A 144,179-nucleotide genomic window follows, 5' to 3' on the forward strand; every position below is an offset into this window, starting at 1 on the left:
CTGCTGGTTGGGAGGTTACCTGTGTCTCCAGAGGAAGTCTTTCTCCTGCTCAGTGATTTCTGAAAGAGGGTCTCTGTTACTCAGCTGTCTCATCTGCTCAGTGTCGTTCTCTGTCAGGGCGTGATCTCTGGCCGACCGGTTGCTCTGAAACACAACAGAAAGAAAATAAACTAATAAACACTGTATGATGACATTACTAACACCGCCGTAATCAACCTGTGGCTACAACAATAACAGATGCTCCACTTCTGAAACGTTTCCAGTGGACATTGAAACTGTGATGGAGCCAGAGCACAGTCGGACAGCGATGCAGCCAGATGCTGTGTACAATCGACTTAAGGCTCGTTAGAAAATCCTGAATTTGAGCTTCTTTGTTTTGGCCATCACTTTGGCAAGAGCACAAAATCTGTAGAAAGGTTCTATTTGCCTATTCATACTCCTTCACAAAACCAAGTCTGATTTCTGAATGTCTAGTGTCATTTTTCTCAATTAAGCTTGAGATAAGATTAAATTATTTTCTTTTCAGAAGCAAGCCGGATGATATCATCATCACACCATGTATTGAGTTGGGCACTCCTCACATGTGATACACACATCATGAATAACTTACCACATCCTCTCACATGGCAATGTAACACAAACAAGTCATGGTTCCCTTGCCATACGTCATCTAGAAATCTGACGAGACGAGTTAACACAGTCTAAGTCAACAATGAGTTTTCATAGTTCATTGTTGGGCTGAAAATTAACCACTTTTATCAGATCTATTATTGACCTAAATTAATATAAATGATATCATATCAATTTTCAATAAATAAACTGAAAAGGGCTATAACATTCACTGACATCTAACCAAACATTTAACCAACTAATTGATACAGCTGTGTGTTATAACTGTTGTGCTGCCAATAATGTTTAATGCAACAATTCTTTCACTAGGTAATATTGCTCATCTTAGACACTCACATTTAATACAAGTTTCAATAACACACAACTATAATTACATTTGGTGTCTTATACAGCACACATATCTGTTTACATTACTAACACACTGCCATCACCACTAATTTAGCAGTTTGTGTACAAAAGCACAACCACACTTCACATTAGGGCCTCATTAATCAATGTCCTGCTACAACGGGGTCTAATTAGTGGTGAAATTCAAACACCTTCATTAATAACTTACTTGATGTTCTCTAACTCAGTACATGCTATAAATATTATGTTTTTTTAAATTCGTATTTCAGCTGTTACTTGCTAAATTATTGTAATTTTTTTCAATGAGAATATGAAGGTAAAGATGTATCTTAACCTGTTTCTTAATGCTGCAACTACTATACTTTGTCTTTGTTGTGTGATTTCACATTCGCATGTCTGTCATCATCAGTACAACAGGGCTCTGTATGGCCCAGACTAGAGCTTAGATCGGGCCCAAAAAACCGAGCCCGGCCCGGCCCGACACATTAACTGGAATTATGAGCCCGAGCCCGATTTAAACCCAACATTTTTTTTATACGTGGGCCGTTATACCTGACATTCTCAACTACAATTCTGAGTTGTTTGAACTGAAATCTGTTTAGAATTATTGTAATGAATAATGCAACAAGGATGAAGCATGTAAACTGCGCTGTTTGTTTATTCAGAATGGATGGATCGCAAATGGATCCAAATGAAGAAACGTAAAAAAAAAAACTCTAACTAACCTCGACCCTATAGCTGCTCCCTCAGCCGAATAGTGAAGGTAACAGATCAAGGCAGCAACATAATCAAAGCCTTGGAACCATATGGGAGATTTTCTTGTCTCGATCACCTAATTAATACTGTCCTTCGGCACGGTCTGCATGCTGACGCACTGGCCGACAACAGTGCTGCAGAGGGTGGAGACACGATGTAGCCCAGTTTACCTCACACTCAAGTCAGTGCAGGACATACACCCAGAGCTACGGGAGAACCTGGAGAGGCATAGCTTTCTCCCCACCGAATAAGGCTAATAAAGTAATAATTAAAAAAACACAAATGCTTGGTCAAGGGCCCGGCCCGAGAATAGTAGCGGAAAATATCGGGCCGGGCTCGGGCTCGGCTCGGGCTCGGGCAGAGAATCTAAACTCTAGCCCAGACCTCTTTTGCTTATGCTACCTCAAACCTGCAAGCTCCAAACTGGTCTTTAAGATGTCACTTTAACAGACATTTCTTTACCTGTGTTTAAGTTTCAAAACATAAAACAAACTGCTGTGTTGTTCCACCTTTCCAGTCCACTGGTTGGTGGCCGGTAAGCAGGTTATTACCTGTCCAGAGAGGTTGTAGTTAAACCCCAGTTCCCTCGAGATGGTCCAGTTTGCATGCTCCTCGATTGCATTCATATCTGGGTATTTGACAGAACTACTAAAGTGGTCAAACTCTAGCTCCAGACATGGGGTTTCCTGGACAACAGAGATGAAAATAATATCATCACATTGTGTAAATGACAGTTTCTCACAAAACAGTCAAAACTCTCAATTCAATATGGAACCCTGTCACTTTTTTATGCCACATTTCTGGCACAGTCCCCATATGAAACAGAGCATGTACAGTCAAAAGAATATGTAAAACTTTGTACTTTTGATGAAGATGCTGAATTTGAATACCTTATTAGGGTTGGATCCAGTGACTCCTATGGGGTTGAGGAGGTCTTCAAGGCCGTGAGGGACAGGCCAGAGGTTCAGAGCCATCTTGTTGGCCACCAGAGTGTGTGTGTAGTCAAACAAGTTGATATTACCCCAAGCTAGTGGACAGTGCTCCTACAGTAAAGGGAGAGAGAGAAGTAGAGAGCCACTGATTACAAATGTAATTAGTTTCAATGTAAGACGCTTATGGGAAAAAAACAGACACAACACAGACACAAACACAGATGGCGAATCATTTTGAATCAAAGAGGCTCTAACACAACATATTCTTGCACTCGCAGTGTGAAAGTATATAATTAAATTAAGGTTTCCTTATGCTAAGGACACATTAAAGGCACTTACTCAGAAAAAAATGCTCTTTGGTGAATGCTGTTTATTTGCCAACAATGTGTTAGTTTGCAGCAAAGATTTTAGAGGGCCTTACAAGGTTTAAGTGGGTTACATTGATGTTGTTAAATTTTAACAAGTTCTAATTGAGTTTGATTTATTTCAAAGGCTTTTAAGGTTTAAGAATGTCATGCCTACACTCATTCATCCTGAAAGGTTAAATAGGTAAGCCATGAAATGTGGCCAGCTGTCTTCTGGTACTGTATATGACAGCACAGTCTGGCAGGATATTCAATTAATCTCTGAATTGGACCTCTCTATGAGTGCTTGAAAGATGTACCACTGTTTTATTTTTAGATATAAAAAATCTAAAATTATTTAAACTGCAATACTCCTTCTACCACAGCTACCATCTAAGTATTGGCAAAGGCTGAGGAAATGTTTAAGATAAACTTCAGAGTGAGTCTACACTAAGGGGCAGCGATGAAACCAGGTGACAATGAGGCAGCTGAGGCAGATAGAGTTACCTGCAGACAGCCAGTCAAAATGCACCTATTTATAGTAAGTGCTGGAACAAAAGGCTGCTGTAGAGAAGTGTTTATCTTTCATTTAGGTAGGGCTTGAAAGAGCAGCCGCTAACCTGACCTCAGTCTAGCACTGTGCAGTGCACGATAGGACTCAACCTAGGTGTCTGTTACAATATCCATGTCTGGCATTCATTGATACACTCTACACTCTACACACACACAAACACACACACATCTCTCTCTTCCAGCTTTTCCACCAGAGAGAGATGGAAGAAAAATCTATTTGTGTGGGTGTCTGTTACGAGTATCAGACCCAATGCAGAAAAAACACAGACACACTCCAACTATTTTACACCACATGTTTTCTAAACATAGAGTAAAATGTACAGACAGGCGTTCTTTTTATTGTAAATGTGTTGCAAGTATCAAGAATGTTACTATTATGCTACACAAATGTTATCAAGAAAGCACTAGCCTTTTCAGGTTTTGAATTAAATGTGTTAATCTGTTAACTTCTCAGCCTTAATTTGATTTTGCATTATCTAAATATTCCATTTTCTGTTGTCAAAGTCTGTAGTTCAAATACTTTGATAATGGTTTGAGAGAGAACAGTTAGCCCCATTCACAACATGCCATCAACGTGAAGAGCGAAGCATATTCTAACATGAATGGAAAAGTCCTTACTGCTGATTGTGTTTCTGTTGATGTTTTTTGCCACCACGGTGCCCATGGCCGATTAGTAATTAAACAGAGCCAAAGACGATACCACAGCTCCCATTCACCTTGGACACATATACTCAAACAGACTGACACATAGTAGGGTAGGTTCATCCAATACTAGCACATGCTACACACATACAAAAGGTCCCTCCAGGATGGGTTAGCATGCGAGTGCTAAATAAAAGATTTAGACACATGAAGGTCATCTGCCTTCTGCTATCTTTAGGCTATGACAACTGCAGCACCGTCTGCCTATCTGTAAAAAAGCATACTACTATTGGTATTTGTATGATCAGGTATTAGTGTCCTTTAGCTAACATGAGCTCACATTTAGTTTGCCCAGTTATAGATGTTTTTGTGCTTTAAATATCACAAAATGCAATTTTCACCGTGTACACAAATATGTAATTGCCTTCAACTGTTGTGCTGTTGCTTTTTCCCTCAATCAAACTGTAGATTTTACTTTTCCATAATTATTCCTAACTGTTAAAAAAAAGGAAACAGTTGCATCCAAATAGCCTAGTAAGACACTTCCTGATTTTGCATGTCCACTTTCCTGTAAATTTAAGTTGCATTGCGGAGTCATTTCCTTCTTGCTATCCATCCTACCTCCTTGGCTCCCTTCCTGCCCTTGACAGAGCAGATGGAGAGGCAGAGTCTGGCGGCACGGGGTATGTCTGGGATGTACATATCATAGGTGAGCCACTCATTCCACCTGTAGACAAAGAATGATAGAGATACAGAGATGATTTATGAGTCTGGGGTCAACTAAAAGAACCAGAAACAATCTCAAATATAGGCCTAAAGGGCGGGCAACAAACCCCAAGAACAGGACCTAAAAAGAGCTGTACCACTCAATTCTCAAATGATAGAAAACTGAAATGCTCGGAGACCTTACACTGCTATTACACAAGGCTGAGCAAATACTTTCAGCAACAAAATGTAGACAGTGACACATGCCTAAATTATTGTAAATTTTTTTTCAAACAGGCCTATAAAGTATAGACAGTATTCCTTTTGCCTCTCCAGAGGTATAACAGTGGACTAGACTTTGGTTGACCAGTAATGTAATACAGCAGTTTAGTGTTACTAGCCAGCACTAAACGTTACCCTCCTGCCTTTGACTACTTAAAGTAAATTAGAAGTGTAAATTGTCTAATGCACTCTCTCACTAAAATAAAGAGAAAGTGATTTAAAGTAGTAGTTATTTCCATTATTGGGTACCATCATTGATTTATCGCATTTTATTTGATCTAATTTTTCCTGGTTTTACCTTCCACTGTAAAACATCTCTCACATTGTTTATTTAAGCACTTTTGTAACTATACTAAGAAAATCTCTTCACAAATAAAGTTATTGTTATAATTGAAGAGTCCTGCATTTAAGGGCTGCTGTAGTGAATTAAAAGGTATTGGAATAAAGGGTTGGCAAATACCTGGGGTTAGAGCAGGGTACTCTCTGTGTGTTGACATTGTCACACATCTGTTCACCTCCATGGTAAATGCCTGTTCTCACATATATCTATAATTATACAAGAGAAAAAAAATGCAACAAGAAAAATAAACATTAATAAAAAAGATGTGATATATCTTCTTCACTATAACATTTCTAAGAGATGTGCCTGTTGGACAACTTATCTCATTAATAGCATGTAACAGCTGTCATGTTAAATGATCATTTCACCTAAGTGGCATGCAGCCTGGCAGTTTTGTAAACATATTACATTTACATGTTTAAAAGTTTCATGACAGCACACCAACACAAGCTAGAACTACTTTCCTTTCCTAAAGGTCTCTGTTCACATGAAACTTGGACAATGAATGTTTGTTTCCACAGGATATGAGGGATTTGGAAGAGGGGGTACTTTGCACAACTGAAATAACAGCCCATAGATTTTGCTCGAAAACATATCTTCATTCATTAATCTGCAAAAAATACAATAAACACCATTCACAATTTTTTGTGTAACTAAAAATGAATTTGTCTCACTTTGGCCAATTCTTGTCTTCTCCTACCATCCATGTAAGAATAGAGCATTAGAGTCAAGGAACTGTTGTTTAATTTGACTGATCAACACAGACACTGGCATATTCTTGTAAGCACTATGTGTCCCCACCTTGTCTATGTCCCGTATATTGACGTTAACATAGGTGGCACACAGGATTCGTATTCGCAGGGTTCCGTTGATGGTCCACAGTGACTTGGCAGCTGCCTCGCCATTCATATAGGATGTTGCCGTAGAGATACGTCGAGAGTATGATGGCATGACAAAGTTATCTGTAGGCAACTGAGTGTATAGGCTGTCCTTAGCCATTAACATCAGGTTAGGCAGCCTGCCCAGCATGATGCAACTACGGATATACTAGAGGGAGAGAGGGAGAGAGAGGGAATGACGCAGTTAGGACTGTTAGAACGAAAGTACAGAGAGCTGCTAGAGTTACATTGTGCGTAAGTGTAACCAGTGATATCAATCGTTTCCCAGCAGCTGCCGAGTGAATGCAGAGGAAACAGTGACACTTTGTGCATCTTCTATTTTGATCTGGCTCACATGGAGTTTTTCCGGACTCTGAGCCTGGGCTCACATCATGTACATGCATGAGGAAATGGTTTCAGTGTTCTAATGAATGGCAATGTTGTTTTGACAAATCCACAAAGGTTACAATAAATAAAGGATCTGAAATAACTCAGGCTTTGGTTATATCCTGATACAGATTTATCAAAAAATCCTGGATCAGCCCTGAGCTGATCCATCTTAGACCACAGTTGAATGGGTTTCTGTGCAGACTGCCCCTAACTACAGTATGCCTGCTATTTTTTCTCTTTGAGCCAATAAATTAAGTCGTTCAAACTCTTTATTCATGCAAGGCAGAAATGTTGTGCTTTCTTCAACACGTTTGGTATTAATCACTGAAATTATAAACCAAATATTTACTTCCTGTATACATTATTATTCATGTTTTTAATGTCATTTAAGGTCTAAATTATCACAAATTGAACGGTTTATATAACAAAATAGATTTTCTTACCTTATACTGGCTGATGGGGTACTTTTCCAGCAGGTACTCATCACAGCCACATACTTTGAGAATGTATTTACCCTGATATTCCTGAACACACATCTTTAGCTGCTCTGGGGAAAGCAGCATGCTACGTGTCTTCTTACGAATGGCCTCTGCAATCACCTTTAGGATAAGATACATGCAGACAGCCTACATTAGACACCCTTCAATTTCCCTAACACTGAATTTAAAAATAAAAGTGGCTCATGGCTGATTCATTGTCTATTTATTTTAGGACATATTCATGCCACCTGTTCAGGCACACAGTCGTGGTTGATCTTCAATGTATACTTTTGTTTGTCGTTGTTAGGAGAAACAATCACCCAAATCACGACAATAATCTGACCTACAAAATGAAAGAGACGAAAAAGAAAGCTGAGAAAAAAGAATCAATAAATAAAATGTTACTTATGCAGCAACCCAGAAACAATAACCACCCACCTTCAATTATTCTGACGCCTGAGGGTATTGTATTGAACAGTAGTAGCACCTCAATCAATTCATTGAATGCCCTGCTCATTACTGCAGTTCCTAACCATTGTTAAGGCTGGTTAGTAGCGATTATGTATTGATGGGAGGCTAAAATATTAACTTTTTGCTCCCTGTTGTCCTCCTGTTGTCTTTAAGTGCTTTCTTTGTGTTTTATTTTCTCAAAATAATAATAATTTTCAATTTCTCATTTTAAACCAGTCAAATTGTGCACTGAGAAAAAAGGCTAAAGCTGTTGCCTACCTTTGTCCAGTTTGCTATAGATGTGTTTGGGAAGTTCCTGTGTGGATTCTACATTCGGTGGGTAAACATACAGAGCTCTACTGTGGGGCCCGCTGGCGTCTCTCAGCTCCACAGAGTCCTTACAAACATTCAGGATGTTTCTCCTGAAGTCCTGAACCTCAGGGTCCTTCACAAGATCAAACTCACACACAGGCATACCAATGGCAAACCCTGAAAGAATAGAAAGTAAAGGCAGTGTTTTTCAGTCTTTTAAGGTCATTTTGGGCTAGATTGGTTTGTTTAGAGATACAGTAAAATAATGTTTTCCTCCTCTATCAACTGTAGCTTCCTAAAACATAAAAAACAATACAACAACAAAAAATGTAAGTAGCTTCAGTATATCAGTTCTGCTCATTACATAAAGCTCAAAATTTGCCTAACAACATAGCTTTTTCATTCCCATCTTAACCTGTAGATAAAACCACCAAATATCCTACTTAGTTTGCTTCAGCTAAACAGAGAAACTTTATTGCATATTTTGTCTTTCCCATTTAATGAAAAAAAGCAACTATTTAGATTAACTATAAAGTATCTAGCAAATTAAACACTAATTATTTGCTTAAAATCTACCAAATATGTTGCTAAGTAGCAAAATGAGCAAAATGAAGCAAAGTAGTTCTTTTTTTTTTAACTGAACAAGAAACCCTCCTTTAAATGAGTAATGTTCCAAACAATATTTTTATTCACTTTATTATTATTCATTTATTTTAAAAGTAATAAGAACAAAAATGAACCACAGCTACAACAGAACCAGTGCTGTCATAGGAGACCTCTCACCAATCTCTCTGTTGAGGATCTTTTCCTCTCTGTTGCCAACTGGTTCAATGACCTTAAGGAAGGGCTGGAAGAGTCGGAGGTCACACAGCCTCCTGGTCTCGTCATAGAACTCCTCCCGCTCTGCTTCCTGCAGGCAGGGGAAAAAAAACACGGACTGTGTTGAAACACTTCCACTTTCTTTTTTTATGAAAACCGATGGTGATGGCTGCTCTGACGGCCTCCCTGCCGGTGAATGTTTTGGAAAAGAGCAATTGTGTGTTTTTAAGCACAGAGAAGCATTTTCTAAGGCTAAGATAAGAAGTGCTCAGGTTTGTATTGAAGAAAGCAAGATGTGAACAACTCTTCAGACAACAACAGTTCCAGGGACCGATTTCTTTTTACTAGCACCTATGGCAGCTCCAGACAAATTACTGTTCTCCTTTATAAACAACTTTTCTGGGGTCGTTCCATCAAACTTCCAACTAATTAATTTAGATGGACACCTCTGCCTACCAGATATTCAAATAGAGATTGAGAGTTCTTACCTGTGTAACACTGACAAAGATGTAGGACGTCTCCTCCTGTAGGAGGTGATGGAGGGGATATTTCCTGGCCTCCTTGAACAGCTCATGTTTGATGGTGATGAGTGTGGCCTCACGGAGACACTCCAGGGTCAGAATCATCCCATTGGGCAGCAAGCAGTCAACCAGGATCCTGCAGACACATTCAGCATTATTATAATATTTTGATGACCTTAATTATTTACTTTACACTTACTATGTCCCCTTAGGGCATTTCACACTCATAAGAGTTTCCAATAAGGAATATATAAACAAAATAACATTCTAACAACAATAACTGAATACTACATAATATAATGAATGCATAGGCATGTGAACTTTAACGACTTTTATATTTGCAGTAACATGAAATTAACAGGCTACTTGTCAAGGCATGTGTACAGTACACAATAAAAAAATACAAAATGCACTTGTATCCACAATATAATCCAGTGTGCATACCTGGGAGGCATTAAGTGGATGCCCCATAGCTCCCCTGAGGACGGCCTGGGAGGCATGTTCCTCTCTGTCTCCCAGCTCGGTCACAGAGTTAAGCTGCAGAGCACAACCTGAAAAATAACAACACTTTTAAGCAAGTTCTGACCATCACAGTGTAAAGCATAGGCTAAAAGCCCTGCTCAACTAGAGCCCCAGTTGTGATACTGAATGTAAAAACACTGAGGTGCAGTTTATTTGGTAAATACAGTTTACTTGATGCTTCTGTTTGTAAAGCAACTTAGTCAGAAGTAACCGACGTTACAACAGAAGTGACCAAATAACACACATTGTTCAAAAGGTTCATGTGCTACACTTTCAAGGTGACCCCAAAGGGTGCACTTGAAAGCACCCCACAGTGCTGCCAACTAAGCAACTGTTAATGTGCCTAGTGACCAAAAAAAAACTCCATCAAACTATTCTTTTAAAAAAATATGAATTTAGTGACCCAATCAGGCAGCCACAGTTTTGCATTTAACAACTGTTTTATAGATTTGGCAACTTAATTTCAAAAACATGAGCTGCTTCCAGTTGAAGAGAGTGGCCAGTACTGCTCAGTGAATCTAGGCCAGTCATGTTAAGCCAAAATGGGGGTCAACCTAGAACAAATTGTAACAGAAGCAAACTCAACTGATTTTGTATCCTCGATATGTCCTGAGTGTGGGGAAAAAAAGTTTAGAAAAAGACCAAAATATAGCCTATTCATACGCCTACTCATTCTTTTTCTCACGTGAATAGGGTAAACATTTTAACCTTTAGATGACACCATGAAAATTACTGAGTTGATTATTTACATCAAGACAAACACAAAATGTATTGCAAGTTTTTTTAAATTGTTTGTTAACATGGGAAAACGGTGCATAATCTAATTATGTATGTGCTAATTTGCATAAATACAACAAATCTAAACATTGGGTATAGCCAGGTGAAAATGTCTTGTTGAATCTTGTTGCCATCTTACAGTAAAAGACTATAGAGGGAAACAAATGTCACCATAAGGGGAAGAGATTCACTCATTCATTCAAGGTCCACTCAACTGTCAATCAACTAAGTCACTAAGCTGTTACTCAGGTAAGAAAGATTTCCTAGAGTTTCTCCTACATGGATTATTCAACCTATATTAATAAAACATACCTGGTGATCAACTACAATTTATTGGGAACATCTGGATGTGTGTTGAGCTGTGGTATGACTATTATTGGTGAAACAATGTCAAGTTTAGGATTAGTGAACTGTGTAGCTGTGACGAGAATGAAGATGAGATTCTCTAGTGGTGCATTGTGTACGGAATTTGATTGTTTGATCCAGCCACTTCTTACTTTACCTACCTTTTGTCTTCTGCATTCTCCTTACCCTTGTCTCCTGTTCTTCCCTCAGACTCATCCCCCAGAAACAGTCCCACGGACCCAGCCCCAAAACCCCATCTCTGTAATAATAATTAATAAAGGCTGGTTTTTAAAGTACTTCTTCCTGCCTCTATGTATTAATACTCATGGGTAGCCTAAATGGGTTCCATTCAGACCTTAACATTAAGTCTTTTACTGTAAGATGTCAACAAGACATTTTGACCTGGCTATACCCAAGTGAGACAAACCCACCGTTTGCCTATGTTAACAAACAATTTCAAAAAACAATTATCATGTTTGTCATGTATTGTATGTAAATAATCAACTCAGTAATTTTCATGGTGATATCTAAAGGTTAAAATGTTTACCCTATTCACGTGAGAAAAATAATGAATAGGCGTATGAATAGGCTATATTTGGGTCTTTTTCGAAACCTTGCCCTAATGGGATTCTTCGGGGCTTTTTTTTCCTTACTCAGGACATATTAAGGATACAAAATCAGTTGGGTTTGCTTCTGTTGCAATTTGTTCAACCTTTTTTCATAAAATGACTGGACTAATCTGCAGTCCTGCCTACTCGCTGTGGCTGAGGCTCAGCTGTGCTCACTGAGTCAAAGAGAACAAGCGTGTTCAGTCAGCCACACAGTAGCAAGACTAAAACAAGTGCAGTGACTGACTGCAGAGCGTCGATGGCATGTGTAAAACTGGCATAGTTTACTGCTTTATGTCACTCAAGTGTATCTTACCAACAGGCTGCACTTACAAAAGAGACCTTAACCTGAGGACAGAAGGGTCTTCAGGTAACCAAAACAGGTCTTTAACAACAAAGCATAAAAGTTTCATTTATGGAGGACAACCTTTGTAGTAATGGGAGATCACGCTAGCTAAGGGCTCTCATTCAAAGAAGACAACTAATGCAGCTTTTGAAGCAGATAATACTATGAACTATTTTCCCATCTTTAACAAGAGATGGATATTGATACTAAAATATTTGTACAAATGACCAGTCCAAAACAGGTGAAATGTGATGTGCCTACCCTGTTTTTTGAAACATTAATCTTTCATTCTGACATTAGTTTGACATTTATATTAGCCAAACATACAAGATGTATGAAATGTCACAAAGTGCAGTACTGTATCTGTACTGGCTTAAAACTTTACCTTAAAACTGCTTTGTAACTGCTACTACAAATTTTGGCAAGTATGTAGTAGCCTATGCTGATTACTGTGTGCATGTCATTGACAAATATAGGGAGGACATTCAACTGAAGCTGCATTAAATCAGGTTGTTTTAACCAAGATTATGCTGCAAGATGTTTTTTTCAACTACATTTAAGTTCAGTGTTATAGACTAACAGTATTATAACAATAAGCAATATTAAAAATATCCAGTTTATTCCCATTATTTCCCGTTTATTCCCGTTAATTCCCATGGAAAGTTTCCAACTTTGAAAATTCCCAGAATTTTGCAACCCTATTCATTTACACAAGTATTTTAGACAGACTGCTAATGTCCAACACTCACAAACACAAAAACAACACAGTGACTCAACTGTAACAGATTGTGACATAGTGATGGGAAAGTATGTGTTTGGGCTCTTAGAAAATTACAACATGCCTTAATTTAACCTTCAGCCAATTTAGGGCCATAAACAACTCTCAGAAAAGCAGGATGAGAGGAAAACACAGAGATATTATTATTATCATTCATCCAGCCAATATACATCAATCATTCATTATGGTGAAAGTGACTCTGTCTTGATAACATTAGCTGTCTAGACTATATTAGCTTTAAATCTTAAGTACAACAACATATTTTGAGCAAAAATAGCCAGTACTAATAATCTAGAAGACAAACACCCATCATAACAGCACTGTAGTGTCATGTACTGTCTTGGTGTTTTCGCACATTGACAATATTTGTGTTACAACATTATGAGAAAAAGGCCTGCCCTTCTACTGTATAGGACTGCACAAAGGCAAACTATACAGAAGATATGATAATATACCGTACTGTACATTGATGTATTCAAACAATATTGTATCTCATCTTTTCAACAAGGGGTGGTGCATACTTTCTCTGAGAAAAAAAAAGCATTAGCAAATAGCATAAGGATAGAATTATCAAGCAGGTAGAAGCCTTTACTTTTCATTTCACACAGCTATGGCACTCAAATAAGTTAAGGTCATTGTATCGCCAAAGATACATATATAAACACTTATCTGTCAAAGTAATAATCAAAAATCCACTTGATATTGTGTCGCCTTTTACAACACCAATATTACTTTCATATGCCCCACCTCTATCTAACAGGAGTCAACGCACTCAACATTGCCTCTGGGTCCCAGATCAGATGCAGTAGTAAATAAGGGTGGGAAAAATAATTGATTTTAAAACAGAGTGACTGAAAGAGGATGGGATAATGGACAACAACTTAAGAGTTTAGGCAGAAAAAAAAATGGCAAAAAGGGAAGAAAAAAAAGTTTTTGTATACACATGATCTAATAAGACATACATAAAATAATTAGTCAAAACACATTTAGGTTGTTCATCTACTTCACCACATGACATCTGACCACCTCATGTTTCATGTTCTAAGAAGCCGACTGAGCCTCTGACATGGAAGATTACTGCGAGAGAAGGTGACTTTCACAAGCATGTTTAAGGCTTAAGCATGGAATGACTACAAAATAAAACCCTCAGTAGACAAAACATTTCATTAAAACTTGTGTGTGACAAATACTGTATATGTCAAAATCTAAGCTTTGTCTAGCTGCTTTGTCTAGGAAGTGATCAGCAAACTCTGAGTAGCAAACTCAGATTTATATGTATATTTTTTCAAATCAAGCATGGAAATGTACATTAAAAAATTGTTGCATCAATAATCGGTTTAGAATAGAATCATTGGCCTCTGAATTGGAATCGAATCGTGAGGTGCCAAGAGATTGCCACCCCTAGTAGTTAAGGCACCTGGCAAGATGCCCTCCTGCACCAGACTTTAGAAGTGTTTTGCAGGGTTTGACTAACTGGGAGGACACCATAGGGCATTTCCACGACATGCCAGTAAATCTCATTGCTGACTTTGGAGCACATTAGCCTCTGAATCACCACCCACATCTCCAATTTTCCAGTAATTCAAATAGGACTGGTGTTGTGCTCACTGACAGCTGTTTCCCTGGTTGGAAAAGCAACAAAGCCAAACATATGTTTGTAGGCATGATTAAGATCACCTTCCTGTGCCAGAGCCAGAAGAATGGTCACGAAAATAGCCACAAGCATAGATGAGATGGACACAGCAAGTGGACAGCAACTGTCTTAAAGTTGACAAACAGAAATAAAAACTCTTAATTCTGCATATTTCCTTAATCTACTTAAAAAACGGCACCAAAATGAAACGGTAATTTGGTCAGATTATCAGGTGGTGGAGGCTGCTCAGGAAAAGGGTGCCTGTACTGCTCTGCTTGCACTATTGCAAATATAAAACTGGCCAGGTTAAGCATACAGGGCAAGAATGGATGTATATCTACATGATGTACAAGGAGCAACGGAGTTAAAAAAAAAAAAAAGAAAAGTGGATTGCACCCTCTGAAATTGTAAGTGACCATCCTGGCTGACTCCAGAGGAATGACTGCCCCCCTCTATATTCAAGCTACACTATATATAAACACCTGGCTATAGTAATCCACTATGGTGTGTCATGATAGAGTTTTGAAGGCATGCCGTCCTTCACAGAAATCATATTTGTTTATTCATGTTTCAATTCTAAGTATGTATTTCCTTTATAATTGTCTGTATTGTTAATACTTTCTTATTTGGTCCAGTCGGGGTGGGATGGGGAGGGCCGGGAGGGGGGTGTTTTGTGTGTAAGAAAAAGAAAAACTCATGTACCTGTACTGCTGTGTCTCTGTTTATAATATATATTTCTCAATAAAAAGAGGTTTAAAATAACAAACAAAAAAAAAAACAGTTAAAGTTTAGTTGTGACCTTGTGACTGACACAAATATGCATGACATTGATAGTTAACCAGAAAGAAAAACAGCAAACTTTATTTACAAAGAAGAGTAGCATTGAATATGTACAAAAACAAGCTAAAGCGGAAATCCCTGAATTAAAACAAACCACCCACTGAGCATTTCTGCAATCTAATACCCTGATCAGGATGCAGCTAAGCACTTTAGGACAAAAGAGGAAGCTTCCTCACAACACAGGATGTGTGGAATGGGGAAACATTGGCCTAGACACAAGCTTGCTTTGAATATTGAAACTAAAAAAAGAAGTTGTGTGAGCTAACAGTGGCAGGTTGGCAAGATCAAACATATGTTTAGTCTCTACAGACATAACATATTTGTTGTAGAGGTCTGTATGGAAGCCCATTTCCGCCAATGCGATGAAAAAAAAGAAGATCCTGTAAGTCAATATAATGAAAGACTTTCTCATTATGACTTAGTATCTCAAAATAATGACTTACTATCTTGAAATAATAAGATAGCATTTCAAAATAATGACTTTATTTTGAGAAAGCTTCTCATCATTTTGAGATATTAACTCAATATTTTGAAAAAGTGTCTCATTATTTTGAGATACTAAGTCATTGTTTGGGGATGCTAAGTTGTTATTATGAGATACTAAGTATTTTTTATGAGATACTTCATACTTCAGTCATTATTATATGATACATTATTTTGAAAAGTTTCTCATTATATTGACTTGCAGGATCTTTTTTTCCATCACATTGGCGGAAATGGGCTTCCACAGTTTGGCCAGTTGCACCATATTACACAACGAAATGAGTTTAGGAAAACACTTGTGAAACCTTGATCGATTTACATTTTTATTTTGTCCATCACATTAACGTTAGATTTGCAGTTTCAGAAAGAAAGATAACATTTGATATAAAATCCCTTTGCTGGACTGTCAACAGAGAGGAATTAGTGAAGCATACCTAAGAGACACGCCCTCCTATTTTGATGATGGGACAGTTCCACCCTTCATGTTTCGATCCATCTTCACGCTGTCACAGAAATATGTGTTGGGAGGAGAGGAAATGAAAACACAAACAACATAACACACATTCTGCAATCAGCAGATTCACACTGGCTAGCAGCAGGTTAGCTAACGTTGGGTGTTAGGGAATAACAGCTGCACAGCACTGTTAGCTCTCGATATAGCATAATGATACGAATATAACGTTAGTAACGTTATAACAATGCAATTAGTTTACAACCACTCTATCAATGTCGGAATAACGTTAACGTTACCACATATCTTTCGACTAAGTTAATGCCCACCAGTTTGGAAATGGTTAGCTAGCTAGCTCTCTTGTTCACTAGCTAAAGGCTAACGCTGAGCCTGTTCCCCTGTAACGTTAAATATATTCCCAACATTAAACACAAGCCATTTGCCTATTTAAAGGTAGGTAGGTAATTTCGCATGATAACTTACCCTGCTGAATTGGCGTCAACGCAGCGTTCAAAGTGTTTGAAGATGCTGGTCTGACCCTGGCTAGCCTTCCATCTATCCAACAGTCCCCAGCAGTTCCCAAAGCAGGCTATCTGTCGCCTGTCAGCCTCTTTGCCAGCAAACCGTTACTCCACACCGACTATAAACCCTCTCGTGTTATGGGTTGTACGGCGTACAGTTACAGAACGTATGTCCAAAATGTCCAGTCAGTAGAGCTCTAGCTGAGGATGTTATGAGCAGCTGAACTGCTGGTCGACTGGACAAGTTGTCTTGCTGCGGCACTGCAGCCACGCTGTCTTTCAGGGGCCCTCCTCCCTTCCTCTCTCAAACACATCATACACAGAATGAAACTGGGTGTGAGTTATCCGTGTGATGTATTAGAGGTAAAAAACTAAAATGTCGCCTCAATTATGTTTCAAACCACAAAAAAACATATGTTTTATTCAGCTGTTATTACAGGATCACTGGAAGCCTATACCGCCAATGTGATTTAAAAAAAAAAGGTCATGTAAGTCATTATTATAATGACAAACTTTCTCGAAATTATGACATACTAGCCATCAAAATAATGACATAAGCCTATATCAAAATACTGACATAGTATCTCAAATTAAAGTATCTTAAAATAATGTATCTCAAAATAGGGAGAAACTTTCTCAAATAATGTTTCAAACCACAAAACCATATTTGTTTTATTCAAATGTTATTTCTGGATCACTGGGGAAGCCATTTCCACCAGTGAGTCATTATAATGAGAAACTTTCTCAAAATAATGAGATATTATCTCAAAATAATGAGATAGTATCTTAAAATAACGACTTGGTATCTCAAAATAATGAGTTAGTATCTCAAAATAATGAAATAGGATCACAAAATAATGAGATCGTTTCTCAAAATAATGAAAAACTTTCTCAAAGTATGTTTCAAACAATATTTTTTTTGTTAAAATGTTATTACAGGATCTCTGTGGATGCCCATTTCCTCTAATGTCATAAAAGGAAAAAGATCCTATTAGTAATTTCTCTAAAAGAATGACTTAGTATCTTAGAATTATGATTTGGTTTCTTATATAATAATGACAAACTTCCTAAAAAAAAAAAAAACGAAATGTATCTCAAAAGAATGACTTAGTAGGCCTACATCATCACAGTAAACAAAAAGGGCAAATAAGATAGCAAAAACTGTTCCAGTGTTTGTGGGCGTGACATCATGCTTTTGCAAAGCAGCCCATAATTTGATGAGATAGGGATATAATATAAGACATTGTTGATCCCCAGGGAAGGAAATTCACACGTTTTCACAAATTCACACAGCAGGACCTAAGACATGATAATTTAAATGAAATAAATAAAATGAAATAAGAAATTACATCTAAACTCTGCAAGTCATACTGATGTTGTAGGCCTATGCACTATACATAATAAATACAATAAACATAAAATATATGGAAATATATAAGAAAATAAACACACAGTATGATAATAACAGTACATTTATATGTAATATAGGTCTACAAAGGTGAGGAAAAAAAATCTAACCTCAAAGCCCACATAGGCTAGCTTTTTTTCTGTGGAGCTTTCAACCACATCTTATGATCTCACGGTTCACAGTAAACAGTAATAGTAGTAATATCCAATATTACAAAATTAGTAGCATCACATATTAGTTGGCTACTAGAATTATAAGAATAATAACAATACCAACAATAATAAAATGAATGTATCTTGTTTTTATTATTATAGAAAGAAGAAGAAGAAGAAGAAGAAGAAGAAGAAGAAGAAGAAGAAGAAGAAGAAGAAGAAGAATTGTTAGGCCTATTTATTGCAGATGCCGTTTTCAATACTTTCTTATATCCACATGTTTGTCTATTGTAGCATTTTATTTCATTGTATTTGCCTATAGGCTATTAACTCATAGGCTATTAACAACATTATCATCACAATAGCAGCCTGGCTGTTTTCACTGCAGATTTGAGACTCATAGCCAGCCACGGGTGATCAGGGTCTACCACATAGGTGTAACATGTACACAATGTGTCATGATTGAAAACCATGCTGTTCAGCAGCGGTGGCATCGGAAATGGACTGTACCAACAAGGAGAGGGATGCTGGAGGATCCTCATCAGGGCCTGTGTCTTTAAAAATGTAATTTCGCGAGGAAAATATATTTTTTGGTACTTAATGTGAAAATACAAACGCAATGTGTTTACATGTTGGGCATTTAAAAAGTATTTTTGCTGGCTGGCGATTTCTGTATTTCGCTCTCATCTTTGAATCACCCCTCCGGTGAAAGCCTCAGTTTCTGAGCGTGTGCTAGGTACTGTCATCCTGCCTGACCGCCAGGTTTTTTGGAGAGAAGAAGTTGGAAAAGGGATGTGACTGCGATGATGGCGCTGCAGCTGAAGAACGGGGATGCAGCGTACTACCAGACTGCGGATTACTGCAGAAATTACACTTCGCCGCCTGTCACCTACGGTGACAGCAACCATTATCTTGCCCGTTTGCCAGGTAAGGAGAGGCTTGCTATACTGGATCTCCCCTCTGACTGTCAACAGTATTCGCTAATGTGCAGGGATGGAGACATTCTAACCAGAGACATTTGCAGATGAGGAAGGTGGATATTGAAACCGGTTGCCCTGGTTCTGCTGTCATCATCATAATGTCATATAGAGGGGTGCACCAGCCATAATTCTGTTTATCTTAGCATGGATGCTGCGATGCAAAATCTGAGGTTGTCGAGAGACTCTATATAGCCTCAATGCAATGTTCACTTTCATCTCTCTGGTATGGCAGTGAAGTGGTTGTCAGAGCAAGTGAAGAAATAGAAACTGAATCGGTGCTGCCTCCTTCACTGCATTGCTTGATCTCTTGATCTGCACAGATGATGGTGACATGCAATTACACAGTAAGTGTTTCTTCATTGCACCTGCACAGTCGCACTGTTGTTTTTTTATTGACTTGAGGCCAGTGTCATGGCTACTAGATGATCCAGATGTACAGCATGAGACTGATCCACCTGGTAATATTTCTGCCATTAAACTGTCATCTTCATTGCATAGACTGCATGGAGACTTAGATTGAAGTTAGTAGAGTTTGGAAATTATTGTAGTTGATTGGAAACAAAATGTGTTTTGGGCTGAAACAGTACAGTTGATTGAGGAGGGAATTTGTAATGACAATTTTGATAAACCATCAATCATTTACGTCATCATAAGAGCAAAAATGACAGATATTTGCTGGACGTAATTAATCAAAATGGAGGATTTGGTTGTCTTTCTCTGTTTAATATCATTACCAATTAAATAACACTGGATTTTCCAACTTTTTGTCAGCCAAAATCTCGAATCTCCAAAATGGGCTTTTGTAAGTATTTCTGAAGAAGCTAAATGTCTAGTGCTAGTTGTTTTCTATAAGGAGGAATGAATAATTATGAATCAATATAGTAATAGCAGCCTAATGCATAGGCCTGGTGACTGGTGCTCAGAGTCTTTAAATTAGTACTTTATGTTAAGGAATTCAAAAGTGCTACTGAGATTTAAAAAAAAGAAGTGGAACTAGGCTTTACTGTAATGGTAAAGTAAGTAAATTGCATAGTACAGTAAGATGTTTGTGGCCATTTTTCCTTTTTTGGTTATCCGGTGCCCAGTGAAGCAGATGGAATAAGTGCACGAGGCATGTGCTTCTCATCGCTCCATAATTGATGTGACACAAGACGGTACAGCAAGACAAACTCTAGAGAAAATAAAGACTTGGCCTATTTAGAGATTCTCAGTGGAGGCCATGATATTATCAGACTCCAGGACAGGAGTTTTTATATGTGGTGTGGCTCTAAAACCAAGAAATCGTGAAGTTATTTAATAGTTAAATAACTTGTGAGTTGGGTTTAAAAGCAACTTCCAACTCTGGCTGATTCTTTTGAGACTGAGAGAACATTATTTCTCTACAGATATGATGAACATTACTGTGTTGTCAACCTACTGATCACTTGCTCCCTTCTGCTCCAGAGCAACATTACATAAGCCTGACTTTGACTTGCAAAGTTGATTGTGTCCTCTCCAAAAGCTCAAATGCAAAACAACAATTGTTATGTATTTATTTATTTTACTTTGCAGCAGGGTCCACTACTGTGAACATGCATACTGTATATGCTGCAGCTCTGTAGACTGCACTCTGTGGGCCTGGATCTGGGACAGAACTGACCTTGGCCTATCTAGCTCACATTAAAACTATAGAAAGGTAACAGATCTGTTCTGTCTTCAGGCACAGTACTGGCTACATGAAATCATGGTGCAAAGGAATTTTACATGAGGTAGCATCACGAGGAGTTGAAGACGTGGGGAGGCAAGTGTTGGGTAAACAGTTGACAGCAACATATTCGAGCTTACCTTACATTGTAACCATAGACTGTATACAGTTGTAACTGATATACAATAAATGCAATCTATTTTGTGGTGGCACAATGTGTACTCAAGCAAAAAGGGTCAGCTGCTCTTTTGTGCTTAAAATTGCTGCTGCAGTGAGGTTTCCGGACTGCTGTGCAGGCGGTCTCACTCAGGGTTGAAGGGTTCTCATGAGGCCGCTGCTGATTAGATTGATGATGTGCAGTACTGTATGCGGAACTTCATTCGTGGATCTGGTTCTGGATGAAGTTAATATTGATTATTGAGGATTGAGAAGTTCAACATGTTGGTTTCATTCAATGAATATATATGAATATTTGAAGCACTAACTTCTCAAAACTTGTCCTATTCTAAAACCCTTTGGGCCATTTTAATGGCCATACTATATCGATTTATTTTAATTATTTAAACCCTGTTTTTTTCTGTTTACCGTCAACATTTTTGGTACTAAAGCTGTCATTGCTGTGATGCATTTGTGATGCAATTTGAGTGTGTCTGAGACTTATTTTTCTTGAAATTTGCTGTTAATGAAGCTTGACGTTCTGTTAGAGCTGCTTTCCTTTGACTGGCCGGTCATAATGGCCAATTCAAACCCACTTCTTCTGATGTTTATTACAAATAAATCATCTTTGCAGCTCCCTATGGATGCCAGAGAATGTTTCCAAAGGAGCTCTCAAAACAGCAAACGTAAACGCTTTTATGAGCAGGATATGTTTAAATAACACTTACGATGCCAATGAGTAGTGAAACTGATATTTATTTATATGCAACTGCTGTATAATATTACTTTATTACTGTAATGTATAGGCAACTACTCATCCAGCCCTGATGAATCTCCCACAGTCTCATATTGCAGTTGACAGGATTATAGTCAAGCATACCTTTCTCCTGAGGTCAGCCAGGCCAGGTGACAGACAGGCAGCCAGACAGACTGGACAGACAGACTGACAGCGAACAGCAGTCGGAAACACAAACACCTCGGGATGTTATTTTGAGTCCATGAATCACTGCCATTGGGCATCCAATTGGATTCCAGATAAAAGCTTCCAGCACAGGGAATTTTGACACAGCTGTTGGCCTATTACTGACCTGACAATATACTGTATGTAGCTACACACAAACACATACACACACACACACACACACACACACACACACACACACACACACACACACACACACACACACACACACACACACACACACACAAAATGGAGCATTAGAGCGGCACAAACGAACATACAGAAATCAGCACATTGCCATTCCTAATTTCAAACCTTTATTTAACTAGGATAAAAAACTCCTTGAGATTACAAATCTCTTTTACAAGAGTGTCCTGGCAAGTGACAGCAGCGTGGTTTCAAAATAAATACAAAGACAATAACAAGTAAAAACATAGACACACTTTCACTCATCATATTCAAACAACAATGTCATCATAAAGAGAAATCTGGGTCCTAAATCAATTTAAAAACAATGACAGACAGACTGCCTTTCTGCAAGATCCTTTAAAAAGCCTTTAAAAAAATAAAAAGAGACCAACTCCTTCAACTGTAGTTCATTCTGAAGCTGATTCCATGCAGATGGTGCTGCAAAATAAAAAGCTTTTTTACCAAAGTCAGTGCGGGCTTTAGGGACTAATATAATGCTTTCTTTCTTGTTTTCCTTAGACATACAAACCCATGCATGTATACATGCACACATGCATGCATGCACACATGCACGCGCGCGCACACACGCACACGCACACACACACACACACACACACACACACACACACACACACACACACACACACACACTGATCTCTTCCGATCAGAGACGCTTGAGGATTGTCATTGCCTCTGTTTGTGTTTGTGCACAAGCATGTGTATGTAACTTCCTGTATGCATGACTGCAGGCGCTGTAGGCTAAGCCTAATCTTTCTGATGCCCACTGGAGTGTGAAGCTCCTCTGTCCGAGAATGGGTTTCCATTCGCCCATCTCTTTACCTCTCTCTCTCCTGCCTCAGGGCTCTAAGAAAAAAAAAGAAGCTTTTTCTCTTAGTGTCACTGTACATTGGTCATTGGTTTATCACCAAGTTCCTTCTCAATGTCTGTTTGATGATCTGTCAATAGACAATATCCACTTAGCAGTCTAATCCAATGCAAATCACATATTTATCTTTGCCAAGGAAGTGATATGTTATTTATGTTATGTTTGCTTTAGGCTAAAAAAAACATATTTACAGATTTCAATGAAATTTTGTGTAAAGTTAAGCAATGTTTTTTTTTGCTGACATATTGAACATTGGAAAAATGTATCCTTGTAAGCGTAAATACTATCCAGTGTGTATTTTGATGAAGAGACCCAAATCAAAATGCAGCATAATGAGACGACAAGCCTATAGCCATGCTAACAGCTCTGTGATAATGTACATAGGCACAGTGGGTAGGCCTGCACTATTCGGGGAAAAATATGAATCATGATTTTTTTAGCTTAGAATTTATATCACGATTCTCTGCCACGATTTTTTTCTCACGAAGTGTAATGTTTATTGCACACATGAACCATGACAAAACAAAACAAATTGGCAGTACCTATAGCACATTGTGCATCACCACAAGCCTGTAAACATAGAGGCTTCAATAAATAAAGAAAATAAAGTACATACTGGCCATTTAAGTACAGTAGGCTACCAAAAATAGTGACATATAACACATTGAACTAAATATGGCCTGATACAGGCTCTATCTGAACTCCTTGAAGATGTCTTTACATAATTAAAACATGTTAATGTCAATGTCAAATGCTTTCAATAAATTAATTGAAGGAGAAAAAAAAAATTTAAGTCATTTAAAAATTAAAATAAACGGGTGAATCGAGATCGCGATTTTATAACGATTTATCGTGCAGGCCTAACAGTGGGCTTTAAGCTAAATACTAGCTAACATGCTCACAATGGCAATGTTGAAATGCTGATGTTTAGCAGGTATAATGTTTACCGTGTTTACCATCTCAGTTTAGCCTGTTAGAATGCTATCATTTGCCAAGTAGCATTAAACACAAAGAACATGTGAGGTTGACGAGATAGTAATAAACATAGCACAAAAAGTAAGGACATTTGTGTTTGGTAGATTATTTCTCTGTGGTAACAATGCTTTTTGGCAATAAATCTTATACGGTTGGAAAGCCTGTTTAGTTCTCTTTCAAATGGTGCCCCATTTGTAAGGAACATGCATTTGTGGGATGAGCAGCAGCGCTGAGTATGTATGTTGTGCCCATGAAATATTTGCCAAATCTTCTCTGCCAATGCCAAACAGCTTAGACTCGTTTGGTGTTTGGTGGATTAGATTATTGAAGTTTGAAGAAACAAGACATGTTGACAATTGAACAATTTATTCATTTCACAAACAGGAGCCTCAGTAGCGTTTGGAAGAACCATACACAGCCACAACAGCCTGGCACCTCCTCCTCATGCTGGTCACCAGCCTAGTCACACACTGCTGTGGGATGGCATCCCATTCTTCAATCATCTTCTTGCGACAAATGCTGGTTGAAGAATGGGATGCCATCCCACAGCAGTGTGTGACCAGGCTAGTGACCAGCATGAGGAGGAGGTGCCAGGCTGTTGTGGCTGTGTATGGTTCTTATTATTGCCAATATGTCTTGTTTCTTCAAACTTCAATCATCCAATCCACTAAACACCAAACGAGTGGCAGAATAAGCTATTTGGCATTGGCAGAGAAGATTTGACAAATTTTTCATGGGCGCAACCCACATACTCTGCGCTGCTGCTCATCCCACAAATGCATGTTCCTTACAAATGGGGCACCATTTGAAAGGGAACTAAACCGGCTTTCACACGGTATAAGATGTATTGCCAAAAAGCATTGTTACCACAGAGAAATAATCTACCAAACACAAATTTCCTTACTTTTTGTGCTAAGTTTAGTTGTTCAATCATGACAAAAGTGTTAGTAGACCAACCAACCGACATGGCCAAAAACTAAAAGTAAACTTCTAAAAAAATTCTATTATTGCATGAACTTTCTGAATGCCTTTGAGTTTCATTGAAGTACTAATGTCCATACAACACTTCCTCATCAAAGTAACTGAATTTACTTGAAAGAAATTTGTTTGATTAATAATATCGTTCCCTGTCTATAAGTAGTGTGTATGTGACTCTGTTGTCCACAGGCCCAGAGACCATGTTGAAGCCTCCACTGAGTCTCTTCCGCCATCCCCAGCAGCCTTTCCACCACATGGAATCTCTGCACCAGCTGGGACCTCCGCCAATGGCGCCTACGCAGACTCTCGGTCCACCACCCCTTGCCCCTGCTCAGGCGATTGGACCCCCAACGATGGTTCCAACCCAGACACTAGGCCCCCCTCCAATGACTGCTACTCACACATTAAGACATCACCCCATTACCCAACCACACAGCTTAGGCCCGCCTCCAATGGCCCCATCTCAACCACTTGGGCCTCCACCAATGGCACACACCTTGGGTCCCCCACCTGTAGATCACACACAAGCAATAGTGCCTCCAACCATGGACCTCATACAACCGTTGGGGCGTCCACCTCTGAACCCTGCACAAACACTGGGGCCCCCACCTGTAGTGGCGCATGGAGCCGGTCGATTCACCCTCCCTCCCAGCCCCATGTCCTCCCCTGTTGCTCCGTGCCCAGACCCTTCACACCTGCCCCCAATGCCCCGAGGACCGGCCCTCATCCAAGCCCCTATGGCCTGCCTCATCCCTGGTCCTCTCCCAGGTCAGGCAGCCCCAGCCAGCGAGCAGCCCCAGGATGAGGGCTCTCTGCTTGGGATGGAGGAGCAGGAAGACTCTCTGGGGTTGGGGGAACTGTGTAAACCACTGTACTGTAAACTCTGCAACGTTACCCTCAACTCTGCTCAGCAGGCACAGGCTCACTACCAGGTCAGTTGAAATACCCATGTATAAAACATGTTATATTATTAAGATAAATACATAATCACAAACTTTTCCTTATCTGTCTGTCTAGGGGAAAAACCATAGTAAAAAGTTGAGAAATTTCTATGCTGGCAGTCAACAGCCTCCAGCCATCAGGATTCCAGAAGTCCTTGAGGGGGCTGGCCAGACATCCCTCAGCTCAGGATCAAACGACAGTGATGCAGGCAGGCAGGTCAGATCCAAACTCAGCACCAACCTACCTAAATGTTACAGTTTTAGTTGAGGAGGTGGATGTGCTGCTGATAGAGGTAGTTTCCCACTGAGGAGGCGGTAATGAACTGCAGAGTCACTCTGTTTGTGCCTGTCAGTGAAAACTCACATCATCCGCTCACCACTGAACAATCTACTGTCTTGACACATTCTGGCTGCAATAAAAAATATTGTATTATTGTAATGCTACATTTTGTCAGACTTTAACATGGCTGTAATCAATATTTTGTATATATCAAATGACAATGTGAAAGGGGTTTGCTGATGAATTTACAGAGAATTATCACCTGAATCTACAGCTCCTCTCGGCTTTACAGAAATTTATAGTAAGTTTTAGCTCATTGTTTAGCGGTCTGGCCCACAACTTTACTGTTTTGGTTCACTCTCACCGCTCTCATAGTTTTTAGCTGTGCTCATCACCAAACAGCAGGTGGACAAAGTTAGAGACTGTTTAGGCACTGAATCAGATCGCAACTTACTCAGTGTATGTTTGACAGTTGAAAATATTAAGAAGTTGCACAAGCAATTCTTGTCCTCCTCCCACCTAAAAATGTATTTCTTTTCTTTGTCACTGTTTACTCCCTAACTCCTCTCACCACATACACTGCACTGCTTTGTCCTGGGTTTGCAGGCGCAGTATAAGGGGGCGACTCGGGTCATCTTGGCCACAGAGAACGACTATTGTAAGCTGTGTGACGCCTCCTTCAGTTCACTGGCAGTTGCACAGGCCCACTATCAGGGCAAGAACCACGCCAAGAAGCTACGGCTCGCTGAGGCCCAACAGAACTCCAATAACATGTAGGTTTAGAAGTATAGAAAGTCAGAGGTCTCATCCTTATTTAGCTTTGTTTTGGTTTTGCATTTGTCTTGCAAATCAACACAACTGAATTAAAAGCAGCTGAGAAAAATATGCGTATTTAAATAATAGAGTCATATTTTGGCTGTAGCCTTGTTCATATAATGTAAACCTCGATGATCCAATAAGGTATAGCGTATTTGTCTCCAGATTAAAGTTACCCAGTTTGACTTCTCCCTAACATAAAGTAGTAGTCAGAGAAAATATACCTAACTAAACTTAAACACATAGCTGGTTTTGGCTTTGTTAATTACCAAACCAGCCAAGCTAAACTTGAAGAAACTGATTTTTGAACCAGACTAAAGCGATTTCGTCTCTTGCTCTGCCTGTTTCAGGGAGGGCAGCAATGAGGCAGCCCCAAGAAGAAACAGAAAAGATGGCAGTGAGTACAGACTGGTGAAAAACCGCCGCAGCCCACAGCTACCTGCTTCCATGCCAGGTAAAATATTTAAAATGAATAAATAAGAGGCTTCCTAAAACGCATTCATGGTTTCATGAAAAAGTCAGCTTTTTCTTGACACTTTATAAGCTTGTTTAAGCGACAGTAGTTACATTAATTTCCCCAGTCTCTGGTTGACACTGTGCAGGACATCTAAGAAATAATGTTGTAAATAATGCGCTTTTTCACCCAAAGCGTTTGTCATTCGATTTCATTTGTTTTGGAGCATCCACTTATCGACCTCCTCAGATGTTTTAATAAAAGCTGACACAAAGCTGCACCATTGTATCACTGAGGGTAACATAGTTGCACACATTCATCTGACCTAGGGGTTAGCAGACAACATTTTTGGCTGGAAGCTTCTTATAACGTTACCATGTTATTTGTGTGTTTATGTAAGTATCTGCATGCTGATTGGAGTTTGTGTGTTTGAAAGCAGAGACCGAGAAATATAATGTCAGACTTGCTGCTGACAATCATCTCTTTCTTGCAGTCGTTCGCTATGTTTGTATCTGTTGACAAAAACAGTAGCACCTCAGCTCAAGATAAAGTAGAGCCAATTCTATCTCTCACACACACACACACACACACACACACACACACACACACACACACACACACACACACACACACACACAACCCACAACATTCTGCTGATTTAATCAGTTTTCTTGATGGACAAATCCCAAAATAGCTGCACTCTCTCCTGCGGTTGCCGTCTTTTTATCTCTCTCTCTCTCTCTCTCTCTCTCTCTCTCTCTCTCTCTCTCTCTCTCTCTCTCTCTCTCTCTCTCTCTCACACACACACACACACACACACACACACACTCTTGTGTATCTTTATCACACACATAAGCGATATAGCAGGTTATAATTAAGTGATGCTGGTCTATATTTAAAATCAGTTTGGATTTTTTTTGGCTTTGGGTGTGTCCCCAGCCTAAGATTGCATGTGAAAACCATCTAATACCCTAAAATGATTAGTGGATTAATGAATTGTAAGCATCAATCGATTGTGTATGTCATTTATGAAGAAACAAGACTATCCATGGTAGCAGCTCTGTGAGGCTGTACGTAGGCACAGTGGGGGTTTGAGCTAAATGCTAAAATCAGCCTGCTCACAATATTCACATGCTGATGACAATGTTAAGCATTTTTGCCATCTTAGCACGCTAACATTAGCTAATTAGCACTTAACACAAAGCACAGCTGAGGCTGATGGAAATGTCATTAGTTTGCTGTTATTTGATCATAAATTACTAAAAAGTACTACTCTATATTAAAAAATGTACCTGGCGGCACCAGAGGACACATTAAGGGAACAGAAGTGTTGAACAGGAATGTCCTCCTCAGGTAGAACCTCCAAAAATATTATGTTAATCTATCCAATAGTTGGGAAGACATTTCATGCAAAATCACAAATGTAAACCTCATGGCAGTGCTAGAGGAAATGCCAGGGAAACAGCAGATTCATTTGGATTCATCCTCTGGACACCAGTGGTGGACTGACTGACTGACTGGCTTTTCTCTGTTTTGTATGACTGTAAACTGAACATATTTGGGTTTGGGACTGCTAACCAGACAAAACAAGGCTCTGGCCAAGTCATATGTGCATTTGTCAAAAAATGTTATCACTAAACCATTATTGGATTAATTAAATAAATGAAATGAAATAATTGATAATTTTTGCCAACCATTAGTCCAACATTGAGGTATCTTTCCAGCTGTTATGATAAATACATCTGGTATGAATCTGTCACTTAATGTGTACAGTACAGTAGCTACAACTAACTTAATCTCTCCTGTCTGTCGTCTCTGCTCTATTTCTCCCTCCAGGGCCGTACTACAACCCCAGACCGAGGCAGCGCATCCCCAGGGACTTGGCCATGTGCGTGACTCCCAGCGGTCAGTTCTACTGCTCCATGTGCAACTGCGGAGCCGAGCAGGAGACGGACTTCAGGCAGCATCTGGAGAGTAAGCAGCACAAAGCAAAAGTGTCGGAGTTAAGATACCGCCACGAGATGGAGAACCTTGGCTACAGCTAAGAAACACAAGGGAGGATGGGGGAAGAGGAAAGACAGAATAGATGGGAAGACAAAAAAAGAGAAGACCAAAGTGCAGCAAAGCAAATACTACCTGGTGTTTGAGGGGCATATTTAGTGAAGGGATTAGCCCAAATGGACTCAAGACCTTGTTGTAATTCATTTGATTTACGCTTAAACACTTAAATCCTCGTATTTGACATAATGCTCTACCATATGAAGCTATAATTGGATTTGATGGATTTATTTGATCTGGGTATTACAAATTCAGTCTGTATATTGAAGAAGGCCGCACCATGTATGCTGAGAACAGGAATTTGAGAAAAATGTGGATTTTTGACATACAAGTAAAAAGAAAGTCTCTTTTTATAGGCACTGAATCAGATCACATTTTTGACCCACCGTTTTTTGTTATACTGTTTGTGGTTCCTCTAAGGCTTTGAGTGGGTTGCATTCTGACTCAGGATACAGGTAAACAAATTGCAAGTAAATCTACAGCTACAGGAAGAGGACTAGTGGGGCACAGAAGGCCAACATGACAGGAGAGGAGACACACTTAGGAAAGATGAGGACATGCAGAGGGTTCAAACATTAAGACAGAGCGCAAAATGTTATAAATACACTAGAGAGAAACCGGTTGGTAGAAGTAAAAGGATGCATAGAGGGAAACACTGGAAAAACAATCATCATTGGTGACAAAGTTTGAGACAAAATTCTTGAGTGTGAATCAGCCCTACAGGTATTTTTGTACAGGCCCTATAGCAGGGACTTTAGGGCCACATAGTGCCCACTGAGCCACATGTAACATCTTTATAACCTAACACAGGTATAAAAAAAAAAAAAAAATCGAAAGCACTATTTGCTAATTTAAAAACACAAAGCACAACAAACCTGGTAGAAGCAGTGTTACATGAATCTGTTAGCCTTAGCCGACCTCTCAGCGGTCCTTTGGAGTGTATTAGACGGAAAGCTCCACCCTGGCTAGCCTTGTTTGTGCCTTTAGTGAGAATTTGGCTAGCCATTTTGAAAACCAATCTATAGTATGGATTGCGGTTTTCTATATTCTGTTTCATCTCTTTTCTCGTGATGAATCCACATGAATACTAGGTAAATATTATTAAATTGCGTTATAGATGTAAATATAGGAAAATATACATAAATGCTATTGATTATTTGGTTAATGTTAGCCTAGCATATATTGCAAACACTCATAATGTATATAATAATTATCAGGAATCTCGTACAAAGTGTGCACTGACTGAATGTTTATCCATCAGCACTGCATTTTTGTGTGTAGATTTTACTGTAGGCCCTCTATACTACTTGTTCATTGGTGAAGTAACTCTGGTACCATCTGTCTAGTTTAAAGCTGCTAGCCTCATCATTGTGACTGTGCTGGAGGACTACATGCCAGGAGAGGCTGTCTCTGAGGCAGCAGGGTACAAGCTCAATCTATGCCTTGACAACGTGTGCATCCGAAAGCATTTAACTCCAAACGTCTAATGAGTTTGCAAATTGCAAGTGAACGTGTGCAGAGCTCAAGGATGTTTCTGGTTGTAAGACATATCATTTAATTCTCCCTATCGGTCTTGATTCCCAGAGGGGACATACCCAGGTTTTACTGCTGTGTGTAACGGCTGCAGAGGACTGATGTGTCTGGATTTGTAGACACATCTTCTTTTTTTATGTTTAGTTTTTATTTATTTATTTTTTACCCCGTATGAGCCAAGTCCAGCTGTTTTTGAGTATTAAGCCCATCCTGAAAAGGTCAGTTATGTAATTGGAATCAAATCAGATTTTCTCTTTTTGTTTATTTGATTATCTGTTCCAGTTCAGTGGTGCTGAGCTGAACACAGTGCAGTCGCAAAGCATTTGGCGTTATATTGTCATACTTTAAATGACTAAAGAAGACAATGACATGGTCAAACAATCTACATTTTTCTTGTTTGAAACAAACAACTCTTTTAAATAGTTATTTAAAGATTGATGATTCTTTAATCCTATGAATATAAAATGATACATATTTTTTTCATGCCTCAAGAAATTATTTCATGTAGCAGTTAAAAGGATTTTCCATCTATATATTTAGATCTCAACATGTATCACATGTTACAAGGATAGAGATCTGTAGTTCAAAGGAGACTGCAGAACAGCAGTGCACACACACTCCCACATAATTCAATCAGTCAAAGGCCTGATCGGGTAATCAGAAGTGAAAGCAGCATCCATGGTTTAGTTAGCTTTGGGGAGAGGCAGCTGTTCACGTCTTTCATTTGTCTCTAGAGCCCAAACACACACCTGATCACAGACGTGAGGACACTCAGGAGAAAAGCACTGTGACGACAAAGAACTGTGGGGTTTTGGGATTTAAACATGTGATAGAAGAAGAGAGACAAACGGAGCAATGAAAACAAAATGCTAGGCTATTTTATTAGCCCACTGTGTTGTATGGTTTAATAGAAAAGTAACACATAAGTTGATGAAAGCAGAGCTGTAACAGAAGCTGTGGGTGAGACAGCTAGTCAAAGAGTTCTTCAAAGTTGCAGTCTGTTAATAGCACTCCCGCTCCTCCTTCTAGAAATAACACGCTTTGTCTTACATGAAAGAATGGGTACCATAACCTTTTATTATGTTGACAGGCTCACAATCTAGTGGAGCTACTGAACACCTTCAGCAAATGCATGAAATAATAAACCGCAAAGGAATGAAGGAAATGAGGAGATCGTAGAAAACTATCAAACTACTGAGAGGCATTGCTTTAAGAGCCTTTAAGATAAGACAGTATCCTGGAAACCTTTTTGTGTCTATTCAGTCACGTGTTTGCGCTCTCTAAATCAGTGGTTCATGAACTTTTTGGCTCGGGACCACTTCAAATATTTACTTGAGATCCCTCGTTACAGGTTATGGCCTTAAGTGTTTTTAAGAAAAAGCTTGATTTTTCCTATAATAAAATTGTTTATTTGAACAAGACAGGAAACTGCTCTGAGGCCCCAAACCCCCAGAGGCCCAAAAAGTCCCAAGTTCTGATTGCCGATTGAATTTTGTACTTTGATAAATTGAGAAGTTGTGTGGAGTTTGCACAGCTAAAGTACATGAACTAAGGCAAGTTTTGCATAATAATCTAATCTTGTCCTGCCCTGTCCTGTAGAGGAACCCTGTGTCAAAACCTCGTATTAAAACCTTTACATGTATTTTTCTATTTCTATTGTGCTCAAATGTTGCATATATCGCCCTAAAGTTGTGTTTAATCAAATTACCTATAACTCAGACATTTATAACTTTTTCTTTTCGAATTTTGTGGCATTTTTCAGCTTTATTGAAAAATTGACAAAGCAGACAGGAAACAAAGGGAGGGAGAGGGGTATGATGTGCAAGTAAGGTGCCTGGCCTTATCCTCAACGTTGTTGAATGTTGCGGTTAGGTTGCTTGCATTGCAAATATTAGTCTACCAAGCTGCTCGCCAGGTGGTATGATTCCTGCATATCATTGGTTGGCCTGATTGGCTTCTTGGTGTCTGGGCAATTAATAAAGCTATCATAGTCTGCTGATTTGCACTGTGCTAAAGAGAACTTGGAGGCAACCGGATACATACAGAATTTACCGTAGGGTGGGAGGTGGGGGGGGTCAACAGGGGTCCAACAGCAAATTTCTGCTCTGGGGTCCCTTAACGGTCTAATTCAGCCATGCATCTGAAGCCCGCAAAAGACCTTGCAAAAAGTTGTAAAAAGAGAAACAAAAAAACGGGATTTTGAGTGGCAGAGACCATACTTCTTTCTTATCCCTTAAATTATCTTGTGTCCCCTCACACTTACAGTTTTTCTTGATTGCTTTGACCTGCTTAAAGAAACTGGGATCCACTCGGTTTTCATCATCACTGTCTCAGCAGAGCAGAAGACACCTCTGGCAAATGTGTTAACCCTTTCTCATTGGATTGACACATTTCCCCCACCCTTTTGCAGAACAGTTAACATGGATGTCATTCAAGCAGTCCAAACTTGATTGTTTTAGCTATGGTAACCAAACAGAAACCATCTGTTCCTAACTATTAGAAACTACCTACATCAGTATGAAATCACTGAAGCACCTGTTTGACGCTCCTTCACACAAATCTTCAATTAGCAATCAGTCTGCAGGGTTAGGCCATGTGGCCCCATCGTCAAGAACAAGAGACTGAGTATCAATAGTGTCTATTTCTTATACTCTACAGTAATAGATGTTTATACTTTACTGTAATAGATTTTATTTTAACTTTCTTAATTTCTTATACTCTAATATTTACATGTATGTAAATGTATTTTGTGTACTTACAGTATTTCAGTTTTCAGCCACAGTTTGAAAATAAGAATAAATGGAATCAATCAAATTTGCATCAAAGCATTTCTGATTCTGGATCCAATTCTTAGCAAGAAGGCAAATTTGACAACAAATGTCCCTGGCATGAAAACTACGTACAGTAATAGGCTACAGTGACAAGCAGTAGTGCACTGATTCATACTGAGTGCTGTATTTAGTATTTTGTTGTCCACTGTGTAATGGTTGATTGGAAGAGCTCATACACTTGTTTGCAAGTTGTGTTGTTTGAAGGCAAAATTAGCTTTTGTTGCATATTTTAAATGTTTTGGCACAGTTAGAGCCTTTTGCAAACAAAATGTTTCATTTTGACCATGAGTGCCACTGTTTCAGCCTGTGTGTTAACTGTTTTGAAAAATGTGGAGTTTGAGTTGACTGCTGCATCAAAGCAATCAAGAAAAACTGTAAACTGTAAAGGCATTTTCTTTCTGCTTTTTTGTGACGATGTTATAGCTATCACAGCAATGGTTGATTGGTAGATTGGTTTTGCTTTTTGAAACACATTAAAGATCACTGACCCTCCACTATATGAGTCAGGACACTGAAGGAGGCCACAAGAGGACTTGGACAAAATGAAAGTGTAAGTATTTATCACAATTAACATGTCATCCAAAGCCTCTTTATTCATTTGAAAGAGTTTTAAAGGGAACAATTCAAAAAGCGTCAATCTAATGGTATTTTCACTTGATTCAAGAACATCTTGAAACGAGGAAGCTCTAATTGAAATAACATAGTAAACACCATTTGTAGTTCATGGGCTAAAACATGCCAAACTGCCAGTAAACTGCTCCTTTTATACAGGACTATTTTTGGATGGATATTGTTGCAGTGAAACACTATTCTGCATTTAAGGATCTTCATTGGTTGCACAACTGTTTTAAACAGTCGAAAGCCAACAAAATCAAAAAACCACTGTGGTAAATAATGGCATCTTCATACGGCCATTTACTGTTAACAGGTTTAATATTTTGCCAATCAGCCTTTTTATTAGCTCTGTGTTCACTGAAAGGGATTAGATTGCATTAATGCTTCTAGAAAGACTGTTTAGTTGTTGTATAGTCTGGTAATATGCTAAAATAGTTTAAATACATATGGGGTACTGTTTTTGTTTTTTTAGTTCCAACTGTGTTTACTTGTTAGAGACTGTAACAGCTGGTAACTATAATACACTGAGAATTATTGGTTTCACTGTTCACTGCACACATTAACAAACGCTGTTATCTGAATGCTGCGTTTCAGCACCATAACTTATGAGTTGAACTTCAGTGCTTCATTTTAAATCACAGAGAAGTGTTACATATTGCACCGTATACATTGTATTCTGGTTTATTTTATGCATGAGTAAAGTCATACTTAATAACTGTTTAAATGTTTCTACTATTGAGAGAAAATATGACAGGGAGGATGCTGTTCAAGAATGTTTGTTTACATGACCGGTTGGTTGGAAATGTCTGTATGCTGTGCTGAATCTACAAAAGGGCATTGGAAAGAATCATGGTTTTGTACTGAATATAAAAAGGCAATTGTAAAGAAAAGTATGTGTTGTTTAGTTCAGGTGAAGACTTTGTTGTCATTATTTGCCTCTCAATAATTTGTATCCTAATGTTTACAAAGTGAGAAGTTGGAAGCTGTTATGGATGTGTATTATATTTGTAATTCTGTGTATTCATGTGTTGCGCTATTGGACTGATCAGACCAGGGCAGATGGGCAACACTGTGATATTAAGTAGAGAAAACCCCATTATAATCTGTAAACTATAACCTATAACCTAGCATTGGTACAAATGATTAGGCCTGTATCAAAAGATGTTTATCCATTACTTCAATGAAAGAGAAAGATTATTGGCCACAATGAACACAGTTGTTCTTTGAAATTACAGTGACAAATAGTCACTAAAGAGTTTTTTAATCAATTGTCTGGAGAAAGTTAAATCCAAATTATTGGGTTATCACTTTTATGTTTATCTCAAAGGCTTCTTTAGTCCAGCTGTTGTGGGGAATAGTAGCATTAGCGCGGGACCATGCACTGTTAAAATGAGGGCATGTAAGAGTCCGGTTGCAATCAAGTCCCCACAACAATTTGAACTGAAGAAACTCTTTGGATGAAAAGTAAAGAGTCTTCAACCAAAACTCTTGTCCAGTGATTTTGATTTCCTCCAGATATTGTAGTCCTGGATGATTGAGAAGAACCTTCACATACTACATGGTATTTGTTTTATAGCAGGATCTGCAAAGTAGCATTCGTTGAAGGCACAGTTTCAGATTTGGGGAAATATGCCTTTTCACTTTCTTGCCAAGCGATAGATGAGAAGATTGATACCACACTTGTGTTCTGTGGAGCTGAAGCCAGGAGGTGATTGGCTTAGCTTAGTTTAGCATAAAGGCTGGAAACGGGGAAAAAGCTATGCTGACTCTGTCTAAAGTTAATAAATCTGCCTACCAACACCTCGAAAGGCGTACTAATTAACACGTATCTCGTTTTTTTTCTGGTCTCACTCATGTTCTTTGTGGTTTTAGAGGGAGTTGTGTAGTGCAACATTTTGGCAACCTCACAGTGACAACAAGACTCTGGAACGTCACTGGCACGAAACTCCCTATAAAACCACAAATAGTTGACCGTGGAGGTTCATTCGTGACCTGGGGAGAGCTGCGATAAGCTTTCAGTCAAAAGGTTCAAGAAAAGCTGAGTAAGTGAAACTAAAGGTCACAGAGATTTGCGTCCAAAGTCATGAATAAACTTCCTCAACCTCCTTATTCTCAAGTAATGTGGAGCTAAAGGGTTCTTAAAGTTCTCAACAAAAAAAGCCCAAAACATTGAAAGATGGCTGTGGGATACGGCCTAAAGCTTCTGGAATAACTAATAAAGTCAACCTGGATTTTTTATCACAGACCACAAATGGTCATTTTTAAATTTCTGTTTGAATTAAACAAATACGATGTGTTGTTAATTATGATTTAAAGATGCTGAAATAAGCCGATTTTTTTTTTTTTACTTCCCCCTGCTTCCAGTCTTTATGCTAAACTAAGCTAATCACCTCCTTGCTCCAGCTCCATACTTACAATGTATGTATACAGAATAATACAGAAAAATGAGTGTCAGTCTCCTCATCTAACTGTAGGACAGAAATAGAAATATAATTTTTTTTCCTGCATATACTGTGTGTGCTTGTCAACTTCAGCGATATTGCTTTCTAATGTTGTTACTCAATCACAACACAAAGCCCATGTATCCTGGTCTACAGACTGAGTCATTCTTGTACACTGACAGAATTCAGGACCCCTCACCTCCATCTACTGTGAGGGGCCCAAAAACCTCCTAGCAGCGCCCCCTGCAGGACAGTATGTACTCCTGTACTCTCTGTGAAAACCTCAGCACACTTTCAGTGCCTCTGAACAATGTTGCCAATATACCACTGACTGACTGGATGGATGCCTGGACAACTGATTTCTGAGGCTGTGTGTGTGTGTGTGTGTGTGTGTGTGTGTGTGTTTCCTGACGGGTGAATAAATGTGCAGATGATATTAATCACCAGGCTGAGTTGATGATTATTACAGTGAATTTGTGTCTCGTGTTCTTCTCCACGGCTCAGCTCGTAACGCTCCGAGGGAAATAACCGCTCTGTTAGCTGATGCTGTTATAGGCTCACAAGGAGGAGACGCTCTCCATAACCTAGTTTTCACTGCACTGATAGCCAGGCTTTACTCATTATTCTTGATGTAACCAATGCCAAGAAAGCTGTTCTTGTGCCCCCGGTAGTTTGTTTGTTTGCCTGTCAGCAGGATATGTCACAAACCTTATGAACAGATTGCCTGAAATGTGGTGTATTGGCCTCAGGTTTGAGTTTGGATTTCTTCTTTGTTCTTTCTAATTTGCAGCTATTAAATCAGTGCTTCAATTTGGGCCAGTAATTCAATTCAATTTTATTTATAGTGTCAAATCATAACAGAAGTTATCTCAGGACACTTTACAGATAGAGTAGGTCTATACTATATACAATACTAATATATTATAATTTACAGAGACCCAACAATTCCCACAAGAGCATGCATTTGGTGCGACAGTGGCAAGGAAAAACTTTTTGCAGGCAGAAAACTCGGACAGAACCCGGCTCTTGGTGAGCAGTCATCTGACATAACCGGTTGGGGGGAGGGAGAGAGGGAAAGAGGGAGAAAGAAATATGACTCATAATCATTTTAGCAGTGGGTATAATGGAATGACATGAACAGTGGCAATTATAGTAACAGTAAAGAAAAAGAACTTACCTGTATGGAGTACTGGCACATTAGATGTATGACTAACTTGCGTATTACTCAGTACAGTACAAATGAAGGCATGTCGGTAATACTGTCGTTATTGTAAGTGTTGGGCAAAATAGGCCTGTTTCTAACTCAAACCAGCAATACGAGAACTCAAACCAGCAATACGAGAATACCAGAATAGAATATCTGAAAAAATGAATGGACAAACATAGTCCATGCAGTTGCTCAATAATGCTTTATTTTACAGTATATCTGCCTGTCTGAAAGCACTAAGAGACACAACTATAGTAAGGTAAAATGGCATGTTTCATGTTTGAAAATGTTAAACTGCAGTCATCAGCACAGCTGCAGCTTTTCTTGCCCTATGTAGTTTAATTTGTCTTTATTAAGTCTTTAGGTGTACTACCAAGCTAGGGGATTGTTCTGTCCTGATACTGGTTTGCACTTTAGTACATTTGTGCCATACAGTTAATATCTTTTACAATCACTGCAAGGCTCTGAGCACTATGGGGAATCTTTGGTGCAACACTTAATGCTTATACAATAATGTCAATACAATGACTATTTTAATCTGCAATTTTTTTGGACACTGGGGGCAGTGGAAACAAGTTGTAAACAATATTGACATATCATCTTCTCACTAGCAAACAGTTGCTTATTTACACATCCAGCAGTTACAGTTGAACATTATCATTCATTTAGAGTCGTTTTTCTGGCCACACGGTGAATGTGAGTCTAATATTCCCTCTGCTTTTAGCTCTGTTTCTAGTCTCTCCTAACTTAAACATATTGGCTATTACCACAATCACAGAAAGCAAAGAAGCTATTATGCACTATTTACACATTCTTTCTTTAAATCTATTTAAAAATACATTTTTGTTTAGTGGCCCTTTCTTTTTTCTAAGGGTGTTGTAATTGATGTGCTTTGTTCCCTGATAGTAGTCTTTTTTGATTGACTTTTCTAATTCTATTTTTTTTCTAAATTTCTAATTTGTATTTGATATCTCACCACATGGACCACACACACACACACACACACACACACACGCCCGCCCACTCCTCCAGTTCCAGTCCTCAGGCCCTGCTAGAGGACTGTAGGTCAGTAAGGCAAACAGTTGTACAAACAGAGAGAGAGAGAGAGAGAGAGAGAGACAGAGAGAGAGAGAGAGCAATAGATAGGGCCAGTATTTTGTTTGGCTCAATATGAAAGACCTGTAGATTTCCGATCATGTCTCAGACAGCCTGGGGACATGCTACAGTGGTGTTTGTTCCACTATTATGACTGAACAGTGAAGGAAAAACAGGAAGTCAATCAGTGAGTTGATGCAAAATGCCCAATATCCTGTAGGGTTCCCTTTGAAAGGCATGTGCATTGCTGAAGAATAGTGGCTGAATATGCATCTATAACATGTTAAAAGTTAAGGAGTTTGAGGCTAAACGATTCCAAAGCAGTACTTGTAAATTTATTACACAACTAAAAATCATGTAGAACAATTCATTTGATGCTGATACAATACTTTTTGAGAATACAACTACTGGTACATTACAGGGTTTAAAAAGTGACACCCTAGGTACTGAAGCTGCAATGATTATTTGCTTCATCAATCAGTATATTAACAGAAAGGTAAACTCAAATGTGAATATCTGCTTGTTTTCTTAGTCTGATATGACAGTAAACAGAATATGGGCAGGCTTTGGACTATTGCTCGGACAAAAGACATCACCACAGGCTCTGGGAATTTATGATTGGCATTGTTTACTATTTGTGGATTTTATAAACCAAACTATTAATCAAAGAAATAATTGGATTGAAAAAAATCTATTGCAGAATCACTAGGTACAATATAAATAACTGGGGAGTATAAATATATTATTTATAATATATTATAAATATATAAAAAAGAGATATATATTATATACATGGATGAATTATTTAGTATAAACACCCTGACTTGGTTAAAAAAAAAAAAAAAGGCATCCTGGGTGATTTCCTTTCATAGATTATTTATCTTAGCATCTAGAGCTGTAAACGTGCATGTTTAATAACAGTTTTCACCCATGCACTGATTGATTAATAAATACTGAATGATAAAGCATGTTTTTATGCAAAGAGTATTTCTTGATGTAACCAAAAGGAATCTCTTGTAAAGGTATTTGAGAGTGTGCCCAAGCCGTTTTGACATTCTTGTTGTTTAGCACCCTCTCCTGGTCATGACACAGTATGACACACGGTGTGATTTTGTGAATGACCGTGATATATTTAGTTTAGTATGTTTTGGGCTTTTTTGTATGAATTACTTTGTTGGCCCATCTGTAGCAAAAGACCATTTATCCTATAATGTTTTATGTGTACAGTTGCCAGTACATTTACTCAAGTACTGTACTTAAGTGCAGTTTTGAGGTACTACTACTTAGTATTTCCATTTCATGCTACTTTATACTTCTACCCCACTTAACTAAGTCAATATGGTACCTTTTACACAACATTTATATGACAGTTACTAGTTACTTCTCAGATTCAGATTATTAATACAAAATATAAATCGACTAATTAGTGATGATCTATTATTATGGATTACGCTACCCAGCAGTATATAAAGTAGTTAAAATGAGCTCCACTTTTACCAGCTGCAACAATAGGGATGCTTACATATTAATGCATCACTGATTATAATCCAATAATATAATATTCTGAAATGGGACATCTTGCATAATAAATACTGACACTGTGGTATTGCTAGTTTTACTTTACTAAAATATTTAAGTACTTCTTCACCACTGACATATTTAAAATATGTTGAGGTTATAATTATATGCTCCAAATTAAGTTTGCATTTCTTTCGTAAAATCTACATTTATGTGCATTGTCAAGTATTTGTTAAAAGTACATTAAAAAAATCAAACCAATTTGAACACAGCATACTATGTGCAACATTTGTTTACGCCATTCCTTCCATAGCTGGTGGCCAGTGGCTGGTAGTAAAGGTAGCTGAAACACCAGCAGCACTAGTCGTATTGGTGGAGAGAGCAGGGAGTGTCAAAAAAGTGTCTGCCTGAATTATTTCCTAGTCTGGAGAGGCAGGCCCAGCAGAACATCTGTCTACACTGAGAGCACGTCATCATGTTACATCCTCTGTTCTTCTACAACACAGAAAGCATCATATGCATTAGCAAAGACACAGTCAAAACTTTAAACACATGCGTATGTGTGTGTATGTGTATACCTCTATTCTGCAGAAGCAGTTAGGACAGTATTTGCTTTTGGAGTCTATCCAGCTTTCACTCAGAAGGTCTTCCATATTGTTCTGCATTCTACTTTGGCCGTATCTGCTCTCCAAGAGGCTCTGCCTCTTCTTACTGCCACTGGTATAGTCGTCCAACAGAGCCCTCAGCCCCTCTGAGACACACACAGCAACACAGAGCACTGCTTCAGGTACACATCCAGACACATCTGCATCCACACAAATCAGTGGTGGGATGTAACTAAGTACATTTACTCAAGTACTGTACTTAAGTACAAATTTAAGGTACTTGTACTTTACTTGAGTCTTTTCTTTTCATGACACTATATACTTTTACTCGGCTACATTTCAGAGGGAAATATTGTACCTTTTACTTCACTACAGTTATTTGACAGCTTCTAGTTACTTTAGATATTAGCAAATAATTGCAGAAAGTTTTCTTACACATTTGATTTTTTACACAAAAATGCACGCGCACACACGCGCACACACACACACACACACACACACACACACACACACACACACACACACACATACACGCTTGTGTACCTTCTGACTGTGGCAGGTCTATACTGGCTTGTATTTCCGTGTTCATGTTCCTCTTTACCCGACAGTCACCTGTTCCATGGTACGTCTTCTTGCAGGTGACACAGAAGGCAAAGCGGCACACAGAGCACAGAGCTGCAGTGCTGGATTTCTCCACGATGACGGCTGAACCACAGGTACGCCGAGGACAGTACACCACATCTATGAGGAGGAGAAAGAAGAGATATAAGCAGAGACTCCTCCATGAACACAATGTAAAATGAAATGATTTTTTCCCCCCATAACAATAAGGTGCTAAAAATGTTCTTTGTGTCTTTTATTAGTGGTGTTTTCACATTTGGACTGCGAATAGCAAAATGACATGCATGAATGAAACAATTCGAAAACAACATTTTAATACACTTCTATGCAGCGACAAATGAAAAACATGTTATCTAATTTCTGACTTCCCCAGAGAAAGTGCTATATTTTATCTCTGTATAAAGGCTTTGAATACATCCTCAGTTTAACAAGAATATAAGGGAAACACACCAGCCATGCAGTCCAGAGTTGACTGTAGCAGGAGACGATCATAGCGGCTAAACAGCTCCTCCCCTACCAGACGCTTCACCTACCAAACAGGGAAAATCCAGGCAAAGTGTGTGTCAGGGAAGTCATGTCATCTAAATTACAGTAAAATGCAAGTGATTTATTTTTGCTATTAAATAGTAGTGTCTTTTGTTGAGCTATACTGAAATATCGGCTGATATTATTGCAGATATTGGTATTGGTGTACATCTGCAAACATGCATAAGTAACAAGAAATTTCATATATATAATAAATATATATGCAGAAGTTTAGAAAACGTATTGCCGTTACATAGTTTGTCCACCAGAAATCACATTCGCATCTGAAGTGTTGGAAAGTAACTCTGTACATTTACCTAATTACAGTACTGAGGTACAGTTTTGAGACACTTCATCATTTCCATTTAATGCTACTTTATACTTTTAATCCACTACATTTTAGAGGAAAATGTATTTTTTACTTCACTGTATTTAATTAAACAGCTAGATTTAACTAGTGACTTTACAGATTTAAAATACTGTAATTATACAAAATCATCTTACAAAATATGATGCATTGTTATATATGATAAATGCCTGACACTATATATAAAGTTGCTAAATTGTGCTTCAGCTCACCTGCAGCATTAAAACACTACTAACATGTTAATGCATCAACAATAATATAATAAAATAATATAAACTCTATTTTGCATATTGAGTACCTAACTTTTGGTACTTTAAGTAATACTTATGTACTCTTACTTAAGTAAAACTTTGAATTCAGGCCTTTTACTTGTATTGAATCTTCAAATTGTATCGTTGCTACATTTACTTAAGTAAAGGATATAAATACTTCTTTCAGCACAGATCTTTTGTTTTAAGGCTTTAGCATCCCAAAGCCTTAAAACACAAGAAAGAGCTTTAAAGAGAAGCTGTAGTTGGCAGAGAGAACATACACATAGGTCAGGACTGTACCTGTGCAGGTGTAGGGGTGGCAGAGCAGTCTGCCTCAGGACAGGTGACAGCCCGGACGTTCCCCTCTGTTATCTGGAGCTTGCAGAACTCGGCAAGACAGGCCTGGCAGAAGATGTGGCCACACTCGGGCAACTGCACACAGTCCGAACCGAGCCAGCCCATAAAACACACACCACAGCCAAACACTGTGGTGGCAAACGCTTTCTGTTTCTGAGTCGCATTATAGATCAAGAGCTGGCACAGAAGAGTTTGTGACGGAGTTTGGGAAAGACCAGGGAACGTTTGGGTTTCATTATGAGGGGATTCTCTGGGGTCGATTGGCAGGGAAGCAGCTCCTTGTTCACTTTGATCCTGTGGGTCTGAGGAGCTAGAGGGAAGTATTAATGAGACTGAAACATCCCCTTCATTTAAGAAATCTTCCTGGCCACTTTGATCGGACTGGGCAAATGGAAGACGCATCGATTGGCCTGCTGCTGAGTACAGATCATTCTCTAAGTCAGCCTTGAACTCTGAGGTTTGGAGGGTCTGTTCAGCCTCCCTCACGTCTGAGGCCTGTGCAATATGGTTGGAATCATTAGAAGGGTTTTGGATCAATGCCACAGCTCCCTGAGAGTCTGTGCTGCTCCAGTCTGAGATTGAAGGATCTTGGCCATCAGCAAGAATCACTATCGGACGCTCAACTTCTAACGATGGTTCAGAGAGGTCCGGTTTACATGGATCTAAAACATTATAACTTTGGCAATCTGTGGGTCCTGTCTTTGGAGTGTGTTGATTATTTTTTGGTTCAGAGTGTGCAGCATTTAAGGAGTCCTGGCTATCGTACTGGGTGCTGTGTTCATCAGAGGGGAGCTCCAGCAGAGTATGGATGTCCAGGAACCTTAGGGCAGCTTCTTTAAGAAACTGTACCCAGGAGAAGAGCACCACAGCACCACCCGTGGCCTGGTAGAGATCAATGAGCTGAGCACTCAGTGCAGAGAGCTGTGGGAGGTGATGGCAAATAGACTGATGAAATCTTTGTTGACCCTGTGCAATCTGCATTAATCTCGCCTGGCAGGTTGTAAATGTGACTCATACTGTTTCAATTGAGCCACATGGCTTCTACGATTACTGGTTACCTGAGTGTGTGTCAGCCAGCTGCAGGTGAGGGTGAAGGAGGGAGGGGAGGAGGATGGGTAGTCCTCAGGGAGTTCAAAGATCAGCAGCAGAGGTGGAAGGAATGATAACTCATACTGCCTCAGCGTTTCACCTAAGGAAAAGAAAGAAAAAAATAATACGACATGACCAAAGTACATTATATGTTAAATAATCAATACTTAAAGAAACATTCCTGGTTCCGTCATTATTTCTCTTGCTTTTACACAGCCTGTGGGGACACTGAACGTATCCAGACATAACACTTAATTTCAGTCGACTGTTAGGCCTACTGTTTTACATTTTTGGACATTCGCATTCATGACACATTTACAATTTAAAAAAAAATATATTTTAAAACATTTCTTGAAATTATTTGTAATAAATTAAGTTAATGAATTAACTTAGGTTCGGGAGCAGGTCCACGCCTCAACCACACCTCTTTAAATTCCAAGCCAACCGACTCAGCGGTGTTTATATTCGCATTCTCGACCCACCCTCCCTGCCTTTTACCTTTGTTAGCTCAACTTCTCACTTACCTCATCCCTTCCTACTCAGTCTAGTGCATTCCTCTCTTATTTCTTATCCTAGGTACCGCCCGGGCGATATGAAATCAGCTCGGGGGAAAGACGGAACACCCACACTGAGTCTCACTCCACCCGGTCGCCATTAGCCCACATCCTACCGGACCAACCAACCAGACGACTCTTTTCAATCTCACCCCCTATCCAAATCTATTTCCTATGCTCTTAACATTCAATATAATCAAGCATTCATTACATCTTTAAATTACATTGTTGTGGCGTGGTCCTTGCTAGTAAAAACAGAACAAAATTATTTTTATAGAAGCCATACAATGGGTAGTTTTCCATGCAAAGCAAATTGACAAGCCATATTTTCCCAGTCAACACAACCTACACCCTTCTGTGTTCATATTAATATAATATTTCTCTAACCGGCTTACCCTCTTTCAGAGCCACAATAAACTCTGAAGGCAGCTCAACAGATACTCGAATTTCTCCGGCAGACTTCGACTCATCCCGGACGAACTCCTCCGAATCAAAGATACTTTGGAAGGCGAGCAGTTCGTCTTCCTGCTCCTCCATGTCCGCATTCATAACTCCAGTCTTTGAATAATTCGTTTTCTGCTGGAGTTTAGTAGACTTCTGGAATTGCAGTTGTTTCGGCGGCTTTGTCTCTTTGAACAATAATTGAAAGTCTTAGTATAACAAAAAAAAAAGCTTGTTTAATTTTCGGTGCAATGACTGTAAGTCGCTGCAGTCTGTAACGTTATGCCAACCTGCTCCGGGTCCTGTCTGTTGACTCATAGGTGTATGATTCAAGGCGCAGGATACAGCAGCAAGCTCACCATACAGTGCTGCTGTTATGACTATGCAAAACAGGCATTAGGTCATTTACGGTAATCATGTTAAACACACTTTTCTTTGCACAAATAACCAACATAATAAGGTGCTGGTCATATAATTAGAATATCATGAAAAAGTTGATTTATTTCAGTAATTCCATTCAAAAAGTGAAACGTGTATAATGTATACATTCATTCCACACAGAATGATATATTTCAAGTGTTTATTTCTTTTAATTTTGATGAATGAAAACCCCAAATTCAGTATCTCAGAAAATTAGAATATTATATATAGAATATTATTAGAATACTTTTTCGAACTCCTCCTAGACCGTGCGATCGGCACGAAATTTGGCAGGTAGCATCTTCAGATGGGCCTGACAAAAAATATATATATTTTGATAGGATAAAAATTGCGCATATTATGCACAAACAAATTTGTGTAGCTAACTATGAAACACCAACTTTGCCATATCTCGGCCAAAATAAATGCTATCAAAGCCAAACTTGTTTGATTCTTGTTTGTCGTGACCCTCTGGAGGTCGCTCACGCGTTTTAAGAAAATTGGTCACTAGGGGGCGCTACAAGTACAAAACGTTTATATCTCATGAACCACTCATCCGATTTTTATAAAATGTGTTGGGTACCATCTAGGGCCACTCCTGAGGCCAACCCTAGAGTGGGGTACTGAGGGGTCAAAGTGGCCGTGGCTGATGGGACCCACGTCTAAATTTACTACTTACACTAACGTGAACAACTTTAAATTTACAGGGTAGATAGACAATGGGTCATGGACCACACCTACCAAAAATTACACATGTGGACCACTAGCGCTATAATGTTTTTTTGCTTTTAACTCCCACATTACACATTGCACATTAGAAATCCTTACATCCACGTCTTCCTTGAATCAAGCTGAATCACATGATATAGGCCACGCCCATTTCCGCTCAAACGTTTTTTCGCAATATCGCGCAATGCACAAAACCAACCTTTTCGAACTCGTCCTAGGCCGTGCGACCGATCTGCACGAAACCTGGTAAATAGCATCTCCAGATGGGCCTGACCAAAAGTTACTCAAGGAATTTTGCTACGTTGAAGTATGCGCATTTGACGACCAAACACATTTTCATAGCTAGCTACCACATACATATCATATCATATCTCGGCCAAATTAAATGTTATCAGCAAAGAACTTGAGATCATTGTTCAACATCCCACTACGATGCTCTGTACCGATGAAAATACTGAGCACCCACGTGTGCCAGACTGCCAGTAGGCTACATTCATTTACAATTAAACATTGCAGTTGGTGCTACGTGGAGAGTCTGTCATAGGGTGATTGGTTATGTCGGTGGCATTGATTCTTAATTTCCCACAAAGCTGATCACGGTAACGTGTCAGTTGAACTTTTCATCTCCAATCCTATCCGTATATCATTGTTAAAGGTAGTCTGTATATGCATGGAGGTGAACTGTTGACCGCTACGCTTGCATGTACAGCAGACATCGCAGCTCGCGCCTCTCGATATTTACCGCCGTTTGCCTCCCCGGGCGACTGCCGTGGGTGGCTTGGGCCACGTCATAACTGCTTGCAGTTCTAGTTATAATTATTATAATACTTTACTTGAATAGTCTATTTTACTTCATACTTAAATACATTTCAAAAGGAAATACATTTATTTGACAGTTTTAGTTACTAGTTACCTTTCTGTTTAAGATTTGAATTATTTAAATTTAATTCTTGTGTCCATATGGAGGGGCCCAACCCCTAGGTTGGGGACCACTGGTCTGTCTTATACACCAATATAAAACAGTAAAAAACAGTATATAAAGTAGTTGAAACTCCAACACGACCAGCTACAGAGCAGTAAAACGCTGCTTGCACATTGTTGTATAATCTAAAAATGTCCTATATAATATCAGTCACAGGGGACTTCTTATGCAGAACTACTATGCAGAAGTACTTTTTGATATTTTAAGTACAATTTGCTTTTAAAACTTCTGTACTTTAATTTGAATGAAATGGCTGATGAAGACCACGAGATGCAATTGAAAGCTATGGAAAAGTGGAACTTGAGTTAATATTTTTGTCGTACTTCTCCTTATTCATTCAAAAATCAACCAGAGGATATTACGAAAATGAAGATCAACAACAGTAATAGCTTTAGTCAGAATGTTTAGATATAAAAGAAGTCATATGCAAAAATCTGGTACTGATTTGAAAATATGTAAATTCAGCCATTCAGTGTTTCTGTGGCAATAGCACAGATAGGGAGAAACATTATTACACTTTTATCATAATACTATAACAGATGATTCCAAATCGACAAGTATAAATACGCCAAAGAAATATTATTATGGCACAACATAATGTCATCATCCTTTAGCCAAATATATAAAGAGAAAGAAATGATGTAACAGAAGTGCATTGCAGTATTAAGTAGATAAAGTTGTACTCCAGCTGTTATTAAGTATGCAAAATGTTAGTATCCATCAGTTGAAGCTGTAGTTTTCCTTCAGGTTGACTTGGCTCTCCAATACCTTCTCTGCCATGCTCAAGGGCTTGGGGGCCCTTTGGGTTTTCAACTTGACACTCAAGGGCCTGGGGACGGTTTTGGATTTCAACATGGCAGTCAAGGGCCTGGGGCCTTTTGGGGATTTAAACACAACACTCTTCTGGATGCCATCAGCAGATGCTGGATTGAGAGAGACAGATAGACAAAGTATTTACATGCTCTGTTCATCCAAAAGATAAAACCAAATTAGTATTTCCCATCTATTGTACATCATTATGACTTTATCCTACAGATATCACAGATTCAAAACACTATGACGAAGTTATACATTGTCATTTTATTAAAAGCTTATTTGAGCTTTGGTGCTTGGGTGGTAGGGTTTGGGGCTGGTGTAGGTATTTGGTTTGCTGGGTTGGAGATGGAGAGGCCCTAATTCCCACCTGACACCCGGATACACTCGTCCTTGTGTCTTTCATCCCATGCTTTTAGTTTGCAGGTCCTGGAGCAGTAAAAGACCTTGTGGCACCGGCTACATGCAGTCAGCTTCACGGAAGCCGAGCGACCACAGTGATAGCAGAACCTAAACGCTGGTTTCCTAAGAAAAGATTCACACACAGAGTTGAAAACTGAAACATTTCTGTTTCCTTATTTTGCCTTTGAGCTCTCAGACCAAATTGTTGATTCGAAGTTGGACAGAGTACAAGTTCAAATGACAGGGATGAGAAAAATAAAAGGGACAATATGAACATGAATGTGTGTCAATTGTGTGTGTATATGTACCTGTGTTTTTCTGTTATGGTCGATAGACTTTCACAGCTGGGGAGGGGCACGCTTGAGGAAATGGCACCTGCTCCCGTGCTACTTGTACCTGTTACATAAATACAGTGATGATTGTGATTCACAGCCATACTCAAAACAAAAATTAATAGATATAGAGTAGATATTTTTGCCTTAAAAAAAACACAAATACACTGTACTGACTATTTGACGTAAGATGTAAATTCTCCCTCTGGCTAGCAGTCTGTCTTAGCAGATCTCCCATCATGCTCAGCAGCTGGCGCCGTGCTTTGAATGTTTCTCTCTCCCGCATGTTCAGAGCATGGAAGGGAGTGTTGGCAATACGGAAGTCCTAGAAAGTGACATATCACATACAGACAGCTATTTAGGTAAAATTATGCAAAAAAGATTCAACTCCTCCTGAATCTTTTCTGAATAAAAGATTGGCATACACGAAGGGGGGCAAAATATTAGAAACACCAGTCAATATAATGGAGTCCAGTACAACTCAAACACTAGTTATGGCTTTAAAAAATAACCACAAATTTGAATCAACAACTCTTTGACACAGTCTCTACAAAAGCAAATCCATATGTTTACAAAGATATGATTTATTGCAAGGTTTGTGTATTTGACTGAAGTCAACTGAAATGCGTACAGTGATGTGTTACCTGGTTGAAGGAGCAGTGTGCATAGTCGACTGCGGTTCCCACAACATCACCCACCGTAACTGGCATCAAGATGTCGGCACCAGCCTTAGCCAACATGTCCAACTGCCACAGAGACACATTACACACAAAATTACACACTCGCACGCACGCACGCACGCACGCACACGCACACACACACACGCACACACGCGCACACACGCACACGCACACACACACACGATTCAACCTTAGAGGAGGTGAGCAAAAAATCAAAAATAAACAGTCAACACTGTAAATGTATCAGGCAGCTACATGTTGGAAATAAAAACAAATGTATAAATGCCTGACAAATGTCACTGTAAAAGTCTTAATGAGGGTTTATCGGCTGAATACCGATATCCATCAAACATTTTCATCTACATATATGGCTATTTGTCTGTGAATGTGTGCTCGTGTGCGTACCAGCTTAGCTCTGTTGCCACCTAAGTGGTAGTTAATGTTGGCGAGAGCACAGAGGGCGCTGCCCACCCTGCGGCCCAGGGGGATGTTGGGATTTGCACCTCCGTTCAACAGCTCCTCCACTGCCTGGACAGGGAAAAGGAACAGGTTCAGAGCAAGGTTCAGGTTTTCTAGGCATGTACAGTATATTGTATGTATCTAAATGTGTGTGTGTGTGTGTGTGTGTGTGTGTGTGTGTGTGTGTGTGTGTGTGTGTGTGTGTGTGTGTGTGTGTGTGTGTGTGTGTGGTCTACCAGGTCATTCCCACTTGCTATAGCCAGGGAGAGAGGTGAGTGTCCACTCCAGATGAGGTCTGTGCTGGCTCCATGGGAGAGCAGGAGGGCTACCACCTTGCTGGCATTCTGCAAAAAAACAAACAAACACAGAGGTCCTTTAAATGGAACACAGTATTATTGTTAGAAAACCTCATGGTATTTGTGATTTTCTGCCTTGTAATAAATACCCTGCACAGGCAACAGCCATGCAAAGTTTTGTATTAGTAGTAAAGATATTAAATGTCTTCTTAGCCATTAACCAGTAACAATAAAAGCCATTCTGTTGAAAGTAAAATAAAGTTAACAACAAATTGTTTGAACTATTTGTGTATTTTTGTGTGTAACATGTTTCCTTTGTCCTTCTGGGACACTGGGTAAATATATACTCAGCAAAAAAATAAACAACAAGATTTAACAACTAAGACATAAACTGAACAATTTCCACAGACATGTGACTAACAGAAATGGAATAATGTGTCCCTGAACAAGGGGGGGTCAAAATCAAAAGTAGTCCTCAGTATCTGGTGTGGCCACCAGCTGCATTAAGTACTGCAGTGCATCTCCTCCTCATATACTGCACCAGACTGGCCAGTTCTTGCAGTAGTTGTTGCCATCCTGTACCTGTCCTGCAGGTGTGATATTCGGATGTACCGATCCTATGTAGGTGTTGTTACATGTGGTCTGCCACTGCGAGGACGATCAGCTGTGCTTCCTGTCTTCCTGTAGCGCTGTCTTCGGCGTCTCACAGTAGGGACATTGTAATGTATTGCCCTGGCCACATCTGCTGTCCTCATGCCTCCTTGCACCATGCCTAAGGCACGTTCACACAGATTAGCAGGGACCCTGGGCGTCTTTCTTTTGGTGTTTTTCAGAGTCAGTAGAAAGGTCTCTTTACGTTCCTAATTTTCTTATAACTGTGACCTTAATTGCTTACCGCCTGCACGCTGTTATTGTCTTTTCGACCGTTCAACAGGTGCATGTTCATTCATTGTTTATGGAAAACATTGTTTAAACCATTTACAATGAAGATCTCTAAAGTTATTTTGATTTTTACAAAAGTATCTTTAAAATACAGTGGAAATTACAGTGTGAAAAAGGGGCGTTTCTTTTTTTGCTGAGTTTTAGTATGATCATTATCATGTCTGCAACATGCTACAGATTAGAACAGTCAATAGTGTCATGTTGTATCAGTGATGGTATGTATAGGTGTGAGCATGTGCATGTACAGTATGTACTGACCTGGTAGTCACCGTCTCTCTGGCAGGCCACGTGTAGGGCTGTTTGACCTCCTTCTTTAGGATTTGGGTTCCCATCGGTGCTCAGTGGTTCCTGGGCCTTCATGAAAATCTGTAAAAAAAAAACAACAAAACAAATCAAATTAAAACTCTGTTCTTACCAGACTTGAGAAACTTGAAGAAAAGAAATTACACTCACCTTATCCGGTTCATAGATCTCGTTCTGGTCGCTTGCCTTTGTGTCAGGGTCAGTGACAGCGTGGAGTAGCAACTCTGTGATTATGGGACCTGCTGGACCTGGCAGTGCTGCAGCTACATGTAGGGGATACAGACCTTTTTCCTACAAAAAGGATAAGGGTCATTTTATGGTTTTTGTTATGGAATTTGTTTAAGGTTTTGAGGGATCACTTTTCTGTGTGGCTCAACAAACGTGTATTGTGTGACATTACTAAAAAAGCTACACAGGGAAAAAAGAATTCTACCTCAGGTGGAAGGGGAATGTCAGTGCGAGCTCCACACAGCAGCAGTCTCCTGACGGCCTCCGTGTCAGCCGCCATAATGGCTAAAAAGAGGACCAGCATGGGGATCCTGGACGCGTTGGGGTCAGCTCCCCGTTCCAATAACAGCTTTAAGGTGTTCAAACGAACACGGTGTCTGGTCAGAAAGACACAACACAAAGACAATCAGTTTGATCAGAACATAGCGAAGGGGCACAAGGAAAGAGGTGACTTACTCAGTTTTCATGGAAGCCATTTTGCGCACAGTCCCCTGTGTGTCAGAGCGTTGAGGGATCCCCGTGCGACTCAGTGCTTCTGCTGAGCGCTGCATCACTTCCTCTGTGACCTGGATTTTATAGCTGCTGACGGAGCGGGCAGAGTCAAAGGCCGTTTTTTCGGTCAATTCTTTGTCTTTGCCCTGCTGCAGACAGAGTTGACAGACAGAGACAGAGTTGACCAGACAACATTAAGTTCAAACAACTTAAAAAAAAAAAAATACAATTATAGTATGGGATCTCTGTGCTTTATACCTGAACTTTCCCTGCTGCCGTAGTTTGACATTCCTTCCACTGCACACTGCCCAGTGCGATGTGACCATCATACACCTGAATGAAGCGCTCCACACCAGGCATGTCCTTACGTCCTCTGTCTTCTCTCTCCTTTATATGCCCTTCATGATTATTCCTTACTCTCTTCTCCACATCTTCCTCATCCTCCCCGCTCACCTCCATATTCTCTTTCCTTGACTCTGTTTCTCTCCTCTCACCAAGCTCAACATCTGCCTCGCTCTTCCTTAATTCTCTTTCCTTCCCTTTCACCTCACTTTCTTCATTTTCCCACGTTTGATCACATCTGCTCTCTATCTCTCTTTCCTCCGCTTTGCTCCCATTCTCATCCTCCCTGCTGCCCCTTTCTTCTCTCTCTGTCTCCTTGCAGTCTCTTTCCTCTCCTTCTACCTCTTTCTCCTTTCTCTCCTCCTCCTGTAGGTGTTTAGTGTCTGCAGGAGTCTCAGGTTCATTCAGGCCAGGCCAGCACTCAGTGATGTGATGTAAGATGTGCTCTGTTAGTTCTTCCGCTGTCCTGAAAATCCCAAAATAAATATGGAACTTAAATAAACTTGTTTTAGAGAAATACATGGTCAAAGAGTGGTAACACTGTAGGGAGTTATAAATCTATGAATATGACATTGGCAAGACCATTATCAGTGAATTTTTTTCTGCTGTGCGTAAATACAGTTTCTCCTGATCAATATGTGAGAGAGGTGATATCAGCTACATTCCTACGGGTGAGTCAGATAGGTGACTAGTTGCTCAGGGTTGTGTTATTGCTCTGAGGTCTGTTGTTAAACCTGGGTGTGTCTGTAGTGAAGTCCACTTGGTTGATCTGGGGACTGTTCCCACCTACAGATGGAGACCTCAAAACCTGACAACACAATACAGTGCAATTTGTTTCATTTTAATTGTCTGTACAAAACACAGTTTCATATTTGTGCACTACAAATCTAGAGTTGATGAGGAAACAGAGAGAAAAACTACATTAGGTAGAATCTTACTTGAGTTTTGGCAGGTGGTTCAGCCAAAGTGGTGTACAGAGACTGAAAAGGGTAGTAGAGGACATGACACACAGCCAGGGCAGACATGCCTTCACAATTCAACTTGTCAATATCGGCACCCATATCCAACAACAGCTGGATCACATCATTATTGCAGTTTACCTGAAAGGTACAAGAAACAAAATAAAACAATCAGAGACAAACATGAGACTAAAACTAAAGAATAAACATTTTAATCTTTTATTTGTCTTTTTTTTCTGTAAATGATGAAACTGTAAAAAAAAAAAAAAAACACAAAAAAACATTTTCAAACCTGGCTTGGATAACAATCAAATAGCAAATAAGAAAAACTGAATAAATAAATAAATAAATAATGTGTTACTGTGGCAGCGATCAGTGCAGTGTGTCCCTGTGAATCTGCTACATCAGGGTGGACAAAACCAGTCTGGAGGATCTGTGACACAGCCTGCAGTTCCCCTCGGGAGGCGTGCTGGATCAACAACTCTGAACTGACTTCCAAAGGCCCTTTAGGACCAAAACTTTCCCTGTTCAGAGAGAGAACAGCTGCCACATCCCAGCCCACATTTTCAGGCTGTAGTCTGAGACACACACAAATACATACATACAGTATTAGCAAACATATTATTTCAGTATACTCACAAATCTGTACCTGTACATGATATGTTTGCCTTGTTATTTTATTCAATACTGGTGCCAGCAAAATGTTGATGTACGTCTGACCTGTGTCTGTGTATGTGAGCCTGCATGCGGGCCTGTAAGGGCAGGGTGGAGAGTGGGTCTCGCTCATAGCCTTTGTGCGGATAAGCTTCTGGCTCCCACAGCTCGCCATAGAAGTGTTGATCCAGCTCTCTTCTTCGGCCAGGGGGCAGCGGCAAGTGGTCACCATCTGTTGAGTAACTCTCCATGCCGGGGGGAAGGATAAAAATATCATCTGAGAGCAGATCTCTTTCTGTATCCACCTGAGGAGGATGGGGAATTAATTGATCTGTTTTGAGTTAAGTCACAAAGCTCATATAGTTCATTGTAGCAGTACTTTACCTCAGAGTCTGTCCGGGCTTCTGTCTGTAAACCACTAGTGGAAGGCTAGTAAGAGGAGGAGAGGAGCAGAGAGGTCAGTTAAGAATATTTTGTAAATGTGTGCATATATAGTGACATAATTTACTATAATTTGTTTGTGTAAACACCACATATTTGGGGAGCAGGGGGGATTGGAAATAAATCAGTAGAGCTAAAAAAAACAAAACATCAATATAGACAACATATACTCATGGGAAAAATGCCACAGAGGTTTCTATAAAACTAACAAAGGCAATGCATAGGGTTGCTGACTGGCTGCACAATTCCTGTCTTACATTGAATGTTGACAAGTCTGCTACAATGTTTTTCACAAACAGGTGCAAACTTAGAGAGTGTCCTGACATCTTTGTAAATGGGCAAATAATAAAAAAATGTGGACCAATTAAAATATCTGGTTGTCACCCTTGATCCAACTCTCAGCTTTAAAAAACATCTCAAAAAGCTGGCCAACACACTGAAATTGAATCTATCTAACTACAGAAACATAAGAAATTCCCTTACTGTTGAGGCATCAAGTACATACCTATACGCAATGATTATTCCATATTTTTTATATTGTATTTCAAGTTGGTCTCCGGCATGTAAAACAGCCCTAAGGCCACTTGAATCATTATATAAAAGTGCCCTCAATATCCATGACAAAAAGCCACGTCATTACTATCACTGTCATATTCTCACTAAATATGACATGCTAAATCTTGAAAATGTTATATTTCACTCAAATGTTTGCTTCATTTTTAAAATAATTCATAATGCTTCTGCTCCTCCTCTGAAAAGATGTGTTACACTCTGCTCTGAAAAAACAACATTGGTAACTAGATCAGCCACAAGGGGTGAATGTAGTCTTCCACAACGCAAAACTGCATTTGGGAGGACATCATTCTCCTTTGTGGCTATAAATCAGTGGAATACTCTTCCTACAGAGCTAATTTCATGCACTAACTTACACTCATTTTCACGCTTAGCAAAGCATTGTTTGTTAACTAAGCAGACTTGCTCCCACCAGTAAATTGATGTGCTACATTACTGTGTGTTTTTGGGGTGGGATAGGGGGACAATAATGTCTGTAGATTTTCATGACTTTATGTATATGTATTGTATATGTTGTACTGTAAATACTTTGTCTGTATTTTAATGTGCCATCTACCTGCCCAGGGACTACGAGCGGAAATTAGCAATTTGCTACAACCTGGCACAAGACATCTATTAATGTTTTTTGTGCACTGTCCCTGTTCAAATAAATAAATTACAATTACAACAAGAAATACAATGATTTAGTGTCTTACAGTGATGTTTTGTTTTACATAGTAATGGCTTGGTTTTAAAAACAATAACACATGACATTTTAAACTAAACTAATGTATTAAAAATATGTTTTAGCCTGGCATGCCTATTCTATAGACAGTGGTTAGCATGTACCTGAGTCAGGGAATCTGTGATGGCAGCTGGGTCCAAGTAGGCAGCATATTCAGGAAAGTTCTTCAGGCTAAAGCCCTCTTCATCAGTCGCACAGAGCCTAAGCAGGCGCTCCTGGAGCCACAGACCCACATCCTTACGCCCATCTGGATAACTAACCACACCTGGACCAAACCTCTGGTCAGCATGGTACAAACCCTGGGAGGTGGAGAGAGGTTCAATGTTATTTACTGATATTTAAAAACAAAACAAAAAACTATCAAAATGCCTAGCATCCACAAAATTCACCAATTTTACCTGAAAGATGGCTCCATCAGGGAACAGTTGTTGTCCGTATCCTTCCTTTCTGTTGAGGTAGAACTTGCCAGTGAACTTGTGGCCTGTGGGCCAACAGTACAGTCCATCCCCATGCCTGTAGTCTTTGTAGAAAGAGCCCTCATAGAACTACACAAAGGAACAGACAGGAACATCAAATAGTGACTTGTATTATTTAACTTCAGGAAAAACTGACAGGAGACAGTAAAACATGTTATTGTCATGTCACACACGACATAGCATAACAGAACAGTATATTATTGACTATGAATTCCTAAAAATGAATTGAGCTAACGTTAGCGTTAGCTGACCTAAACTAGAAAAGGCTGACATCTTTTGCCTGATTCTTTTTCATGTTCATTTAACATTACCTCTCCATTTTTCCAGGTGTACCTCCCTCTGCCGTGTTTGAACCCGTTCACAAATTCTCCCTCATATCTGGATCCGTCAGGCCACTCCTGAACACCGAGCCCTTGTCGTCTCTCTTCCCCGCTTTGAGGTCCTCTGTGGTCGTCGCTTTGTCCACCTGCCGCCGGCTCCGAACCTCCTTGCCCCGGTGCTACCGCGATACCTTTGCAGGTCGACAGCAGCATTTTAACCAGGGCGTATCCCCTCTGAAGATTGTATACCTAATTTCATTTGAGCTCAACAACAATGAGCTTTGACTTACGTTACAGGAACGAGGAGAAAACTTCAGCTAGCTGTCAGAAGTCAGATTTGAGTTTTGACTTTCCTGTAAGCAGCGGTTGTCATGACAACAGTGGAATCTGCGTGTGGAGGAGCGGAGTTCCTACGCATGCGCACACGAAAGACAAAGTGTACGAAAAGTTAAAAACACTTTTTTGTTTAAATAATTTTAAGTCTCATTAATATATATATTTCAAGTTATTTAATAAAAAGTTCCCTTTGTGGACCATTAAAAGCAGCAAAAATATCAGCACCAAACACCAGGCTACCAAAACACTTATGTTTGGTGACCTTCAATTTTTAACTCTACTACATTTACTAATTAAAAGGGGTTTTCCCATAAGCAATAAGGGGTTTTGGAGATAAGGTTAGCTTCCTTGATGACACTTTATACATTAGAACTTCACAAATTAAGAGATTTTTTGTTATGGTACTCTCAACAAATAGAGCTACAGTTGTTGAGCTGTAGGCACAAATTATCCGTATGCAATTTGTCCATTTTGTGAACGTGTCTTCATGTGTCACCTGAAACGTTTTCATGTAACCGATACTACAAATGTTGGTTTCAGCCTACAGTATGCTGCGGTAATTAGGTGGTGGAAGATGACATCCCATGTGTCATTACAGCATTATTAGAGCTGTGTTGAGAACAAAGAGAAGTCCAAGAAAAAGCAGAAACTGTCAACATGCATTAGCGTGGCAGTAAACAATGAACTGAATGTTGTTGTTTGAGATATAGTAACTTGATTTTTTTTTCCTAGTAGTAATACATTGATAATTTCTTGGAAAGTCTGCAACAATCCTCACAGCTCCTGTAATACTATAATTTTGATAAATGATGTTAAAGAAAAAGCAACTGTACTCGCACAACTTAGCCAAACATTTTTGGTTACACTGACCCTGAACTTTTCCACAAATTGAATGTGCAGATCAAATAATCATTTGTGTGTAGTATAAGAGTATAAAAGCAGCCAGGACCAGACAATAAAACAACAGGACTGTTATCTCTCTGACTTTATGTATTTATAGTTTACATGCTACACTGGTAGCCATTGGTTCAATAGCATTTACTAAATGAAAAACATATTCCTGAGACACAACCTCAATAATTAATAACCATTCTATAATTATATAATACAAAGTTAATTCTGCTTTTTTTACTACTAATGTACACTATTCACAAAAAACATGAATTTAATGTGGTTCTGATTTAAAGCTCACTGTAAAAGAGCCACACTGTTCTCTAGTTTAATTACATCTGATTAGCTCCGATATGCTCTCCTTCCCACAAACATGATACCCTCACAAGTATCATGTTTGTGTTTTGAGCAATCACAGGAAGTCAGATCATGTTTTATGTCCTTCCCTGTGGCTCCTCCATAAATGCAAACAACAGCAAACAACATTAAAAGTTTGCTGATTTAACTGCCACTACATTCCCAATTTGTCAAACTATAAACACATTATCACCCTCCATAGTTTCACACATGCATGCTTTCGCAAGTGCCTAAAAATCCAGGACAGCAGCAGTACTATTATAAACAGGTCATTAGTTGTGATTAAAGTATGCTTAGTATTACTTGACTTGTCCTTTAAATACAGTGAAATACCTCCCTTAGCACATGCTGATGCAGATTTTTGATGAGGTGGAAATGCTGTTGTTGTGTTGTACAGTGTTAGGATGTTAGAGTTCAAAGCCATCTTCATGTATTTTATTTAACTTTTTCCCAACCAGATAGCAACGTAAGCTCCCTTTTATTTATTTCTCACCTTTTCTATTCAGTTCAGTAAAACACCCCTCCACACATTTTCTATAAATCCAATCTGATGTATAGTGTTTGTCCCATTAAATGCAACGCCTCCTCACCACTTAAAGATTCAACAGCCCGCTCATGTTTTTTCTTTCAAAAAAACACAGGAACTAAGTACACTTTTGTGTATTGCGTATGGTCCTGAATAAGTCGTTGATCTAAATGCCATGTAACAAAAGCATAATGCCTGCAGAAGTAGGGCAGATTTGATCTATAACGTTACAGAAACCTCAGTCTTTTCATCTTCACCTATTGTCTGTTCAGCAGGTATGAATGCTCATGTGGACTTGTTTATTAAACATGTTTTTCTGTTTATAAAAAGGCTTTTTCTTGTTATGAATATTAAGTTACTGTTTTGATGGACCAGGGCGATAAGTGCTTTTACCATCATTCTTTCAACAAGTTATTCACCGTATGCAAACTTTTGTATTGCAACAACATGCCAGAGTTCTTAGTGTATAGTTGATTGAGGTCAATGCGTGTTAAATATCTCGAACCAGGTTTTCATTTTGGTACTTTTAAGTTCACCTTGCTCATCATTTCAGCTTCATGCCAATCCACAAACAAGACGACATTAACTGTAATAAGAACTCAGACCAGATTTGAACCACTTGATCTGTTTATTAGTCAGTTTTTCATTTCAAGAAAAACGTAAATACTCTTATGTTAAAAACACTCTTCAAAATTACATAAAGTGTGTCAGAATGACACAGCAGGGACTCAGTGCTTGCAAAAATTATATACATTAGCTTTGTGCTACTTTCCACTGCCATTCTGTCTCAGAGTTTTGCAGAGGTCAACATGTAACATAACAAACATCTTTTTTTATGGACAATGCAGATAGGCAAATTAGACAGTTTTTTTACTTAAAGTGTTTATAGTAGGATGAGGTCAATTCACTTTATAATCAAATGGCATTTAGCAAAGTATAAATGCCATTAGCAGGCCATAACCTTAGTTATTGATCAAGTTAAAAGAGAACCTGCCGTTGTGCCTACTGTAAATGTGCACCAGGTTTGAAAAGAGTATAAAAGACAAAAAAAAGAATAAAGAAAGATAAGTATAAGGTAAATTCCCTTCAGTCTTCCATTCAGGAAGTTGAGTTGAGTGCACTGTTCTGAGTGATATGAGATATAGGGACGCAGTGGAAATTTGGGGAGGTGTTAGTTGGACACCTCTCAGGCATTGCTCCTTTCCTCTATTGTAAAAGTCTCCATGGGGCCTTTGCTAAGAGCCTTGATGTCATTCAGGAGACCGGTCGGGGTCAAAATGTGAGAAGACCCTGAAAAAAGTGTAAAGCACCGTTACATGCCAAATTAGAGCATAAACCATTTCAATATTCTGACTGGCTCCAGTAAGTGGTGTAAAACAGCTGGAATTAAAAACATAGTGACTGCTAAAATCCAGTGGGTGTTTCCAGTCCAAAAGACTAATGTAATTGAAGTTTATAATACTGTATCAAACCCACCTTTAGTTTATTTGAATGGCCACAACTCAACAATACACCAACCGGATTTCATCACAACTACAGAAATGTTCCTTGCATAGTCAGTGAGTAGAAAGCTCTCTGGGTATTTTATGTGAAGTCAAAGTGCTGAAAATGCTAAGATTTTGTATGCCCACAGAAATAATCTGCGTAATCTTGAATCAATCCTCACCTATGATGACCTCACAGGATTTTACTGCCTGGGTGACCTCATAGGCACAGCGCATCTCAGAGTAGCTGATTCCTCCTACAACAAAAATGATGAGGCGTGAGCCGGTCCGGCGGTCGTCCTGAGAGCTGGCTTTGTGCTTCTGACGGGCACTGTGGAGCACAGGGGTGTCGACAGAAATTTACTGAGAGATAATTTAAAACAAAACGTGAGAGTTGCATGTCCAAATTGTGGCAAGAAACAGCAAAATCAACACCCTCGCAAGAAAGACACGGAGAGGGTGATGGACAGATATTCAGAACTAACTCTAGATTCCTAAAAAGGACCCAAATTATTCTCCTTAGTAAACCCAGCGGCAGTGACACTTGTAACAATCCCTTTTGGCACACTCACACTGCCCGCTCCTAAAGATGATGTTATTAATCCAGACATGACGCCGTTAGATTTTCCGATGTATCTGGGATTTTCACAACAGGTACAAAGCAGCAATAGTGGTTATTTCGGCCATACGGATGGGAGAAAGACACCGGTGGAAGTAACGCGATTAAACACCAATGATCCCGCAAATGAAAGTCACGGAATTAAAGCGACGCAAAGCGAATATTCGCCGCCAGTGTGAATACGCCATTAAAGAACACGCCATTAAAAAATACAATATTAACAGCTGGAGCTGAAAGTAGTAGCATGAATCACCACTAGAGGGCACTACCTTACCACCCTCTTTTACTGTCTGGAATTGTCTGTAAAAACAAATTGGACCTTTTGTGTGTAAAACATGTCCCTTTTGAGTGACAGTAAAAAGAAATATAGATAGTAGTGTTCTAACACATGTAAACAAGGCATGAGAATTGGAAATTAAGTTAGTAATTGGGATGAACCTGTTAAGATCAGAGCATTTTTAAAAGAATTCATAATTATCCCCAGAAACTAATTGACTCAGGTCTAGTGTGATAAAAAAAAAACCTACTGTACCTGACAGCCCCAGAGCCATTCCAGGCAGCAGGACACTCAGACTGGTGTGGCCACTCTGTGGTGTCCAGTTTGTTCTCCACGGCATCCTGAAAGTAACAGAATTTTAATACATCTGTCATTTGTTAAAAGTAAAGTCCCATAGAGACCAAAAACCTTTGTGGGCAAGCCAATACACACGTTTGACTTTTCACTTTAATGAAAGTAAAAAGACGCCGTCTGTGAAACTACTTTGAAGTAGAAGATCCCTCTGTGACCGAGAACCAACACCCAAAGCAGGTGTAACCTTTGGACTGGCATGACAATTTCTGCTGCAAAGTACAAGATGCAACAGGGGATAAATACAGCCTAAGATAGAGAAACAATCTGCTGTCAAACACTTTTCAGTCTCAGAGACTTTTAATGTTTAGCTAAACAGATAATGCATATCCAATTCTGGCACTTAGAGCATGTCACTGAAAAATACACAGATTCGTTTGGGTCTGTTTCCTGCTGCAAAAGGAAACTGTTCACCACAGCTTACAGGAAACCAGGTGCGTGGGTGTTGAAGACTGCTCAGAAATGGCTTTTTCAGGTAATAACAGAGTCAAAATGACATGTAAATCCCATCTGCAAAAATGTGCAACAATGAGCCTTCCCAACTGGTAAACCACAGACTTAAGATTTTGCTTTTAAGACAATCTCAACTTTCTTTGTGACCAGTTTCCTCAACAGGCATCACTTGATATCAACATGTGGAATTACAGTTCTGTGGAATTACAGAACTGAGATTAAGTAATCAGGTTTTAGAATTAACCTTATTTTTTTACCAAAGGGCACTAGAGAAGTTCTGCCTCTCAGTTCCCCATCTATTTTAGAGAATTGGACTCAACAGCAGAGTATTAAATGTAACAGTCTCAGAGCCGCTATATTATTAACGGCTTACAGTCTCAAAACAAGCGGCCACAAGCAAACTTCATCAAAAGACAGGGTGAAAGGTAGGTTAAGAGTAATGTGTGCATGACATGTCTCTTTTTACAGTGACATCTTACCTCTGTTTGAACACAAAACATGTCACCTCACTACAATAACCTATTCTATGGAATGCGTGTGCATACATACTGTAAACACATTTGAGGATCAGTACAGAAGGATATTGCTGAAACAAAAGGATCAACCCCAGGGATCAACACACAAGTGGTGCATTATTGTCCCTTGTAGATGCTGAGATACAAATGGATAAGGGAGTACAGAGCAATCATACAGTACATGTGATACTGCCTATCAGATGACCTGAATCTGATAACCTCTTTTTGTGGTTTCATAGTTCTGTTCATCATTTTTCCACAAATACCTTTCAGAGGGGACTGGGGTAGCGCAGTGACCTAGATCAAGCTTCATGTTGAGATTTGTAAGAGATAACTTAGGTTGTTTTTTTTTTAAGATTATTTTTGGGGCTTTTCCCTTTATTAAGTAGCAACAGTGGATAGACATGAAAGGGGATGAGAGATGGGGGACGACATGCAGCAAAGGGCAGGAGGCCGGATTTGAACCCGCGCCGCTGCAGGACTCAGCCAACATGGAGCGAACGCTTTTACTGGAACTTCTTTTTTTTCTTTTTTGGTCCTTTATTATAAAGAACAGTAGAAAATGTGAAAGGGTAGAGAGAGGGGGAATGACATGCAACAAAGGGCTGCAGGTTTGAGTTGAACCTGCGGCCGCTGCGACAAGGACTGAGCCTTTGTCCATGGGACGCACGCTCTACCAGGTGAGCTATCCAGGCACTCCAGGAACATCTTTTTTTCTTCCTATCCTTCATCCCTATCTATACCAACTTTAAATCACTGCTTCCTAGCTGCATCCAAATCCTTTTCTCTGGAGTTATGCTACTTCATTCATTATTGTCTCCATAAATTGCTAAGCCTCCTGTTAAGCAAAGTATCTATGTAAATTGTATAAAATAAAAGGTGTAAATACAATATGATAATGCAGAAATAATAACTGTGAATACTTTGTATAATACATCATACAATATGGTAATCTCACTGACCTCCATCACATCTTTTATAACAGGAGTCCATCTGGAAAGGTTGTAAGTCTGATCCTGGGAACGATCCCGTCTGGTTGGTTTGCGTGAGAAGAAACTAGGCTAGAAACAAAAGTACATGAAACGGTAAGCAGTGTTCAGCTGAGACGAAACGACAGAACTGAACAGATGAACAAGACAAGAAAAAGATTTATTTATTTTTAAAGAAAAGAAAAAAGAAACCCAGAGTGGAGCACTGAGAAAATACCAGCCACCAGCTACAATTTATCATCATTATTTATTAATTATTAATATATTTTAACCCATGGGTACGCTCGTCTACAACCAATTGCAATCAAAAGCATCAAATCAATCAATCGATTGTTTCCTCTTCTGCACATACCGATGTGATGATAGGGACCCCCAGTTCTTTCCAGTTCAGGATAAATTCGCGTTCGTCCTCGATCTTAACATGCTGAATGAGTTTGCTTAAGTTCTCGTCAGTTGTTCCTGTTTACACACACCAAACAAACAAACAAACCAGCGTGAAAATCGTGTGTCACCGGTATTTTCCACCGGGCGCGTCTGCGCTGCGCCCCGGAGGCTCCGCGGGCCCTGCGAACAATCGTGGCCATTCAAGTCAATGCTTGATATTCCACCACATCCTTTTTATAAAGACAACGACAGAAAAGAGAAGGTACGGAGTTTAATTACAGGAGTGCTTGGAGTGGAAGGTAAATACTAGTTTAATAAACACGTGATTGTTCTGTAAAGTATATGTAGAGACAATATAAACTGCGAGTCGGGCAGGAAAGACTTCTGAGACGCTTTTTTAAAATGAAATCAACTAATGGATTAGTCTATGAAATATTAGGACTAGTAGTCCCCTGGTGAATTTCTTTCAGGAGAGAGCGAAACAGTTTATATCCTGACTGATTCTCATTGGCTGATACGGTTCTTTACATATCTTTCGGTAACCCTGCACACTGAAAGGTCCCTGGAACTGAACAGCTACAAAGCAAAACATCAGTTTAGAGAATGCTAATGAAAAGACAGTTAAAAGGAGACCAGTCTGCGGCAGGAGACATTTGCTGTACCGTTGAGGCTGAAGATGTAGAGCAGCACAGCTCTGATCTTGTCGTGAGTGCTGTATGGGTTGAGCAGCACAGGCAGCAGGGTCCTCATGGGATCTTTCACCTTCACCCCCTCCACGTCTAATCCCACTGCAAGGTCCTACACAGAAACAAACTTTTTTTTTTATATTTTGTTTAGGCTGGGAATATTGTGAATGTTTGCATGTTTTTATGTATTCACAAAGCTCCACATATTTCACATTTGGATGCTGACCAGTACAACTAACACACTTCACATGTCTCTCTTAAGGAGGTGGCCAGAGGTCAGACTGGGAAAAGAACTACTGGGAAAAGTGCTCTTGAGCGCAGTCTCTTGCTCAAAGGCAGAGGCTTGTTCTAATGAGGTTTTCTACCTGGCAAATGTTAGACCTGCTCTCTAAACTACTGCCACCCACTGACTTGTTCAATCAAGGTTGAGAGGTAAAAATATGTGCCACTTGTTCCACCAAAACAGATGATGGAGCAGACACAGACCTGTTCAGCTTTGCAGAGTTTCTCCACGTTTGCAAAATGTTGCATGCAGTCCTCGGCCAACTGCAGATGAATAGTTTTCTAGAATTCAGACAGGGAGAAAAGTGATGTGAAAATATGAACATATTGTTGTTACTGGAGTTTAAATAGTATTTCCTTTAATGGAAGACAAGTACATTTATCATAGAGTCCAGAAATTTTGACTTTCTGTTCTGTTTTGCGTCTAAATATGGGGAAGTCAACCCCACATGATAGCAGGCTTTGGAGGCTCCACACCCAACCACAACATAATGATCACTTGACTCTATAATTAGAGATACCACTCCAAAAGCAATTGAATTAGTATTGGTACCCCATACCTCAGTGACTTGTTTACGGAATGCGGGCATCTTCTTCATCATCTGGGCCAAATTGCTAATAGTGATCTGGGAAAAAAATGAAATATTTGCAGTACATTTTAAGTATGAAATACACAGCTCAAGAGATCGGGGACGCAGATGAGAAGAAACCACAGCACTGTACCTTCCCATCTGACTTCCCTTCTTTCTTGCTAGCAGATATTTCCTTTACCAACTTGCGGATTTGTCTATTGTGAGGAGAAAAAAAAGGGGTTAGTGTTGGGATGCCGAAGACAGCAATGGGACACCTCCATCGTTCAGAACTTGCTCACTTACTCTGAGACGTCAGCAATGTGTTTGTGCCTCAGCTTCACCCAGAGCATGTCGTCCTCATTCAGCAAGGCCTGCTTCTCTGAGCCATCTTTAGCCTTGTACCTGGCAACAAAAACAACCAGAAAATTGGATGTTGGTAGGGCTGCACAATATACATGTTTTTTTTTATTGTCATTGCAATATCAACTGGTGCAATATACACATTGCGAAAGGCACAAAGATTTGAGAATTGAAAGAAAATATTAGTAGAAAACAGCACTTTAAAATGTAACTCGTTCTTTTTTTAGTGGCGCCTTTTATATTCAATTAAATGTTCAATAAAGTAATGTTGGAAATGATTTACTATTCATTTGTTTAAAATTCAACAAACAACTTGTTGTATTTTAGCAGAATACTAAGAGCAGCAGAAATGCAGAACTGAGTACACTTTAATGTCCGTTTAGTTATCGCAAGTAATATCGTTATCGCTATATTCAACCACATTATTGCATATCGCATATTTTCCTCATATCGTGCAGCCCTAGTTGTTAGCTAGAAATGTACTGTCTAAATTTAAGAACACCTTGTCTGCCATATGAGCATGAGGATATGGAGCAGTGAGCATAGTATGTATGTGTGACTACGGTGAGATTCAGTAGGAAAAGCTTGTATTACTTGTAGGTGTCGTTCTGGATATCAATGAGGTCGTAAGCCATGGCCTGGTAGGTCAGCTCATGCAGGATGGGACTGACGGGGTCAATACCTCTCTCCACTATCAGCAGCTGGGCCTGGGTCTTGTCCTTGTGATTGGGGGGGGGAGACAGATAAAGTGTAAATATTACACCACATTTTCTATAAAAGAAACAGTGGTTATTGTCTGACAGTGACATTTGGCCTTTTTCCTTGCTTTCTGTGATACTGCTTAGCTGCTACCGAGACGCTTTTTCCTTTTCAAATTTCTGGTGAAGAGCAACAGCTACATACTCTGCTTAAGGCAAAGGAGGCAATCTTTTCCGCTTTTACAGGCTTTCAGTGGAAAATAATACAGGCATTTCAGGGTCACATTTACTCCCTGGGCTAAGATATTGTGTATTCTGTCAACATTCTTTGTTCAGCAGGTGTTTCACCTTTTTCTTGCCGCTGTCATCCAGCTCGTAGTGTTTGGCCAGTTTGTTGTCCACCAGCTCGGCAAGGGCCTTGGCATTCACCATGTTGCTGTTATGATATAAATTGTTTTCCATGAGTTATTACAGTTAAGTTAATACACAGCAAGGCTGCACCGATACAGCTTTTGTTTCATATGGTCTGACTGTGGCTTTTGCACACGTGTACGTGTATATTTTGTATGTATATTGTGGAGAAAATAAACTCTTACTTCATGTAAGATAATAAAAGCCACACACTGATGTTGTTTGGATTCACATTTCAATTTTAGGACGTGTTAAGGTTCAGCAAGGTGAGGTGATGCTTGCAACTGTATTTAAGCTTCATTTCTTTTCTGCCACAGTTAGGTTGCACAGTCTATGGTCTCGATTCCAGCTTTTCTGATAAAAGGTCTCACTATGCTTGGGGGCTGAGGTGTGTTGTAAGCTGAGAAACCAAGTCTTGTCTGGCTTACTTCTTGTATCTGACCCCGGGGTACTCGTCCAATGTGGCACAGAGCGTGACAAGCTGGTCTGCGAGCGTCTCCAGTGTCTTATTTTTGTCCTGACTTTTGGGACTGTAGATGCTTTGGAAAGCCCCCGGATTATCACATGTGAACACCTGAAAAGCATTCAGCCACCATAGTCAAAAAAATATTCAATCAACAATCTGCATGTAGTCATAAAATAAAGAAACCTGTGGATCTTTTCTTCTTCAAGAACTTAACACCTGAATGTCAACAGAAATAAATAATTTACTTTGTAAAAATTTCAAAACAAGTGAGAACCTTAAGACCTTTTTTTTTTTCAAAATACAGAAAACAACCAGTTACAGTTCCCAAGCCACTGGCGTAATACAAAGTTTGTCAAATCATTACATCATAGCTTAAAGCAGACAACGCCCATTGGAGTCCCTCAAAATAATGCATACTCTCTTTCATGCAGTAGCAACATGACACTGAACACCACGTTAATTTCCCCTCAGTTAACAAGTAACAGTCTGGATAAAAAGAGGAAATAGAGAATTACAAAAGAACCTAAAAGAACAAACTCCTTAACCACTCACTTGGGCCTCTTGTGGCATGAAGGACATGTTTATTTCCTTACAGACTCGAATGTACTTCGCACAGTACAGCTTCATGTTGTTGAACAGGTCATCAGGACAGTCTGTGGGACCAAAAAGCTTTTAGTTTGTATCTATTCCGTTTATCAAAAAAAAAAAAACATTTTGATCATGTTGGATAAACGATCTTTTTGACAGTTATTTTGATATTGTAGTATACTAAAGTAGTGATTCAAGTTACTTACAGTCAGTGAAATAAACATATGCTGCTTTATATTTAGGTTTGGTCTTGAAGTCAGCAATGAAGGCATCCACACACTATGAAATGAAATGAGATTTGAGGTATCACAACAGAAACTGGCAGAAAAAAAAGACATCACCAGAATGAATCAATCCAAAAGCAATATCATTACAGGGATATAATGGCAAACCTTAGCGGTTGGTGACATGAAGTAAATGGCGTTCATTTCTGGAACAGGCTCTCTGCTTTTGAATAGGTCCTCCACAACTAAAGAAACAACATACTTATTTTAACAGAGTAGCTACAGAAATCCACATACAGAGTGCAGTTAGTTTGTTTTATTACCGTAATGTATAAGAATGAGTGTTTTACTGTTATGGAAACCTACTTGTTATTTTCTCTGACATCAGATCGGACATTTTGCAGCATGATGAGAGGAGCTTGGTGGTGAAGGGGTCCAGAATCAATACCTGTGAAGAAGATAAATAGGTGTTGGTCAGTTAAACGATGTATCACACTGTAATATGTTGCCAGAAATTGCAATTATATTCTGAGTCACAGTGCACAAGTGGAATCAGTCACATAAAAGTTGGATCGGTAAAGTGGAGGTTGTGCAATTACAATCTTAGGAATATATGGAGTACATGGAGGATTGTCCTACCTTCCATACTTCAGATTTCCTGCAGTCTGTAATAATTGTATCTTTTATTCCTGTAAGAGACACAGAACATGACTTAGGAAAAACAACATGACTGAAACCAGAAAGAAAATGACTGTTCATGACAACACTATCTGAGCTGTAGCTTGGTTCTAGTGCGGGAACACTACAGAAATGTAAGTGATTCAAACTTAAACAATGTATTAGTTACATCAGTCACTGATCAACTAAACATACATTGATTGGGCTAGTTCCAGCCTAATGTATACAATTGTTTGCCATTGTGTTTCATATTATTTTAGGGTCTTCAAATTTGTGATGGGCATTTGTCATCATTTTTGGTACTTTACCGACTACTAAATAATCACTGGAAACATTATGAATCATCAGTTCACAGCAGTTTTCATGAATGTTCCTAAAATAAGCTATTCTATTATACTTGCATTATATGACCAGCCACATTAGAGATATACTGTATATGTGCATAGTTTGACAAAACAAGTCATTTTGATTATGCTCTCTGGTTTATGAAATAAAAGAAAGTGTGTAAAATATCGAGACAGTTTAAGTGTCTGTCTCTTCATTGAAGTACACACCCTATTAGGTAGAGCAGGCTAAAACTGCTGCAGTCTAATACAACTACCCCGCAATACATCCTAACGTTATCTTCATGTTCAGTTTTTAGAAAGATGTTAATTCAACTTCATGGAGACTGTGATGAATATTATAACCTTTATTATATCAGCGACGTTAGTTGTTTATATTAGACTGGATCCGTTTTAGCTATATAGGCTACATGTAGCGTTGCCAAATAAACCCGACAATTGAGTGTAACGTTATGATTTCCCTTATTTTAACCTCAACCCAAGCTCTTAACCACAAACAGCCATCTCTGCGACATCTTTAGCTAGGTGCTGATGACACACCAGCCTGCAGATATGAAGCATAACATTAGCTAGCTATATGGATATGAGGTGGGGCTCCAGGAGACAGAATTTGTTGTTATATTTGGGATAACAACACTCCCTGTCAGTAAAGTTATAATAAACAAGGGTGCCAAGTGGAAACACAAGTGCCGTCTGCTGTGACTACCCTATCGAGTCTCTCTTTAACGTTATATACAGTCTATGTCGAGTCGTATCCCAATTCGGTTTAGTAAACTTCCGTTGCGATAAACAGCAGAATGAAAATGTCCCTCCAAGATGCAAAGTAAATATAATAGCACGTACTCAATAGCACTTTAAGTCAAAGAAACGTTGTTTTACCCTGTTTCACATGTACAATAAACCTCTCCCGTTGGGGTGAACTTACTTTTCCAAACTATTCTTTTCAGCCCGTGATCACAGCCCGTTGCCATCTTGTTTTTTTGCGCCTCTTCCTGTCCCGTGTCCTCGAAATCTGACGTCACCTGCGTCAACAAGTGTATGACGGAGCACTGGTGTAGTTTTTATTAGGCTACTATTAGGCCAAACGGTATTTGGTCGATAAGTAACAGTTAAGTGGCTGTATTATGTCATTTGAACATTTCTGCTTTAGATATATAATTTAAATTGGCAATCGTTATATATTTGAATCTATAACTAAAGCCATCCCAAACTATATTATAAAGGAATCTTAACAAACCCTATCACCTCTTGTCTTCCACAACTTTTTGTTGAAGGCTGTGATTTTAATGAAGTCAAAATTCAAAATAAAACAATTAAACTTATGTTTAGTTAGCCTACATCTCCATACCCTGTATCTCTCAGAAACTAAATTTCCCAAATCTATTTGAAAAGAACTATTCACATTTTTAATATTTACAATTATAACTCCCAAAGCAAAATAAATCCATCCATGATTCGATAAGACAACGATTTGGAATTGAAACCAATAACTGTGTATTTTGCGATTATACTGAAATGACTTATTTTTCCATTGTATTCTGAAGCCTTAAGACTGGATACATGAGGGGCTTTGCCCTGGGTTCTTCGACTTAAAAACTTTATTTCACACCTCAATGAAGAAAGGGAGGGATTTGAGGCCTTAAGGTAGGGGAATCCAATTCCTTTGTCAGACCCCTATCATTGCCACATTTTGTGGTATCTTACATCCTTGAATAAAGACTATCATGCCTATAGCTACAGAAGTGTTTCCTTCTCATGCTACCCAACCTGCACCTGCCCTAAGGTGCATCTCTCTGCTTCGCTATGACTGGACATTTCCCTCCAGTGGGAGGGACCAGATGGTATTTCAACAAGCATAGACACCAGCTATGTTAAAGAAAAGGTCAGTTAAGAGTAAAGCACTTTTGAAAATCTAACAGAAGCTGTTAGAAGTGTGAGAAACTGTGAGAGACAGAAGTGAAACATGGGGGCTATGAAGTGGCTGGTGATTTTTGCTTTGCTGGGCATATGCTCACAGGTACAGTAATGGAATACCATTTGTTATAATAGATAGCTAATTTCAAATTCAAAAATATTGTATTGAAAAGAGAAGAGCACATGCAATGGAACCTTAAATGAATAGTTAGTTAGTAGTAACTTGAATTTATGTAAACTATTGTTTATAATATTTTCTCATCTAAATTTGCAGGCTGCTGCCCAAGGTACTGTATGTTCTTTTTTACCATAAATTCACTAGATGTTTATATCATTGAATGAAAGCGCACAAAATCTTGATTATATCATACATGTATGTGTAAAAGAATCTGTGTGTCAGGGCGCTGAATAAGTGCTATAATGATCTCCACTTCTTTCATCTCTCTCATCAGCTATCCAAGTATCCGTGTTCTCAGTAACATCCAAGACCGCGATTCTCAGATGGACCAGGTACTCTGGAGCCAGCTCGTACAAGATCACTGTCGCCCCCCAAAGCTCACCAAGCAACCCCATTGCTTTTGCCACGTTTGGTCCAAACACAGTGCTGGGCTCTGTCAACTCTCTGACCCCAAACATCCTGTATACATTCACAGTTGAAGCCCTGGATAATTCCCAAGTAAGACTGAGCTCTGCAACTGTTGATTCATTCACAGGTGAGGTACACTTGTGTCCATACCTTTAATGTTTAGGCACTTAATAACACAATATTCTATTTTGTGCTAACCCTGTTGTTTAATTTTCCATTTTAAAATCAAGCTGTTTTTTTTTACTAAATGTTTTGGTGTTGCATGTGTTTGGCTTTGTCTAAGTAAAAATACTTTTTTTAAATGTAAAAGTTTAAACGTTTTATGCTGCAATATTTAGGCACACTAATTCACTGTCAACATAGAAAACTGAAAAAATAAATAGTGGATCCAGAATGATCACTAATATTACAATGTCAATTTAAACACTTAAATATAACTTTGATGATGGGCAGATGACAATGACCTACTTAGTTGCTATTAAAATAGCGTAAGCTGATTTTTTTGATTGTTAATTTCAGTTTCTGGTTTTCTCAAACGTACTCAGGGAGATGAGACAAATTAAAATGTTGTTTCCTAATCCCTGAAATTTGTAGGTTATTATTATTATTATTATTATTATTATTATTATTATAGGTAGATTCCACAGCCAACTATTGCTGAAAAGGTGTCATCCCTCGCATCTCACTACCAAAATCTTCCTATTTGAAGTTAATTTGACAGTATTGTCCTCTTCTTGGATGCCATCTATGATCTGAACTGATTGTGACTATTTTAGCCCCTGAGATGATGGATCCCATCCAGACCTTGAAGTCAAAGAATAGCACTACCTTGATGGTGGGGTTCAGCTTGAAGACTGGGGTGACTCATTACATCATACGAATCCAGAATGATGATGGCTTTTTCAGAGAAGACGTAGTGTCCTCCTCCCCGGCTGAGATTGAGTCCCTCTCGCTATACACTGAGTACGCGCTCAGCATCATGTCTGCGAACAGTGGAGGCCGGAGCCAGCCATCTCTTCCTGTGACTGCAAAGACAGGTACTGTTGTTTTGTCACGTTATCTTTATCTGTGTGCAGAATGTTAGATTTCCACTTCCACAGCTGGGAAACAAAACCTCATAACTATATTCAGTGAGAAAAACAACAACACCCAAGTGGCGGTTTATGTTAGAAATGATTCCCACATTCATTCAGAAACAACGTGTACTGTTCTCAATGTCCTGCAGACGTCACTTGATCTGCCTCATTGTCCCATAGCAGAGCCATTATATACAGGACTGTGAGTAAATGTATACACTCATCATTGTCAGTGTTTGTGCAAATCCAGGTTCTTCTTACCTCATAAATGCATCAGCGCTCCTCATGGCCTCTCCTGTATCGGTGGTAACTATGCCTGACTGTTCTATGTCAAACACAATGGGTTGAGCTTATCCTGAGAACATAGCTGTCACCTCTCACCCCCACCCTGGGGGGGATATCTGATCCACATAAGTAAAAACAACATGCTAAAAGCAGTTTCACCATTTGTGTTCACTGTTTGCTATTATTACTCTCTGATTTCATTTCACAAATGTGTGCTACCTAATATGTTAGATTTAAATTAACTATACTATACATAGATTTATTCAAAGATCCTTACATGTTCAAATTCTAAAAACATGCTTTTTAATTACATTTTGGAAACAAAAAACATGGAACTATGGCCTAAGTTCACACATCTGAGGTGAATTGTTCACCTAGTCAGAAAAAAACATGAAAACTGATTTTCATACAGCAGGCACCTAAAGAGCAATTGGAGGACTCATAGTTACGTATGCAACTAGGCTGTCGATCAACTTGTGACAATAATGGTGGTATTGGTGAGTACTAAAACTATCTTGAGACCTGAGACTTGACTCAGACTTAATTCAATAAAAATTAGGACTTGAGATTTGACTTTAAAAGCTGTAAAACTTGACTTACTTAAAATTTGTCTCACTAAAGACTTAGAGCCACTGAAAACATGGCTTCAAATCTTAAGCATTTCTCTATAACAATACATATTAATGACTAAATAGTAAACAATCAAAGTAAAAAAGCATCTAGTATTAATGGTACAGCCTCCATTCCCCAAAACGTTCCATACATGTAAAACTTGTCAACCTTTCTTGTCCTCTACAGTTTTGCCTCCTCCTCAGCTCTCCACCTCCTCTCCCAACAATGACAGCATCATTGTATCCTGGGCCCCTGTTGCTCATGCTGTCCAGTACAGCCTGTCTATATACGACTTTGGCTCAAACACCAACATGAAGCACAACACCTCCAACACCAATTTGACCATCTCAGGCCTGGCTGCTGGCTCACTCTACGCCATCAAGGGTTTCGCCTGGGACCTCGAAGGCCGAGAGGGAGAGGGCAGTCCGTACATCAACCAAACAACAAGTAATGAGGCTTCTCTCTGTGTTTTTATACTCTGTGCACTGCTGTGTACATGTGATCACATACAACAGGAGAGAGACACACATGCAAGCTCCTATAACTATATACTCCATGTGCCTTTATAATACTACAGGGTTTTCCCTGCCACTGTAAGGTATAGTTGCAGCACCCAAGCTATTTTGGGCCCCACCTAACCAGAATGAATGTAACTAATAAGACTTTTGTCAGATCTAATCTAATGACTGTAGTTGGGTTTCTTTAGCAAGTTTTGTCTCTAAGTTTTTTGAGTGTTCTAGTTTTTACAAAGTTTTAGACACATATATGTTGATAATATTGGTCCAAACTGATGTGAAAAAGAGACGCAAAACTACCACAAAGGGACACAAACCGACTACAAAGAGACACCAAATGACCACAGAGACCCAAAACAACTCCAAAGAAAACAAAAATGACCAAAAAGAGACACAAAACACAGCAGATAACTGTTATGTGTGTGATATATTTTCTTACGTTTTAAGTGTGTCAGGGAACCTGTTTTGCTTTAGCTGTACCTGTACAGGTAGACAAACACATGTTCCCACCTCCAACTCATACCCTGTCCTTGATAGAGAACAGCAGAAACATTTTCTGACATTTAACCTCTGAATAGTCCCAAATCTAGTCGTCATAAATAGAACCACGACCTTCAGTCAGTGCATATTATGATGAAAATGATGATGTCATTACAGCCACCAATATAAAGTGAAATCATATATTTGCAAAGGAACGTTCATTTCTTTTTCCCATTTTATCATGGAAATAGAAGTGGAAAATTCCTAACTTTGGCGACCTCTTGTAGTAGTACCAAAATATACAAATCCAGACATTAAAGGGATAGTCTGGATATTTTGTAGTGGGGTTGTGTGAGGTACTTCAGATAGTCAATGTATTACTGACAGTAGATGGCAGTCGGCACGCCCCCAGTTTGGAGCAGTCCCGACATGGAAGCTAAGCAATGTACTGCTGTGGACGGGGGCTGACGCAACACATTTTAGTCACTTAAAAAAATCAATATTGATTTAAATGTAGATATATTTAGAATATTTTCACCACTTTACCTTTCAATCAGACAGCCCTTTCCGGCGGGAAATTGAAGCCCTTACATCCATCTTTGCTCTATTCAAAGCCACCAGACTCATTTGGCAAAAACAGTTATTACCTCACAGAACACAGGAGTTGCTGGTCGACTGCTGTCTCGATCGGTTAGTTAGTTTGTGTAATTGTGTGACTTTGGTGAATCCGAACTAAACCTTTATAACACCAACGTCCCACAACAACAACACAAACAAACTAACCAATGAGTCGTATCATATGTAAGTCTGTATCTGCTCATGTTTTTGACTGGTCTAATGGGTTTGTGTGTTTACATGTACTTATGTTTGATGCATCATTGGGCGTGTCTATATGTTTACTTGTTGTGTTTTAACAGGACCACCAACGCCATCTTTTGTCAATGTCTCTATTGTGACGAGTAACGGTGTGGCTGGACTCTCTGTCTCCTGGAAACTCGATCAGGATGTCTATGGATCCATCCGGTACCACGTCATGAGTGACCAGAACCGCACCTGTAACTCCACATCCAGCTCCTGCACCCTGTCGGCCGTGGGATGTGGAGAGGTGCACACTATCAAGGTCATCGCCTTGAACAACGCCGGACCCAGCTTCCCATCCAGCCCTGTGGTGTTCATCACCTGTGAGTATTTGATATTTTAGATACTGAAACGATAAGTAGTGAAAAGATACAGTAGTTTCTACCAAGGTAACTATGTGGTTGCAATAGGCCATTATGGGTAATCAATGAGCAAGCCTTATTCATGGATATAGTATAAATGAGAATTTACTGTATTTATGCATCAATATGATGATACACTTTGATTTGTTATGTATTTTACTACATATTTAGTCAGAAACATTCCCATCTAGTTATTTTCTCCATGAATTACCAGATATTTTACATCAGTGGTAGCTATAGCTATGAAAGCATTAGGCCGCTCTGAAAGCCCTGTCAGTATATGAGTGTGACTAAACTCCCTACTGTCCTGGACTGTCAGTCCCCTGCCCACCAGAGTCTTTGGCTGTCATGGAGTCGACAGAAGGAAACTGCACGCTAACGTGGGGCACGGTACCTCATGCCGACAGCTACATGGCCTTCTTCAAGAGAGGTGACGGCACCGAGGAGACTTGCAACACCACCAGCAACAACTGCAAATACCACTGCCTGTGTGGCTACACATACCTGCTGTCTGTGTTTGCGTACAATGAGGCTGGCAGCAGTCCTCAAGGACAGATTCTCAACTATACCACCTGTAAGTAGCAGCTGAGACTGATGATGATCCTGGTGATGATCATTGTATGTGTATGTCTGTTTACTTGTGTATCACCTGTGTCTTTTAGTGCCCTGTTGTCCAGAGGGTGTATCGGTGTCCGTGGTGAGCACTGACACTCTGGAGATCATGTGGATGGCCTCGCGGGGGGCAGAGCTGTACCAGACTCGGGCTGCAGACAGTTCAGAGGTCATCCTGTGTAACGACACAGCACCCATGTGCGCTCTCTCTGACCTCAGCTGTGACAGTTCCTACAGCGTGGTGGTAACACCCTGCAATGAAATCAGCGGATGCAATCGCGCATGCAAAGCTCACACCAAAGACACAGGTAGAAAACTAATATTCATAGATACATATGTATCCAGCAAATATCCAGTTAAATGTTTCACTTAAGTTCTGTTTATCTTGTGCAGAACTTTGCCAACTTTAGTTTCTAGATTTCACATGAAACAGCAGTAAAATAATGATCCAATTCGACTGAAACTCCACAAGAACTTCAATATAGAGAGTACAATACATATATGTGGGTTGTACCCTCAAAGGTACATACTCAGTAAATTCAGCCTTTGTCCCCATCAGCTCCTTGCATGCCGATGAATCTGATGCTGAATCCAAAGAACTCCTCCTGCGTCAGTGTCAGCTGGACAGCAAACAACAGGGCTGCTAATTACACTGTGAGCGCGTCGGGTGATGACGGCCAACACACCTGCAACACCAGCAGAAACAGCTGTGACATCACTGACCTTCCATGTGGCTCCACTTATGAAGTCAGCGTCATAGCAACCAGTGCAGCCGGCCAGAGTTTACCCAGCTACTCTGACTCTCTGGAAACAGGTTAGTGGTCGAAGGTTTGGATCGATCCATTTAATTAAAAAGTACAGACAGGTATTGAAAAACCAATACAAAAGCATGAGCCTCCAGAACAGCTTCAGTGCTCCTTGGCATATATTTTAGAAGTCTGTGCAATATGAATGCAGATATTTTTCTGACATGATACAGATAGTAGGTTTGGGTTCCACCCCTATCATCCACATACTGTATATCATCTTCTTTGACAGAACCCTGTTGCCCAATGAATCTAACAGTGGAACAGGTGACACAGGCGGTGAGCAACATCTCGTGGTCTCACGCCAAGGGGGCACATTCATTCATCACCTCCCTGACATCAACGCGTGGCCACGCCCGCTGCCACACCCAGGACTCCCACTGCCTCATGGGATGCATCACCTGTGGGACCAACTACACTGTCACCATGGAGGCGTTTAGCAGAAGCGGGCGCGTGTCCAACTGCACCTATAAGGGCTTCTCGTCCAGTGAGTCATGATGTTTTCTACCACTGAGAAGGAAAAAAACTTTATTACACTTTATCACACTTATTATCTTAACCTAAAAGAGTAGTTACTTTAATGTGTTACTTGTCACACACAAAATAAACAATACTAGTCATTTTGTCCACAGACATAATGTGCTGTAGGGAAAATTCACCACTATTAATATAACTACTGGTTTAAATAGAGTCAAATAAAGGCTGCAAGGTATACATGCTGCGTAACATAACACACACACACACACACACACACACACACACACACACACAGAGTTCTTTTTTTAAAGGTTAATAATAATTAATTATTAATTAATTAATAATTAATACTGCTAAGATTTATAGCTCAAAGACTCAGTATGTGTCATGTTACTGTTTCTTTTCCAGATGTCTTTAAAATGGACTGTATGGGTTTTTAAACTAAGTATCAAACCTCTCTCTCTCTCTCTCTCTCTCTCTCTCGCAGGTGCCTGCTGTCCATCAGGTGTCAGGCTCTACAGTATAGCCGGGAACTCTCTGCGGGTGTACTGGCGCAGCGCTGGCAGCAGCCACAGCTACATCACAGAGATGGTGGGCAACAGCAACAAGTACACCTGCACTGCCTCTCCTGGAGCGAGCAGCTGTGATTTTGGCAACATCCAGTGTGGGGGCGTCTATCATGTAGTGGTGGCTCCGCTCACGCCAGAGGGCAGCAAAGTCCTGTTCTGCCCTCAGAGACTGTACTCAGGTATGACAGTGGGATTTCACAGTCATGTTTGATGGTGATGAAATATTAGAATTTTGTTTTGAAGCTAATGTTATCGTCCTTTGTTTGTAATTATAACAGTTTACCCTCTGATTATGCTGCTAAAGTCTCAACTGATTTTTTCATGATGTTTTATAATGGAAATGTATAGTATAACCAAGGCCCGTCTACGGAAAGCTGTTCCACTCCCTATTCAGCCCCATTGTATCAAATTTGGTTGCAATTCCACCAGAGTTCCACTGGGGGTGATCGCGGTCCAGTGCTAAATGAATGGGACTCTATGGAGCTAGATGGCTACATTTGTCTCTTTCGCCTGATTGTCGTTGAGAAATCTCAGATTTGATTGTAGTTTTTGCAAGTTCAACATGGATTATAGGTTGAAAGTTGAATGAACGAGTACTTGTGTCCTTTCGATTTCTTACAGGTTGAGTCGTTGTTGCCCATAACACGCTAGCATTCTGCTAATGAATGCTGATTGGTCAGTGAAGGACTTGATGGCATCCGAAGCAGAACCAGAATGTCAGAGTGAATATTTCGGCGTGGTCTTTAAAACATTAGCCAACCTCTTTCTAGCACGTGTATTGACAGGGAGAGGCTAACCTGTCAGCTGTGTTGTCGATGCCTCGAGAGAACAAAGGAAGCGACTCAGAGCTTGCCGTAAAGCAGTATCTCTGGCCGTAAAAAGGCTTTTTAGAACAAAAAAGCCACTTTAAAAAAATCTAACACCCAGCAGTGTGTATTTTCTTATCCTCCCCTTTCGAATGCAACATTCAAATTACTAGAAAAAAAATTATATCCTGAGAAAAGTGGATTTTGAGGGGTATAGCTCCATAGAGTCCCATTCATTCTGCACTGGCCTGTGAGCGCCCCCTATATGGAACTCTGGTGGAACTGCAACCAGTTCAGAAGCCAGAAGTGTCGAGAGAGTGAAACTTCTTCCCTTATTAGAAATTCTTTGGTATAACACACAGTTGGTAGTTCCACTATTTCATTTGATATACTTCTGTAAAGGAATTCCATTAGCTTTATTTGGGATCAGAACATCGCACAACAGTAGCAAAGTAAAGACAATTCAAACACTATGAATATGGACATTTTTTTACTAAATTTGACTCTTTTTTTTGTCTCTGCTCTCTCAGTCACTTGCTCAGGGAGCGACGTTGGCACAGGTGAGTATCTGCTATTAATAATAATAATAATTAATTATAACTATTAAGAATTTTAAGTCAAATTCACTGAAACCACCCAAACAATTACTGGTAAAAAAGCTTAGGAAAATCATTTTAAATATATCATGGTTCTAATGTCACTTCAACCTGTTCTTTTGCAGTGATTTACAGAGGGAAGAGAAGTGTGGATTAACATACGGTAAGTTGAGTAAATATACAATAATTATAAGTAGTTTGTTAATTTAAGTTAATTTAGTTAACACTCCCCTCTTCTTAAGTCAAAATAATTACAGTATATCCATTACATAAGTTCAGGTATAATAATGTGCCCCTCTGCTGGTCACAATGAAACATTATATACATTTCAAACTGATTGTTTTGCATCAAAATTTTGAACACTGACTCAACACGTGGCAATTTTAGTAAATATCCTAGAATATGCCCTATGCCTATGCCTATGCACCACCTGTCTATACTTTGTATATCACATTGCAATTATCTGCTTTTTTTGCACTTCTGGTTAGATGCAAACTGCATTTCGTTGTCTTTGTACTTGTACTCTGCACAATGACAATACAGTTTAATCTAATCTAATAAATATAACATTCCTGCAAACTTGAATTTGACTGAATCTATTCTTAACAGATGCAATAAACTCCTCCATTTTCTTCATCCTCCTCTTCCTCCCGCTCTACTGGAATAAAGCCATATTCATAGCTAAACAGAAGAACAGCTGTTAACCTGATGAATAATAAGAAATACATGTTTGGGATATGATTAAGTGTTTTAAACTTGCCTTTTAAATAATGTTCATGTACATCACGACCAAACTAAACCATCACTGTGCCCTCAACAATCAAGATCAAGCACTTAAATGACAAAAACAAGCCAACAAAAAGAGTGCATTTTGTGTGTGCTGTTCAAAATATATATCATGAGACAAAAGCATGGGTTTTGTAAATGTAAGATTTTCTAATAATAAAACCTTTGACTTGCAAACAACTATAACTACACTGAAATGCTGTACCGAAAAATGTGTAATTTGGGTAATTGTGAATTATTTTATCCCCGAGTTATTGTGTTAAAATCTAAATAAACTAACAAAAAGTCTAATTCACAAAAGAAATCAATAAGCAAATCAGTAACAGTACCCCTCCAGATATTTTTAAACAATTTCACCCCTTTTGTTTTAAGAATTATGAATTAGAAAATGTACCAAATTTAAATAAAAAAGAATTGTAGATGCAGCCCCAAGTACAAAGCCTCCTGATGATAAGTGGCAGACACTGATCTATGTCACCTCATCCTGCTTCACGCTTGTTCTCAGGATGTATTTAACTGTTTGTATTTAACCTGATGCATATGTCAGTTAATAAAGAACTTCCAGCATCCTTTTCTTTGTTTTGTGGTTTGTTTTGCACATAGATGCAGTGCTTAACAAAATAAAAGGTTAAATTAAACTATGATTCCTATGCTAATTTACTAAAATATTGTTTATTGTCTGTTTATCTGTGCTGTTTAAATTCTCACCTGTGTATTTTTTGCCATGGAAATTATACAGTACTGCAGTTATAAAAGGAATACCTAGTTTATGATAAGCTGTTATTTATAAAGAAGTCCATTACAAAGAAGATCTCCTTCGACAATACTGTTCTTTCTTTCTTTCTTTCTTTCTTCCACATGTTTCACCTGATATGAAGAAAGACGCCTGGCTGGAAGACCTTTTGTGTTCGGCCTGATAGCTTTTAGACTTTCATAACTTGTCTGTATGCTCAGCCACCTTGGTAGAAAAGTGTGTCCTAGTTTCATTACTGTAACAAGTGAGGTAAGCTTACCTCTCTGGAGGAAATAGCTACCAACAAATCAAAGATTTGGGTACATTACTTAAAATCTCCCAATGACCATACTAACATCTCAGGATACAATCCTTGAGATTTGAAAAGAGCAGATGGATATACCGATGTTCACCATGAACTGTAAATCATGAACAAATAGGATTATAAAAATCCATAAATTGATGTGAAGAACGTAAAATAAAATCTTAATAAAGATTGTAATCTCGAGGACATACTGTACTGTACTTGGTGGGACTGGTGTTTAAACACTAAGCTTCGGATTTCAGGGGAAAAGTAAATCCCACAGTTTATCAACGTTCCTGGAATGATGAACAACTTTTTGACCATGGCAGACATGACAAATCTGGCTTCAGTGATAACACCAATACTGTTTATTTGTTGCCTATCCTTTAGCAACAGTTCCTTGTCGTTGTTTTTGTTTTCAGGCCCATTTCCACCTACAGTATTTGTGCTTTTTCAACTGCAGAAAGTTGGGACCTCCACAGATTTATATGATCAACAAAACAAATGTAAATTGTGGGATTACACTCATCTGGGGACAACTACAAGTACAAAGTTGTAGGTCATGAGCATATAGGTTGACATTTACAGTGCACCCCATAGTGAGCATATACACATAAATTATTAGACTGCACAACTATAGTGAAGTTCATATACTGTAGATGTTGAAATGTGTCACTAAGAAAGGTGTACAATAAATAGCAGAGAAAGATTGAGCTTTAAAATTATGTAAAAGAATCGTCAAACAAAGAAAGGATAACAGATGAATTTTCTTTGCACCCTGACTGTTGTCTTATTACGGAAAATTATTCCAATTTGGCCGTTTGGCAATTTTAGCGATACCTGAAGTTATTTAACGTCCTCCTGAAATCATTCTTCATATTTGTTTACAATCAATCTGTTGTGTCATCATCATTGTCTATACTGTAATTCTACTATGTTGGTCTGTTCCGTACACATGACATCTTTTGCATGGCTGTCCGTCCAGGGAGAGGGATCCCTCCTCAGTTGCTGTTCTTGAAGTTTCTTCCATTTTTTTGGGGAGATTTTTTTCCTTATCTAAAGCAAGAGTCTAAGTTGTATGCTGTGCAGATTGTAAAGGCCCTTAAGGCAAATTTGTGATTTCTGATATTGAGCTATTTAACTACTATATATGCACATCCCCAATTGATAGTATTTGAATCCGCACAAGCATCACATTTATTCGGGAATCAATATGGACCTCCCAGTAGTGACGAGGAAAGCGATATGCTCACTAAATTCTAAGTTAACATTCAGGCTATTGCTTCCTGTTATCACCAGAGCTCATGTGCTTGACGACACTGGAGCTCTCAGCTTCTATTCTTTTTTTTCTATTCCTCAGTACAGAGGTCAACTACCAGAGTGAGCTCTGGATCTAATTTCATCATTTAAACATTAATTAAAGACCATTTCACAATGATCAAATGCACTTCTGCCACCAGCTTCACAGGGCACCAATCCCAGAAACGTGAAAAATGTGCTTCCCCCAGGTCCCTTTTCACAACAGAAGTTTCAGTTGGCTTAAGTCCCTCGAAACACAAAAGGGATGAGACTGGTATTATCCCCAGTGCTGTATATGTTATCAATAATGATACTGTGGTGGCTCTCAGTGGGGAATAGTTGCCATTCACAGCTAAAACGTGGAACATGACTCAGCCATTAGGTTGTCATTTCTTTGAGACACACAAATCTGGAGATCTTTTAGCAGCTTATGTAACATCCTCTGGTCTCATACCATCATGGTAAGCTGTGAATTATGTTTGCCATGATGTTAATATAATGAGTAATCCGATCAGATTCTAGTTTTCTGTCAAAGTTGTGTGAAACTGTTGACATATTACTTGTGAATATTACCTTCGATTCCGAACATTTTTATCTCAGTGGTAATAGGCAGCGCTTCGATGTGAAAAGGAATGGATGATAATGGGTTTTGTTAGCTGGTACCTGCCATACTGTTAGAGCTAATTTATTTAATTAGACACATGGTCTCAAGAGTGAATTCTACTCAACTCAGTCACCCCTCACCTCCAGACTTTTGTCCATCTACATAAAAAGCACTCAGATATAATGATCAATATTTCTATGAAGGCTGAACAGTTAATTTAGTAAATGCAATGTATTTGCATATGTACTGGCAAACAATCGTGAGTTTAATGTGCCAGAATGTTTTCATACGAGTATATTATTACAACATTCTCTGGTTCCACCTTCTCAAATTTAAATATATTATTATTATCATTGTAAATTCAATTTCTGTAGTTTTGGACTGTTGGTTGGGTTCTGGGAAATGGTGGATATAACCTTGGAGGAGGTAACTAAACAAACTCATCTCAGCTACTTAAATGCATCCAAACAAAAACAGCTAAATAGCATGCTGCATTATGAAAAACAACCTAGAGGTATGCAATGTACAAAAAAAAGCACTATACATCTGGATACACTAGGGTACCTTTGAAAGACACCATGCCCACATACTGTACTGTACATAACATGTGAGTCAGTGGCAAAAAATCAACCTAACAAAGGTGCAAATGGTGATGCGACTCAAATTGCTTGAGAAATTTGTGGGAAGTTGCATTATAAGAATACCTGTGACCTGTAACAGTGTCTACGTAAGGACAATATCACAGCCACATAAAAAACAATGAAATATCAATGTGTGCACATCACTTGTCCCTTTTCACAGCACATTAAAATTGCCTTGTTGTTTAAGTGGGGCAGCTAAAGTTTCCTGGCACGCTCATGGCCCGTATCCACTTTCATATGGACTTCCTTTTTTCTGATACAAACGAGCAAGTAGGAGGTGATAGCCCTTTATTCTCATGTGATAAAAGATCCTTTTCAGTCCAGCATGTACGCTTACATAATGGCAGTTTAGGGATTAGCTAGGAGGAAATTAAGTTCATTGTTCATCAAAATCCATTACGGAACGCCTTCAAACTCTTAAAAGTCAACAGTTTAAGAAAGACACAACTTTGTAACAATGCTAAGCATGGGGTGTTTTGTACATCTCATTTAGATGGAGTCCTAATTCCCAAGTTTGCATATGTGACTTTGGTTTCAGTGGTACTTGACTCCTTTGCCAGTACAGCCCCTCCCAAGCCTTTATCTCTTTGCTTCAGGTCATTTATTGGTTCCCATGTATTGTTACAGGGATAGAAAAAAACCCACAGAAATATGTGTGAAGTCCCTTCAGATTAGTGATATTTACAGTCGCTCGGATTTGGGGGATGGATGACATATACGATGTCTTGATAGTTTTATACAACCCTCTCTTGCTTGGGTTGATGCTATGAGTTCTATTGTGTTTCTATTCAAAGGGGCTAATTTGTGTAGGTCAGGATAATTCAAGCTGCATGTAAACTGTGGCCTTTGAATACAATAGTTATGACATGGCTGCAATAAGCTCAATGTTGGTCAGGTACCTGTGATCAGTTTATTTGTTCCCTTGAGTCCTTTCCTGTTAGATATCATGGTAAATGTAACACCAGAGATTCTTAACATAACACAATCTTTGTTGTCAAAATCCAAAGAACAATGTCACAACAATATACATGGATACAAATTAAAGGTTTAACAGCAGACGTTATAAGTGTTATTGACCTACAGAGATAACTAGACATCAAACTGATTAAGGTTGAAAGCTGGATAAAAGCTAGTAAGTGGACCTTGAGTTAAAGGAGCTGTGTGTAGGATTTAGAGGCATCTAGTGGTGAGGTTGCAGATTGCAACCAACTGAATACCCCTCTGCATACCTTTACCTTTCCAAGTGTATAGTCTAACAATGCAAAAGCTCCTCTGGAGCCAGTGTTTGGTTTGTCCTTTCTGGGATACTATAGAGGCATGGCAGTGCAACATGGTGGACTCCGTGGACCCCGCTCCCTATGTAGAAATGAAGGGTTAGGGTTAGGAAACGAAAGCAAGATAACGAAAACACAACAAATCTTAGTTTCAGGTTATAATACACCAATTAAAACATCCTTTTAAATATAATATGCATTGTAAGGTGTACAAATTACCTTCTACTATGATCTAACAGTGGCAATGTGTACAAATTACCTTCTAATAAGATAAAACAAGGGGTAATAAGACTGATATCCAACTTCACTTTACGGTACAGTTCAGTTCTGTTCTTATGCGTTGCAAATTACCCATTGATAAGGATGTGACTGGGAAATTAAGATGCTTATGTCCTGCAGCTCCTACAGACTATATGTGGTCGGATAGTAAGATTACATGTTCTAATGTCTTAACTGTGGAAGTAGAGCGTTGATAAAGCATGTATTAGTATAGCCTATATATATACATATATACACATACACATAATATATACAGTATGTACCACCTACAAACACCACGGGACTCCGGAGCGCCTCTAGGCATGAGTAACTGAAGTTGCGGCAGATGTGACGATGTGGTTTGACATTACCAGTACTTTTCTTCTAGTTATAAGCACCGGTATTTGGTTTCTAAATAGATTGTAATTTGGTATAATATATTTTCTAGATATAGTATACTTTGAGTTTAATACGGCAATATATGCGTTTCTAGTTACAGCATAATTTAGGTGTATGGTTTCTTATTAGCGTCTAACTGTGTTCGTTTTCTGTCTAATAAAGACCAAATCATTTCTTGTTTTGGTCTAATGTAATGCTAAGTAAAGCTTATTATATCTTATTAATGTACTAATTACAGCATAATTTAGGCATTTGGCCTTTAATTAGGGTATAACTGTTCGATTTCTGTCTAAGGAAAACAACATTATTTCTTGTTATGGTCTAATTTGATACAAAGTATGGCTTATTACGTCTTTTTAATGTATGGGAAAATAAAGTGCGACCATAATAATAATAATGGAAAAATAACAATATTTTTTTCTTCTGACCTAATTAAATCCACAAACTAGGCTTGCACATTTGATGAAGGTGACAACTAAACATGCAGCATTGGTATTACACAAAATAAGGAAATAATCTTATTTGGGCTACGCATGAACCAATACATATTCTATTCTAAAAGTCATTTACAGAAAAATAAATGTTTGTTGCATATAAAGTGATTATAGTCGAGGTCAACCAGAGCCCAACAGGAAGTTAGACTTCTTATAGTCTATATCCACGACGTTGCACTTCCAGGATTGCTCTGGTGCTGCCGGTAAATTCCACCGGATGTCACTCTTTACAGCCGGATGTCCCTTTCTTTGTGTTGGCATTCTAAACTCTGGTGGATTTCTGAGGACTATGGTTAACTGCTCCTCAGATCTCTGCAGGGTAAATCCAGACAGCTAGCTAGACTATCTGTCCAATCTGAGTTTTCTGTTGCACGACTAAAACAACTTTTACAGGTGCACATGTTCCACCAAAACAAGTTCCTTCCCAAGGCTATTTTGCAGCAGCACCGTGGCTCTGTCCGGCGCTTAGCACCGTTTGTGATTGGTTTAAAGACATGATGCCAATAAACCAGAGCACGTTTCTCTCCCATCCCGGAATGCTGTGTGAACTAGCCAGTCCCTCCTTCGCAGAACTGTGGAGGAAGGTCTGGCATTGTGAGACTAGACTTCTTATGCGAGTGTGCAACTGGATAACAGATTTGCTTCACTGCTGCAGGACCCTGGACCTTCATCTGATGACCTGGATTGCGTCTCATCGTCACACAGCAGGGTAAGGACTGAGAGCAATTAAGCAAAAAAGTAAAAAGCTAGAGGGAAAGCTAACGACTGGGCCTCAAACTCTGATTGTGGGTGACTCTGCTGTAAAAAGCAGTAAAAACACCAAATACTCAAATACATGGTGTCTGACTTGGCCCAAAGAACCCCGGATATCGTGGCAGCACACCCAACTGTGAAGAACATTATACTGCATATGAATTGCAAAAACTGGACTTTATGGATCTGCTGAACACAGTCAGCGCCCTAAACGCGGAGGTGTTTATCAGTGGCCCTCTACCACCAGTCAGATGAGGAGCTGAGAGATTCAGCAGACTGTTGGCACTGAACAAATGGCTTTCAACTGCATGTACCGTCCATTCTCTGCTGTTCATTGACAATTTTAACATTTTCTGGGACCGCAGCCATCTTTTTAAAGCAGATGGACTTTTCCTTAACAAGCCAGGAGTAAAGCTGTTCACCTCTAACCTACTTTACTTTCTGCGCCACACATCTGCTCCCTCAGCCAAGGACACGAGACAAGACACATTTAAACAAGAGGAAGACATAACAAAGCACGGCAGTGATCCACCACAGAACATAATGATGTATACTTAAAATATCTGTGTAAGTAGTAAATCAATACAAACCCCAAAAAATGCTTTTTAAGTTTAGAAACATTTTGAGTCCCCCCTCCCTTGCCTCACAGTGGTTTGGTCCACTGCCTGCTGTACCTTAGGATCTGCACTAGACTCACAGTCACATCGGGTAGTGACAGGAATGTATTAGTAAGTAGGCGGTTCAAGGCTGTTTTATTCACATTAAACATCAGATGAAATTGTTCTTTTCTCAAAACAAAACGACAAAAAGTTTGCTATGTTAGTGTAATATAATGTAACGTTACCTAGCTTATTTAATAGCTTGTTATGCACCCACTACAACTAACGGTACCACAGCGATAAGCCTAACGTTATGTGTGTGAACTGATATTAGGGTTAATATTGAAGATCTAGAGTTGTGTTTTGCTGAATATGAAGTTAAGTGGTTGATCAGTTAAATATATATCCTCTGTCCCAGACGAAACCTAATATTTATGTGGAGGACGCAAGATCATTTTATAATTATAATATGACCGCGTGGTGAACCTATGAAACTAACTCATATTTAGACATCTGACGTTAAAGATTTGTGTTGTTGTTGCCCAGATAAAATGACAGAGAAATGAAAAACAGGCATAAGATCCTTTTTCAGTACACCAAAACGCCAAGTAAGTACAATAAGTCCTCATATCAAGACAATTTGGTAACATCTTTATTAGAATTGGTGCTTATGGAAATAGCCTACTAACGTCACTATGTCACAGGCAAAGGAGACAGAAAGAACTGAGGAACAGAGAGACCAGGGACAGTCAGGTGTAGAGTCTCAGGGAGACCAGGGACAGTCAGGTGTAGAGTCTCAGGTAAGTATGTTGAGCTTAGTTCATATTTTTGGAGGTGTGTGTCTGTCAGTGTGAGCAGATGAGCTTTACCAGTGGCTCACTAATTTACATTATGATCAGCTAATTTAACAAGTGTACAAAAGCATTGTATTTCTTTTATATGGGGAAATATTTTCAAAATAAGTCATTATGTTTTAAGGTATTTTTGTGGCTTCATTGTAAACAACTTAGAAATAAATAAATAGTTTTAAAGAAGAATATTTTGGTCAATTTAGTCTGCTTTTTTATTGAATCAAGAGAAACACTGAAAAGAAGGATAATGGTACAGTCTCCATGCTACACTAATGATAGTATTAAGGCTTTCATCTGTGTACACATGTCCTCTACAAGTATAATTGTGGCTGAATTATTTGTGTCCCCTTCAAAAATTGCTCTTCAGAAATGTTATGTTTATTGTCTCCCCCTACTGTTAGATCAGATTTATGCCCATGTGCTTGTGTACAAAATGCAACAAGCTTTAACTGATATATGCTGGGTCCAGGCTGCACACCTAGTGGCACTCATGACTCTTTCCAGGACAAGCCCGGGCCCTGTGTATTAAATTCTTCCTCAATTTATGTTGTGATAAGTAATAGAAAAAGAATGGTGAATCCGCTAAGTAACAAGAAGCACTTAACTGCAAACTTAGCAAATTTAGCATCCATTCCTCGTCAGCCACAGCCTGTCCTAAAAAATTAGACAGATAATTCACTAACACACTAACACTAGCCTTACTAAACGTCAGGTCTTTGGCAGGGAAAATCATTTTTAATCAATGATTTTATTATTAAGCACAATCTTGATTTTATGTTTTTAACTGAAACCTGGTTAGACCATAATAACAGTGATGCTGTTCTCATTGAGTCAGCTCCCCCTAACTTCAGTTTTATGAGTGAGAATAGAGTGAATAAGAAAGGAGATGGAGTCGCCATTTTGTTTAATGACTCATTCCAATGTACGCAAATATCTTATGGAAACTTTGCTTCTTTTTAATATGTGGCTCTTCAGCTGAGGTCCTCCCCTCAAGCTATATTTCTGAATATCTACAGGCCACCCAAATACTGTCCAACCTTCTTCGATGACTTTACTGAACTGCTGTCTATAATCTGTATTAACGTTGACTGTGTAATTATTGCTGGTGACTTTAACACTCATGTTGACAACCCCCAGGACAGAGGGACCAAAGAACTGTGTTTTGTTTTTGAGAACTATGGACTGACTCAGCATGTGACGGAGCCCACTCACAATAAGGGGCACACTCTGGACTTGATTATCTCCAAGAGTCTGAACATTTCCAAGGTTGTGGTGACTGATGTTGCTCTCTCTGATCATTCCTGTGTTTTCTTTAACGGCACTATCTCTGTGCACAAAAGTGCCCAAATAAAGGTAATCAGAAAACGGTATATCACTGAAAACACTAGTGAATCATTCATTCAGTTTTTCTCCTCCAGACTCGCCCTCTTTGGGGTCTCAGTCACTGAGCTTGTAGATAATTTAAATTGTAAAATTACAACTGTTATTGATGCCATTGCTCCCACTAAGGTCCAAGCTGTCTCTGGTAAGAAAAGATCTCCATGGAGAAATGTCTTACTGGAGTGTCGAAAAGCTGAACGCAGGTGGTGAAAAACTAATCTCCAGGTCCATTATGACACCTATAAAGAGAGACTTTGCATTTATAATTTGGAACTAAGGAATGTGAATGTGAAAATTAGACAGTCAGTGCCACCATATCAAGTACAGGATATGTGTTGTCACAGTGTCCAGGAAAAACAAATTCCAATATGACATAATTTCATACGATCAACCATAAAAACCTGGAGGACATTATACAACATCTGAAAACCTCCTCCTGTTGCCTTGATATTCTACCAACGGGCGTTTTCAAAAATGTTTTGAATTGTTTGGCTTCTGATCTTCTACAGATTGTAAACACGTCTCTTCTCTCAGGTATCTTCCCACAGGACCTGAAAACTGCAGTCATCAAGCCACTCTTAAAAAAGAACAATCTAGACACATCACTAATGAGCAACTATAAGCCGATATCAAACCTTCCATTTTTAAGTAAAATCATTAAAAACACGTTTTTTCAACAACTCAAACTTTTCTTGTCACTACATAACAGTTTTGATGCCTTCCAGTCGGGTTTTCGACCACACCACAGCACTGAGACGGGTCTTGTTAAAGTCTTTAATGACATCCACTTAAACAAAGATAGTGGCAAAATTTCAGTCTTAGTATTACTTAATCTCAGTGCTGCATTTGACACGGTCGACCATGACATATTACTAGACCAACTTGAAAACTGGGTTGGCCTTTCTGGCTCAGTACTAAACTGGTTTGACTCCTACTTAAAGAATAGGGATTACTTTGTATCTATAGGTAATTATGTATCTGAGCATACAAATATGACGTGCGGAGTTCCCCAAGGCTCCATTCTGGGGCCTCTTCTGTTTAACATCTACATGCTTCCACTGGCTCAGATTATGGAAAACAACAATATAAATCACCATAGTTATGCGGACGACACACAAATTTACATAATCTTATCACCAGGGGACTATAATCCAATACAAAAACTGAGTAAGTGCATTGAACAAATTAACAACTGGATGTGCCAGAACTTTCTTAAATTAAATGAAGAAAAAACTCAGGTGGTTGTTTTTGGAGCAAAAGAAGAACGATTAAAAGTTAGTGCTCAGCTTCATACGACAATGTTAAAAACAACAGACAAAGCCAGAAATCTTGGTGTAGTCATGGACTCAGATTTAAATTTCAACAGCCATATTAAGACTGTTGTTATAATTGCAAAGTCAGCCTATTATCACCTTAAGAATATCTCAAGGGTTAAAGGACTTATGTCTCAGCAGGATTTGGAAAAACTTGTCCATGCTTTTATCTTCAGTAGACTTGACTATTGTAACGGTGTCTTTACAGGTCTCCCTAAAAAATCAATCAGACAGCTGCAGCTGATTCAGAATGCTGCTGCTGGAGTCACTCCAGTTCTGAAGTCTTTACACTGGCTTCCAGTGCCTCAAAGAATTGATTTCAAAATACTTTTGCTGGTTTATAAATCACTAAACGGTTTAGGGCCAAAATACATTTCTGATCTGCTGCTACACTATGAACCACCCAGACCTCTCAGGTCATCTGGGACAGGTCTGCTTGTTGCTCAGTTCTTTTAAATCAAGGCTGAAGACTTTTCTTTTTGATGTTGCCTTTCTTTAAATAATTGTTCATTTCTTAATTTCTTATACTGCACTGTAACTTCTATTTTCATATTTTATCTGTTTTTCATTTTTAATCTTAAGTCCTCTAGGAGGCCAGGTTTGGAACCTGAGTTGCAACAGAAAACAGAAAATAAGTTAAAGTATAAGTCCTCTGGGAGGGCTGAGTTGGACTCGGTTAACTTGTTAAGTCCTTTGTAAGGGCCAGTTTTGAACTGGTTAAGTCCTCTGGGAGGCCAGGTTTGGAATCTGAATTGCAACATTTTATTCTCATCTTTTATCTGTTCTTAATTTTTTAATCGCTCTTAACTTTAATGTTTTAATTTTTTTTATCGTTTTTAACTGCTCTTTTTATATAAAGCACTTTGAATTGCCGTGTTGCTGAAATGTGCTATACAAATAAAGTTGCCTTGCCTTGCCTTATAAACAACCTGTTATGAAAGAATTAGTAAAGGTCATGAAGTATCAAACTGATAATACGTATGTTTTTTTTAGCTATTAAAGGATGCAGGATCCCCATGACCCCCAAAACATTAGTTAAACAGAGAAAAGTGATTTTTTTCAATCTTATATATTAAATGTGTTCTCATTAGAGATGTTGTACAATCTGTCTAAGACTACTGTGCGGGAAAAAGCAAAGACAAGACTCGTTCAAGTTTACAAATTTCTGAAAAAGAGTAACACGGAAACACATTAGTGCTGCTGGGAACTTACTTTCACAATATAACACTAACTGATCAATTATAAGATTAAATTGCCTTAATGGAGATTATGCAAACTGATAGATGTGTGAGAGGCAGTGTGTGTGTGTGTGTGAGAGAGAGAGAGAGAGAGAGAGAGAGAGAGAGAGAGAGAGAGAGAGAGAGAGAGAGAGAGAGAGAGAGAGATGTCAGCTATAGGTACTTTCTTCTCGTAACTTCATCAAACTCTCATCCATTCATCCCGCCCTCCATCCCTCCTTCCTGACTGCCCAGGGCTGTTGGTGGGACAGGCTGTCCCCATTTGGGGCATGCTGATTGGTTCCCACGCACGCTGGGTTGAAGCTCAAAAGAACACTTTTTGTATTTGACTCCCATGAATACTAAACTAATTGTAAACCCGCACTCAATGTCAAAGATGGCATTGTTCGGAGCCATAGGCTTTTCTTTAGCGTTGGTATCTCTAACTCAGGTAAATATCATTTTTAATGTTACAACATGTAAAACTTAACAATATGGATATGGTTTAGTGTTAAAATAGTCTGTTATTGATGACTTTTTTGTGCTATTTACAGATACCTTATACTAGTGCAGAAGGTAAGTAAACCAAGACATTTTGGGTAAATAATATTTTAGAATAACTGTTAGTTGCATCACTTAAATTTAGTTCTATAAATATTTATAACTCACAATGGATCACTGAAGCTATTTTTTATTTATTTACGATGTTTTTGTGTGTATTGGTGATGTTGTTTATTGCTCACTAACCTTTAATGGCACATTTATTTTCTGTAACCAATTTCGATCGATTACAGGATGCAAAATCTTGTCAGCAAAGTCTTCAGGCCCCTCATCGATTCTGGTAACATGGGAAAAATATACTGGGGCAACAAACTATTTTTTGGACCTTCGGGTGAAAAACAATACATATGTTGCACCGGTTGTGGTGACTCTGGCAGCGACCTCGACATCGAAGGATGTCATGGGTCTGAGACCAGGAACCGATTACAGTGTGACTCTCAAAGTCTTTCAGTTCTACTTTATGGTGTGTATGGCTACAGATGAGGCGTCCACAGGTAAAGAAAAAGACAATTAATACAATGTTTACGTAGAATAGTTGTAACACCTTAAAATGTAATCAATAGTGATTGGCATTATTGCCATTTTTGTTCAGGCAGCATTGCTATGCCATTTGCCCTCAGGGTTCAAATTGTGACATGCAGTCCTACAGTAAATACATGTCAATCAAAATATTTACATTTTTAGAATGTTTCAAGAATACATATAAAAAAGTTCCTAAAACAGTTATTTGAAAAGAAATGTATAATATGAGCTGTATCAAATTATAGTCAATCCAGATCCTCATCTTTACGCGCAAAAACGCGCCATTACGCACGGATACAACGCAGCTACGTAGCATCCTAAACGATGTTTTCTCCCCTGCTTTTTCCTCCCAGTCCCGGACACATCACAGATAGTAGATGGCCGGGCACTGTCGAGTACTTCAATTGCGGTAAAGTGGACTTTGGTACCCTCGGCGGTGTACTACTTACTGCAGATATACTCTCAGGCCAGCGGGCAGATGAACCTGACCTACACCAACTCCAGCGCTGTGGTGGGAAACCTGCAGCCCTTTACTAACTACGACTGTTACGTCGTCACAGCTAACCAGGCCGGTCAGGGAACCAGAAGCAAAGTGAGGACCATCACGACCTGTGAGTGAGCCGTTTCTGTACATAGAAAACGTTTTAAAGGAAGGGTGGATGTTAGAGTGGTCATTTGATATGAAGACATGTCCGTGCATGTACAAACGCAGAACCTCAAATCCTTGCTTATGTTCACTTAATACAAGTGGATAATTAATGACCAAGAGAAGATATTATTCAGTCAAGTTTTTAGAATGTTTTTCTTTAGTGAATCGAGGCTGGAAAAGCTTCATGTAGTTTACTACTGTCAAACTACTGCATATCAAGAGAGTTAAGTTATTATGGTTACTGTGTTCAATGGTCATTGACTACAGCTAGATTTTCAGGGTCAGCCTAAAATATTGGGTCAATTCAAGTCAACTTTATTTATATATCGTAAAATCATAACTATGCCAACACCCTTAATCCATGTTGTATGTCCTGTTGTATTGGGGCGCAACCCAAGTTTCAGAGACAGATATCTTAAAACCTCTGCACATAAAGTGAAAACATTAAGCATCACTAGACACTGCTGTAAGTGAACTGGAATATGTATTTTTAGGATTTAAGTGAACTGACCCTGAAATCATTGGCTGTGATAGCAGAATATAAATATTTAAATTGAAAGGTAACATTGGCCCTTTTTGGTTCTTCAGATCAAATAAGATGTTTCAATCTAATGTAACAAAATTAATTAAGTTATCAGATTGAATGATATCACTCTAACTGCTTATGTTTTTTCTGTAGTGGTGCAGCCACCGGTGGGCATCAATGCAACACAGACGGGTCTAAGCACGGTGAGGGTGACATGGCAGCCAGTTAAGGATGTTCTGCTATACCAAGTCACCATCCGGAACATTGATGTACCCACTAGCAAGCCGTCTGTGTACAACGTCAGCGACACTAAGCTGGATGTTCAAGGCATCCTCCCGTGTACCACTTATCTGATATCAGTGTCCTCATTCAGCATGTTCCTGGTGCCGAGCGAGCCCAGAGACTACATGTACACCACCAACAGTAAGTCGGCAGAGCCAAGCCAATATCAATAACTTGGTGATTATGATCTAGGTCAGCTATTCTCTTTGAGGCGTTCCTTTCAGACATGTAGAATATGATCCTCAGGGTAAAAAGACAACCTACCTGTTTTGGCTGTCACGCTAAGAAAAAACAGAAATCTAAGGTGATGTCTTTTTTTTTTGTCATTCAAATTTGTATTGCCTTTTATAGAAACAGAGACAAGAACGATAGTAATCTCTTTCTAAGCAAAAACGAGAGAGATAATAAATGAGCGAAATCAAATAAAAAAATAAAATCATTTAGACAAATTCTCCACCATTAAGTATGCAATATTGCATTCATGTAGGGGCCCCATATTTTCCAAAATACCTCCTGTCTGTTGTTCAAGTTAAAAATTAATTGTTCATAGCTGGCCAGTCCACACAGCTCTCCACACCGTTCATTCAAAGGGATATGTTTTGTTTTCCAATTTCTTAGCACAATTCTACAACCTGTAGAAGGGCCAGTCTGTACCATAGAGTCTGTAGAACTGACAGGCCCACCCTTGCTGGTATTATACCTAATATACAAAGTGTCGGGTTCTGTATCAAGTCTGCTCGTAGTACTTTGTTAATGAATGTTATAATATCTTCCCATAAGTTTGTTGTCATTTGACATCGATATAACATATGCATCAATGTGCCTCTGCTTCTTTCGCATCCCCAGCCTAAGGTGATTTCTTTAATCTTTTTACAGAACATTAAATATGGGATATTGATCTTTAAATATATATTGTCAATGTCCCCCTAAAAGAGAAAATGTGATAGTTTCGAGCAGAACAAATCAACACTCATAAAACGTCGGGCCGTGGATGATGGGATACTTACATGAAACTAAAGTACAGTCAGCAGTCACGCCATCAGCTTTTCTTACCAGACAGTTTATGATATAAAATGTATATAAAATGTCAGTCCACTTCTTTCAACGTTCTTTTTTTTGCAATGCTGTGTACTCACGTACAATAAAAAGAATTAATAATGTTGTGTGTTACTTGCAGAGCTGAAACCCGTTTCATCAGTTTCCGTGAACTACACCTGCGCCACTCAATCTGCCATGGTGTACTGGTCGGCCGTGGTTGGAGCCGACTCCTACAAGGCCACGGCGATGGCCAACAATGGCACGTGGCTGATGTGCACCAGCCAGAGCAGCAGCTGTCAGATCATCGGACTGAGCTGCGGTCAAAACTACGTGGTGAATGTAACGCCCATGTCAGAGAACTGCAAGCACATGGTGAACACCACATCGGCCACCTTTGAGACTGGTGAGAAACAATTATCACAAAGAAGAAAACTAGGATCACTTAACTTATTAGGCAACCTTTAAGACATAAGCAGCAACATAAAGAAGAAAGAAGTCCATTTTGATCAAATGTGTTCAACAGAGAATGTGTGACCGTTTCCTAACCTCCCAGCTTAGCCATTGTTGCAGCCCTTCCTTCATACAGGAGTGGTTGCTTTCTTCTCCAATGACTCAGCTACAACTGAGCCAGAAATGATCCTTCTCCTTTTAAAAGTTGGAGAAATTTCAGTGGTTGAGCCCAAGATAGACTCGGAACTGCTTGTTCAGGATTTCAAAAATAACCTGCTGGATATTATTCCAGAAGACTTTTAGTGTAATGTCTGAAGTACATGTACACTACAGAGGCCTCATTTTTTTCACATCTGTCACAATCTTTCTTGACTCATGTCAGTTAAAGTATTGAAACGTTTGTACCAGTGAGATGCTTCAGTAGTGTATCTAAATCACCATCCTATTAACTGCCATTTCTTTTTTTAATTGAGTCAAAGCCCTAGGTTAGAAAGAACTCGGTTTGAAAAAAAGCTGAAAAATTAAGCAGGAAGAAAAGAGAACAAGCACGGAAACCGGAACAGTTCTAACCATCTGGGTGATGTTGCCTTAAAGGGGTACTTCGACATTTCAGTATTGCACTTCCACAAAATTGGCGAAATTGTGAAAGGCAAATTAAAAAGAAGAATGGTCAAATCAAAAAGAGACAGATAGAGATATCTTCAAAGCTCTGAAAAGGATCCTACAGTTTCCATAATACAAATCGACAGCATTTTAGAAGAAACCCTTTCTGTCTGATAAACATCCACGTCCTTTAAAGTCTACACTTACAGTTTGTAACGGAGGCTTTCTGAAGTCTCCAAGCCCAAACTGAGATAACCCTGATGACATCACTATGACATCATCATGTATAATGAAGCAGAAATTATGTCTGAAAAAAATAGCAAGAATGGTGAAAAAATGTGGCCAAAGCACTTTATAAAGATTACACTTGACAAAAAGACAAATAAAACCCAAATCAAAAGCTCAGATTTTGGTTTCTATTTACCAGAAGAGAAAGTCATCCAACCAACCAGTAACCAAACTCATCAATGCCAGTCAACTGACTGAATGGCTCTGTGTCTATTACAGTTATGGCTGACGACCATTTTTACTGCTCCACCCAGCCATCTACTTTGTGGCAGGCAGTTAATCCTTTCATCTCACATATCATTCTTTTTTGTTACGAAGCCCGTTCCAGATTTTCTGTCCAACCCCACCCCTGGGTCCACATTGTGCACCGCTAAGCTGTCATGACTTAGATGATGCTGAATATGATTTTATGACAAGTTATTGTTAGGCTTCAAGTCAAGTATACAGCCATTTAATACTCGAGGGAAACCATTAAATAGCTCAATCCAGTGACATAAAACCTGTTTGGAAAAGCCTAAAGGCACAATAAAAAGGTAACAGCGATTGATTGATTTTGTTTTGTAACACTACAGCTCTTATTCTGATAATTCTGTGACACACCACCTGACAACTGATTCAAGATTACATTGGAAAGAAAAATATTACATATATTGCTCAGGTTTAAGATGTTATAAAGATCAGTTGGTTCTTTCACAGTTGTTTACAATAATACACCTTAAACCTATGAGTATTTTTTTTTGTTAACCTTATAATAATGATTACTGAGGTCATATCATTTGGGAATAGCTGTTTACAAAAATTCAGACGTTTATTTGAGTGCATCATAGGTGGCTCCTTAGAAAACTGGGTCTCTCATTGAGCTCCACTGTCTATATAACATTGTGTTGTGTTGAGGCTGCTAAGAATGAGCCTGTATTTGTGGTAAACCTGAAACCTCATACAGTGAAAAGCAACACTGGAGCGTTATCTTCAGTATCAGGGCGTTTTAACCTGAGATGGGATTTGAGACACTTGCCTTTGATGTTGTTATTTAACCCCATTTCCTTTTATTTTTTTACCTCTCTTGTCCTTTATCATTATGTTATCTATTTATCTATCTGTCTGTCTGTCTGACATATATGTAAGATGACATTTAGAAAACAGTTTTTCACAGTTAAAATAATTGTATGAATATCCATTTCCTTTAAGTACCCTGTCCTCCCAAGAACCTGGAGTTGTTGGGAGATTGTTCCAGCGATGTTATCGTCTTTTCCTGGGACCGCACAAACAATACAAACTACTACAAAGCCCAGGCATTGGACTCCCAGGTACAGTACTGTATTCTGGATTAAAAATGTTTGCAGCAACCATTTATTTAGGTAAAATGAATTGATATGTAATTCAATTTTGTCCCGAATTAAAAACAAAAGTTTGACATTTTGGGAAATACGCTTATCCGCTTTCTTACTAAAAGTTAGATGAGATGATTGATACCACTCTCATGTTCATATGTTACATTTGAAGCTACAGCCAGCAGCCAGTTAGCTTAGCTTAGCATAAATACTGGAAACTGGGGAACATAGCCAGGCTCTGTCCTGACGTTAAAAATCCTAAACTAAGCTAACCAGCTGCTAGCTGTAGCTTCATATTTAGCATGCAGATGTGAGAGTGGTATCAATCAGTCAAATTAATTAATTAATTAATCAAACTGTTAGCAAGAAAGCAAATGAGCATATGTCCCAAAACATTGAATAATACCTGTCTGTAATTTAATTACAGAGGAAATATTCTGTGATTTCTCTGTAGGGAGTGGTCCAGGAGTGTCTGACTGAAGACAACTCCTGCTATTTCACACAACCAGTGTGTGGACGACACTATTACTTCACAGTCTACTCCGTGGCAGGGCAGTGCAGAAGCCAGATTAGCTCTACTGTTGACATCCGCACAGGTATGACTACATTATCTCTACAGCAGTAGATACACACATACAAGTTTGTATAACAAAACATAACATAAACATAACTTATATTGTCTTAATTTGCTTTATCGAGAAAAATAATTTGATAATTTTATCTCATTAACCCCCAAAAAAGTATTAAAATAAAACGTAAAATCACTCTTTCTTTTAAATTGTGCAACCATTTGACAAAGGGTTACAATCAGGGTTCAAAATGAGCACCAGCCACCAGCCAAATGCTGCTAAAATATGCAAGTGGCTGGTAGGTTTTCTTCACTCACCAGCCAAAAAAACAATGGAAATGTAATGAGTGGCTGGTCAAATGTGAACATTTACTAGCCATTTAGCTGGTGACTGAAAACGTTAATTTTGAACCCTGGTTATATAGCAAATACATTTCCATAATTTTGTTCTAGTTCTTGAGAGTTTTGCACAAAACAATTTAAAACATTAGTGAACTGAGCTCTGTGACAGTTCATTCTAGAGGTGTGAATCTTCACTCATCTCCCGATTCGATTCGATTACGATTATCGTGTCAGAGAGTCGATTCGATATCTCGATGCATCACGATGCGTCAAATACATTTTTCTATTAAAGCCATATAGGATATTTAATTCATAGCTTTTCAAACTTCAAAAACGAAACATTCTGCAGTGCTCTAATACTAAATAAATTGGATACATAAAACTACAGCACTGAGCACATGGCACTTCCTGAATGTGCAAAACATAACAGAATATGTAAACAGAAAGGTTGTTAGGCCTACTTTAAATTGTAAACAGAAATAATCGATTATGGCCCGGCCGATTATCGATGCAGCATCGTCCATGTCCACGATTCGATGCATCGATTATTTGATAAATTTCAACACCTCTAGTTCATTCTCATGTGAGCGCCCCTCTGATGGAAAATTTTCAAAACGACAAAAAAATGTTTAGCTCTTTTTTTAGGTGGCAATTCTGAGTTATTGTCTTTTTTAAATTGGCAAAAAAAACAACTAAGGATTAATCAAACTCACGTTTACTGTCTCCAGCACCCTGTGTTCCCCAGAATATGCAAACCTCAGCCGACTACAACTCAGATGTTCTGCTCAGCAAGTGGGACCTCGCTGAGGGTGCTCTACGTTACACTGTGGAGGCCTTCGGCAACACAGGAAACAACAGCTATTACAACTGCAGCTCAATGTCCAACAGCTGCGCAATAGAGGGCGTCCAGTGTGGAGAGGTCTTGACCGTCTACATCACAGCTTTTGACGACAAATGTGCCAGTCCGAGGGTGCTGGGGCCTGTGGCTGAGACAAGTGAGGAGAAGCTGTTAGTGATGATAGATTAGATTGTTATTGCTGATACATTAATGTGTAAGTAACATTGTTATAAGGTAGAGGTAATTTTTACTATATATACTGTTGGATAGTTCAATCTGTAACAATGTGTCCTTTATGATAAGAGGACCATACTGTATGTTTTTATGCCTCCGCCCCGGCAAAAGCTGTGGCGGGAGGCATTACAGTATGTGTAGCTTCTTTAGGTAATGCACCAAGCAGGTACAGTGGTGGCTCTGGTGTTGGCTGAATTATCTAAATAAAATACCCCAGATGGTCTTTTGACAGTAGTACTGTTGAGCTTCCAGCTTTTCTAGCAATGTATTTCAGCTCTTAGTTTCTTTAGGTTTTGCAATTCAGCTTCAAACTGCCAGTTTTATAATTCAGTTTCCAGGTTTTTCAGCAGTACAGTGCAGGGCCATGCGTTTTCGCTATTTTCAGCAATGCTTTGCAACTTCAGCTGTCAGCATTCATACGCATGTACTGCAGGAAATGCATTTTTTAGGTTATACATTGAATATCTTTGGGTTTTGTACCGTTGGTCGGATAAACCTTGAAGACCTCACTTTGGGGTCTGGAAAATATCATTTGTTGTTGTTTTACAGACCAAACCAGTAATCCAATAATCGATAATATGATCGGCAAATACATCGATAATGAAAATAATCTTTTGTTTCAGTAGTTTAATTACCTACCAAAGACAAAAGAAAGTGTAAGCCATCAATCAGGTATGATTGTGAGTCGGGATGGACTGATGTGCAGCTGTGAAAAGGTTTAAAGGTAGAATGTATTCTCATGTTGATTTGTCCCTTCTCCTCTAGTCCCATGTGTTCCCCAGAACGTATCAGCAGTAAAGGAATGTGGAGCTGACTCCATCACAATGACCTGGTTAATGTCCAGCGGTGCAATTTTCTACGTCGCCATGGCAATGGACAGTGATGGTGTCATTCACAGCTGCAACGCCATGGATTTGACGTGTAAGATCAATGGCTTGAAGTGCAGCACCAACTACACAGCGTACGTCATTGCCTCCAACTTTGTGTACAACAGCTCTGACAGTGAGATGGTCGCCATAGAGACAGGTACTGTGAGCCTGCTCAATTTTCTTCTTCTGGGTCATTGTACCGTATAGCTGCTTGGGTGTCCTTTGAAATTAAGAAAACTGGGAAAGGAGGGACATGCATCTTTTATCTGAAGGAGTCAATATTAAAGTTTAAAGGTCAATAACTAACTGGAAGAACTGAACAAATTTCTATGTACCTATGATCTGTAATATATTAAATGGCTCGACCACATTTCTGGAAAGGAAATGTTCAAATCTGTAAATCTCAGAAGGATGTATTGCTGATATTTACATAAATTTGTGCCTCATTCCAGCTGCTTGCCCACCGCATCACGTTACTGCCTCCCTGAACTGTGCAACCAATGAGGCTCTAATTTCGTGGCGTGGCGAGCCCAAAATTAACTCCTACACCGCCACCATCGTGGATAAAAATCAAGGACTTCTCAGCTGCAGCTCTGCTAATACCAGCTGCAGGGTACCCAACTTGAAATGTGACCAGCTCTACACTGTCACTGTCCGCTACCATGATGGCATGTGCCCCAGCATGCTCTCTGAGTCCATATACATGAAGTCTGGTAGGAACAAGCGATTCGTATTTCCCTGCATTTCTCTACATCTCTGATCTCCTCAGTAAATCTTTGAAAAAATTTAGAGGCTATAAATAGCAGAAATAGAATATAGCTGCTTGGACAAGGCAACAGCCCTCCCCCATGCCCACACATTCAATGGTTTTGGTTGCAATGGTGGAGGAATATATAAAACACTCTATTACAAGTCATCCTGCATTCAAATGGTAAAAGTACCTCTGTATTATTATAGCAAAAGGTACTTAAAAAGCTGTCATTTTTTTTCTCCATCCTACATTTGTTTTCTGGTGTGTAATGTGCATTTCAGACTGGCATGTAGTCTTGGTCTCAACTGCCTGCACATTAGCATCTAACCTTTCAAATCTCTGATTTCCCCTTTTTCCTAAACACAGTGTCTAGATCAACCTGCATGTTTACTGTAGGTCTGAGAGGAACATACTTCACCTTTCTCTCTTCTCTCTGTCCAGTTCCTTGTGGGCCCAACGTGAACGCCAAATTAAACTGCCAGTCACAAGTACTGACACTCAGCTGGAATGCGACGAGTAACGCAGAAGGCTACATAGTTGTGGTCTCGAACGGCAACTGGAACATGTCCTACACCACCACGATGCCTGGGCTGACGATCACCACACTGAAGTGTGGACTCGATTACACACTGAAAGTGATGTCTTTCAACAGCACCTGTGTCAGTCGACCCACAGTGTTATCTATCAGGGAAAGTAAGAGAGCACTGTCACAAATGTGTTATGTTGCTTTTGTTTAGTATTTAAACATACATGAGGTGTGTGAAATCAATCATAAAAAAACTTGTAAATTATGTATTACGTAAGTCTGACCTGATATGAATGTGACTTAGTATAGAGAAAAAGCAACTTTCTGCTACTCTTAATTTGAAACGTATTCCCTACAATGTAGCTGAGCTGATCTGAGGTGTTCTCTTCCTCAGCACCATGTGTGCCCACTAATGTGATGGTGACTAAAAACTGTAGCCAGAGTTTTGTGCGAGTGACTTGGAATGCAAGTCAGGGCGCCCTACGCTACCAAGCAGCTGCAATGGATAAAGACAGCCAACGCTTGCTGTGCTCTTCAAATAATACTTCATGCATGTTTGAGGGTCTCAAGTGCAGCCAGGTTTACAGTGTTGGGGTGACTGCCATGGACGACACCTGCACCAGCAATAAGAGCTCTGTGGAGACACTACGGACAGGTAGAGACGAGAAGGAATCAATCTCTGAAATGTACAGTATATCCTTTTAACAGCTCACAACTCATGCCATCCATATGTTTTGTGCCCTTCCTCTGCAGTGCCCTGCCCTCCCTCTCAGCTCAACGTCTCTGTGAACTGTGCCAATAACTCTGCCATGTTAACCTGGAGCAGCAGCCCCAATGCAGTGTCCTACACTGGCAAGGCAGTGAGCGCAGACGGATACACTGTGACCTGTGACGCCGGAATGAACCTTGGTTGCAAATTGAATAATCTGCTATGTGGCAAGAAATACACCTTTACTGTGTCAGCCTCAGATGGCGACTGTCAAAGTCCTGACAGCATGTCGGTCAACTATACATCTGGTGAGTGAGAGTCGCGTTTCTGCTTTCTTCCTAAACCCTTTCTTACTAATCCTTATCATCTTGTTTTTACTGTTGTCTCTAACACTAACATTACCTCTCTTTATCTTCCTTGCTTATCATGTATTCTCGATTTCTGGATGGTAAATGGTCTGCATTTATATAGCGCTTTTCTAACTTAGCGGACAAAGTGCTTAACAATTTCCCTCTCATTCACCCATTCACACACACAGTCATACACCAATGGTGCTGGACTGCCATCAGGAGCAACTTGGGGTTCAGTGTCTTGCTCAAGGACACTTACATACGGACAGGAGGAGCTGGGGATCAAACCGTAAACCTTGTGGTTAAAGGACGACCCGCTCCACCTCCTGAGCCAGAAAATCCAGCCAAAAAACATTAGTTGACAAAGCAATATCACCAAAAGATCCACTGAGTAGCTGTTCTGGTCTGGAGCTCCTTGACAGATTGGCAAAGTCTTTTTACTGAGGAAGATTGTGCGATACAACTGAAAGCTCCAGAACAGCTACTAAATGGGCTTTGTTGTCATATTGTTTTGCCAACTACTCTAGGTCTTTATCCACCAGTGTTTCTGTTTTTGGAAAACTGAAAGAGACAAGAGAAGCCACTCTCCAAATATAGCTAATCGTCTAACCTGGAAACAGCATTGTTATGTGAGCATACAGTAGTGTAGTGTAACTACTTTATTTATCTCAGATAAGTGCATAACTAAGGTGTCAATAAGATTTCAGCACCGTACATCTAGGAGTGTACTTCTGTAAGTAGCCAAAAGACAACATTTATGAATGGAGTTTAGCAACTACTACAATTATTCTTTTACATTTGTAATCAAACTACCACTGAGTCTTACTCTTTACCTCTTATCAGCCCCATGTGCTGTGGAGAGTGTGCTCAACACCCTGAACTGTAGCACCAACATACTGACCATCAGCTGGGCGCCTGGATCCATGCCATTAAACTACAGCGCCACCGCCCTGGCTGGAGACGGCACTACACTTCGCTGCATGACAAAGGATTCAAGTTGTACGATGCCTAATTTACAGTGCGGTCAGCAGTACAATGTGACGGTCAAAGCCATCAGCAGCACATGTGAAGGACAAACCAGTGTGCCGAAAATGGTTAATTCTTGTAAGTTTGTCGGTTGACCAAACAGAAAATCCAGCAAACTGAAGGACATGATCTCATGATAGTAACTTGGTTCTCTCCTTCCTCCTCTTGTGCCTTCATGCCACCATAATTTCTCTCTTAGTTCCTTGTGTTCCTGTGAACGTCCAAGGTGTTGTGAACTGCTCCACTAACACGTTACAGGCGTCCTGGGGTGCAGCTGCTGGCGCAGCAACCTACATCTCTACATTGAACAGAGTGGGAGGTTTCTCTTCTTCCTGCACTACAACTGCAAAGAGCTGCCTCTTCCCTAATCTGCAGTGCGCTCAGACGTACATTTTGAGTGTGGTGGCCCAAAACGACCAGTGTAACAGCTCTATGAGTACCATGATCTCAGCGAGAACCGGTAAATGCACACTTTTAGTAACAAAGAAATCGGAGCCTTTTATTTATTATTATTCACAATAAGCTATTATGTGGAAGCTATTACTGTAGGACCTCTTTTTTTCTTGGACGACTTGTGTAGGATGTTTGAGTTTCTAGAGGCATTTACAGCAAAACATGTAATATACTTGCTGCTGTACATTGTTAGCATTCAGCTCAAAGCACAGCTGAGTCTAAGTACACCTGACAAAGTAAAGCTGATGCTGCAGTCAGACAAGCACTGTCAAAATATACTAACAGTTGAATTCCATGAGTATAGTAAATAATTCTTAATATAATTGCAGGTATAATGCTCATCTTTCCCTCCCTTCTTTAGCACCCTGTGACCCTACAAATGTGACTGCTGCCCTGAACTGCCTCTCCGGTGTGGTGACGGTGACTTGGGGGGCCAGCGCTGGATCAAATTATTACACAGTCCTTGCTGAGGCCAGCGGACTCGTCCAGTCCTGTTATTCCAACGGCACTTCCTGTGAGCTGACCCAGCTGCAGTGTGGGGAGGACTACACTGTGACTGTACTGGCAGGGGACGGGAACTGCAACAGCTCTGTACTTGCCAAAACCAACCTAACAACAGGTAAAGAAATAGAAGTGAGGAGCCTTAGTTGTTTAATTTTACTTGGAAAATGTAGTACCCCTCCCCCCATGCAACCTTTATCACTCTCAGAAATTTCTTTTTCAAATTACTTGGGTTTTTTCATATTCAAAATATTCCTTTAAAGTGGTCAAAATGGTGATACAATGCCTCCTCCTTACTGCCAGGAATGAATTTTTGGTGGAAACATGCTGAAATGTTGGCCTAAAAGTAGTCAAGCCTAAACATAAGGAGTCTACAATTACTGAATTGCAAAACATCCCCACAAATTCACAAAAGTAAATAAATACCAATGACATGTCTTCAATGGGAGCCGCAAGCTTACTTACAGTATGTGATTTAGGCCTATCTTTGACAAAAGAACTCATATTGAATGAATGACGATGTTCTGCAGGAAAAAACAAACTTAGTTGGATGAACTGATAACTTCACAACAGCAGAAGCTTCCCCTTTTTAATTCTGAAGCAAAAAAAATAAGGATTAATTTTATAAGTGGACAGAAAAAAAGGGAAATTACAGATATTTCAATGGTGAAAACGTAGATATTTGAAAAGTAAAAGATTGCTAAAATAAAGTTGTAAAACAAACGAACAACCTGTAACTCTTCTAAAGAATACACCTGTGTGTAAGGAGAAGATGTTTTGTACACTGTATCTCACCCAAAAGATTCCTCTTAAAAACAAATTTGTAATGTGTGACAATCCCCTGCTCAGCCCCCTGCGCTCCACTGATCCAGAACTACTCCCTGGACTGTGTCTCCAACCATGCCGTGGTCAGCTGGGTTAAGGACGAGGATGCCATCAGCGTCATGGTCAATGCAACCTCCAACCAGGGACAATCAACATCCTGTAGCTCCTCCACCAACAGCAGCTGTGTCCTGGATAAATTGCAGTGTGGAAAAACCTACACCGTCCAGGCTGTTGCACAAGGACGCCAGTGTTTGAGCAAACCCAGCTCTACTTTTCAGATTGTCACAGGTATGTTGTCATTTGAAATTGAAGTTGAAATTTCAAAGATTTCACTCTTTTCGGCCAGATGCCTGTTACCTTCCGCTTTCTTTGTGTTGGAATTTTAAACTCCGGTTGATTTATGAGGACTATGGTTAATTGGTCCTAAGATCTCTGCAGGGTAAATCTAGACAGCTAGCTAGACTATATGTCCAATCTGAGTTCTGTTGCATGACTAAAACAACCTTTGAACATACACGTTACACCAAAACAAGTTCCTTCTTTTTTGAGCAGCACCGTGGCTCTTATATATCTTTTTTTGGGGTGCACTATAATTCTTGATGTTGCATGAAGTATTCAGGAGGTATTCATTGTTCTCCTCTCTCACCCAGCGCCCTGTACCCCTGCAAACGTGGAGTATACATACTCCTGTGAAACTGGCATCGCCATCCTGAGCTGGGACGAGACTTTGGGAAGAAAGAGTTTCTACGCCTACGTCTATTCCGGGGACAGCATGGTCTCCTGCAGCACCAGCCAGACCGGCTGCCCCCTGTCCTCACTGCTCTGTGGTCGCTTGTACAACGTGAATGTGATAGCTGTGGCTGACAATTGCAACAGCAGCGTGCCAGGTGTAACACAAATACAGACAAGTAAGAGAGCAAGGATTGGGTGTTGGGACATCTACAGGGTGTGTGTGTGTGTGTGTGTGTGTGTGTGTGTGTGTGTGTGTGTGTGTGTGTGTGTGTGTGTGTGTGTGTGGATGACCTAAATGTTTGGTAACCAGAGGTTCTGGGGGTTTACTCTCCACGCCACTCTATTCTGAAACAGTGAAGTTGTATCTTCTTAATGGTGTTTCTCTCTTGGTTCCCATCAGGCCCCTGTGCTCCCAAGAATATTAGTGCCTCCCTGGTGTGCGAGAACAACGCAGCGGCGGTGAGCTGGCAAAATTGCTCCGGTGCTGTTTACTACAAAGCAATGGCGCGCGGCAGAGACGGTGATACCAAAGAGTGCACCACAAACAACACAAGTTGTCAAATACCCAACATGCACTGCGCCCAGACCTACGTAATCACTGTCATCCCCTTCTCTAACTACTGCAAGGGCTTCGACAGCTACCCATACAATTACATTGCAGGTGAGGTGGGAAAAAGCACTTTGACATGCTTTTGATGTGATATGTAGTGATGGCCAAATGAAACTTCCTGAAGCATTTTCTTTATTTCCTGAGCCCACTAGATGTCGCTTTTTTTAAACAAAGGGTTGAAAGCACACTGAGTTGCCATTCCTTGAGTGTTTTTCTTCAAACTGAGCGCATGGCTAGTAGGCTCAGAAAATAAAGAAAATGCTTCACAAAGCTTCATTTGGCCATCACTAGTGATATGAGCATCCAGTTACAAAACACTAATTATTATTAAATATTAAATATGTTATACATGTTTTAATAATATTATTATATTAAGGTAAAAGATATACAAATGGGAACCCTGGTGCTCCCTTGTTTTTTGCTGGATTGATCATTCATACTAAATGTTGGTGCAGTTCCTCCAGATGCCAGTGGTGGAAAGTATATTTAATCAAGTACTGTACTTCAGTAGGCTACAATTTAGACCTTAATATTTTACTTTTTTCCTTCCTCTAAATTAATTTAATGCTTTTAGTTACTTTGCAGATTCAAAGTAATATCACAAAATATAATCAACAAATTGATGTTTTATTACTAAGTTAAAGTACGACCTTGCTCTGCGGAAATTAACAAGCTACCCCGCAGTATACAAGGTTATTCAAATTAGCTCCACCTTTACCAGCTGCAACATTAAAGTAATGTACACATTAATGCATCAATAATTATAATACAATAATACAATATATATGATTCTGAAATGGGCCATTCTACATATTTGGTATTTTAAGTACTGTTTATTTTGATGCAAATACTTTTGTACATTTACCTTTATTGTATGTCTACACTGTGGTATTGCTTATTTTACTGAAGTAAACGATCTAATAACCACCACTGACAGATGCTGTGTCTTGGTGATTTTGACAATTATTATATTAAATACTGGCCGACGACTCAAGTATATTTACATGCCACAGTTATCATAAGTGTCTTATATTTATTAGTATTTATTTTTACTATTTATTATGTCATATGCTCACTCCACTTTAACTTCCCTCTTCACTTCTCCTCTTTCTTTCAGGTCCCTGCCCTCCAACCAATGCAAATGTGTCCCTGCAGTGTGTCAGTAACTCGGGCCTTGTTACCTGGACCCCTGCCCTACAAGCAGATCTCTATGTGGCTACAGCAGTACCTTCTGCAATGTATGGACGCAACCGCACCTGCACCTCCAACGGAACAAGCTGCTCCCTCACAGACCTCCCCTGTGGCATGACGGCCGACGTCACCGTGGTTACCATAGAGAGGGGCTGCACCAGCAAGCCCAGCCTGCCTTTTACTTTCCAGTCAGGTCAGAGAATGTATACGTGGATATTAAAGGAATAGTTTGACGGCTAGCGAGTATGCGTCTTGATAACCCGCCAATAATGGCATACGAATTGGCGTGTCATACATACGCCACTTCATGAAATCAGTCTGCTCCACAAGAAAACAAATACGTCTATTTCCCAAAATGTAAATCTATTTCTTAAAGTCCTATAATTTGCGTTATATCTGCATATAAAGCAGAGTTAAAAAATAAAAACAATAATCATCTTTTTAGGCTTTACTTATAATTTGCTATTTGTTTTCATCTTTATTGTAAAAAAAAAATCTAATTCTTAACTCTTAAGGTTATAGAAAAAAAACATTGATTTAATTAACCATAAATTTTAAATGTTATAAATTCTAATGCAACATAGACTGTAATCCATGTGTTAATATAATTAATCCGTTTACAGATTTTTATTCTACATATCAATATTCATAAGTATTAGACAATTACAATTCTTATTTCGTAAGTGTCACAATCATGTGAACTATTATAACATTGGTTATAATTTCTCTCTCTTCGTCTGTCTCGTGTTCTCAGTCATCTGCCCACCGACCGGGTTGACTGGAGTGACAACTTGCAGGAACAATGACATCAGAGTAAGCTGGGATCCGAGTCCGAAAAGTGGTGTTGCCTACATCGTCCAGTCTGAAAAAAATGGCGGAGCCAGTGCCAACTTCTCCACAAACCAGACGTCCTTTCTGTTTACCGGGCTGTGGTGTGGAAAGCTGCATACACTGACAGTCGCTGCCAAGGACAATGAGTGCACCAGCGTCTTCAGCAAGGCTACACAAACTGAAACAGGTTAATATCTGGGTAACTTGGTTGCTCACTTACAATAATGCACAGCTGTTCCAGTAAGAAAAAGTAAATTTCTCTAAGCTAACAAAAGCTAAAATAGCTAAAGGTTTCTATATAGTTATCACTCTCAGCTTGGTCTGTAAATGCAGGTGATTTGGTTTATTTCTCTGAGAAACACAGATTGATTTGTTCTTAAATGTCTCTACTGCCAGCTCCGTGTCCTCCGACCAACCTGACCGCCAGAGCCGAATGTGGCACCAACATGGTGACGCTGACATGGGCGCTGAGTAGCTATGCAATCTCCTACACAGCTACAGTGAATGGTACCAATGGCAATGTAGTTTACTGTTCATCCAACACAACAACATGCTCAGTGAAGCTAGATTGTGGAAGTCATTACACAGCGGTTGTGGTTGCTTCCAGTGCGACATGCAACAGCAGCACGGGAGCATCCTTAACGTTTGACTCAGGTAAATGACACCTGCAGATGTCTGGGTTTGCACTTTCAATGTTTTGAAGCTCAAAACCATTGGAATGAATGATTCAATTAATCTTCTCCCCCTCTTACCCCTTCCCACAGCTCCGTGTCTGCCTGACAGTGTGGTAGCAAAGCTGGACTGCAATGTCAACTCTTTTGTGGTGCAGTGGAGGGCGAACGCTAGCAATGGCGGTTTTTACACTGCAATGGCCATCGGCAGTGACGGCACCCTTAATACCTGTGACTCCCCTAACACAAACTGCACTATTCAGAACCTAAAATGTGGCCTCACCTACAGCGTTGTCGTCACTACATCATTAGTCAACTGTGGCACCATCAAGGGCTTCTACAAGATACAGTCAGGTAGCAAAAGATCAAGACTCTTAATGTAAAACTCCTTTCCTATCATGAATTACCGAATCTTACACCCTACCTCTCCTATTCATCCACCTCTTTACCCTCAGCCCCATGTAAGCCAAATGGGGTGTTGGTGAATCTGCAGTGCAGCACTAACATGGCATCAGTGACCTGGGGTAACTCCGGGCCAGACCAGACCCAGGTGGTGTCAGCGGTGGACAGCAGAAGAATGACCACCACCTGCAACTCCAGCAGCTCCAACTGCACCTTCAACCAGCTGACCTGCGGGGAGAGCTACGATATCAGTGTGGTTGGCAACACAGATTCATGCAGCAGTGAACCAGCTGTTGCAAAAAAGCTCAACACGGGTACTAATAACTTAGCAAAGAATAAGATACAGCGAGCTATCAGTATTACATGGTCTACACTACAGCAGGACTGAAACTATAGGAACATAAAGACATAATCACAAGCAGAGATAGTACAATTCTAGGCATGCCAGTGTGACTTAAAATTACTTTTAGAAGAACAAAAAAAGTGAAACATTATTTTAATACTACTGAAACATTTACAGTGCCTCTAAAATGTAGTGAAGTAAAAGTATAAAGTAGAATATTCAAAAAGTGTCTCAAAATAGGCCTTTTTCACAGAAGACATTTTGACGTATCATAAAAAGCAAAAGGAAAAGCAAAAGTGTAAAAAAAAATATGGTGGCTGGATTTTTATTAAGCTGCCTCAGTTTCAGGGTCTTGATATGGTACATGCTGACTCACTTTCACACTGTCATGGCTTTCAGGGACACTTGAACAGAACGGAGCCATCATTAATGTTATTAGTAACACCAGTGCTTTTCTTACATGCCAAGTCAGAATGGCGGCTGTGAAAAAGGCCTACTGTACTTAAATACAGTATGTGTACTTTGTGTTACTTTTCACTACAAAAACTTGCAATATCTTACAAGCCTAAGTGATAAAGAAAATTGGGAGAATTGTGTTCAATAGTTACAGAAGACTAAACTGAAAGTCTCTCACTCGCTCTCTCTCTCTCTCTCTCTCAGCTCCATGTGTTCCCAGTCACCTCACAGCAGTAGTGGACTGCCTGACTGGTATCACTGCGGTTACATGGGACTCAGCACGTGGTGCCACATCTTACACCGTCTACGCTTGGGGAAGTCTCGGCCACAATACTGAACTTAACAGCACTGACACCAACTGTGATTTCTATGACCTGTTGTGTGGGCAGGTCTACACCTTTACAGTTGTGTCTCGCCGTGACTCCTGCGTCAGTTTGGTCAGCGAGTCCATCACCGCCGTCACAGGTAATGAAACAAAAAGCACATCAGCTGAGTAACAGTGATGTAGCACTTGAAGAGGACATACTCTACCCTCCACTGAGGTAGAGTATGCACTAGACATAGTCTGTGAAAGAAACTTTCAGACTTTGAAAAACCTGGTGCAGAGTAGGAATTACATTTGTTTGACAGGGAAGCAGCCTATGGTCCACTACAATCTAGCTAAGATTACCCACATGTAATGCATTGATGGCCATTTGTCAGGAATAAAATACACTAATGACAGATTTATAACGGTTACTGTACGAGTGGTGTGACACCTCTTTACCTGACAATTTTTACTTGGTGGAGCCTTGCACTTGCCAATATTAAAAAACAATGGGTAGATATGCAGCCTCTGTTTCATTTCATTGTTACCGGTGATAAGCTACAGAACCCTTTAAAAAGCTTAGAGGGTTTTGCAGAAAGACCTATTTGCCAATGTTGTTTTTTCTTATGGTCGCCACTAGGTGTTACAGAAGAGCCATATTTTATGGGGAGCACTTTTTTAGTGTCAGGGGCAATTCAACAGAAGCAACTGCACTTTTCCGACAGTTTTTTTTTATGTGACAATTAGGGCTGGGTATCGTTTTCATTTTCGATACTGGCGGTTCCTAATCGATACTTTTTTCGATTCCAATTTTATAAAATCCATTTTAAGAAAAAGAAATTACAACAAATAGTTCCTCTACAACGTGTGATGTTAGACAGCCAATCAGCAGCATTATTAGAACTTGGTGGAAGCGTGCTGCATGCCTATTGGCTCACTGACGCTGATGAGATTTACTCCTTAGGTATTGGAATTGGGTATTGAATGATAAGGCATTTTTCGATGCTCAATACTATAAAGGCAACTCGGTCGGTGCATAAAAAGTACTGAATTTGGTACCCAACCCTAGTGACAATGCTTCCAAACATTCTTAAAATTATGTTTTGATTTTACAGAGATAACATATACGTTTACACCATGCATACTCACATGATCCTCTGTCTATTCGTTTACTTTTCCCTCTCTACATCCATCTCTTTCTAGGTCCTTGTCCCCACGGTGACCTGCAGTCTACCCTGGACTGTAACACAAACACGGCTGTAGTGTCTTGGACGCTGGGCAGCGGCATCCGCTACTACAACGCCTCGGCCAATGCCCTTAACATCGTACACCATCAGACCTGCTCCACCAGCGGCTCCTCCTGCAACATCAGCTCTCTGCTCTGCGGGGAGAGCTACATGGTGAGCGTCAGTGGACAGGGACAGAACTGCCCCAGTCCTGCCAATGGCTGGCAAAGAATCAACACAGGTAACCTTTCATACTTACTTACTTTTTATAGTTTGGCTGCTATTTACTTTGAGTTTAACCAAATTATTTCAACTGTATATTAACTAGCTCATTTTCCTATTATCCTATTACTTTCAGCCTACTCTTTCAACAGTTTATGGACTGCATTTTTTAACAGAATAATTCAGCTTTTAAAAAAATTATTTCAACTGTTTCTGAATTGCTTTTAGTTAACTATTTCAACCATTTATAGTTACTTTTGGCCTAACATTTAACTATTTATCCATAATTTTGACCTTATTTGTCAGCTATATATTACTTTAGTCTAGTCTATTAATTTTAAGTAATTATTTCAAATGTTTTTTGTTCTTTAATCTATTTTAACTGTTTTAGTACTTCTAGCTATCTATTTTAACTCCTTTGCCTGCTTGCTAACTAATGTCAAAATGAAGTATATATAGTATATATATAAGTATTTTATATATAACATTTGTAATTGTACATCCTCCAGCTCCCTGCCCTCCAACACAGCTGAGGGTAAACTCTTCCTGTGAATCAAACAACATCACGGTGTTGTGGAAGGCATCGCAGGGCTCGGTCTCCTACATGGCTGTGGCTAAGGATGACCAGGGCAGCCGGAGGTCCTGTAACACCAGCAGCACCACCTGCCAGATATCTGGTCTGCTCTGTGGACAGCGGTATCAGGTTTATGTTGCTGGTGTTGATGAAAACTGCATTGGAGCCGAGAGTAACGTTCAAGTTATTCATACAGGTATATTTGGTTTGTCTATCGTCACTTTAAACTGCATACTTATTGTACAAATCGTGATTAGCTTATCTTATTCACATCGTCTTCTTCTTCAGGTTTCACATTATCTCCCTCCCTCATTAAAGCCACTGTAATTTGGATTTGAAAATGTTTTCCTTTGGCATCTCCCGGTGATTGTATCAAAAAAATACTGTGCTGCAGCTACACTCTTCAGCTTATTCTATTCATGACATCAGAATCATTTTAAAGATAACCAATAAAAACTTTGACTATTTTAGAAAATACACAAAGTGATGCTTTTACATTTATTTACATTAAGACTGAATCCATATGCAATGTTACCTTTCATTCTGGAAACGTATTATACCGGAATTCAATTGTTGTTGACACTATGTCGGAGAAGCACTGATTTATCTCTTAATATACTTACTCCATACATAAAGCAGGTGGACAAAATATTTGAAACATCTTTCAAATATTGGAACAACGCCTCAAAGTAAGCTTCAAAATGTGCATTAGAACTGAGTCAACACATGAATAACTGAAAGTAGTAGTTTTAACAATCTTTAAAAAAATTCAAGGTAGCATTTATTGCGGGGCTACAGAATTACATTGTGGAGGTAGTCTCTTAGTATATGGCACTAAAGCCATGATATTATATCAATTATAAGCAAACAGCTGCAACGCTTGTTATTCAGGTTATATAGTACAATTAACATTTTTTTAATTTCATCTCCACCTATATTTTTCACTATTGTATTGCCTATGTTTATGCTGATTGTACGTAGTTCAATTCTAATCTTGTTGGGTGATTATTTAATTTATTTAAATTACATGTCCTTTTCCTTGCCATCTGCTGTTGCAAAAACTTTATGTAACCTCAAGAATAACTCAAGTTCATTGAAGCAGCTCGCAACAAGTAAAGAGACTAGCAGTTCATAATCTCCCATGGATCAGGATGTTTCCTCTAACCCCTCTCTTTGCTCTCTCTGTTCAGCTCCGTGTGTGTCACAGAACGTACAGAGCAACCTCGACTGTCTGTCTGCTGTCCTCAACGTTACCTGGCAGTCGGTGGGTGACGTCTCTCAGTTCCGCGCCTCCGTGGTGAGCAAAGATCATGTCAACATCTGCCAGACGAATAAGAGTCACTGCGTAGTGCGCAACATGCAGTGCGGTCTGACCTACAACATCACAGTGGTGGCCCAAGATGAGACCTGCAACAGCTCCCAGAGCCTCATAAAGCAGGTCCTTACAGGTGGGTAAAACTTCAGGTTATTGTTACAAAACATGTCTGTCTTTTTCTCTGTGCCATTTTAATGTTGCTGCTGTATGAAAACCTTGAATATCCAATAGTTTGTGTTTTTAAGTCAGATCTAAAAAAAAAAAAAAGACTAAACGACAAAGAGTTTTCTCAACTAGGGGTGGGAATCACCAGAGGCCTTACGATACGAGGCCGTAAACATGTTGCAATATTCTGCGATATTTTTTTTCCAACTTCAAATTTTTCGAATTTCAAATGATGTCCCCAAAAGGAAACTTTGTCAACATCTGTTTTATCTAAAAAGATACATTTATCTGTTTGTTCATCTCACTTCAATTTTATTGCCGCAAAATGGGATTGTCAAGCAGACAAACTGACCAACACATATATAATAATAGATCGATACTTGGCGTCTGTGTATCGATACAGTATTTTTAGTTTTACGGTCTTCTTTTATCCTCACCTCATCTTCTTCTCTTCTTCAACTCTTCATCTCAGCTCCTTGTCCTCTCCCGACCTTCTCCCCCACTGTCAACTGTACCACCGGCGTTGTATCTGTAACTTGGAACAACAGCGTGCCGGGGGTCGTGTACATGGTGTCGGCAGTTGATGCCACAGGTCGCCGACAAAACTGCAGCGGCACAAACGGCTGTGATCTCAGCACGCTGAAGTGCGGGAAGGAGTACAACATCACCATCACACCATCCAGGAATGGATGTGTGGGCAGAGACAGCCCCACAAAAATGATCAAGACAGGCAAGGAACAATAATATTTTAGTTTTACTTAATTAAAGAGAAAGATGTTCACTTTGTGTACAAAAATGTCCTTTTATTTTTCTGTTTTATTCCATTTTATCTTCTATTTTAGTTTACTCTTTTTAAATCCTATTTATGCGTCTTCTTATTCCACTTCCACTTTATTTTATATCTTGTCTCAGTGCTTATTCATTTAATGCTTTACAAAAAGGAATACTTTAAATTTCTGTATAGGGACGGTGTCCTTTCACCTCCTGATTGAGAAAAAATATAAAAAATATATGTCATACTTAAAAGATTGTTTCAATTTTAGGCTAAGATTAAAATGTGGCATTATTTTACTTCATGTTACGTTTTTAAATTATACATAATAGTAGTACTGACTGTAGAAGTAACTGTTCATGAACCCTGCATTTCTACTATGCAGCCATTTGCCACTGAAATGTTAAAATGTTAAAGTATGCAGTCTACTATTTCTAATACATATATTTCTAATACACAGCAGTAATGCTCTCTTACCCAACTTTTTGACAATGTGAAACCAGGTGAATAAACTTCACTGTCGGGGTTTAAAGCATACTATGTGTAGTAAAAATGACTACACACAACTCATTTTCTGACCTGTTGATGTTTACCTCCAGTTCCTTGCGTACCTCACCTGTCCGACGTGGAGATTGACTGCCTGACAAACTCAGCCTGGGTGATGTATGAGGAGTCTGCCGGGGCTGAGGAGTACGTCGTCATGGCGACAGACAGCCAGGGTGACGTCCAGACATTTGAGTGTAACTCCATGTCAGATGGGATTTGCGATCTTCCGCCGCTGATGTGCAGCCAAAACCTCACTTTCACCATCGAGGCCCGCAACCAGCAGTGTCCCAGTGCACCCAGCAACGCTGTCAGAAATGAGACTGGTAAAGTAAAACTACAAGGAAACTTTAAACACTATAAACAGTACTGATCAATTAAAAAAACAAGAGAACAGGAAGTCACAAGTATAACACAGACATATTGTGCTGTAACTATTGATATTGTCAATGTCCAACCAAAAGGGTCTGCTTGTAGGAAAAGGGGAGATGCAAAACCTGCTCTGTATTAAAGTAAAGCTCTATCAACTTATTTGCTTTATTCATTCATTCATTAAAACGTGTTTCAGAGATTATATGAATGCCACATTTGAATAAATCTAAAATGTTTTGTTTTAGTGAATAAATAGAGGAATATTTTTCTCCACAACATGTTTTGCAACTCCTTTTTATTACTTGGTGATATGATTACAATGAAATAATTTTTTTTAACTAATAAACAAAAAAATGAGTTGTTAAAATATAATTTAAATGACTCCAACTTGCTTGAGTAGTAGCATCAAAAAGAGTGCTGTGGCAGACAGAAAATGCATGCCCCCCTCCATATCTGACCTAGAGACCCTGAGATAAATAAAGGCATCAATTTCAATCAGCATTGTCTAAGTTCTCTCCAAAGAAAAGCTAATGCCATTAGAATAATTTGAAAGATGCTATATTCAAATAGAAATCAAATATTTAAATTATACATGTGGCTTCAGTGGTAGACATGACGATTTTAGCTACTCTTCTGAAAAGAATCACTAAAGTTAAACATTTTCATAGAAATATTCAGTCTGTAAAGCCAGCTAAATGGCTAAGATCTATTCTTTCAATCTAATCTAGCTCTCATGAGGGTTTTCAAGTGAACTGTTTTTCTATCCTCTAATAGCAGCCCCATTTGTTGATTTGGTATCTCTTTGTTATACATTCTTAAGTACACATCCAAGGTTTATGACATAGGAGGGCGATAGTCAGGAAAGTTTATTTTGAATTTGAACCTCACAGTGCTTCTCCTTCCCCAGCTCCCTGTCCTCCTGAGGACATAAAGAAATCAGTGGGCTGCGACAATCACACGGTCGGCATCACCTGGTCAGCTGTTCCCGGTGCGCTAACGTACACGGCCACGCTGGAGCAGATAAACAGCCGAAGCACTTCCTGCTGCACCACGTCAGACACCGGATGTGGCATCCCCAATCTGCCGTGTGGAGAAATTTACATTTTGCAGGTTATGGCAGAGGGACGAACTTGCAACAGCTCCCAGAGCGATGAGGACATTGTCATGACAGGTACATACTGTACATGTCACATACATGCATACACACGCCTATTTTTAGAAATCGTCAGAAGAATTTGGAATCAGCAAATTAAATAATTACAGCTACAGAGGTCAGAACTTGTTACAAACAATTAAAATTGAAAAAATATAGAAATAAATGTCTATATTGACCTCTCCCCCTCAGTGCCATGCGTTCCTCAGAATCTCAAAGCCAATCTGAGATGCAGCAACAATGTGGCCTCCATGTCGTGGAACAGCAGCAGGTTAGGACAGATTTACAGAGTGAAGGCTGTGGCTGCCGATGGCCACATGCACGAGTGCATTTCCTTTGAGGGCCAGTGTGATCTGACAGATCTGCACTGTGGACAGTATTACACAGCTACCGTGGTGGCAGAGAACCAAGACTGCAAGAGCAAACCGAGTGACAGTGTGACATTTAAGACTGGTATGTAAAGACTTTCTCTGCAAAATTATGAAATACAATTTTTTTTGGTTTCTACTTGTAGTAGTTTTTTCATCTAGAGTAAGGGACAGCTCATGCTATTTTTCCCATTGAAAATATATTGCAAATATAAAGTAAACATTTTCACAAATCTTATATTTGCTTTAAAAAAAAACAACCTGTTTGACATTTTGGGAAATAAGCTTACTTTATTTGCTTTGGAGAGTTGGATGAGGAGATGGCTACCACACACGTCTGTATGGTGAACATAAAGCTGGGTCGCGTCTTGTTTGTTCAATCCGTACAAAAACTGAAGTGTGAAAACGACAAGTTGTGGTTAGCACGCCTAGCCGAGAAATAGTCAGGATCATACTCCTGTAAAACCAATACATTATGTTTATTTGGTGCTAATAGGTTGGAGAGAGCCAGACTAGCGATTTCCCCATCTTTATGCTAAGCTAAGCTAACTGGCTGCTGCCTGTATTTTCATATTTACTGCACAGACGAGATAGTGGTATCGTTCTTCTCATCTAACTCTGGATAACCAACAGGAATACTTAATAAATTATTTCTTTAACTTCAGGTATGATCTCCAAAATACATTTTAACTTCATAATCAATTCAGTACTCGGTAATGAAAAACTCTTCAGGGTAACAAAGGAAGCCTTTAGCCCTACACCACATCTTCTCTATCTCTTCTCACTAGTGCCGTGCACCCCTGCAAACATCTCCTCTGCGGTGGCCTGTAAGGACAACAGTCTGACTGTGTCCTGGTCTAACAGCTCAGGAGCCGACTCCTACATCGCCACAGTGCAGGACAGTATCGGTCAGACCACAACCTGCCAGGGTACGACCGAGGGCTCCTGCAATGTGACAGGACTCGGCTGCGGTCAGATCTACCACGCGTCCGTGGTCTCCTCCGATGGATACTGCGACAGCCCGCCCTCCACTACTGTGGTTGATACACCTTCAGGTACATATTTTAAGGCATGAAGAGGAAATGGTTTACACTTGGAATAAAGGCTTTCATAGTTTCTCTTGGAGTTGAAGAGATTCTTTGACCCATTTAGGAGTATGAAACCCTTTCAAAATCTTAATGGATAATGTAAAAATAATTTGGTAACACTTTACTTGAAGGTATCTACATAAGAGTGACATGACACAGTCATGACACATGAACCCTAACCCTAACTCTAACCATAACCCTAACTTGTCATGACAAAAACCGAATGACACTTACTAAAAGAAGCGTTATGTCATAAACGTTTATGACTTTTAGTTTATAATGTTTATGACACGTTTATGACAGTGTCACTCTTATGTAGATACCTTCAAGTAAAGTGTAACCATACATTTTATTCTAGCTAAAACCAAAATGTAATCTTGCAAAAATCCACTATTTTAAATGACAATGTGTGCTATTATAGCCCTTGCTTTGTAATTGTACTAAAAAAGTTTTTAATGTATTTAATTGGATTGATTCTTTCTTTTCTATTTATTTTATAGACATCACATTAAAGTCATGACTGTCATAACTGTCTTACGTGTCCTCTCAGTTCCCTGTAAACCGACAAATATCAAGGCATTGATGGACTGCTACATGCTGATGGCCTTGGTGGAGTGGTACCCAAGCGATGGAGCTCTATCGTACATCGTCATGGCCACCACCGCTTCAGGCCACAATGTCACCTGTAAGGCCAACACCACGTACTGTAGTTTGGAAGGGCTGCTTTGTGGCAAGAGCTACTCTGTCTCTGTGAAAGCTGTTGGACAGACCTGCAGCAGCATCGCTTACTGGACAGGACAACTGGTCACTGGTGAGCAACACACAGGGTTAACAAAGCTGCATGCACGCTTGAAGTCTCCCTCCACTCAGTAATGTGTTTATATTATTGTCACTTCACTTGGATGTTTGACCACCACTGTGCAGAATGATGGATAACATAGTCTTATTTACTCATCAACACTTTCCTCCATCCTCTCTTCCAGAGCCGTGCATCCCTATGCACGTCACCACTGAGTACAGCATGGCGATCGGCCAGGTGCTGTGGGACATGGCCGCTGGTGCGGATTCCTACACAGTTGAAGGGGTAACAGAGCAGGGCCTGATGGTCTCCTGCACCACCCCAGGCACCAACTGTGCCCTGTACAACATGAACTGTGGCCAGATGTACATCATCAACGTGACAGCAAACAATGACGTGTGCCATGGCGTGTCCACCTCGACCGAATCAGTTACAATTAAGACAGGTGAGAAAACGCTTTGCTAGAACATGAAAACAAACAAATCTGCAACTATTCTGACAACTGTTTGAGTCAATTATCACGCAAAACATAGTCAATATCTATCAGTTTTGGAGTAGTGGTTGGACAAAACAAGACATTTGAGAGCATCATCTTCAGTTTAAGAAATTGAAATGGACATTTATCACTGAAACGATCAATCAATTTATCTTGGAAATAATCAGCTGATTAACCGAAAAAGAAAAATAATAAGTTAGTTGCAGCTAACTTATTAGTCGATTCATGTAAATATTATGTTTCAAAGTATTAAAAATATGGAGATTCATAGATAATGAAGTGTATTTGTTGTTTTTTATCATGCAGTATAGATACTAAAGATACTATCAGCATCCTTCAACCTGTTCTGCCTCTTTTTCCGCCCTAAGAGCCTTGCCCTCCCAACGTTGTGCGGACCAGTGTTCAGTGTCAGAGCGACGTGGGAATCGTGTCGTGGGAAGCCAGCTTTGGTGCGGTGGGCTACGAGGCTCGTCTTGCCGGGCGCGATGGCCAATCTCTGTCCTGCTACACCAACGGCACTTTCTGTAATGTAAAAGGCCTTCACTGTGGAGTCGTCTACTACACCCGAGTCATGGCCATCGGAGAGACACTCAACAGTAGCCTCTCCACTACTGTCCTGCTGGTCTCAGGTATATGGTACTCAAACACTCTCTTTATCTTTATTTTAGTAAAATATTATGCTGAATACTCTTCGCCACACCTTGTACCTGTAGTTCCACTACAGTGAATCTATTTGATAGGTATTTCAAGTGAAAATATTAGATATAAGAATACATATAGGTGAAACATTTCAACCCGTCTCCTACATTTCTCCTGTGTACTAAAGCTATAACTTTATTTGGTTTAGAAACACTTTCTTTGTTTTAAAATAGCACCCCTCTATTTAGCTTAAATTACCAACTGGGCCTCAGTAAAGAAGAGCACAATACAGGTTTCAAATAATAAAAAATCAGCTTTGCAAATATTTTGAGGGAGGAAATGCACTTAACACAACAGTTTGGCCTTAATACACACAACACTTTTTGGTGAGAAATAGTAAATGTAAACAACACTGTTTGTTTAAAGGAAACCTCCACAGGGTACCTTTTTTAAATTTCGATATTGGGTATGGACAGATGGATGTAGAAACTAACCCTTAAGAGCAAAACACAATTTATTAAACAGCAGTGAGCATGCTCTGTCCAAAGAAAGCTGATGCCAGAAAAAGGGTTAGTGCATTATGTGCAGTCTACTGACATCATCTGGCATGCAGTGTTGCCAACTTAGCTTTCTTATAAGATTTGGAAATTTTAAAACCTGGAGAGCCTAGGATCAGTGCAGCTTTAAAATGTGATCATTAATAATTGCATCAATTTCCTCTATGTCCTTCCATCCTTTCTATCTCTAGCTCCATGTGCAGCTGGGAATGTGGCAGCTAATTTGGATTGCTACAACAACACAGCCAAAGTCTCCTGGAGCTCAGCTAATGGAGGAAACTCCTACAAGGTGACTGCCGTAGGAGCGTCTGGCCACTTGGCTTCATGCGAGACCGCCGAGCTGCAGTGTGATTTGACTGTGTTGCAGTGTGGTCAGACGTATAACGTCAGCCTCACAACCATCAGCGAACAATGCCAGACTGAGACACTCACGAATGTCACGTTCAGCACACGTGAGTTAAGCAACATCTCATTCCAGAGTAGTTGAGAGTGGAGAGAAGGAGATCACTGATACTTAACAAAACATATCATCCAGGGCCCTGTAAACCTCTGCATGTTGGAGTGGACCTGCAGTGTGGGATGAATACGGCCACCATGTACTGGGAGGAAAGTGGGGGAGTGGAGCTCTACATGGCTACTGCCAATGGCAGCATGGGGATGACTCTGAAGTGCAACTCCACCAACTCCACCTGCCAGTTCCCAAACTTGTACTGCGGGAAAACCTACACATTCTCTGTAACTGCATACAGTAAGATGTGCTACAGTGAAATCAGCAGAACGGTGGAGATTCAGACAGGTAGGGCTCATCCTCAACTAACTAACTATTTGGGTAATCGATTGATTGACTGATTGGGTTTTTTGTTACATAAAGATAGAGATGGTATTATCCTTCTGATTGTGCAAGTACACCCTCATTACAGGTTAACTAAATATTGTCAGTGCTACTCTACATCTGTATTACTTTTTTAATTTTATTGATATAATGTCAGTCTTTGTGGTTCCTTTAATTAGCATTTTAAGGTTTCTCTCTACTTGATTCATTTTCTTTCATTTTGCATGCAACAGACCAAGAAGGAGCCACAGGTTTAAATGTTTTACAAAGGTTTCCACAGTACTCAAGATCAACTTTATTTCATTAAAACTGTGGAACCAAAACACCCAAAATGTTATACTAGTTTAGTTTTTTATTGATATTTATCTATCATTTAAAAATATTTCTCATTTTGTCTATTAAGTTGCTGTCTGTCACCCAACTATGTAGTTACTGTATTATGCATTTATCCGGCATTAGCACTTTTTTTTTTTTAAACTGTACTGTGTATATCTGTTTTTGAGTGAATAATCACTGCAAACGATTAATTGATTCATCGATAGGTCGATTGCCAGACAATTCATCTGCAACAATTTTAATAATTTTTTCTTTGGAGAGAAAAGTACAACAATTTATTTGTTCCAGAAATTTAAATATGAATAGTTTTTGTGGTTTTACTCTTCTATGATAGTAAACTGAACATATTTGGGTTTGTTGAAGTAACAAGCATGTCAGATGCAAAGGTCACATCAGAACTAAAATAAGTGTCCAACTCCTCCTTCTCCAGACCCCTGCCGGCCGACTGGCCTGACAGTCACTGGGTCCTGTAACAACGAGACAGTGGTGTTGGATTGGTTGGTGGCTCAAGGGGCATTAGTCTATGTGGTGACAGTCACAGGAGACCTGGGGTACGCCACAGCTTTCCAAACCAATATGACAAGAGTAGAGGCTCAGCTGCCCTGCGGACAACTATTCATCTTCACTGTAACAGCTCAAGATGATCGATGTGACAGCGCTGTGAGCCTGCCTAAAAAATTCAAGACAGGTATGAGTCTCATTTATATTTTCTGTCTAATGTGGTTGTACAGTATAGTAAGTTTATGATGATGCAGTAACTATACACCTTCTCCTCAGGTCCCTGCGTGCCTGAGCATGTAAAGAGCTTTACACAGTGTGAGAACAGTCTGGGCTCGGTCAGCTGGGGCAAAAGCGATGGGGCTGAGTCCTACATGGCCATCGCAATAGGACTGGACGGCCACACCCACATGTGCACCACAAACACCACCAGCTGCAACTGGTACGACCTGCACTGTGGAGAGCAGTACACAATTCACGTCATTGCCAACGACTACCTGTGCAACAGTATGCCGAGCAACAGCACTTCAATACGAATGGGTAAAGTTTTTTTTTTTTTCCACTGTTCACCATGAGACATCAGACTACACTCGAGCGTTATGTCAAAACCTGGAAGTTTTACCTGGGAATTTTTTAGGCCACACATGTAAATGAATAAACAAACTACAGACTGGAAAAGGAAATTTTGCATAATCATAGCAAATTAAAGGTTAAAGAGAAGTCCAACAAGAATTGGGCAAATCAATCAGGCTTGAGTGCTCTTTAATAATACAATGTGAAAAGCACCAATATCATTAATAGAGCTAAAACGAATAGCTGATTAAGTGATTAGTCGACAGAAAATAAATCTGTGACAATTTTAATAATCCATTATTGTTTAAGTAATTATTTAAGTAAAAATGCCAAACATTCCCCTGTTCTAGCTTCTACAAAATAATGATTTGCTCTTGCTTTTATTGTGTTTTACATCATTGTAAATGGGTTATGTGTAGGGTTTAAACTGTTGGTAAGACAAAACAAGACTTCTGAAGTCATCAACTTGGGCTCTGGGAAATTGTGACGGGCATTTTAAACTGAACTAAAACATTTTCTGACATGATTAATAAACAGATTGAGAAAATAATCAGCAGATTAATCAAGAATAAAAAATAATCATAATTTGCCGCCCAAATCACAACTAAACTTTTTTTCGTCTTGTTTTTAGCACCCTGTATTCCTCAGAACTTGAAATCATCTCTGAACTGCACAGTGAAGGTAAATATTTTACTTTTACAAAATGTTTCTCTCAAAGCTCCGTCTGAGGATATCAACTATGCCATCTACATTTCTGCCCTGTGAAGCACTTTTGTTTTGAAAGAGGCTAAACAAATGAATTAATTATTATATAAACTGAAAATAAAAATATATTGTCACCTGTTTCGTAGGTGGGATCGCTGACCTGGAATGCCAGTGAAACTGCTGAGTTTTACGCTGTGACGGCAAAGACCAACAATGGCCACCAAGTGCAGCTTAGCACCAATGAAACCTGGACCTTCATTTCTGAGTTCCTGTGTGGCCAGGAGTACTTCCTGTATGTTCAGGCAGTAGACTCTGTGTGCACAAGCCTCCCCAGTCAGCCATCAACGCTCAAGTCAGGTAGATTCCTATTCCATTAAGCCAAAACACTGGTTTTCAAAGTATTTAATAGGTCAACTGTATTTCCGAAAGCTCGACTCTGATGACCCAAAGTTAAAGTAAAAGGGCAACTAGGGCTGCAGCTATCGGTTATTTTAGTAATCGAGTATTCTACCGATTATTCCATTGATTAATCGGATAAGAAATACTTTTGTTTTATTGAAGAGCAATAATATACAATAGTTTGGTTTAATTTTTGGAAAAAAGCAACATTTGTATTGCCTACATTTCTCACAATATCATCTCTCAAAAAACTAAACATTAAGTGCATTTAAGAGCCATATTACATTGTTTTTAAAGAAAACATTTTTTGAAATGCAATAACAACCTCAAACTAAGGCATACATTAAACATACATAAACATGACCTTAAGTTGTGCAACTTAACTTTCAGAACTACAAGTTTCAACCTGAGACTGATCTGTATATAGGCCTATATGTAAATTGTAGTTATACTCAACCTATTTTCATTTATATATTTGATTACAATGTCACACAGCTCTGTTACACTTATGCTAGTAGATTGTTGATCAGCTGTTTCTCCGTGAAGAGAGAGAGTGAGAGAAAATGGTGCGCAACAATCAACTGTTTTTCCAAAGGGATAGTCAACAGTAATAATCAATCAAAAACACCGTGAGTGATGCAACATAACATTGATTAAACGAAGCTTCGAGGCAAATCATTTTGCATCGAGGATTTTTAGTAATCAAATTATTCGAGTTACTCGACGAATCGTTTCAGGCCTAAGGGCAACACATATTACTATGTGCAAATTCTGTTATTTTCAAAGTGCATATACAGGTTTAACATTCTTAATTGTAAAGTTACTCTATATTTTGTAACTGTAGGATTATTTAATGCAAAATTTGAATGACTACTAAGTTCTTATTCCTTAAATTCAATTATCTATTTTAATTATTTATTTAGCTTCTTTTAGAGTTTTAAACCACCTACATTTGAAAGATATTTTACTGAGAAACTGCAGTTGACAATAATTGGTTAACATTTTTGTATTGGTGTTCAATTTAGCATCTGTCTTGACCCATTATCAAGTTTACTCGTATAGATGACCCAAAATTACAAATTAGTCTCAGAAGGATTTGAGATCTGTACAATCTACAACACCCTCTGTCCTATAGGGAGAAACAGACACAAACTGGTGGATTGCTCACCAACAAAATATACTCTGCAACACTGATATTAACCTTAGATCCGCAAACAAGGGCACTTCTGCTTATTCCAAAGTCAGCCTGCACTAACAGTCTATTATCCTTCCTTACCTCAGAGCCCTGTCCTCCTACCGGCGTCTCCAGCTTCATGAACTGCATCTCTAACATCGCTGTGGTCTCGTGGAACAGCTCGGCTGGGGCGGACTTCTACACCGCCACAGTGACACAGGGAGACGGCCAATCAAAGAGCTGCTGGTCTGACAGCAAGCAGTGTGGCATGTCCAACATCAACTGTGGACAGAACTACACAGTGACGGTCGTTGCCTCAAATGAGAAGTGCAACTCTGACACCAGCCAGGCTAACACACTGCAGTCAGGTGAGACATTCAGGACAATGTTATACTGTAAACTTCTTTGATCCATATTCTCTATACTTTTTTCATGCCTTTTTAATTCTGCAAACTGTAAATACTTTTGGTCAAGCGTTTAGCTGGCTTTGAGGTAAGAAAATGTATATAACTGTCTGCAAAATGGTCCCAGTGTTGTCTTATTGTTGCCTGAACTGTGATTTAGATTTTAGTTTTCTATGTTCAGTTCATTCGATATCAGACATCTTTGAAATGAAGGCTTGTTTAGACGATCTCAAACTTCTTGCCACTCCACAATTAGATATTTAAACTTACTACAATCTTCTCCACCTGCCTTTCTCCAGTGCCCTGTATTCCTACTGGTGTGGATGTGAAGATGGACTGCTCTACTAATAAGGCTCTCGTGTCCTGGATTTCCAGCAAGGGCGCCCTGTCCTACAAAGTGACGGCTCAGAGCACACAGGGAGCCATGTCCTTCTGCCAGAGTACAAAGCTAATGTGCACCTTGGCCAACCTGACCTGTGGGCAGGACTACTCTGTCCAGGTGGTGGCGCAGGATGATATTTGCTCAAGTTTACCGAGCCAAGCTACAAAGTTTGCATCAGGTAAAACAATTGGATGGACATAAATCACCTTTGGACGTTTAAATTAATTGAGCTACTACAGTCCTCCGTTTCTTCCCTCCCTCTCTTAGTTCCCTGCACACCTAGCATCGGCTCAGTGGTTCTGGACTGCTTCACCAACTCGGCCCTCTTGGACTGGGCCAACGCTGAGGGTGCACTGAACTACACCGCTACAGCCCAGACCTCTAGCGGCCATGTTTCCACCTGCACCTCCAACTTCACCAACTGCGAGCTGATGGACCTGCAGTGTGGTCAGACCTATAATGTTTTCACTGTGGCCTCAAATGGAAATTGCAGCAGCCCTCCAAGCACCATGTTGCAGGTGGAGTCAGGTGAGCTCTCGAAAAAAAAGCACCTTTACTCAGTTTAATGAAATTAGAGTTGAGGGGCAAGGATTTTAAATACAGTGGTAATTTAACACCAACAAACATTTTGTTTTCCTGATCTGTAGTGGCTGAAATTCTCATCTTGCTGCAATAGCAGCATATGGGTGTGTTCAGTATATAATTGACATCAGGTGCAAAGCAGCTACGGGTCATTATTTTCACTTCCTATTTCCCCCGAAGAAATCTTTGAATTTGTGAGGTGTTTATTTTCGAATTTTGACAAATGTGAAAACACAGGTCAAAAAGAATCAATAAACAAAACTGTTGGTGAAAATGGGATTGTAATAAGATACAATTTAAATGCACACATTATTTGAATCATCTATTTTAAAATAGTTGTCTTTTTGCAACAGGAAAAAAGTAATGGATGTGTGGTGTGTGATTTTAGCCAGAAGAGGTCAGCAAAATGCATTTTTTAGCTTGATGTTACTATATACCGTAAAGTTGGGCAAATCTATGTTAAAAAAAAATCTTATAAATGGCCCATAGGTCATCCTCTACCTGGCAAAGTACACAACTAGCAATCGATCCCTCTCACTTTCCTCCTCCAGTGCCTTGTCTCCCTGGAGATGTTGTGACCGTGCTGAACTGCTCTACCAACACAGCCCTTGTGAAGTGGAAGGCCAGCATAGGGGCCGATTACTATATTGTCCAAGCCTTCGGTGTGGAAGAACATGAATCTGGCTGCGAGACAGACACACAGTCCTGCGTCCTCCCAGACCTTATGTGTGGCTTCACCTACAACATCAGTGTGATTGCTGTCAATAGCATGTGCAATGTATCGCAGAGTGACATGACACAGCTGCAAGCAGGTGAGGAGCATCGAAGAATAGCAGCATGGTAGATGTCTCTGTTACAGATTGGGCTAATTTAATTGTGCTAACCGTGTTGTGTTGTCTTTATTGGCGCTGATATAACTAATAATGGATAATTATTGGACCTATATTGATCTTGTGTCATTATGCAAGATTCATATTTCTCTCTGTGCCCGTGCAGTACCCTGTGTACCACAACAGGTGAAGGCCCGGGTGGTTTGTAAGTCTGGCGCTGTGGCGGTCTCCTGGGAGCCCAGCAAAGACGCATCATTATACACCACAGTTGCCCAGGGCAATGGTGGCTACGCGTCAACGTGCAAGAGCAACGGGACAACATGCCTCTTCAATGACTTGCTGTGTGGCCTAAACTACTCCATCACTGTTAGTGCTTCAGATGAGACGTGTAGCAGCGCTAGAAGCTCTGCTGTGCAGCTCAACACAGGTAGAATCAGGTGTCAGGCATATTGCATGTCACATTAAAGCTCTATTTATACCTGTCGTCATTCATACCCGTCTGTCTTTCTGTCTGTAGTGTCGTGCGTACCACGGAATGTAACAGCAAAGATGGTGTGCAGTAATAACACAGGCGTTGTGTCATGGGAAGGAGAGGGTGTGTACTCCTACATGGTGCAAGCTTTTGGGCCCGATGGCCACAAGACGCAGTGTAACAGCACCACAACCAATTGCCAGCTACCCAATATGCATTGTGGCCAGCTCTACAACCTGACAGTGACAGCTCAGGATGGACTGTGTGACAACAGCCGTGCCTACCTCAGCCTGCAGTCAGGTACGTTTTTCTGTATGACAAGTGTCCTTTTCCATGATGTTATGTTACGGTTTAAGTTGTATTGGTTGTCTGACATAGAATAAATTAAAACAGGTTTATTTCTATTTCTATCATTAACCATTAACAGGGGGGGGGGTCCCATCGCCAGGTCCATTTTGGATGTGGTTACAAGTTGGTAGAATACCCATATTTTTTAAAGGTCAAATCTTTTATTTCATCATCTAACTTAACAGCAAAACATAAAAAAGGGCTAACCCACAATGTGTGGGAACCCTTGTTACCTCAGAAATAGAGGTTTTGCCAGATAGAATACATATTACCTAATAAAAAAAGAGAAACTCTGAATTTAAGAAATGTAAATGAATTAATAAAGCATTTAAGAAGTTTGTTGGACTTGTTGGGTTTGTTAAACCCACTTTGGAGAATCAGAAAGGCACGCCAAAGTCATCAAGTAGGATTATAATCATCTTTGTCCATCAGTTTTCTTTTCAGGCTCCCCTCAGAAAGAACAATTTAGTGTTTAATATTTGCTTGAGTAGACAGAACCCTTCAAAGTGTAACTGTAAACTCTGCACTTTGTCACATGCAAATTATCTCATCTCTCATATAGATATTAAGCAAAAGGAACTCTATCGTCTCACTGCTCGCCTGTCCTTTTTCTGTTCCAGTGCCTTGCAGGCCAACCTACGTCAAGGCTTCCCTATTGTGCTACTCAAACTCTGCTGCAGTGACATGGGAGCAAGCCAGTGGAGCGCTCTCCTATCTTGCCGTGGGTGTTACAGCAAACAGAAGCCACCAGACTGAATGTAACAACACCATGACCTACTGTACTCTGAGAAACCTGCAGTGTGGACAGACCTACAATGTGAGCGTGTTCAGCCAGGATGAGTCCTGCTCCAGTGTGGCGAGTGACAAGGCTTACATGCGGACAGGTATTGTAAACATGGGGGGCCAAATACGAACTCATTGCAAAGGCTTGTTGTGACTTTTTATATATAGTGATGACAGTGTTATTTATTGTTATGGGGTAGAGTTGGTGGTTTCAAAAGTGCTTTTCTCCTGTGTAAATTTGCTTTTAAAGTTTTCTCTTGATGCCTTTGAACCTCAATGTTTCTCAATATAGCAACATAGAAATTGCCTAGTTTGACAATGCTATATTAACCTGCCTCTTTGCTTTTCTCTGCCTCTCCCCTCTCTTTCTTCCTCTCAGCCCCCTGCGCACCCCAGGATGTGGCTGTTAATACACAGTGTGATGATGGTGCCATGAACGTGTCATGGTCCCCCAACCCCGACGCCCAGTACTTCCATGTAGCAGCAGTGAGCAACACCGGGGCAAGACTCTACTGTAACTCCAGTAACACTTATTGCAACATAAGTGGTCTACCGTGTGGACAGAAATACAACGTGACTGTGCTGTCCGTGAGAGATGACTGTGAGAGTAAGCCCAGCGCTGTGGTAAAGACTTCCTCAGGTAAACTTAAATTTGTTCAATTGCAAAATTGCATGCTTAGCAGGCTCCAGATTCTCCACAAGGGGACACTGAGCAGTTATCAGACCAGTTCTAAACATGCCAACGTGCGCCACCTATAGGAAAGAAAAGAAGTAGCTGCTACAAACACTTGCGCCAAATGAAGGCAAGAAGTGTTGTAACAGCAGTTTTTTTTTATTTAGCTGCTGTTTGTGTGTGTTTGCATGTGCTTTTTGTGTGTTTTACAGTTTACATTTAAAAGAAACCGTTTGGGAAACACTTATTCCGTTTTTGGTTTCGAGAAGATTGATATCACGCTCATGTATGGAGCTGGTGGCAGGAGGCAATTATCCCACTGTAGGTGACTACCAACACCTCTAAAGCTCACTACGTAACATGCTGTATCTCATTTGTTTAATCCTTACACAAAATAAATACATTGGGGGGGAGTTCCATGCTGTAACTATTTCTTCCTATTCTCAAAAAGATGGTGAATAAGTGTTTTTCTTACTACCTGATTAAAAACTCAAATAATTTATATAAATGTTGTAAATGGTGCACCTTGGCATGTATACATAAACTGCTGCTGCTGCGTTTTCATATGACACAGGTTATCTGCTGCTGACACAAAAAAATTCAATGTGTGATGACATAATATACTGTAGTTCCTACCAACCCTATGCTTCTGGACAATGTCTTTAAACAGAAAAGGAAATAAAAACTAAAGGGTGGAGGTATAAAATTCTGAATTCCCTCCACAGCTCCGTGTGTGCCCAGGAATGCTGAGGGCCATCTGGACTGCGTATCAAACTCTGCTTGGATGGCGTGGGACGCCTCAGAAGGAGCTCTCAGCTACTTTGTGCTGGCCAAAGGGGTCGGAGGTCACAACTCCAGCTGCACTACCACCACCTCTCCCTGTAATGTCCCAGATCTGAATTGTGGAACGCGTTACACCTTCCACATCACTGCTGTCAACAAATACTGCAACAGTAATCACAGCACCCCCTTTGAGCTCGAGACAGGTATTCAAAAATAATCTTTACTCGCAAAATACCAATTTTAAAGTGAAGTGCTGAAGTGTTGTCTTTGAAAGGTTACTAGGAAAATTATCTAGTAAGCATCATACCATTTTAATTCATTACCAAACACTAAATAAAATGCTAAATCTCTTTCAAAAAGTATTGTGTACTACAAGTACTACAATGTCAGTCAGTGGTTCCCAACCTTTTTGGTTTGTGACCCCTTAAAATGAATGTATTCACCAAACACTGACTTTTCTTTTCATTTGACTCATTCCCAAAAAAAAAAAAAAAAAGATTTGAGTGAAAACCTAAATATGTCTTTCAATTTGTGTAGCAAAATAATGTTTTTACTTCTTTTCCATCCTAATAATCTTCTTGGGACCCATTGAAGGGGTCCTGACCCAAAAAGTTGGGAACTTGAGTTACAACTTATCATCTGTAATATAGGATTTACTCAATAAAGCACCTATGAAGTCTTTTGACAAGACGGCCTCTCTGACAGACTATAATAAAAGGATACAATGCTTAAGTTTCTCTCAAATTTACTGCTACGGAGAGCTATTTCATTTCATACTGGTAGTGTTTTCTGATGCTAATCTTTTTTTATTCTTGTCCTCTTGTCCTGTCCCGTAGGTCCCTGTGCTCTAACATCCGTTAGTGTAGTGACAGAATGCGACAGCGACACAATCCTGGTTAACTGGGAGATCACGAAGGACGCACCACTCTACCTTGTGACCGCTGAGGGCCATGACCAAACCCTCATATCCTGTAACAGCTCCTCCAACTCATGTGTACTCCCAGATATCCGCTGTGACATGCAATATAGCATCATAGTATCAGCTTCTTCTGATAAGTGCAGCAGCCTCAGAAGCCCACCAAAGAAGATCCAAACAGGTATTTTTCAGCTTACCAGTACAGTCTGATTCAGTCTATCACTCACTGCCAAAACAACTCTTGATCTCTACATAAATGAAGTGCTAGGTAATCGTGTAGAAGAAGCAAAGCTACTTAGAATTAGAGGTGTTGAAATTAATCAAATAATCGATGCATCGAATCGTGGACATGGACGATGCTGCATCGATAATCGGCCGGGCCATAATCAAATATTTCTGTTTACAATTTAAAGTAGGCCTAACAACCTTTCTGTTTACATATTCTGTGATGTTTTGTACATTCAGGAAGTGCCATGTGCTCAGTGCTGTAGTTTTATGTATCTAATTTATTTAGTATTAGAGCACTGCACAATGTTTTGTTTTTGAAGCTTGTAAAGCTATGAATTAAATATCCTATATGGCTTTAATAGAAAAATGTATTTGACGCATCGTGATATCAAATCGAAGACATGATAATCGTAATCGAATCGGGAGATCATTCAAGATTCACACCTCTACTTAGAATCATCTTATACAACAAATGATCATGGGTAAAACACATAGATAACATGGTCTTGCTGTAATCAAGAAGTATCTGACATTTTTGACACAAGATACAGCGAATTTCAACAAAGCTTTAATTTTAAAAACACTGGATTAAAAAATATAAAATACAAGACGTTTCAGTGAACACCTTCATCAGTTGTTTAGTGTGCACAGGAAGTAACTCTGGCCTTAATACACAAAGCAGTCACATGATCTCATGGCATGAAGTCACATGACTGCTAAGATGTAGTCCATATGTGTTGCCACAGTGCTTCTTTGTTGCCACAAAGTGCTTCTAAAGGCCTTCACTGGTCTCCGTCCAGAGCAACGGGATCTGTTGGTCCATTCTTATATACTGTCTATGGCAGCTACAGATGATGCCCCTCCCTCTGCTTAAGAGGTGGAGCAGGATGGTGTATCTGTAAAGCGCCTGGGAATGGTTTTCAGAACCATGTTGTAGGCTGAAGACAAATGATGTCGCAACCCACCTCCTCTATTTAAAGAGGGTCGCTCCACTTTAACAAATATGGCCTCCTTGACGCCTCTTTCAAACCACCTATCCTCTCTGTCCAGGATATAGACATCTTGATCTTGAAAACTGTGTTGTTCTTTTTGTAGATGAGTATAGACTGCTGAGTCTTTACCCGAGGAGTTTTTTGTCTGTGTTGATACATGCGTCGGCTGAGCGGCTGTTTTGTCTCTCCAATGTACAGATCTTTACACTCCTCCTTGCATTTGATCGCATACACCAGGTTGCTCTTTCGATGTTTTGGAATCTTGTCCTTGGGGTGGACTAGATGCTGTCTCAGTGTGTTGGGGCACCCTCTTCTCTGGCAACACAAATGGACTACATCTTAGCAGTCATGTGACTTCATGCCATGAGATCATGTGACTGCCTTGTGTATTAAGGCCAGAGTTACTTCCTGTGCACACTAAACAACTGATGAAGGTGTTTGGATGAACATTGAAACATCTTGTATTTTATATTTTTTAATCCAGTGTTTTTAAAATTAAAGCTTTGTTGAAACTACAATTACCTGGATGCATAAATTAATCTCCATAGACAAGATACAGCGAAGCAATTTATTCAGACCTTTTTTTTAAGGTCTGAATAACTTTTATCCCATCTTGATTATTGCCGCAGCAGTATGGTCAAGTACTTCTGCAGGTTATATGAGAAAACTACAAATTGTACAAAATAGAGGATCTTTTATGGATCTTCACTGTGGATTACAATCTAATGTTGTTGCCATGAACGTTAAAAGCAGATTACTGTATTTTTATTTTATATATATATATATAACTGTCAGTATTGATATGCATAACTATTATACAGTACAAGACATGCAGTAGCAGGGCATTTTATATTCTACAAACTAGAAAGAACACACTCAAGTGTACAGTCATATGTCGAGCAATGGATGAATTATATTGTATGTTTTATGTGAGGTTATACAGTGAGTCATGTTTTTCTGCTTAGAAGTGATTGTGAGGTCTATTGTCACTGTGAAAGGTATTCTTATGTCGACCCCAAAACAATTATGGGGATCTTAAAGTGCTCATATTATTCTCATTTTTAGGTTCATAACTGTATTTAGAGGATATATCAGAATAGGTTTACATGGTTTCATTTTCAAAAAACACCATATTTTTGTTGTACTGCACATTGCTGCAGCTCCTCTTTTCACCCTGTGTGTTGAGCTCTCTGTTTTAGCTACAGAGTGAGACATCTCACTTCTGTTCCATCTTTGTTGGGAGTCGCACATGCTCAGTACCTAGGTAAGCACTGCTAGCTAGTCAGAAGCAGAGTATGAGGGAGTGCCACGCTAGCAGCTAGGCGAGCATTATAACGTGTGTTACAAAATGACGCACGTTTGTCACGGAAGTAAAGGCTGGACTACAATAGAGCTGTTTGGAGCAGTGTGTGAACAGTGTTTTCTGTTGGAGATGGTAAGTCCCTTTGGGGTGGACTTTGGGCTTTTTCACTTTGGAAGCCTATTACATGCACAAAAAGATATATAACACAATAAAGGAAAGGGAAAATGCCAAAAAGCATAATATGAGCACTTTAATAAACAAAACAAACACATATTTAAGGCTTATATTTGGTCTGTCTCTTTAGCGCCCTGTGTCCCAGACAATGTGACAGTGTTAGCATCATGTGAGAAGAATGGTGCCAGAGTGACGTGGGGACAATCCCCTGTGGCTACATCCTACCTTCTGACAGCCACAGGAAGGGATGGACATGTTGCAAGGTGCAACACTTCAGTAACCAACTGCAACCTGACTGATCTGCACTGCGGACAGACGTACAGCATAAACATCACTGCCAGTGGAGACAACTGCACCAGCAAGCCCCGCACTTCATCCTTCAGAACAGGTAGAGATAGACATTTTAGTTTAATCCATCAGGATAATCCACTCAGTATTAATACTGCTTTCATTGGGCACATATATCAAACAATATGACAATAAGACAATTGAAACATCAAACAGATGTTGGATGGGTTTTCTGCTTTTCTTGATATGAATCTCTTCAGGTTTTGGACAGTTTTTCTGACAAAACAAGGGTGAGGTGGATGTTTTTCAGAATGTTCTGACATTGTATAGACAATACAAATAATGAATCGGCGAACTATTGAAATTTTTACTTGCAGCCCTAAAAAAAGTGATATTTTTAGTACAGAAGAGGAAGCCAGCTATTTGGAGCTGAGTCCTCAGGGAAATCGTGCCGACATCTTCTATTTTGATACTGCAGTTTTATCTTTTCATGCCATAATGAAATAGTAATCAATTCCTGGTGTTTGAAAAGTAACTTTTATTGTTGTTCTGTTATTGTACTAATCAATAATAATCAAATGCACCATCTAGCTGCTACACTCTACTGTTTGGTTTCTACATTGCCACCAAGTTAAACTGACTGAAGGTACAGTACAGTACAGCATACTGGGTTTTACACATACTAGTCACCTGTCTTGATTAGATTAATGCATCGAGCGCCTTTCCTTGTTTTGAATTTTTTAACTCATAACCAACAAGGATGGATTAACATTATACCTAAAATGTCAGACTGCAGGCCAGCTTCCTGTCTGATTTTCTAATAGGTGTTGTTTTCTCTCTGTGGTCGCAGTGCCCTGTGGTCCCTCTGGCCTTGCAGTGGATATTAATTGTGGGACCAACTCTGCCATGCTGTCTTGGGGTGCCAGTGAAGGCACTGTGGAGTATTTGGGCTTTGCCCAAGCTATGGATGGAAACATGCTCTACTGCCACAGCACTGTCCCCTTCTGCACCATGGAAGGCCTGGAATGTGGTCGCGTTTACAATTTCTCTGTTAAAGCCTCAAATGGTGTCTGCAACAGCTCACTCAGTGCACCTCTGCAGGCGGGAGCAGGTAAATATTAGAGCTCAAAAATAAAATTCACCATAATTAATGCTCCAATTAGTAAATTGAGCACAAATTCATTTTAACATAAACAAAATATGTGGATAAACAAGTGTATGTTGACATTAAAATGTTAAGGCTTGCTCAGGTATAATACAAAAATAAGTACACAATAAATTGGTTGTTACTTCCCTGCCATTTGGTTTAATACCAACAATACAGCTAGTCTAGTAGTAAACATATTGTAAAAATCAGTTTATCCTACCGAGAAGTCCAGACAGGAAGTTTAAAATGTGTTTTCAAAGGACTACATTTAACAAGTGGTATGCTGGTAGACTACACATGAAGAACAAGAGCTAAAAGTATTTTACTGGTCTAATTTCAATGTTAAAATACTGACTTAACTCTCACCGCCTCAGCTCCATGCGCTCCGACTGCTCTGAAAGTCCGAATGCAGAAGATAGGCCAAGCTCACTGGGCCATGACGTCATGGGACAGCGTCAATTGTTCCGACGTTGAGTACCTTGCGGAGATAACCGGACGAATCCAGAACAACCCACAAGCCCTGATGGATGTCTTTTCCTACTGGCTGCCCAGGAGATACTTTGAGTTCCCAATGCCTTGCAGCACAGCTTATAACCTCACTGTACGCGCCAGAAACTCCGGTGGGGTCAGCAAGCCATCTACTGCCTTTACTGGAGTCACAGGTAACTTTACACTGCACTCATTCTTAACTTTATACAGATAGTGAAGAGTGTTTTAGGGACCTTTACATAGATATAGGTGTTTATTAAAGCATTTTCAACAATTGTACCTTAAGTGGAAGCTGGTGTATAAATAGACAATAAATGACTATAGTAAAATACATTTGTAATAATATAAAATGAATCTTCTTAGGAAAAGTTATAATTGTTGACGAATACCGTCAACAATTTATAAACATTTATAAACACTTAAGTGTCTTAATATATGCTAACAACTACATTATAGTGTTATAAACCATTTATTAAATGCTTGTGTACTGCTTATAAATGCTAAATGGGGGGAACTAAACTAAAGTGTTACCTAAAAATGATGATGCATGTTTTAAATACAACATCCCGCAGTCCCTGTTAACAGCATTTTCACTCTCTTTCCCAGTCCCCTGTTCTCCACAGAATGTGAGATACAGTGGTAACAGAGACTCTGCTGTGCTTTCCTGGAATGCGTCAGTGTTTGCCACAAGGTACACTGTCTACAGTGTGTCGGGGTCAGGCCGTGTCGAGCTTTGCAACACCACTGGGCTCTACTGCCAGCTGACCAACTTCTATCCTAACGCCACTGAAGTGACAGCAAGCAATGCAGTGGGAGACAGCATCCCTAACCGAAATATTACAGGTCAGACGCAGGGTGAAAACATCTGCGGCACAACACACTTTTCAAGGAATAATCTTTCTGTGATTTCATAAAATTTTAGCAGTTTCTGCCTCCATTACTTAGTGATTTTTCCTTTATCTAATTATTTCTCATTCTAAATTTGTGGTTTTGCCAAGCAAAATTCTTCGATGTAGTGAAGTACATGAGGGTGCTTACACACCTAATCTGTTTATCTGTCTGGGATCTCCCCTGACACATCAAGAGCTCCAAATTAAACAAATTTTCTGCCAACGGAATATAGCAACAACACAGTAACAATGTCCTTGTAATTTTGCGGTACAAATGGCTCTTATTTTGTCCCATTTCTGTTCATCAGTCAATGATATACGAGGGCTTGGTTATTATATTAATGCATGAAGAGTTATTCATTTAGTTCATCTTACATGTCTGACATAAGGGAGTATAAACGCACGTTCAGTAAGGTCCTGCATAAATTGCGGTCAGTCACCTGAATTTGAAACAAATGGGAGATGAAATGGATCACAGAAATCCATCATCTAAGTATTTGACTGTCCCTCACAGAAATCAATGCTGTGTTAACTAGTAAACAGCTGCAATTATCACTGCTGCCAAATCCAATCAATGTTCAATTGTCCCCCCCCCCCTTCTATATTTAAAATATATAAATGTTCTGACGAGTATGTTCTCACCTTTCTCAGGTCCAGTACAAGATCGCAGAAGAAGAGATTTGCGGACCAGTGAAATCTTTGCCGATTTTGACAAAGGTAATTGTAGTTTTATTACATAACTTAGAGATAGTGTGAAGCATGTTAATGAATCATGAATCTGTCATAGGCCTTTACTATGACACAAGTGTTCATTTCTCACATCTCTCTCTCTCTCTCTCTCTCTCTCAGATCTTGAAACCCCAGAAGTGACTGTGACAGTAAGTGGAGTTTCCTTGTATGTGAATTGGACGACCGTGAAGGATGCGACAGAGTACACACTTGTGATTGAGGAGGAACAGAAAGACCAGGAGGCCATTCAGCCACCTATAGTGAGAACCACGGAAGGTAATTTTTACAAAGTGACTGACCTCAAGCCTTGGACCACCTACTGCATCAGGCTGGCAGCCAAAAACACCATCAAGCAAAGCAACTACTCCATTAGGCCAATATGCAGAAGCACTGGTGCCTCCAAATGAACCACAGATCCACTTATTAAATAGACACTGGACTCAGCAGAAATAACGGTTATATGTTTGTTTTCTTCACTCTGTAGCATCCATAACATAACTGTTAACAGTTCAATCTCTAAAAACTTTAGAAAGAAAATTGTAAAAAGAAAGTAATTACAACTACAAAGCTACAGCATCATTCTTCTGTTTGGGGTATGTCTTGCATACCACGAAGAAATTGTGATCAAACCTGAGGAGAACCTTTAGATTTGAATGCTTATGAATCTTTGTTAGCAATAGCATATATACATTTCCATTATTTTGGCTGGTATCATAGCATAACAATGTATTGCTGAAATTCTATTTATCAAAAATGGTTTTATTTTCGAGATAGGCTATTAAGATTCTCTGAATGATTGTTAAACTAAAAAAGTAGTGTAAACATATAAACTCATAATTTATCAAGCAAAATTTTTTAAAACCATGCAGTATACTGTATTTCCTTTATGATGTACTATGTGACTTCTCAGTTTGTGAACACGTTGACAGATCTTTTTTTTTAATTCTTTCAATCCCAGATATGAAGGAATAAAAAAAATAATCTGTGAAACAATAAAACACCCCTCTGTTTAAACATTAGTGTTCAATGTTGCCTTTTTTTAAATCAACTGTGTGTGTTTCTATCTAAAGCTTTGACTAATTATTGCAGCCCTAGATAGACACACACGTACCTGTGGAACACATCAGTAACTTACATTGTTAACATAGACCTCAATGACTAATATTGGCATTCACTCCATTTGGCCATTAATCGATTAATGCCACATTATGTAGTTTGTGTTTTCTTTCTTTCTTTGCAACTTAAGGCTACACCTCATTCATTATGGGAGACTGTTTAGTTTTGAAGTACACTTATATTAAACACTGACAGATCTTTAGGAAATAATTTAACAGCTTCTCTGAACCAAGGGTGTTAAAATCCATTATCTCCACTGGCAAAGGTTGTTTCAAAAGTATAGAGGTTTACATCCTGAATATGTTTCTTTTTGCTGTCCTACCAAAGAAATTACATTTATACAGTATGTCACAGCCTTGAACTTTCACTGTGTGTTCAAATGTACCTCACCATCAATTAGACTGGCTTCACCTTCATAATATAAGTCAGTTTATATAACAGTATATTGCGTATCGCTACATGATCTTGGCCTCACGGGAACCTGACCGCAGTATCTGAAGGGTGACAATGTCTTTAACTGCTTTTCTAAACCAGGGGTAGAAAAAGGCATGGATCAGAGGATTAAAAGTGGAGTTACAAAGGAACAGCCAAAGTTGAGGTAATGAATTTACACCAGATGAGGTGTCCTGTCCTGCTAGAGAAGGAATGTAATGTGGACAGAGACAAAGTATAAACACAAGAAGGGTTATACCACGAGTTCTAGCAGCTCTAATCTCAGATTTCTTAACAGTTGCAGTTGATTTGACAGCTGAAATTTGAGACCGCATGGCACATGGCTGGGTAACAGCCACCACAAAAACTCTCATGCTCTCACCGAAAAAGGTCAGAAGGTCTACTGCACCTTTTCTACTGTCTACTTTTTGGGGGGCTTTTCCACCTTTAATGGACATGACAGCTAGGTGAGAGAGAGGGGGAAGACATGCAGGAAATCATCACAGGTCGGACTCGAACCCTGGACCTCTGCGTCGAGGTATAAACCTCTATGTATATGTGCGCCTGCTCTACCAACTGAGCCAACCCGGCTACAACAATTAAACATTCTTGATAGCAGGAATCAGACAAATCTATTTGTGACAAGTGATCTTTCAGTAATATAAAGCTGTAAATAACAGAACCAACAGAGACACACAACCAACTGCTTGGTGTTACCGTGGAAGAATAGCAAAGAGGATCACAAAAAGCCAGATAGCTGTCAACTGATATGAGCACCATGCTCCCAACAGAGGAAGAAGTGAGGGTGAAGCTCAACAGGTAGAAAAGAGCACAAGGGATTTTACCCAGAAATATGCAGGACTGCAGCATGATGATTCTAGCTGGCATCACTGCAAAGCCCACGAGCAGTCGGACACAACCAGGGAGAGGAGGATGAGATTGGTGGAGGTGTGAAGCTGCCTGCAGGGGGAGATTATGATTAGAGCCTCATATTCAGTGCAAAAGAGTTCAGAGCCCAGCAATTATTGAGAATAGAGACAAAATATGGAAATTTTACTTTGAGAGACCCAGTATTATGAAAACCAAACTACATAGCCTACATGTCAAAAAAAGGGCTCTAGAATATCAATCGGATCCACATTTTTGGAAATAATTACTACAGCACTTGGTGGTATTGAGTAGCCTACAAGTTTATCATGATTCACTATTATAGTGACACATTTATACATAACAAGTAGGGCTGTCAATCGATTAAAAAATGTAATCTAATTAATTACATACTCTGTGATTAATCAAAATTAATTGCATACATAATTAACGGTGCCTGAACCGATTTTTTTTTTTTTTAAGAAAGTAAAAAAAGAAAAGAAAAAAAAGGGTACTAAACAACAGTTTTCGACATTAAAGAACGGCTTGTTATTGCTAAGGCCATATGGTCAAAATTAATAATAAAATGCTAAATAAAAATAATGTATAACAATAACTTATTTCACTAGTAAATTGCTGAACGACAAAAACAACCATCAGATGGGAAAAGGACATTTACAATAACTTCAAATGCACCACGAGGCTGTAGTTTACCAGTTTCATTGAACGCACCGTCTGTGTTGTTTCTCCAACGGCAGCTGCAGATCGTTACATACCGGTGTTGAATCCTCTACAGTAAAACACAGTCAAACTTTACACCGTTTAGCGTTAGCTGTCAGCATTTTAACCGTTTTTAATCCAGCTACTAGCTAGCGGTAGGCTAACGTTAGCTGCTGTGTTAACTAGCGTCACGTGCAGCGGTGTTTGTGTTGCCTGTATCGTCTGTTTCAGAGCATCAGAGAGAAGTGCAGACATATCAGTGGCACCAGATTTCGGTGGCCAGGGTTGGCAGGAAGAAGATTTGTATAAGTAAATGTTCCAGTTAATGATCCAGGCAGAACATTCTCGTCTCCCTCCTTCATTTTACAGTCGAATGGTGGCTAGAACGGCTCCGGGTCAAACGTCAATATGGAATGGATTAATCTGCGTTAATTTTTTTAACGCGTTATTTCTCAGATTAATTAATCGAAATTAACGCATTATTTTGACAGCCCTAATAAAAAGATACTAAAAATGAGTCTTAGCTTTTTAAAAACAGTCCAAAAACGTGTATAGAGGCTGGACTAACAGCTAAAGCCTGTTTTTTTTTTTTTTTTGTGTGCATCGAACAAACAAAGCTTCCATCCATGAATTTAATTCATACGCACTATTAGCTGTCACATTTCAAGAAAAGTGTCTGTGCCTGAAGTGGGAGAAGGAGATGATGAGCAACAAGTCACAGTGAGCAGAGCGAGGCAGCACAGCAGTGTTTTGATAAACAAGGCCTGGGGAGTAACAGACGGTGTTCAGGGGAGGGACACAGTGGTCAGCTGCTTCCAATGTCTCCACCATCAAGAGATCTGAACAGAGA

The 144,179-nt window shown here is 39.5% G+C and overlaps 7 protein-coding genes and 1 pseudogene across 8 annotated transcripts in view; 3 read left to right on the forward strand and 5 right to left on the reverse strand.

Annotated features, from left to right (window-relative positions):
* LOC144523110 (phosphatidylinositol 4,5-bisphosphate 3-kinase catalytic subunit alpha isoform-like) overlaps window positions 1-17,013 on the reverse strand; it is a 30,809-nt gene extending 13,796 nt beyond the window's left edge. Inside the window, exons 1-14 of one of the 2 annotated variants that reach the window (XM_078258435.1) lie at window positions 16,668-17,013; window positions 16,168-16,236; window positions 9,846-9,952; window positions 9,369-9,537; window positions 8,845-8,971; window positions 8,029-8,238; window positions 7,548-7,642; window positions 7,264-7,419; window positions 6,354-6,599; window positions 5,673-5,758; window positions 4,847-4,952; window positions 2,625-2,777; window positions 2,286-2,420; window positions 20-144 (exon numbers count right to left, since the gene is read on the reverse strand). In XM_078258435.1, the coding sequence (XP_078114561.1) occupies window positions 20-144; window positions 2,286-2,420; window positions 2,625-2,777; window positions 4,847-4,952; window positions 5,673-5,758; window positions 6,354-6,599; window positions 7,264-7,419; window positions 7,548-7,642; window positions 8,029-8,238; window positions 8,845-8,971; window positions 9,369-9,537; window positions 9,846-9,901 (1,664 nt within the window). In that variant the 5' untranslated portion in view covers window positions 9,902-9,952; window positions 16,168-16,236; window positions 16,668-17,013. The remainder of the gene's footprint in view (window positions 1-19; window positions 145-2,285; window positions 2,421-2,624; window positions 2,778-4,846; window positions 4,953-5,672; window positions 5,759-6,353; window positions 6,600-7,263; window positions 7,420-7,547; window positions 7,643-8,028; window positions 8,239-8,844; window positions 8,972-9,368; window positions 9,538-9,845; window positions 9,953-16,167; window positions 16,237-16,667) is intronic. The other variant, XM_078258436.1, reaches the window with a different exon arrangement.
* An 8,253-nt stretch (window positions 17,014-25,266) lies between these two features.
* zmat3 (zinc finger, matrin-type 3) lies at window positions 25,267-32,140 on the forward strand. The gene is made up of 5 exons (XM_078258437.1): window positions 25,267-26,006; window positions 26,092-26,232; window positions 26,902-27,068; window positions 27,462-27,565; window positions 29,402-32,140. The coding sequence occupies exons 1-5, from the start codon at window positions 25,275-25,277 to the stop codon at window positions 29,608-29,610; spliced, it is 1,353 nt and encodes a 450-aa protein (XP_078114563.1). The 5' UTR covers window positions 25,267-25,274; the 3' UTR covers window positions 29,611-32,140.
* An 8,809-nt stretch (window positions 32,141-40,949) lies between these two features.
* On the reverse strand, window positions 40,950-45,994 carry LOC144523112 (E3 ubiquitin-protein ligase RNF14-like). Its single transcript, XM_078258438.1, has 7 exons — window positions 45,628-45,994; window positions 44,648-44,778; window positions 43,533-44,510; window positions 42,540-42,618; window positions 42,012-42,209; window positions 41,442-41,614; window positions 40,950-41,358 (listed from the first exon to the last, which is right to left on the reverse strand). Exons 1-7 carry the CDS (start codon window positions 45,779-45,781, stop codon window positions 41,224-41,226), a joined length of 1,848 nt encoding a protein of 615 aa, XP_078114564.1. The 5' UTR covers window positions 45,782-45,994; the 3' UTR covers window positions 40,950-41,223.
* Window positions 45,995-47,746: 1,752 nt separating this feature from the next.
* ankmy1 (ankyrin repeat and MYND domain containing 1) lies at window positions 47,747-57,570 on the reverse strand. The gene is made up of 20 exons (XM_078258439.1): window positions 57,232-57,570; window positions 56,843-56,989; window positions 56,549-56,743; window positions 55,091-55,135; window positions 54,773-55,011; window positions 54,414-54,630; window positions 54,032-54,193; window positions 53,828-53,901; window positions 53,010-53,559; window positions 52,716-52,900; window positions 52,465-52,636; window positions 52,182-52,322; window positions 51,987-52,094; window positions 50,727-50,834; window positions 50,437-50,559; window positions 49,996-50,097; window positions 49,529-49,676; window positions 49,328-49,415; window positions 48,988-49,142; window positions 47,747-48,727 (listed from the first exon to the last, which is right to left on the reverse strand). The coding sequence occupies exons 1-20, from the start codon at window positions 57,451-57,453 to the stop codon at window positions 48,525-48,527; spliced, it is 3,384 nt and encodes a 1,127-aa protein (XP_078114565.1). The 5' UTR covers window positions 57,454-57,570; the 3' UTR covers window positions 47,747-48,524.
* Window positions 57,571-59,959: 2,389 nt separating this feature from the next.
* stxbp3 (syntaxin binding protein 3) lies at window positions 59,960-70,740 on the reverse strand. Its single transcript, XM_078258441.1, has 19 exons — window positions 70,657-70,740; window positions 69,349-69,398; window positions 69,076-69,157; window positions 68,878-68,954; window positions 68,692-68,764; window positions 68,450-68,550; window positions 67,860-68,005; window positions 67,369-67,456; window positions 66,917-67,041; window positions 66,266-66,364; window positions 66,114-66,177; window positions 65,951-66,016; window positions 65,595-65,672; window positions 65,085-65,220; window positions 64,391-64,497; window positions 64,012-64,110; window positions 61,986-62,071; window positions 61,017-61,165; window positions 59,960-60,640 (listed from the first exon to the last, which is right to left on the reverse strand). The coding sequence occupies exons 1-19, from the start codon at window positions 70,700-70,702 to the stop codon at window positions 60,537-60,539; spliced, it is 1,776 nt and encodes a 591-aa protein (XP_078114567.1). The 5' UTR covers window positions 70,703-70,740; the 3' UTR covers window positions 59,960-60,536.
* A 954-nt stretch (window positions 70,741-71,694) lies between these two features.
* fndc7a (fibronectin type III domain containing 7a) lies at window positions 71,695-80,987 on the forward strand. Its single transcript, XM_078258440.1, has 13 exons — window positions 71,695-71,749; window positions 72,092-72,358; window positions 73,008-73,268; window positions 74,391-74,651; window positions 76,117-76,380; window positions 76,739-76,993; window positions 77,082-77,339; window positions 77,591-77,845; window positions 78,070-78,324; window positions 78,802-79,062; window positions 80,220-80,249; window positions 80,411-80,448; window positions 80,895-80,987. The coding sequence occupies exons 1-12, from the start codon at window positions 71,695-71,697 to the stop codon at window positions 80,440-80,442; spliced, it is 2,454 nt and encodes an 817-aa protein (XP_078114566.1). The 3' UTR covers window positions 80,443-80,448; window positions 80,895-80,987.
* Window positions 80,988-126,242: 45,255 nt separating this feature from the next.
* LOC144523933 (receptor-type tyrosine-protein phosphatase beta-like) lies at window positions 126,243-141,105 on the forward strand. Its single transcript, XM_078259903.1, has 18 exons — window positions 126,243-126,269; window positions 126,355-126,565; window positions 127,889-128,149; window positions 128,485-128,745; window positions 128,835-129,095; window positions 129,719-129,961; window positions 130,146-130,406; window positions 130,497-130,751; window positions 131,420-131,683; window positions 131,962-132,222; window positions 132,981-133,241; window positions 133,875-134,135; window positions 136,782-137,039; window positions 137,790-138,050; window positions 138,461-138,748; window positions 139,182-139,418; window positions 140,117-140,182; window positions 140,315-141,105. The coding sequence occupies exons 1-18, from the start codon at window positions 126,243-126,245 to the stop codon at window positions 140,599-140,601; spliced, it is 4,224 nt and encodes a 1,407-aa protein (XP_078116029.1). The 3' UTR covers window positions 140,602-141,105.
* A 660-nt stretch (window positions 141,106-141,765) lies between these two features.
* On the reverse strand, window positions 141,766-144,160 carry LOC144522930 (trace amine-associated receptor 8c-like; annotated as a pseudogene).
* Between the last annotated feature and the right edge of the window lie 19 nt (window positions 144,161-144,179).

Source organism: Sander vitreus, chromosome 9 (genome assembly GCF_031162955.1).
Source record: "Sander vitreus isolate 19-12246 chromosome 9, sanVit1, whole genome shotgun sequence".
Lineage (NCBI taxonomy): Eukaryota > Metazoa > Chordata > Actinopteri > Perciformes > Percidae > Sander > Sander vitreus.

Excerpts from the sequence above, each read along its gene's own strand:
- LOC144523112 (XM_078258438.1), bottom strand. The coding sequence starts at position 45,781 with ATGAATGCGGACATGGAGGAGCAGGAAGACGAACTGCTCGCCTTCCAA. Across the intron at positions 42,210-42,539 it reads AACTCTGGACTGCATGGCTG|ATGTGGTGTACTGTCCTCGG; the intron begins GTGTGTTTCCCT and ends TCCTCCTCATAG. Across the intron at positions 41,359-41,441 it reads ACTGCTTCTGCAGAATAGAG|AAGAACAGAGGATGTAACAT; the intron begins GTATACACATAC and ends TCTGTGTTGTAG.
- zmat3 (XM_078258437.1), top strand. The coding sequence starts at position 25,275 with ATGTTGAAGCCTCCACTGAGTCTCTTCCGCCATCCCCAGCAGCCTTTC. Across the intron at positions 26,233-26,901 it reads ACAGTGATGCAGGCAGGCAG|GCGCAGTATAAGGGGGCGAC; the intron begins GTCAGATCCAAA and ends CTGGGTTTGCAG. Across the intron at positions 27,566-29,401 it reads GCTACCTGCTTCCATGCCAG|GGCCGTACTACAACCCCAGA; the intron begins GTAAAATATTTA and ends TTCTCCCTCCAG.
- stxbp3 (XM_078258441.1), bottom strand. The coding sequence starts at position 70,702 with ATGGCAACGGGCTGTGATCACGGGCTGAAAAGAATAGTTTGGAAAA. Across the intron at positions 68,551-68,691 it reads ATATGTTTATTTCACTGACT|ACTGTCCTGATGACCTGTTC; the intron begins GTAAGTAACTTG and ends TTGGTCCCACAG. Across the intron at positions 68,006-68,449 it reads TCATGCCACAAGAGGCCCAA|GTGTTCACATGTGATAATCC; the intron begins GTGAGTGGTTAA and ends AATGCTTTTCAG.
- ankmy1 (XM_078258439.1), bottom strand. The coding sequence starts at position 57,453 with ATGCTGCTGTCGACCTGCAAAGGTATCGCGGTAGCACCGGGGCAAGGA. Across the intron at positions 53,902-54,031 it reads AACCACCTGCCAAAACTCAA|GTTTTGAGGTCTCCATCTGT; the intron begins GTAAGATTCTAC and ends TTGTGTTGTCAG. Across the intron at positions 52,095-52,181 it reads AGATCTATGAACCGGATAAG|ATTTTCATGAAGGCCCAGGA; the intron begins GTGAGTGTAATT and ends TTTTTTTTACAG.
- fndc7a (XM_078258440.1), top strand. The coding sequence starts at position 71,695 with ATGGGGGCTATGAAGTGGCTGGTGATTTTTGCTTTGCTGGGCATATGC. Across the intron at positions 72,359-73,007 it reads AACTGTTGATTCATTCACAG|CCCCTGAGATGATGGATCCC; the intron begins GTGAGGTACACT and ends TGACTATTTTAG. Across the intron at positions 76,381-76,738 it reads CCCTGTGGTGTTCATCACCT|TCCCCTGCCCACCAGAGTCT; the intron begins GTGAGTATTTGA and ends CTGGACTGTCAG.
- LOC144523933 (XM_078259903.1), top strand. The coding sequence starts at position 126,243 with ATGCCATCTACATTTCTGCCCTGTGAA. Across the intron at positions 126,270-126,354 it reads CTACATTTCTGCCCTGTGAA|GTGGGATCGCTGACCTGGAA; the intron begins GCACTTTTGTTT and ends CCTGTTTCGTAG. Across the intron at positions 139,419-140,116 it reads CCCTAACCGAAATATTACAG|GTCCAGTACAAGATCGCAGA; the intron begins GTCAGACGCAGG and ends CACCTTTCTCAG.